Source organism: Gymnoscopelus braueri (assembly GCF_963280865.1).
Source record: "Gymnoscopelus braueri genome assembly, chromosome: 6".
Taxonomy (NCBI): domain Eukaryota; kingdom Metazoa; phylum Chordata; class Actinopteri; order Myctophiformes; family Myctophidae; genus Gymnoscopelus; species Gymnoscopelus braueri.
This window is the reverse complement of record NC_137607.1, coordinates 53,143,147-53,268,627: the sequence shown is the minus strand read 5'-3', so window position 1 is coordinate 53,268,627 and position 125,481 is coordinate 53,143,147. Positions and strand designations below refer to the sequence as shown.

The following is a 125,481-nucleotide window of genomic DNA, read 5'->3' as shown; positions in this document are numbered from 1 at the left end:
GAGCAAAATGCGACTAATATATTAGTATTGTTGCGTATCTAATACAATAGCATTAAGCATATTAATATACATTCACAGCGTAAAGTGCTCAAAATCCCTGTGAATGTCAGATAGTGTGTATTGTTGCGGCATCTAATATGTTTTCTACGCACCCCTCCTTCCTCCCACTTCATCTGGCTTCACACACAGCTTAAGACTCTGTGGTCAAGACATCAGCCATTTTCTCACAGTCACCCCATCTTATCTCCACCTTCGTTTGATCCATCTCCATTAGATTCTCCCTTATGGCCCACCATCACTCTCTCTCCCTCTCACTCCCTTTGTCTCTCTTCCCATCTCTCTCCCACCTCATCTCTCTCTTATCAGCACATTGGCATTTCTCTCTTTCCCACAAACATTGTTTTACTCATACAGCTCATATAATAACAGGCTAAAAATATGCCTTATTTTTTTCCTTTAGAGTATTGATTTTGCCCGTAGCATTGTCTATGGAGAGAGAGAGAGAGAGAGAGAGAGAGAGAGAGAGAGAGAGAGAGAGAGAGAGAGAGAGAGAGAGAGAGAGAGAGAGAGAGAGAGAGAGAGAGAGAGGGAGAGAAAGACAGTGGCAGGAGGAGAGATGAAGTAGAAGAGACTAGAAAAAGAATTATTTGGTGTCTGGTAATGCTCTCACCTTTCCTATTACTCAAACTAATTGCAGAGTACTATGCTGTACTTAACTATAGAACATTTTTCAATGTTTTTCCAATTTTAAAGCTAATTACTTTCAAGGAGATCTGTTTTGATCCATTCCACTTGTCACCAGTTCAGGGAAGCAAAACATTTTTACTTACATTATGCATTTCATAAAAACCCATAGAAATCAGACCAAACCGTACCATTGTACATATGTTCCAGATATGCTTTGCAGGGAGAATGGTCGGCTCTTTTGGCACTGGTGTATAATGGGAATGGAGAGAGTTGATCAATAGGCTATTGATCGCAGCTGGCCAGAGTCTGGGGAATTGAGAGTGAGAATAGAAGGGAGTCAGGGTGGGGGTTGGTTCCAGGTTGAATTTTTAAAATGCTCTATTTTAGAGATGACAAATAGTCTATTTGAAAAGAGAGAGCGAGCAAGAGAGAGACAAAGAAAACGAGAGAGAGAGAGACCCATCCACCAGCGAGCTGTAGTGTGCTCTGAACAGAGATCTGAGAAATGCTCAGATTCCCACAAGTTATGTTTTGTATGGAAGCTCTTGAACTACAAAGACAAAAGAGAGCAGCCGCTTCTTTTGGGCTACAGTACACAGTCAAATCCGGTGTTCATTCAACTCTTCAAAGAGTGTAAAAATACACCCAGGTCCAGGTTAAATTAACGCTCCAGATTTTGCTGTATAGATAGTGCAAGTTTTGGAGGTGGGTGAGATACAGAAAACAAACCTTCTGAACCAGAGGCGAATGTTTTAAATCCATTGTGAACAGTTCCCAGGACAGTGATTTATATGTCTTGCATACAGCATTATCATCAAACCCCAAGCTCGGATGACTGACCCTCTCACTACACAGTCATATTATCCACAGAGACTGGGGGGTATATAGGGGGCGGCTTGAAGAGTACAGTGCATTATTTACCTTGTCCTGGGAGTGATCATTCAAATCTTTAACTTGGAATGGGGGGGTGTCGAGAAGCTCCGTCTTGAATGACGTCAGGCTTTACATTCATTGTGCATTACACCTGCAGGCCTACAAACACAATAAACAGACCTCACTTGGCAGCATTAGTCCTTCTGGTAAGTCAGCTTTACTGCAGGCAAGCTGGGAAGCAGTTAGAGCCCCACAGTCTGTAAACACCCCAGAGAGAGGAACCCATACCTCAGTAAAAATTCAGCTGTAAATAATGTATTGAATGCAAACTTAAGGTCCACGGGGAGAAGTGGATGGGCTCATTATGCTTTAAGTTTGTTGCCCTTTCACGTGGTCTATGCAGTTTTCAGCCATCGACTTAAGCCGCCCTCTCTCTTTTGAAGTAAAGATGCTTTTACCTGCGGATATTGTTATGGATATAAATATTGTCTTATTCTCTGTACATCGCCTAGAGGTTTCACTGCTGTTAACCTGTGCTCCCCACCCACATGCTCTAGTCTACACCCTCTCAGGGTTGGCGTGTGTGTGAGTGCGTGTGGGTGTGCGTGTGTGTGTGCGTGTGCGTGTGTGTGTGTGTGTGTGTGTGTGTGTGTGTGTGTGTGTGTGTGTGTGTGTGTGTGTGTGTGTGTGTGTGTGTGTGTGTGTGTGTGTGTGTGTGTGTGTGTGTGTGTGTGTGTGTGTGTGTGTGTGTGTGTGTGTGTGTGCGTGTGTGTGTGTGTGTGTGTGTGTGTGTGTGTTATATGGGCATAGAGCCGAGGCGAGTGTGTGGCCTAGCTCTGTGTGCCCTGTTAATGTGGTGAGGCGGTATCCATTGATCTCCAAGCAGGATGTCAAACATTTTAGCGTTGATCACGTCCTTGTTATTGCCTTGCACAGCCAGGCTGTTAATGCATTAAAAATCATTTGTCCCTATCTTTCCAAACTTATCTCACCCTACTTCCCCGAGCAACACAAGAATACCCCTCCAGCATGTCGCACACACCACGCCTGCCCCCCTTCCTCCACCCTCTGTTTCTAACCATGTCCTTCCATCCCCTCCGTCTCAATCAATCTTTACGACACCCGGTTGCATCTCCCTAATGTTTCCGGACTTGACCGTATCCCTGCTCAAAAATTCTTAATTAAGCCCATTCTGTATGTTTACCGTTGGGTAAATTACAATCTGACAGGGCTAATAAAACAACATCGCCAACAGGGAGATGAAGACTATCATGTTCTATGACCCTAAAGCCTCTATCTACACCTCTCTGCCTTATCTCCCTCCATCCCTACATGTTCATATCTCCCCATTTTCTACCTCACAGGATAGGGGAAAGGGAAGGGGAGGGGATAAAGGAGTGAAATGGTGGCTGGGGCACCATTTGGCTGGGGTCTTCCATTAATTTACTCTATGTCACTTTTTTATGTCACAAGTGCCCGCGTGTCATTAGAGTGACATATCTTGATAATACCATACAGCCCAGTCGCTTCTCATCTCTGATTATTAAGATTCATGAGCCTCCCTGCCTGCGTGTCAACTCTTACAGACATGAGTCATATATCTATGTTCACATCAGCATCTTTCTTAATTTAGCTATTGACTTGTGCAGCGTCCACAGATTCTGGAATCCATAGCCACACAGTCTGCATTATATCTCTGTTTCTGTACAGTTTGGTCCAGTTCACTTCTGAGCTGCAGTGGATTGTGTTATGCTAAAAGCATGATGGAGAGGGAGAGCATGTCTTATGGATCTGTTCTACTGTTTGGATAGGCCCCGCAGAATGTGGAACATATAGTGGACGCTTCATGTCTATTGACTTTAACGGATTTAAAAGCATGGCGGTTTTTGGCAAGAATTGGTCGAGTACCGCAATTATACAGCCTGGTTCCTTGTAGTGTGTAGACAATATTCTGAACCATGGAACTAATGCAGAAACATAATGATTAACTTTTAGACACATACATTTATCATTTATACGAGAATTTACTAGCAAACTGCTACAGATTGAACAGCAACAAATGAATGAAAAGCAACAGATAGAGATGTTCAATCATCCCCAATAAAACCATAAATATTTAATAGGTGTTGCATTCAGACTCTTTACTACAGACTGCTATAGCATTCAAGTGTTATTATTTTAGGATATGAGATGTATGATGTTGTACTGTTTGTATGTATGTATGTATGTATGTATTGCATGAAAGCATAGACATCCAAACAACAATCACTGGCTGCTCAACAGAAAAACTGAAGAACAGGAGAGAAGTGAACTTCATTAACAGTGTTTGAATAGCTAAAATAGCTGATCTACAAACTCACTTTTTTAAAGAAGGTTGAATTGAATATTTCTGACTATTCCTGACAATATAATGACATGCCCAAGCACATACAAATGATCAATATTACCAACCAATATTTTTTGAGAATCAACTCTTCATCAGACAAAAACAATAATGGGAAAACAAGAAATGACTCATTGCGGTCAAAACGTTATACAGTATGTGGTGGTACTATAAAATATATATTTTTAAAGTTGTTTGAGAGAATTTTCTAGTTTGCAAGCTTTGATTCTCTCCTATCTGTGTATTGCAGTCACTTTTTTTTGCTGCAACAATTACCCTCTGGGAATGCAGTAAAAAAAAATACCTTGACACTAAACCAAACACAACCTATACACTTGCAGATACAGAACATTTTATTTTTATTTTTATTTGTCAAAAATTAAATAAATAAATAACCAAATAGGCCAATAAACCATATGTTTATGAACTTGTGTAATAATTGTGTACAATAATTTGATTATGTCATCGCTATATGTACTTTTGTATGTCTTTACTGGGAAATGATCGAAAACTAGAACACAGATTTTAGGGAATAAGGATGACACTCAAAGCCAATAAGTCCTGAACTCTTTGAGCCATTTCCAAAAAGCTGATAGCGCTATATAACAATCAAGTCCTGTCCTGTAACAGAAATTAAGTGCGAGTGTGTGTGTGTGTGTGTGTGTGTGTGTGTGTGTGTGTGTGTGTGTGTGTGTGTGTGTGTGTGTGTGTGTGTGTGCGTGTGCGTGTGCGTGCGCGTGTGTGAGAGCGTGTGTGTGTGTGTGTGTGTGTGTGTGCGTGCGTGCGCGTGTGTGAGAGCGTGCACGCTCACGGAGGTGAGAAAGAGAGCATGGGTGAAGAATTGTTGGTGTACACGTCTGTGCATGTGCACATGTGACAATGTATGTGTTGCAGGGTTTGTATGATGTGCCACGCTGTCTGACAGCAGCAACGCCCATTGGGAAGGCACTGTTGTATCTTCCACTTGGCTAAACATATACCTCACATCAGAGGTGTAACAAATCCATTCCTGTCTGCCAGAACCTTTAGAGGCTCCCTGCCTGTGAACAACACATCTTCAGTTTTTCCACACTTCAGACGTGATGTGTGTGTGTTCGCTCACACGTGCGTGTGTGTCTGTGCGTGTGAATGTACAGTATGTGTATCATACACAACACAGTATACTATACTGTGTGTGTGTGTGTGTGTGTGTGTGTGTGTGTGTGTGTGTGTGTGTGTGTGTGTGTGAGTGTGAGTGTGAGTGTGTGTGTGTGTGTGTGTGTGTGTGTGTGTGTGTGTGTGTGTGTGTTTATCTGTCACACTGGCTACAATCCACTCAGTTGTAATGCAGCTTCACACAAAGGTGTGTGGCGACTATGAGGTGAGAGAATGGGATTGATAGAGAATGTGTCATCGAATCTGTGTGTGTGTGTGTGTGTGTGTGTGTGTGTGTGTGTGTGTGTGTGTGTGTGTGTGTGTGTGTGTGTGTGTGTGTGTGTGTGTGTGTGTGTGTGTGTGTGTGTGTGTGTGTGTGTGTGTGGGTGTGTGGGGGTGTGTGTGTGTGTGTGTGTGTGTGCGTGTTCACATTCGTGAGTGTATGTTTGTATGTGAAGTGTGTGTATGTGTGTGTGTCTCAATGGCGTCTTTAGAGTGGTTAATCAGAGGAGAGGTTGTGGAGAGCGTCAAAGTGTCAGGGTGGCTCCGGTGAAGAGTCCTCGAGCCCTCTCGCTGTGTGTTGACACCTCTTAACCTTAGTCTATCATCTCTCACACTCGCCGGATCCCTTTCTATTGACACTCGCCACCCTGTAGCTCTCCAAAGACCCGAAGACAATCCACTACAGTCATTGTTAGCACGGGGACAGCATTGATGCCTATATTGAAGCCTAGAGAGGATGATGTAATATATGGAAATATAGATTATGGTGAGGGCAGGTGAGGTGTGTTTATATTTAGTGGCTCTTTGATATATTTTTTTATTCACTATTAGTACGGGTGGATGAATTGATCGAAGATAGAAATGCATTAAATACAAGGGGAAAATGGATGGATGTTACATGGAGGGAGGGGTGGGTTATTTGCCAAGGGTGGATGAAGTGGTTTGAAGAACAAAATGAATGGATAATAAACTATATTTGGGGGCTGGGACACACACAACACCACACATGTCGGGTAAAAGGCTCACTATATAGTATACTGGTTTCATCTCCTGAAGAAAGTATTCTGTCAGACTCTGCCATTGTACACAGAACCTCATGTACATAACTGTTTTTTTTAAAATGTGTATATACTTTACTTTACTTTATTTATTTGGTCGGGACAGTGCACATTGATGAACACAAGGTGTAACACACACACCTGAGCAAGTGTAAATATGCCGGATTTAGCAAAAGCTATACTTTCCATCCGTAGTCCCCAAAAAAAGAAGAAACAAAAAAAGAAATGTTGTTATTTTATCACGTTTCTTTTCTGTTTTATTTCCCCCCTCTCTCTGCCCCCCTCCATGCCCCTTTCCTTTCTGAATACTACAACATAATGGAGCTTGCACAAAAATGAATTTCACCCATTTCTTTACACCCGTAAACCTGTGATGTGAGAATATCCTGTAAGGCCGAAGCAGGGACGGATTAAGACTGGCCATACGGACGGCCATATAGGAGAGACCTTGTAGTGTATAGGTTGAGAGGACCACATTTGAGCGTTCACCTACAGTATGCACTGTACATCCTATTGTATGTAGAGAACCAAACGACCAACCGACTTCAAACTCGGCGTGCTAAGGACCCGGGGGAGTGCAGCGTCGGTTGGTCAGGCGAGTCGGTCGGACAGGCGGTTGTCCAGTGGATATCAGTCTCATGTCCCAGGGCCCAAACCAGGGACCCCCTGGCTACTGGTCCCATTGGCTCGGTCCAAAATTCAAATACTAGGGGACAGAAGTCCTGAGCTGAGCATGCTCTACTGTCAATAGTTTCAGAGAAGGATAGACGGGTGCAGACTCTCAGTGAACAGTCTATATAGAAACAGTCCGCACTCACGAGGTGATTTTTCTTTTAATTTTATTATTTACCGCAGCAGCAGTCTCTGACAAACGGACGCGTTTCCGCTACTCACGCCTTCATCAGCGTCCATAATCCATCCATGCTCCAAAGAGAGCACAAATGGATGGTTCCATTTGTACACTCTTAGTTAAACACTTGAACCCCAGCGTCCCTCTTCTGAGGTGAACATTCAGGTCGCAGCGTGGCACGTTGTGAGCATGCAGACTAAATTAACACTAAGGATTTTACTGTGTAAGAACAAAACAAAATTAAGAACAATAAAATAGTTTGATGGATGGCTGGATGGATGGATGGATATAGATCGAGTTGGGTGGGTGGGTTGATGGATGGATGAATGGAGTGATGTATGGAAGGAAGGACAGGTGAGTGAGTGGGTAGATGGATGATAAATGGATGGATGAATGTCAAATAGAACAATAGACAAGTCTGTAGAACAGCTAATTGATCAACAAACTTGCAAACGTGTAAATGAATCTCTCTCTTTCTTTCCTAAAACCAGGAAGTGTGGGATCACTGTCCACCACTGTCACTGGCTAGTGTAAGTGGGGTCAGGGGTTTGGGGTCAACTGAGAAGAGGTCAAAGGTCATAGAGCAGTGGGTCTTGTTAAAATACCTTTTAGCCTCCTTCAGGGATGTTATGTAATGGCTCTGGGAATAGGTTGGGCTGGAGGGTGAGGTTTTGTTGGTGGATGCTAAATGATATATGTTCTCTGCTTTATGCCAGATGTATATTTATTGCCCTTTTTAAAAAATCAGGATGTAAAGTAAGTGCTAGAAGGTCAAGAAGGGTCAGGCTTAACGTTTGTGTATCATCTTCATTGTCCCATGTTATTGTGTGTAAGAAAAGGCAGCATCATCAACAAATATAGCTCCAGCGTATCTTTATGAATATATTTTTAATTGAATGTTTTTCCAGGGTACTGTGGTTATGATACACGACCCAAATGTTTTCTTTTGTTACACAAAGAACCTTCAAAAGGTTTTATACAGTATGGAGGAAAAAAATGACTCTGAGAAGGGAGCAAAGGTTTACCCTCTTTAGGAACTGGGTTTGTCAATATATTGGGGACATTTGAATATCAATACGATCAGTGCCCTGTCTTCAATCTTAATCTTTAATATGGTGATAATAAGCATATTAATTTTCATAAGTTTCACTCAATAGCTTTGGAATATGAGCGATGGTGGCCCCTTTTTAAGCTGCAAATATCCATCTCTCTCCTCTTTGTCGTCATTGATCACTCCATAGCGCCATACAGTCTCCCTCTCCCTTGCCCTCCTCCAGTCTCTCCCTCTCTCTCGCCTGCCTTCTGTCTTTCTTTATTCTCACACTGTAAAATCCGTCCTTATTCCCCGCTCCAGCACACTAACCGTGTGCACTACCTTTTATCAGTCCAGAGCTGTTAAATTAATAAATTGATATTGACGAGCTATCAGCCGGGGGATAAATTATTTGGGAGCAGAAGGCTAGGGTCACGTGACTTTTAGTACCCACGATTCTGTAATTATTCCCCACGAGAAGCATGGTGGTGTGGTGGTGCATTGCCCATCCCCCCCTTGGAAATGAAGACACACACACACACACACACACACACACACACACACACACACACACACACACACACTCTCACTCTCACTCACACATATGACTATAAATAACCACACATACAGTGGATTATATGGTGGCCATGGGAATAGTGATGATCATTATTGCTATCATAACCGTCATGATACAGGGAGTTAGCTAGCTAGAGATTCAATTTTACCATCACAATTTACACAAACCCAAAGTGGATACCTATGAAATGTGTGCACCGGTGTGTGGCCGACACATGCAGTGCGTATGGAATGTATAGAGACGATGTAAGCGCTGAATGCAAATTACACAATATTGACCACTACGTTGCCTTGAGCGTAGGACAGGCTACCTGCAGAGGTGCAATGTAAAATGGTGGAAAGAATCTTATATTATGCAGCCGGTTTGGTGCACCTTCCGTAATAAATGCAAATGAGTGCTACAAACTGGGACAGGGAGGTAAAGGCTGCGGATGAAGGGACGTAAGCGTGTCAGAGTGCCAATCATGGAAGTGCTCTTGTTGCCCTGCGGCCATCGCTGACCTCTTGACCCTGGCCATGGCCTAAAGGTCAGAGGTCATGAATAAGGGGTCAGCAGAGATCACCGCAGGCACTGGCCAGAGAACATCACCATGGCAACACCTCCTCTCTCATTGGGAGGAGAGGAGGGGACCTGCCTGCTCTCCATAGTCCTGCTCTAATATTGCATACATACACACACACACAGCCCAGGCTGAGCATCACATCTGTGCCATTTGATGGGGAGTGAAGCTGCCCCTATTGGCTCAGAATATACTAGCACACAGCTGAATGAGTCAGTGGGCAGAAGAATGCATCCAAAGTCCTTTGCTTGAAGCCTAGTATGAGCACATGAACAGCAACAGCAAACCACATCTCTAGAATTAATAACATCCAATTAAGACCATGATCTATACCTGTAAAATCCTCAGTGTTAATTTAACTCACTGACAGCTGTACATTTGTTACATTTGTACCCTTACAAATTGATAAATTAACACTGAGGATTTAGCTTTTAAGATGGTAAAGTTGTCCATATGCCCTATAACCCTATTTCTTTTTCACTATTAGTTTGTCAAATTATTACTGTTAGGGTAGAGCAGAGGGTGACAAGCTTGTGTCATTCTGACAGAAACATATATTTCAACATTAAACACATAAACCTTAATTTAAAAGAAAATCTGTCTGCTCTATGCACAGCAGACATATTATAAAGAGATTGGGCTGCTTATTTACTTCCTTCACAGGTGTTACCAATGATACTAATGAAGGCTCTGTTCCATTCATGGTCAGACAGAGACAGGGTGCTGATATTGTGCATGTTGGCTCACTGGAAACACTCTGCTACACCAGTGGGTCTCAATGTGTGGTCCAGGGACCCTCGTTGTTCCTTGAGGGGTTCCAAATTTACCCTCAAGAGTTATGGGGGTTCTTGAAATTAAAAGGTTTGAGAACCACTGTGCTACACTAAATGGAACAGAGCCTTAATTAGTATCATTAGTAACACCTACCACAGGAAGGAAGAGGCCCAACTTCTTTACAATATGGCTGCTGTGCATAGAGCCTATTGCATATAGGCAGGCCTTGGTGCTCCTGAGTCCTGTCCCTAAAAGGAAAGGGGAAGGCGGAGGGGTTAACACAGCCACGCTGAGAATATTTATAGGCATCGTGCGACATCTAGTGGTTGGATTCGACCACTTCTAGCCAGCGCCGCTGTGTGGTTCAGGTCTCTTCTTTTGCAGAATGAGGGGGGGGGGGGCGTAAAAAATCGCTCGGTCTGCCTTTGTCTCCGGGGAGCTTCGGTCGATGCTTCGTCCTACCATATGTCTGAGCGCAGCTGCCAATCAACAGGTCAACGCGACCCCGGGGAGGTAGAGACTAGTGGGGAGAGATCAAACAGTGGACCTCGGGGATGACAGATGCAGATGAAAAGAAAAGGCAATAAAACATTGCTTCAAAGATGGCAACGGTGCACTGGGAGGCAAATTATTGTTAACAGTAATCTGCAGAATAGCTGCCTCGCATTCATGATGATCGATTGACTATTATGGAGCCTTTGAAGCTGAGGCAGCGACGGGCTATTGTTCATGATGGGACACAACTAGGAAAAGCAGCTGGTTTTGGTTCATATTCTGTGTGGTGTGCTACTTAAGGTTTAAAGACTACTTGCTTCTGTCTGTGCGACCAAAGGCTTTCTAATCGTCTTGTAATTTTCGACTCACCACAGCTTTAGTTCATACAAGCAGCTGCAGAATTTCAATAATCTACCAAAATAAAAGACACTAATGCATTTGTGTGTGTGTGTGTGTGTGTGTGTGTGTGTGTGTGTGTGTGTGTGTGTGTGTGTGTGTGTGTGTACATACATACATACATACATACATACATACATACATACATACATACATACATACATACATACATACATACATACATACAGTAGGCCTACACATATCTCTAGGTCTTCATATGATTTTCCCATGTGAGGTGGTCAGACAAAATCGAACTCAATCAGTTTCCTATCTGTTACCTACCCAACGTTTACTGACAGACAGTTATATGAACCTCAAAGCTGCATCAAGATTTTTTCCATTGCATGACTTTGTTTGTTGCAAGTTACACATTAAATTAACTGTAGATGCCAATAGCAAGCCTAATTAGGCATAATAATATTCAATTATAAATATCACTAAATCACAAAGCTTCTCAACAGCTAATATATGTGTGATCATATTCATTTCTAAATGAGTTGTTTGAGGTCCAGTTTGATAGTATGTTTGTTCATGTCTGTGTTTGCTTTGCCCATAGTCAAACCGAGGGATCCACATAAGCTAATAAATCAGCCATGGAATTCTGTTGCCAATGTATTGTCCTCTCTACTCTATCAGGGACACGTCTGGCCCCATACTCTACAACCCCTTGCATAGTTACACATACAGTACATACAGTACACATGTATTCCCCCGTCCCATCCACCCCCACACACACACACACACACACACACACACACACACACACACACACACACACACACACACACAAAATGTGTTTATTTTGTTGCTTGTGGAACATTTTTATAGTAGGCTGTGTTTCCCTCAAGTGTGTGTGTGTGTGTGTGTGTGTGTGTGTGTGTGTGTGTGTGTGTGTGTGTGTGTGTGTGTGTGTGTGTGTGTGTGTGTGTGGAGGCGCGCGCGTGTGTGTGTGTGTGTGTGTGTGTGTGCGCGTGCGCACCACATGGAGGCAGCAATGCAACCAAATTAAAGCCTTGAAGCTGGTGAATTGAAGAGGATTTGAAGCAGAGAGCAATTCATGGTTATTAAGCAAATTGAATCTCCAATTAGCTGTTGACATTGAAAAGGGAGAATTGTTTATCAGAAAATAATTACATGGATTTGTAATTGCCCTAATGAGCATATGAACAGTTTTGAATTAATCCTCCTTTTTGTTAAGCTTTGTCCCTCAGACTAAATAAACTTAGAAATTATTTTGATGTCAAATATTGCCCTACTCAAGTAGTCAATAATATGATAATAAGAAAGCCTTCATGAGCTCAGACAAAAACAAAAAAGTGTGTGAAAAAAATGTGTGACCCTGGCATTGAGGATGTAAAAGTCAACATTTGCCAGTCAGACATGAATTTCACCATTGATGAGAGAGCTGGACATTACATTCATATCTACTGCTAAATGTCATCTCTTACTTGCACAAGAGACTGCATGTGATATTATAAATCTTAAGCATGCACCTTATGTGTATTTGATATTGTTTGTACTATTATCAAACCTTTTCCCTTTGTGTATTTCTCTAACCAACTATATTTTGTAACTGCAAAACATGGGAGCTTGTTGTAACAGAAAATAATTTCACCCACTAATTTAAATTTACACCTGTAAGCTTGCAGTTTGAGGATAAACTTCAACTTGGACTTGGAGTTGAAGGACTGCTAAAACAGACTTACCGGTATATTTATGGACATGTTGTTGTCTTATGTCATCACCAAAGCTAATGTTTGTGTCTTTACTCATGCGGAAATATTAACATACTAGGAAAAAGAAAAAAAGAGCGCTTCAGCATGCAGACTGAAAAAAATAAGCTTAACCTTTTTAGCTCGTGGCCTTCTTCAAGGGCACATCATGTTTGAATGTCTTTCACTTCATTCATACACTACCGTTATCCAAAAGGACAACAAGTGTCTGTAAAGGGTTAGAAACCCATCAATCAATTAATCAATTACTGTTGCACAAATCCATCACAGTACACAAAGGGACATGCATAGGCAATTATACTATGAATACACAGGAATAAATAAATAAAATAGAAAATAATAATAATCTGACCGTACAAAAACACAAAACATGATCTTTTGAAATGATCACTTCCTTTTCTTCTCCAATGATTGTCTATTGTATTTGTTTATAGTTTGATTAATATAACTTTTTTTCTGAGTGTGACCCTATCATTATTGTATTAATTGCTGTGTATTCCTTTGTATATGTTCTGCTAATGTGTGTCCTTGAGTGTAGTGTGATACTCAGCAGTTCAGCAACAGTTATTACTCACTAGGTTGAGTGCTGCCTTTTTATATTTAATATCTTCATTAACTGTCATTGCACTGTCTTACTTTAACGCTTTTAAAATGTTGCTTGGACCCTAATGTTATTTCTGCCCTTTTTTTGTCACTTGGTCATTTGACTCAACATGCACCTTTGTTTTGTTTTAATCTTCATTACCCCATTCTAATCTCCCTCAGTCCCCTGATATTTTCAATATATACCTTGTTCATTCTTGTTCCCATTCTACTATATCCCCATGGGATTCCTTTCTATCTCCCTCCATACAAATCCACCTCCTCCACCTGCTAAATCCACCTTCTTCTTCCTCCCTCCCCCACTATCATATTTATCCATTCCTCCACCTTTTCCTCATACTGACTGTCCTTTCCTCTATATACTCCCTTCAGCCCTGCCTTGTTCCCGTGTTCCCTCTCTTGCCACTCTTTGTAGGAGTGGTTGCAGATTACATTATTTGGGATTTGTGGGATTATCAAGACTTTTATCATATGAGATAGTTTTGGAAAGTCCGATTTTCTTCTTTTAGGGTACAAGATTTTGCTTCCTACCAGCTTTGACTAATTAGCATATGAGGCTTGTCGGTACATGAGTGTGCACGCGCACGCGCGCACACACACACACACACACACACACACACACACACACACACACACACACACACACACACACACACACACACACACACACACACACACACACACACACACACACACAGATGCATCAGGACACATCTTTGGCCCCTAATCTACATCAACCCTCTGCCTCGTTCCATTTTATTAGATTAAGAAGATCACTCTCTGACCCACACATACAGTACAAGTGTGCCCATGTTTGTGTGTGTGTGTGTGTGTGTGTGTGTGTGTGTGTGTGTGTGTGTGTGTGTGTGTGTGTGTGTGGGTAGCTCTAAGCTCATAAGAAAGTGGCCATGTATTACAATAGAAGTTGGGCTCAGAGAGGTGAAGAGATACCCTTTTCCTCCACAGTACATACTGGACATATTAGGTCCTGGTCTTTTGATGAGTGAAAGGCTGTCTTGTGGCCTTTACCTGTCACTCCATTTAGGGGCAGGTTATGAACTTTTGACATATGCTGTTCTTCCAGTTTGTATCCTGTTCAACTTGCTATGGACCTGGTCTACAAGATTCTACACAACATTGGGATCCCCCTGTATTTTTCAAAATACTACCAAAACGGAAATGAAGTCCACGATCATAACACCTGAGGCAGCTCCACGGATCATGTTCAACCCAGATTTGGCTCAACAAAGGGAATGAACTCGTTCTCATGCTATTCAACAAAAATGTGGCCCTACCAAAAGGAGTAAAGGAGTGTAAAACCCTACTCACTTTCAAAACTGCCTAACCTATAGCCGAAACGTTTGTCCTATCACTTTGCACTACAGAGCACTTTTGGGTTGAGCATGTATATATATATATATATATATATATATATATATATATATATATATATATATATATATATATTTAAAAAAAATTCTATTAAAGTCTTTGTCTAACTCCTTTATCTCTTCAGTTCTCCTCTGATGACAAAATGGCCGTGGCGATGAGTGCAGTATAGGACTCCACCCAGACTTGTTCCCTGATCTCTGATGATGGTGTGGCAGTGGTCGCCGTGGTGACCTCCCCTCCCCCCTCCTATCCAATTTCATGCTCTTCTTTCACTTTCCTCTCTTCATTATCTTCAGCTGACCTTTTCTAGCCTCTTCCCCTGGTATCTTCGAGTCAATCCCCACCTCTTTGGGTTTAGGACTCTGGTGATCTGGCTAGTTGTTTACTGTCTGAACGGACTGCACCGCTGTTCGACTTTCCACCAGCCCCTCTTTGGAACTCTTGACTCCTTTATTGATAATAGTGAAGTCAATAGTGAAGCTCAGTCCCAGCCTTATACCCAGCCGCTATTGCTGCTGCTGCTGCTTCTGTCCACCATTGTGATCTCTCTGAGTTTAGAAGTCTGTCCTAAAATTATCTCCACAATTCTGTTTCTGAGTGTCACAGTATTGTCTTACAAAGTGTACTACTTTAGAAAAATAATGTGATTCAATACTCCTCTCTCCACCATAGACTGTAAAAATGAAGGCTCTCCACTCCTCTTTTGCAGAAGACCTACTGTGTGCGTGTGGACAGGATCAAGTTTACAGACAAAGATGAGTTTCTCAATGACTCTCTCACCAGAAATACAACCTCAACTTGTGGAAATGATGTCAAGTTACAAGGGAAAGTGACGTGTGACTATTTTATCTTGCAGAGAACCTTTGATTAAATGTTACTGTCTCCAATAAACTTTGGATCAAAACCTTCCTTTTTGTTTCTGTGATTTCTATGATAATATGAAGGACTTTTATTAGGGTTGTGAAGACTGTTTATATGACAGTGGATCCTTCCCTCACAGAAGAGAGGGGCAAAGGAACACAGCGGCATCCAAGGGTTTGGGGATCTTAATATAATTCCCCAGACCCCAAGGTACAGGGTATTTTTTTAACCTAAAGCAAATCTTTCCTAATACACGATATTAAACGCTCAATATTTAGGAAGTGTTCAAGGGATGGGTGCTATTGCACCAAAGGCCTTTAGGTGGCAGTATTATCCCGTTGAAGTGGTTTTGTCGAGAGCTGGTTTGTCCAAGTTCACACTGAGTCTCAACTTACACTAAACAGGCCTATATTTTACCCATGGGAGTGAAGGTATTGTGCAGAAATGAATAGTCATAAGGCAACCTGACCTCTTATGAGTGAGCCAAAGGATGGTGGTTTCATTCACTGTTGTTGCTTGCCTTTTGTTTGTTTCCTGATCCCTTTTCCCTTACTCCTACCATGTCTATTTCCATTTGTAACCTAATTATTAACACCATTTAAAGTTTTGAGCTTCTTATTTAAAGTGAAGCAAAAATATTCAATTTACACAGTTAGCTATTTTGATAAAATTGTGATCTCTCCATTCTATTCAGTTCAAAGGAACAAACATGGTCTTATAGCTTTGTCTGTTAGACCCACCTCTGAATTAAAATGTCTATGTCTCCTATATTTTACTGTATTTTTCACTTATTATGTTTGAGAACTTTACATATGATAACTTTTATTTCTATTACATTTATTTCAACGTTTTGAATTAGGTTAGACTCTTTTCTTTCCATCTCAGATCTTTGCCAATGTCCCATTTTAAGGTTTCACCACCACACATGAGGAGCAGCCATGTCTCAAAATGTTCACACTGTTAGTCTTGTCTGACTCTTCACCCTCGTTCTTGTATGAATATTAAGAATTATGATGAAGGAATGATCAAAAGTAACCTGCCTACCCAAACTTTAATTTTAATTCTAGATTGTATCTTCAATGAGATATCACTCACATGAATTTACAATTTATTTTTAGGCACAGACGCTCTTATTTGATTTACAAAGTGCTATGGTCAATCCCATGTGATCACATGTGATTCTGAACAAGACAAACTTATGCTATAACATCTATAGGCAAGATGCTTTTTTTTCTAAAGGATTACTTTGCAAAAGATGAATTGCAGCAATACATAGGCTATGTAGCCTACCTTATCACCTTTGATAAATGTGATGTGAGTAGACATGATTGCAATGCATTTATTCTGAAAAGGAATTAAATTGCCTTCAGTCCAACAAGCAGACCATATTGCCCCCTTGTGTTTAAATAATACAATTCGAAATATAAAGGCACAGTAGTCATGTGTGGACATTATTGTATTGGAGCTGTAACCATATTATTTTGTAGATATGTTATTATATAGGTATAGCCTACAGATAGACATAGTACAGAGATAGCCTACATTATAGTATAAATAATTTTGAATAAATGTACACCTTATAATGTGTAACGATGTAATTATGTGGTCTGGTTGTGAAAAATAATTGTATTAAAGCATAGCCTATATGTCTATTTAACCTTATATAACCTTGACATAGTCACTCATAACAGTTTGACAGTCCTTGTAAAGTAAACGATTCCTTGCAGACAGATGAAACTAAGAGGAAACTGATTTAAATTTGCCCTTCATCTCAACATAAAATTAAACCACCGTCGTATTATGGCATGATATGGCATTGTAATTTGTTCAATTGATTTTATGCATCAACGAGGCTGTGCTACTACACAAGAAGAACGTTTTGAAAAGCAGGACTGGATCAAGAGATGGAGTTTGTAGTTTTCCCTTTAATACACAATTGCCGGATAGGAGTTATAAAAGTGAAATATAGGCATGATGTTCAGGGGACCTGCGGAGGATTGTTGGAGATTTATAATATTGGATATTGCATTTAGTTCCCTGGTCTGCTTTAATTTCACTGGTAAAAGAGACAAAGCATGACACTTGCATCTTACGGTTGGAGGTATAACACGGAACAGATTATTTCGCTCGGACGGGAGTTTCAAGCACCATGCGAGCCCCTCCACTTGGCACGCCATGATTAAGTTTCACTGACATCTCCCGCCAGCTATCAAACACAAATGTTTAATAGCTCGATACCATTGAACCGAAACAGAGTGAGTATTCAAATACTTCAGCAGGTGTCACAAATTGGGGATACCGAGGCCTTATTTTGGAAAGAAGACCTGCCTCTTAGTGATTTTAAAAAGTTGCACTGTAACTTTAAAAGATGCCTCGGCACGCCTACTTTCCGTGCGCGTCTCTGCGATTGGCCGCTGTCAGCCGTCTAACACACGAACCGCTGCGTCTCATTGGTAAAGCACCGGCCACACTCTGCGACTCTCGCGGTACTAGCTGTACGAAGATGGCGGCCGAACTGGTGGAAGCGATGGCAAGTAGAGCTCTATCTGGCCCGGGTTGATGAGAGAGGGATGAAATGAGTCGGTTTTTGTCGTTGTGACGACAAACGTTTGTCCTTTGAATGTGGCCAACGGTTATAACTGTCGTAATTGTATGCTGTTTTGGTCTACGAAAAAATAAATGAGGTAGCCCCTGTCCTGCTAGCTTTGTGCTAACTAATGTTAGCTCGGGGTAGGCTAGCTTCACGCTGGCTAAAAGGAAGAGAGAGAGCGAGAGAGAGAGAGAGAGAGAGAGAGAGAGACAGGGGAAATGAATGATGGGCAGTTGAAAACACTCGGCTTGGCTTTGCTACTAAACATGCTGTCGGCTTTTTTGAACTGTCCAGCGTCCTTCCGGCTGGCTTCCTCAGCTAGAAAGCTTAATTCATGCACCTGGCTGTCAATTTAATGTTATGGATGGATTGACAGTTGAATCCATACAGTTATGGCAGTTAACCGTTGAGGCTGTCGTTGCAATGGTAAAGATGACCCAGAAGAAGAGAAGCCGCTGTCCCTTCTTGTGTGGAAGCGTTACTGTGCGTTTTGCTAACAACACGACCAGGAAAAGACCGAAATATAGTTGTTATTGGCAAAGTTTGACGCACGTATGGCTGTTTTTTATTTATGTATGTAGGCCTGTGTGTGTGTGTGTGTGTGTGTGTGTGTGTCGGACTAAAGCGGATGTTTTCCAGGAACAAAACATTCTAGGGTAGCCATGCTAGGTCGCCTACCGCGTCACTGCTGAGCATAAAGATGTAAACACACTGGTCTGCTGAGTTTTCTCTTGCGTGTCTTTCAGATCAACCTAGACATTTTGTGTTTTCAAACATTGTAACGAATGGATTATGGTTATGATGAGTATAATATGTTTTGACATTTAAAAAATCAAGTACTAAGCAGCAGGTATCTTTTATTTAAGCAGATACACCTGCATCTGGTCACTTAAGCAAATGAATAGGTCTGTCTATTGATTATCAATCTACATGTATTACTGATTTATCAAACTCATTTTAGCCCTCACAAGACTTTCCCAAATCCATCACCATCTAAATGCAATCCTATGTAACAAAAAAGTCAGCCAGGAACCTCCAATCTTGCATCCAAGTTGTACTCATCGGAATGTTATAGCTATTTTAGTATTTCTATTTAGATCTATTTACCACCCCCTTTTTTTGCTTTACTTTGCCTAAATGCCACCTCCATTCTGGGTTTATGTTCAGAGCTATGCCCAGCTGTTTTCTTTTGCATGATATAATGTAGCCTTGATGCAAGACTGTCATGACAGTCTTCTATCAAGGCAAGGTACAATGTAGAGAAGTGGTTCTCAACCTTTTCAGGCCGTGACCCCCAAAATAATCATATTTGATCTAGAGACCCACATTTTGTTTGACTCGGTCCACAGATAAATATTGTGAAAATAGCAGATCTACAAGCTTGCAACGCTTCGCAAGGTGTTGTGAGCTCAGTTGTGGTCCCAACCCACAGGTTGAGAACCACCGATGTAGAGGATGTGAACGTTGTCTAGGATGCTATAAAATCTTTCCTGTTTTGTACCTAAGTACTAGTCTAAATGTTATGCAGGCTAATGGCTGACATTGATTGTACAGTACGGAGAATCGGAGATAGACCTTTTTAGTTTGATATCATTTAATAAAAATGCTAGATTTAATTAAATGTGCTTCATAATGACAGATATAACATTTAGAGGTTACTTAGGCTTGTGGTTAACAACTGTATTATTAAGGTCACAATTGCAACATTAATCGTCTCGCTCTGCCTAATGATGAGTAATCGTGCATCCAACAGGTTTCAATAAATCTGACTGTACCATAAAAATGCGCAAATGCTTAATTTTGTCACTCTGTTTCTCCCTGATTATACATTTCCTGTTTTGTGTTGTCTTTGTTTTTAGAACATGGTGAAAAGTTTCCGGGTCTCAGACCTGCAAACGCTGCTGGCCTCCATGGGCCGCAGCAAAAGCGGGCTGAAGCAGGACCTGGTTGGTCGTGCCCTGAGGCTGGTGCAGACTGAATACAGTCCAGAGCTGCTTAAGAATGTCCGGCAGCTCTATGAGTCGCGCTTCCCCAAGACGTCCACCTGGTTGGCGGCTCGGCGTCCAGAGGGGGTCCCGGTAGCCTACTCATCCCTCAGTTCCTCCCCCTCTGCCACCTCTCAGGGCGCAGACTACCTCAATGGCATCTCCAAGCCTATCACTACTCCTGTGGCAGAAGTCAAGCTAGTGCCACTGCCCTTCTACCAAACCTTGGAGACGCTGTTGCAACCAACAGAGCTAAGTGAGTGATCCTTTTGGAGTCCACTGGCGTAGGGGACACAATGGTTCATGTACTTTCTCATTATAAACTTCTATTAACCATATTCAAGCAGCGTATTCGGTGGTGGGAAACACTGAAGGGCAGGGGTTTTCCACTCCGCGTAGAGCAAAATGTCCATCGTGTGAATATGGTCTATTTCGTTTCTTAACCTATTATCAAAAAATTACAGTATTTACATACACCAAAAGACGCCATGCTCTACCCAATGATATGGTATGAGATTGATGTTTTACTGATGGTTTTGTTGTCCAATGTTTACAGTTGCCCAGAACAACGAGAAACTGCAGGACAGTCAGTGCATATTTGAGTTAACACAGAGCCAAGCAGACCAGATCAGAAATGCAAGGTATGAAATGTACACCTTTACACCCATGTCAGGTGTGTTTACTTCTTATTAGCTTTAGTTACAAACTATTTAACTGCCATACACCAAAACACACTTTATTTACAAACAATGTAACTGTCACAAAGCATAACAAGCGTTATTTATGAACTATTTAACTGCCAACTACCAAAACACACTTTATTTACAAACTATGTGACTGTCTTACAGCATAACAAGCTTTATTTACAAACTATTTAATTGCAATACACCATAACATTGGAGGAAGAATTATACTATATTGTTATTTTGGTTGTTTATATCTAACCTTTTTATATTTTACCATCTCTTATAGTACTTATATAATACATTATGATATGACATGATATTTGGTAGCCTGTAGGAGCCAAGGTGTCTCCTCTAGGCCTGATAGCTTTTGTTTTTGTTACAGCCTGTCTGTTATGGTTCAGCTTTTCCTTGTAGCAGCTAGTATAACTATGGTCTGAGCCCTGTGCTCTGCTACCCTGCTGCTGCTGCTAGTCACTGAAATGGTTACTAAATGCTAAAATATGCACTTAAATAGACTGTTTGGTCCATGCACTTTACATATAATAAAGTTCACAGTTTGTCATTTATTGTCGATACATAGCACTTTATTTAAAATAGGTTAAAAGCATTGACTGCACATTAATAGGTTAAAAATAGGTTAAATGCATTGACTGCACCTTTCTTAGACTTTAGACTAGTTTTTAATGTATATCTGTCTGATGTATTGTTGTGTTTTTGTTTATGATGTTTAGTGTTTTCTTTTTTGTGATGAGGACCACAATTTAAATAAGCCCTCTGGCTTTATTGTGTTTTTATCCTTGGTGATGCTATGACTGTATGTCAGGAAAGTGCTATTATGCTCTTTTTATGTGATGTCACCAAATAAAATCAATTATATTTACAAACTATGTAATTGCCATATACTGTACCATAATACCTGTTTCTCTCTCTCCTCACTTAGTGAGCTTCGTCCAGGAATAAAATCAATCCAGGTGGTTCTTAGGTAAGTTCATACCAGTTCCCACTCCTACAACCCGGCCTATCAGTTCAAATCACAAAGAAACGGATATTTCATAATACTGTGGCCTGGAAGGTGCTGTGTGTGTGTGTGTGTGTAATGATTTACAGATATTTACACACTCTTTTTCTGTCTTATTGTTAACCATTGAAGCCCTATTTTATACTTCATCATATGGTGTCACATGGCGAAATAGCCGATACACAAGCGCTCAACGCGAAAAAGAAAGAATCCTTGTAATGTTAAGCGGTGAGGACAAACAATCAAAGACTAGCGAGGCACATTTTCAGTTGCATTTCTATCAGAAATCCCCATTAAAATTGAACATCTGAATTACTCAGCCAGCCATTCATTGACCAAGAGGATCAATGACTTGATTGGTTCAATGAGGTTGTATAATAATAATAAGCTTGTAGAGCAGACATTCTTATACAGCACTTAATTATGATTAATGTTAACCGCCCTCTCTCATGTCATGTTCCGTTTCCAGAATCTGCTACACAGACTCCATTGGTGTACAGGAGGACCAGTACCCTCCCAACGTTGCTGTCAAAGTCAACCAGTCGTACTGTCACGTACCCGTGAGTAGACTATCTTCAGTATGAGAAATATAAGAGCTGTAAAATGCAAAGTAAATGAATAAATGATATTTAAGCCCCTGGGAAGGAGCTCAGGGATGTTCATCATTTCCGTTTGAATTATTAATGACATGACAAGGCTGTTCCTTTTTCATTGTATTTAAATAAAATGTGCCTGGAACTTCACATGGAAACTGGGTGTTAATAATTTTTGTTCATATTTCGGTTTTGTGTGTATCTACAGGGCTATTATCCCTCCAACAAGCCTGGTGTTGAACCCCGTCGCCCATGTCGTCCTGTAAACATCACACCCTGGCTACATCTCTCCGCTATCACTAACAGAGTCACTATCACATGGGGCAACTTCGGCAAGGTCAGCCTCTTACCAGAATACTGGACGTTGTCTCATAGTTTGTGTATCTCAAAACCTTGTTTTACAAGGATGTTGGGGTCAATTTAATTTGCATATCAAGATCTTGAAATTGTCTTGGGTTTGCAAGAATTAAGACATTTTTGGAATTTTTCAGAGAGCTCTCACAACTAAACTCAATTATGAGGAATTTTAAAGAATTAAAATGTTCACTCAATGATCTGTTGGTTGGCACTTAAAATTGGTGCTTACAGCATCATAATCTCTGCATTTGATTCCAGCGATATTCAGTAGCAGTCTATTTGGTGAGGGTCTTCACTTCAGCTGACCTCTTCAGCCAACTTAAGCACCACTCTGTCGAGAGTGCAGATCGCTGCAGAGAAAGGAGTAAGTTTTGCTTTTGTATTTGTCACTTTTCTTCCAAACATGACTAATTTACGGCACATTGACACCTAGACTGTTTTCTCAGTTTTAATTGAACAATTTATTCAGTTTACTCCATTGCTCTGGTTCATTTGGAGAATGAAGCACGTGCATTCGAACTCTGGTGTGGATCAAACAACCGAACCATAGTCATCCTGAAAATGTCAGGACTCTGTTCGGTTGAAGGTGAACAATGGTCTGGTGCGTTACATGTGTGAACGTAATTGGACTTGCTATAGGAACTATTACAGGAAGCAAACCAAAATACAGTGCATCGTGTGGTGATTCAGGAACAATATCTAGACATAAGCAATGTTGTGACGGGTAATGAAAGTAAAACTAGCAGTGTTGCCATCGTTTACTTTCATTTTGCACCACAGCCATATCCGATGCAGTGGTTGCGGATTAGTAGGCTAGGTTGTGCGTGAACATTAATGTGAATATGTGCGCAGGCTGTTTCATTCAGGTGGGACTATTATTCATTCAGGGGGTGTGGGATCCAAAACACTTGTAGGGGAAACACTGGCTATTATATATTTTTGCAGTTTAATGCTGGTATATCGTCTTTGCAGTTTAATTCATGCAACATTAAATGCACCTCACTCATCTTCTGTGTAAAAACTACATGGAGAACATATCATAGGCATTCATCAGGGCTCGCCTTCCCCTTGTAGCTACGTCTCAATAAGTATACATCATTAACAGTGTTAATGATTGTCTCTCAGCCACAGTGTGGTGGTGGGATTGTGCACTTGACCAATAATTAGTTTGTGTTAGCCTTTTTTTTTTACAAATAAGTTTGTTAACATTGATTATAACTTTGTGTTTCATGGTGTATTTAGCTATGGTGTATAATATATAGCTATATAGCTAGCTATCGTTAGTTAAACCTTTGCTGTCCAATCCCTGTACTGTAAATATTGTGTGTGTGTCTGTCGCTGTTCATTCCCTGTGGTGCTGAAATACGTATGTGTGTTGGGCTACTTAAAAAAAAAAAAAGGCTGGTTATTGCAGGTTTATGGTGCAGGTGTGAAATTGAACTGTTTTAAGCCCCCCCCCCCCCCCCCCCCCCACCGGCAGAAACGCTGATTTAGCTTTTCCAACACCAAAATGTATTCCCCGTCTAAATGATGTATCTTCAATTTCTTATTTATCACTCTATCTTATGCTAAGAGCAGATTCTGTCCTAAATATAAGATTCTATATCTTAAATATCACTTGTTTGTCAAATACTGTACATTGATTTGATCTACAGAGACTCCTTGCAGCATCATAATGATCTGTCTGCCATTTCTCCCAATCCAGTACAAGACAAACTACGTTTTGACCCAGAGAGTGAAATTGCTACCACAGGTCTCCGGGTTTCTCTCATCTGTCCAGTGAGTATTTGATAGTTTGCACTCAGCTAATTTACGAATATGCCAGTGTGATTGCTGATGTTTCTGCATTTTCAAGGCATGTTGCCTTACTCAGTTTATGATATAAAGCCTGGTAAAAACTAACATGTCTTTCTGTCTTCCACAGCTGGTGAAGATGCGGATTGGTGTGCCATGTCGAGTTTTAACCTGCGCCCATCTTCAATGTTTTGACGCCGTCTTCTTCCTTCAGATGAATGAGAAGAAGCCCACATGGACTTGCCCCGTATGTGACAAGCCTGCTCCATTCGAACTGCTCATCATTGATGGGTAAGAAGACAGAGACACGCTCAGGCCTGTCACAAGCTTCCTCTTCACTTTTTGGAAAATGTTCATTAATGTGTCATTTTAAGGGAACTTCGCTGCATGTTGAAACCAAAGAGGGCAAAGAACGCTGAAAAGACGCAGGTCAAAACTTGTCTCCACCGAATGTGTATTCACTGTAAAGGCTTGAGATGGGTTTTGTGGCATTCAAAGGTTATCTGCCTTTTTTATTCTTTTTTGAATATTCAATATAGCTTCTATACCAACAGATTTAAGTCCATAAATTGGCTTGCTTGTTGGATAAAGTTGATAAACTTTAGGAAGATGCTAATCATTGATCATTAAGGGAGACTAACAAGACTACTGAAGCTGTCCTCTGGACTATGCAACCAAATTAAATCTGTGATGTGAAGCATGTGTTCTACTGATGTGTAATAACAAACTCAGACCACACTGACCTGTGCTATTTATCACTTTCATAGCAGTTATATTTTTGTTGTACTTGCATGTGTCTTAACCACATATAAGCCCTACAATATATGTACTCTACATCGTCATAATGACGAATAATGAAAGTAGCTGATCTACCAGCTCACAACACAGCATATGTTTCCTCTTTTTTGAGGGGGCATTTTTAATGCCCAAATTAGGGATGTCAGCTTGAAAGTGGTTAATTGTCATCTTTCAGGCAGCTGTCTGAAATCCTGAAGGAGACGAATGAGGACATTGAGGAGATCGAATACTTAACTGACGGCTCCTGGCGACCCATCAGTATTGAAAAGGAGAGGGAGAGGGAGAGAGAACGCAGCAACACACCTGAATACCCTGTTGTTGATATATGTGAGTGTTCTGCTAAGTTCAAAGCCAAGCCATAATCACCTCTAATATTAGTGTTTTATTTTTTATATATCAAACACCGTTTTGCACTATATACTGACCCGTTTTTATTGAAGAGGAAAAGAAAGTGTGTATATATGTGGCTTGATACATTGGCCCTCAATTAGATTAACTTTAGGCAACGACGAATTCTGGGCGATGATTTATTTATCACTAAACTGAACTTCATTGTTGAGATTTACAGGTGTTAAAAAAGGTGACATTCAGTACAAGCTCCATCATTGCACTTTCAAGAAAGGTGGAATTAAATGTAGAAGGAAAGAAAAAACAGAAAAACTCGTCAGATATCAATTATAAGCAGAGTAGAGATGTATACGTAAAATGCAATGTGCAGTTAAATTGCAGATACTTACATAAGGTGAATGGTTTAAAAATCAATAAAATTAGGCAGTTAAAATGACAGCTTATATAATAACAGCCGACATCCGTAGTGGGGTACATTGTTCTGCAGACATACATTTACAGACGTGTATATATACTGTATATTTACACAGGGAAAAAAATCTCAGCCATTCACAAAGGCAATGAGAAAATGGCATTTGGTCAATGCTGTACTATAAGTAGATTAACATTGCTGTCAATAAGGAACTGCCCCTGTGAATTAAATGGTAGTCCCACTGGGGTTTCCCGACAGTTGGTGGAGGGAGTTGGCTGGGAAACGCACAGCCATTCTGTAAACCGTCAAACATTGTTTTCTTCGTGCCCAGATAAACTCCTTCAATTGCAAAGTGGATAAACATTAAAATGGACACTATCACCATTTTTCATGGTTAATGTTATATGTTATATTCACAGGCAGTAAAACTGAGAAGTTTTCTGTGTGACTCTGAAACTCTGCCGAACGTAGTGCGGAAAGGTTTACCCAATCATGGCTGAAAACTACAACCCTTGCTTCGTGTTTTTTTTGTTGTCACAAAACTTTAAAGCAGGTTAATGTAATGACAGCCAGCCATAGACCATATGGGTTTGCCAGGCTGATGCTTTTCCCAGAAATACAACATGGGAATGGTAGGAACACAGTCTGGATTGTATGAATTGTATTGTAAATATTGTTTCTCTAGATTATGATAACCATCGGAATGGCCGGAGTGACTTATTGTTGGTATCGGTCAAGAATGAGGGTGTCTATCCACTTCTCAATGGATTGCTGAGGTTGGAGATAAACATCTACCATCAGCTCCCAGCACATCATCATCAACAATTAACTGCAATACACATCAAAAGCACACTAAACTTTGAAAACATTATAGTGTCCCTTTAACGATTACCACCTTCAAACTAGAGGCCAGTATATGTAATATGGAGACATATGAAACCTTTTTACACCTACGACATTTGCTGAAGAATGCCATGTCTGCCAGTTATGAGCCCAAGCGCACGTACAACTGGCAGCACCTGAATGGACTTTTTGTTCATTGGTATGTGTGTTTTACCGTAGTACTTTATTGTCTGAACAAAACAGGTATATTGTGTCCCTCTGAAACGCTGCCGAAGTCGTGCTGAAAAGGTCACTGACTGGAGTAAAGTCTGTGAATCTAAAAAACTTGTGAATGTGATATTTGTGGTGTTATTCACAATTTTATTATAATGTTTACATTTACAGGCAGCCCTGAGGTGAATGGCCATTCACCGGCCCACAGCAGCACCAGTCTGACGGGGAAGTCGGGGAGCGGCTCCTTGGGTTTGGCAGGAGGAGCTGCTCTTGCACCAGGAGGAGGCACAGTTGTAGATCTGACTCTTGACTCCTCCTCTGAGGAGGAAGGGGGAGGGGCTGGCGGAGACAGCGAGGACACTGAGGACAGCGCAGAGAGCCCTGCCCCTAAGAGGGGTCGATACAACTACGACAAAGACCTGGTCACTGCCTACTGACTGGCCGGACACCCCACCCCTTCACCTCCACAGACAGACTGAGAGAGAGGTGGGGGGGAGAGAGGCAGAGAGAGAGAGAGGCAGGGGGGCCCAGCTGATCCTGGGGAGAGGAGAACATTAGTGTAGTGAACACCAATGGAAATAACAGCTTTCTAACTCTTCAGCCTACCACCTCGCTGCACCGCCACCCCTCTCTCTCTCTCAGGAGATCTGACTGAATAGAATAACTACCATCACACCTCTTCCCCCTCTAAACTCTTCATTCCCCTCTCTCCCCCGCCTCCCTGTACTTTATATGACTTGGACTTACTGGCTCTTTTAGCCGTGGGCGTTCCGATGTATGCGTCTCAGATTTTTGTCACTTTTAGGATGAACGGGTAAGTGGGGAAAAATGGAGGCGCCTTTAGTAGTTTGTTAGTCAGAGGTCAAAACACGAACGACTAATAAGGGGACTTGGCATACATATTTTGGGGGAGGGCAAGCTGAAGATGTCTGAAATGTGATGAAAGTTATATCTCCCTCTCCTATTAAAATTAATATTATTTTTGGGTTTTATTTGTTCAGAGAAATCATGGCTTGAAAATGTTTTTTCAGGAATTTGTCCTTTTTATTAATGGATGGGCAGAAAAAAAACTCCTGCTGCCCTCTGTTTGATGCTCAACTCTTTTTATTTTATTTTTGGTCCTTTATAGATAAAGAGAACCTACCTCAGTCATATAAACTTAGCAGACATGACCAGAGAGTAGCTTAGAAGCGGGGACAGAAGCATTGATGAGAGATGTTCTGAAGCCAATTTTACACTGGAGATTTTGTTTCCCTAGTTTTCTCCCCCAGGTGTTCCATACAGTTCCTAGTCCTCCCAGCGCCATGAAATGCAAGGTAATCGGTCAATGACAAGCACTTAAGCCCTAGTTTATATGTTGTCGTACGACTGTGTCGCACAAAGAAATTGTGAATATAGCAGATCTACAACCTTGCATTGCGCCTCCTCAGAGCTTGTGAGATCTGCTATTCTTGCTATTTTTTAAAATGTTTGATAATAATGACATGCCCAACTAGAGGCGTTTTGATGGTTGAAAAGGTTGGCAGCTGGGACTGTACTGCAACGTGCAGATATCTTGCTTGAACAACAGGAACTTTGAGGGTTGATTTATTAACATTACATTCTGGACAAAACTCACTCATCACAATTATGTTGTGGCAGTTGTGCCAAAGTAGGTTTGTTTATTTTAAATATTCGTTGATGTGAATTGGTCAGGAGATTTGGGTGCCTTTTTTAGTTTAGTGTTTTTGAATGATGAAGGCTGGAGCCTTTCAGTGGAGAGGCTAGTAGAGCTGGCCAGCAAATGATACCTCCCACCCCACCCCCACCCACTCTGACAGATGTTCTTCTTTTCATTGTGGTTTGTCATTTGCCTAGGCTTTTCCAAGAGGAAAAATAGACATAGGGAGTTGAAGAATTGGATGATAACCATATCTCTAATTCTGGAGTACCGTAACCTTCATAAGTGCTCGCATCCTTTTGACACATTTTGAATTTCTTAAAATCATAGTATTTATTGATAATTGCTTCACAACTTTTATTTTAATAGTGGTTTGCTGTATTTGTACATACATTTTTGCCATGTAAGAGTGCTGTACAGATGAGATCCTGAGGAAAACGATACACTTAAAGGCCTGTGTGCTCTATTGTAAATGAGTCTGGCCCATGACATTGCTGTTGATGAACTGGTTCCTTTTGCTTGTTAAAGCTACCATTCAAACTTATTTTCCTTCTGTTGGGTTCATGTCTGAAACAACCAAACTGATTTTGAATCATTGCCAAGTACAAACCCCATCAACATTTAAATTAATTTCACTAACTGTCTCTCCCTTTTGGAACAAAAGTAAGCCGATTCAACCAACAACTTCCTTTGGCCCCATCCCCATAGGAATATCTGTCATATATTCTTTGCTGGAATAAAAACTGTACTTAATAATGGCTGTAGTGTACCATGTAGGCCTGATGGTTATTTCTCACTCTGCCCCTACTCTAGCATTATCAGTAAGTAATGGTTATTTCTGAGCAGCGGATAGGATACTCAGGCTGGATGTGCAGGCTTCAGTTTTACATACTGTACATTAGCACTGCGGGGGGAAAAGGACACTGGGTTTGAAGTGAATTGCCTTACACCCAGTGATGATTGTATTTTGACTCTTGACCCATCGTCCCAGATGAGCAGTGTTTATCTCCTGTCTCTGACGGCTGTGACCAGGTCACCTCAGCCATCCCGTGGCTCTGAAGATCCAAATCTATCCCACTCCAGTTTGTGGCACTTGAGAAATCGGGGATCAGACCTGCATTATATGACCTCTTTGTATGCTTGTCCCTGTTGTGTAGTTTGATGGGTTCAGAAGCTGCTTCTGATCCATAACTCCGCAAATGCACAAGGGGAATTGCATCTACACATTGATCCAGAGCTGTCGCAAGTGCATGTTCTGAGTTTGAGGCCTGAAGAAGTAGATGTAGTCAAAATCTGGTCTTCCATTTTCTTGCTCTTTTGACACTGACTTGGCTTACAGATCGATATACTGTTATACTGAAACCATTTTGTTAATTCGCACATACCTTTATTGATGGCACTTTGCCTGAAATAATCTTTCCCTTGACCTGAACAGGTTTTTTCCTACGTAAGCTGCATTCAAGCAACATAACGTGAAGAACTCAGATACCCATTTTTAAATAGGCAGTTGGTTGATAAGAATCTACTATATACATTTAAATTGACATTATTTGTTCATAGGTATTTAAATTGGTGTGAAGTTCTCCCTAAACCTTTCCCCCCTATTTGATTACAAATAAGAAGAGGTGCCGGTTGCTTCTGTTGAACTGAGCCAGGTAAAGTTTGTGGTTATGTCGGGATGAAGAGAGTGGAGAGGGTCCGGTCTTTCATAGTGGCTTCCCTTCTTATTAAAATAATGTGTAAGGTAGCATGGGCAGAGGCTTACAATCCACAATTGTCCACAAGTTTGTTGTGTCTTTTTTATATGTTCATGTTAAAAGACAATAAAATTTAAATAATATTTTATTAAGCTTTGAATCGCCTCCAGTTGTTCCATACAGACATTGAGACAATGTAATGGGTACCGGTGTTGAAGCCGATGCCATTAAGGACTGAGGGAGAGAGCAGTTGTAGATTGTAATGTCCTGTACCAAATGTTGGATCTTGGGGACAAATTTGTCACCTGTTGGAAAAACTGTAAATTCAGAATTATCGTATTCTAACACCTGTTATTGACGTGTGGAATTAATTAAAATCCGTTTTTAAAAACTCGTCTGCCATCATGTCATTTTGAACTTAAAAAATGTTGAATATGTTAGGAATAGTGAAATCTCTATTCAACTCATAAGAGTCAAGTCACTTTTGGAGGTACAGATTTGGCAGAGGGGAGGGGGATATACAATCGGGTTCCTCTTTTTGACTCTGTGTTTGACGTTGTAAGATTGTTGGCTGTGGTTGAATAGTAATTTATATGTACCACGTGAGGTCGTATTGTAATTTACTTAGTTGGAATACTGTGATAGTAAAAAAACTCCAGAGGGCCACATTGCATATACTGTCGGATAGACACCTTATCTCCGTATTTTAACATTTTTTGTAAATGAATGCCGTACTTCGCCATTCTATGTCACACAAAAGTAGCAAAAATAGCCGATCTACAAGCCCAAAACGCGTCGCACTGTGACGCGTTTTGGGCTTGTAGATCTGCTATTTTTTTCTATTTTTTAATTGGAATCCTGAATTTGTTTCTGCTATTTTTGAATTGGAATCCTGAAAAGTAACATTTTTATTTAATTTCAAATGCATTTAGTTATAACTAACTAGCTATAACTTTTACTAGTCATTTAAACTAATATAGACTGAAGTAATTAAAGCGGGTCATGTTTGCGGGCCGCATTAAGTGAAGGTGAGGGCCGCATGTGGCCCCCGTGCCGCCAGCTGCCCAAGTATGGCCTGTACTGTACCACCAGCTCACTGACACATGGCTCTGAAATTGACATCAAAACTGAAGTGCCATCTGATCACTTTGTCGTTTGTCAGGACTGTTCCAAGTAGTTGGCATTTGTGAAGTAATTGAACCAAAACACTATGGTAACGTCTAGGGATGGGACGATATGAAAATGTCATGTCACCAAAAATAATTGCGATTAATGATATTATCGTGATAATCAAAATATGCAACCAAAATATGCTTAAAACTCTTAAAATGCCATATTCGCCAAAAATGGCAGCATCCAGCATGTTGTGAGCTTGTAGATCTGCTATTTTTGTCAAAGAGATTTGGTGTAGGCGGGGAAAAAAGCATACAGAGCCACCTCAGGTCCAGTGTATGACGGACAATTTCACAATAAATTAAAACTTCTGCGATATGATTATTGTGTGCATTTTTTTGTTTTGCAATAAACAATAACGATTATCGTCCCATCCCTGTTAACGTCATGCCTAGAGACCAGTTTATAGTTTGTCACTTATAACTGAACATCTACCCCTCTTCCAGACACATCCAACAGGTCAGGTGGCCCAGCTCTCTTGTGTCAAAAGAAAAGGCAGTGACAAGGCAATATCCTTATGTTTACAAAATATATTCAAAACACGGAAATCTCACAAAAACGTGCCATATCCTAATGACACATTCACTGCCAGGGGTTTTCTAAAACAGGCTGTAGTTTCTGCCAACATTTTTAAGCAGTCTGACTAATCTTTCAAGAACCACAGAATATTTATCTCCAGTATGATTGGGCCTCTGATGGTTGCTAATCACAGTGGGTTTCACTGTACTTCTGTGAAGAAGAAAAAAATGTCATTGCGACCTCCCGTTCGCTTGTTATACGCCGTTGAAAATGGCATGTTTCGCCAAAAATACATAGTAAAACACAGGAGCCGAGATACAGAATATTTCCCAAATACTTTAACCAGGAAGTGAACGGAGCAGTAAATCTTTGGATCACGTTATCTCCTGGTTCTGTGTGAAAAACAGAAGATTTGTTTTTATTTTATTTTTTAAATCTCTCTAATATATATCTCTAGGTTGTGAATGAATTGGGCAAAATGGACCACAATTTGATAATATATTACATAGGCTACCATTTAGTTCTTGCATTGCTCAAAAATATTTGAGCTATTTTATTGATCGTGCCATGTGTTTAATACGTGTGATAATGTGTCGAAGGCCTTTAACATCTTGAAATGTGTATGGCCTGCATGAGAGCAAAGGTTCCTCTGGATGAAAATTTTAAATTATTTGCTCAATCATTAAAATTAATCGGGTGGACCTGGAGTATTCGTCTTAAAGGGCAAGACCACTTCAGTAGAGGTTTGGGTTGTCATGATGTAACCCCAAAGGTGGACAAGAAATCTAATATAATTGCTCCATTGATTATAAATTGACAGAAACAAACAGTACTGGGTTTGGTAATGTTCTATATTGTCTGAATCAACTTTGTTTGAGTTTGTTTATGGGCTAAAAGAGTGAGCTGTTTCACTGTACAATGTAAGTTAATGAGTAGTATATTTAGAATTATCAATTTCTAATCAATGGAGCAATTATATTTTATTTCTTGTCCACCTATGGAGTTACATCATGGCAAGGTAACACCCAAACCTCTTCTAAAGTGGTCTTGCCCTTTAAACACCAGAGGGAATTAGGACTGGGTGATATATTGACTAGCGTATATTAGGATATCTGCTCAAATGTGAAATTACATGTTAAATACTCAACTTCAACTTTATTGTCATATCTCAGGGTTACAGGTGTACAAGCTCCCGTCATGTGTAGTTTTCAGGAAAGGGAAGAAGACTAGAGATAGCAAAAAGAACAAAGAAAAAACGGTTAGATTACATGAGACCAATTTAAGAATTATATAGAAAGGTCGACCTTCTGAAAAGTATGTTTATTTATGCACTCAATACTTGCTCTTTTCCACAATATTATTTTTTGGAATGCACCTGTATACAAAATAGGTAAGATATTCCAAATATTCCTGTTATGAGTAGAGTTTGATGTACATACATGCATGGTTATAAAGAAATGATGATGGAATGATGCAGTTAAAATAGCAGCAGATATTGTGACAGAATATACATGAGGTATAGAATAGAATAGCAACAGATTTAGAACATAGACCTTTCAATGGTCACCTTTGTGCATATAGTCTCACGTGCAGGTGAGACATCATTTAGCAGCATACTGTATATCAGGCATGTGAATGTAGACATACAGTAGGTGGCAGTTTACAGTAAGTACAGGAGCAGCAGAGCACCTCTACAGTCTTATTCATACAGAAAAGTAATCCTGTGTGGTGGCCTGTGTTGTCAGGACGGCGTGGTAACACCGTCTTCTCAATGATGATTGATCATCATGCTGGACAGAAATTGTGGTAATGGAAACTATTTTTCAACTTGCAATTGTTTCAGAGATAATGTTTTGTGGTGGGGAAAGGACAGTTTGCAAAAGTCTATGGCAGAAGCTAAACTATCTATAGTGACTTGCTATGACACTGCTATGACACCTGAATTCCCCCCTGGGAATCAATAAAGGTTGATTTATCTTAATATCAAGGGAACAGATCAAATCAAGAAGAAGAAGAAACTAATAATACAAAAAACATTATTGCCATTTGCTTCATAATATGCTGGTTACTGTAGCGCCACCATCAGGAGTATTAGCCCACAATGCCAGTTGAGAAGCTTGGCATATGATATGTGCAAAGTTTTGTTTATTTTCATGCATGGGAAGGCAGACTTCCCCAGAGGAAGAAGAGGCTAATGATACAAAAGTTTTCTTTATACATTATTATAGAGTGAAAGAAACAAAGGATTTTCTATCATTTTGGACGAATCTGGTTGGTAAGAGCATGTGCATGTGGTTCGAGTTTAGAGCCAATTCTGTCTTACATGATGATAACAATCACATTCTCAGTTCACTCTCTAGCTCAGTGGATGGAGCTGTAGCCAGAATGCACTTCAGATGACAAGGGGGCAGTGGTGGAAAAAGTCCAGAATTCAAAATTTACTTGAGTAAAAGTAAGTAAAAAAAATATTGGTATCAAAATGTTCTTAGAGTACAAAAAGTAAAAAGTACTCATTCTCAAAATGTATAAAAAATCTTTTGAAAATAGCAGATCTACAAGCTCACAATGTGTCGCATGGCGATGCATTGTGAGCTTGTAGATTGGCTATTTTCAAATGGCCAAAATGTGGCTGAAGTGGATACTGTATGTTTTGTAATATTAATCAAAATCTACAAAGTAACTAGTAGTGACTAAAGTTTTCAAATAATTATAGAGGAGTAAAAGTACAATATTTGCCTCTGAGATGTGGTGGAGTACAAGTGAAAGTACCAAAAATTGGAAATACTCCAGTCCAGTAAAGTAAAAATACCCCAAAATTGTACAGTACAATACTAGAGTAAATGTACTTAATTACTTTACACCCACTGGATAGAATGCACTTCAGTTCAGATAACAAAGGGGTAAATCTGAAGAACACGAACCGGAAGTGTTAACACTTAAATAGGAACCAACACGATTTCTTCTGCATCAATCAACCTGTCAGTCAGACAGTCCAGAGTCTCGCGCTATTTCTAAAGGCTTGTCTCCTTGTGCCTGCAGTAAAGTTGTATCCATAGATATATAGATGGTTGTATCTGATGCTGCTGCTGCTTCCTGGATTCAAGCAGGGTTGCCATGTCCGTTTATTATAAGCGATTTATGGCTTATTTTTCTGTAACGTTGCTTGTAAGAATTGGTGGTTGCGTATTATTTGGGCTGGTTTCTGAAGTGTAGTTGCTTATTTGGACTCGTTTCATTCATCATTTTTATTATGGTTGAAACCAGTGGTTCTCAAACATTTTCATGTCAAGGACCTCCAAATTAACATGTATTATTTTGTCCTGGAGGACCCCCCCCCATATGAAAATGTTTTGTTCCAGGGACCCTTATACAAGATTTGTGTTGTTAAAATTCTTTAATTCCTTTCCTTTAACAGGTCCGTTCATGAAAGTCCTTGCGGTCTTGTTTCCAATGAGGGCCTGTGAGCAATTAGGGGTTAAGAGTCTTGCTCAGGGACAAATTTCATTTCATCGACACATTTGCTGGCCTGGCCTGGAATCTTACCTGGGCCAACCAGGGCCTCTGGCTCCCTAGGCAGATTCACTAACCACTCAGCTATGGCCGCCCCAATCAGGCCAGGAATTTGAGGGAGGCCATGAAGCTTAACTCTATGCCATGAAGGCCGCATGGTCGTTGTAGTCCAATTTGAAATAATCTTTAACCCTTAAATTCAATTAACTATTTCAATGGACTATAATCTTTTTCTATTTGATGGCCTTCCTTGCCCTGGCATTTGGCCTTTGTGCCCTAAAAAAAATGGACAACACCAGGCCAAGTGGCCTTGCCCCTAAAATGACGAAATTCCAGGCCTGGTTAGAATCATGTTTAAAAAATAATACATTTTCCACATTTTTTATTTATTTTTTATAGCAGATCTACAAGCTCACAACGCGTCGCATGGCGATTGATTGGCGACGCGTTGTGAGCTTGTAGCTCTGCCATTTTCGATTAGCTGCGATCCAGTCGCTTCTTTTTGGGCTTGTTTTCATAGACCTGGTTGCTTGTTTTTCATAATCTGGCAACACTGGATTTCAAGCTTCGAAGGGAAAGGAAGCCCCACCACAGCCCTGCCTCAAGAACCTCCTGATAGCGGAGGGACTTCTACTACCAGCCAAGGGAGGAGACCACCCAACCCAAGCTGCTTCTCCTCTCCGGTGTGGTGGGCGATCATCACCGTGTGGTGAAAGCTGATAAGCAATAAAAAGGACCGAACAGGGATCACCGACCGCAGGGCAGTGGGGCAGGCACGACATTCCAAGATCTGGTGCTAGCTTGTTAGCAGCAGCTAGGTGGCTAATGTGGATAGGATACACAGGTATCTAACGTTAGCAGCCAAGAATTTTTAAAAAAAAAGAAGGGGGAAAACCAGCAATGCGTTGACTGCAGAATGCCACAGTAGCTGAAGAAGACGTGCCGAGACCACGATTATGATCGATCCAAATAGCTGACTGACATTGCTCTCAAAAGTAAACTAAGTTAGCTAACGTTGGCTAAAGTTGCTAGCAGCCTAAAAGCTATACTCCTGTTGCTCTTTTTTTGTCTGAGTTTTGAACAAGGTTTAGATCTGCTGCTGTTGTTGTTCAGTACCTCGCAGGTTGTTGTTCTTGTTGTTGTTGTTGCTGCTGCACTACCACTTGGTTTAGGGTTAGGTGTTATTGTTTGAGATGGCTCCCAAAAGAAGACCCGTTCCCCTCAACATAACGCCCATTGGGGAGGGACAGGCCATCTCCACGTCCATCGATGCTGCATCTGAGTAAGTTTAGCGTACTTGTTGTGATACAGCTGTTTTAAATGTCATTTATATTTGAAAGATCATGTTTTATCAAATCACATTGTGGTTCTTCGAAAGTGCTACAGTCTGACTTCATCATGATGTGTGTGCATGGGGATCTCATCTTAAACAAGCTCAGTGCTTAAGGAGTCTTCCAGTTTAGTAGACCTTGTATTGTGAATTTGTACTTCTATGTACTGTTGCTCTCATGTCTTACTAAATAAAGTACATCAATCAATCAATAACTGGCAGGGGTCATTGCCATGCTGGCTTGTGGTGGACATTTTTGTCTAAATTGTATTTTTGCCATGGACATGCAAATGAGTGGACAATTATATTACCAGAAACGCATAAAGAGCTGTAGCATTAAATGACCTTTGCAGGTATGTAACTCTGAGAGTGCACAAATGCGGGTCCATTTGGTTCCATTTCTACACTCAGAGTTATGGGGGTCCTTGAAAAATAAAAAGTTAGAGAACCACTGTCCTAGTGGACTCCCAATGTGTCATAGTAAATCATTGTCATACGTATTCTGAGGAAAACCTGGAGACTGACATTCAGCAATTGGGTCTTGTGATCAAAATAAGAACATTATAATATTATGTATGTAAAAAAAAATACAATACTAAAAATCTAAAATTTGCCACAGACGTGGCAAATTACGGACGGATTGTCTTGTTAAATGCTAGTGCTCGGCTACACTTCAACCTGTCCCTCCTCTGTGTGTCACAGAGCCAACCTTGAAGCCTTGCAGAAGAAGTTGGGTGAAATGGACCTGGATGAACAGCAAAGGAAGCGCCTGGAGGCTTTCCTCACCCAGAAGGCTCAGGTTGGGGAGCTAAAGGATGATGATTTTCACCCCATTTGTGAGCTTGGCGCTGGAAATGGAGGGGTGGTCAACAAGGTCCGCCACAAGCCCTCGAGTCTGGTCATGGCCCGAAAGGTGAAACCCCACTAGGTTTAATATATTGTTGAGACTTTGTACTGAATCAATACATATTCCAGCAAGTAAAGATTTGATTGTGCCATAGACCAGGGGTCTTCAACAGGGGATCCGGGACCCCTAGGGGGTCCTCAGAGATACTGCAGGGGGGCTGCCAAATCTTTGTGTGATAGGGACTTTATCTTTATTTATTTTTTACATTAACCTCTTGAACCCTTGCATCCCTATTCACGGGGGGAAATAGCAGATCTACAAGCTTACAACTCGTCGTGAGTTTGTAGATCGGCTATTTTCGGTGGTTAAATGTCTGAAAACACACATTTGACATGAATCCAATATGTATTCATCTCTCTCTCAGCTAACTTGAAGACCCCTGCCATAGACAGTTATGTTTGTGTTGGCACAAATGGACTGTGTCATGCAATCTTAAACAAGAGTCCCTGCTCTCGATATGATGTTACACCTTTTTTTTTGTACCACTCTAATGGGAATTGGAACACATTTCCTGTGTGTAATTTCCAAATGACGTTTTTCCAAATATCTGGACATATTAGTGCATTCTCTGGTTCACATTTCAGTCATGAAATTAAGATTCTTGTGGTATTTTCTCATACATATTCATCTGTTGATATAGTCACAGATAATGGATGTCATCTTTCTAGCAATGGTAAAGTTGTTTATTTATCTTTTACAAATATAGATGGAGCCTCCAAGGCATGGTCGTAGCTGTACCCTTTCCTTGAACTGAATTAACCTAAATTCCACATTGACTCAACATTAGGAGAAGGTTGTGAACTCGGATCCTAGAGTGGGCACAGAAAACCATGAGTTTTTAGGGATTTCCATGACCAGCCAAAATCATTTGAACATTATTTAAAAAGAAGAAAGAAATTAACTTATACTTCTCATTGAAATCAAAGGGTTTTGCGCTATAAATAAAAATGACAACATTCGCCATCCTAACCAATAATGACAGCATTAAGTAAGTAGCCTTGGGATCTCCTGTTTCTGTTGTGTGAGGCAGCTTGATGTACAAGTCCACGCCCCTGGACATGACACTAGTATGTCGCAGGGACGTATGACAGCATTGCATTGTCCCATCAACCGATTTTCGGAAACAGAAAAACGATAGCATGTGCATCTTTTAAGGTCGTTTTAGGGCGGGGGGGGGGGTGCGTTCGATATCTATGGGAGGGGCTCATTAGAGCAAAAGAAGGGAGGGTCAAGCCTTTGAAATTTTAATCTGAGGGAGGGTCAACTATTTTTAGTTTGACTCCAGGGGAGGGTCATACAAATTTGAATCAATTAAAACCGTTTAAAAAAAACTACTTTTTACTACAGCCTTCTGGAATTCAGCAGAACTATATTCAGTTGGTCAGCGACTACCTTCCATTGTTATATCTCTTGGTCCTTCCCAACAGCTGTTTTGTATGTATTGTGTTGGTGCATTGTTTCTTTTTGGCTGCCTTATCAGTCAATGTTCAGTGGCTGTGTGCGCTTTGGTATCTGGTGAATCAGAGGCGCTCTGCTGGTGATGACCCGGTAGACAGCAGCCTGATGTCACACAACGTAGAGAGGACAAATGTCCGTGAAGTTCAGACTAAAGACCATGTTGCAACTTGCAACCACTACTTGCAACAGAATCCTCAAAACTTGGGTTTGCAAAATTATAAAACTGGACAGTCCACAGCCAGGCGCCGAGCTGTGACCTATTGCCGTTTCCATGGCAATGGTATTGTCACAGTCCCTCTGGGGTATGGGATGACATCAAGGCGATGAGCTGAGATTGTTTACTGTCTTCATAGCGTCTGTATATATATATATATATATATATATATATATATATATATATATATATATATATATATATATATATATATATATACACACATTTGATATATATATATATATATATACATATACACACAGACATTTGCTATGAATGTGTGTGTATATATATATATATATATATATATATATATATATATATATATATATATATATATATATATATATATATTTATTTATTTATTTATTACAATTTTCTTTGGGTATGTGTAAATATGTATACATCTTTGACACTGGCACTACTATTCAAATATTTGAAAATTCTGATGAATCCCTAGAATAAATACAGAGGACTTAATGTATTCTTTTCCTCTTCCCAAAATGGGACCAGTGTTCCCTGGAGATGGAGGGAAGACAGAGAAAGATGTTGGTACATTTGTTTCATCAGTCTTAGTCAGAACAGCACCTTCTCTCTTTCCTGTTTTTCTTCCATAGTTGATCCACCTGGAAATCAAGCCCGCCATCAGAAACCAGATCATCAGAGAGCTGCAGGTGCTGCATGAGTGCAATTCCCCCTACATAGTGGGCTTCTATGGAGCCTTCTATAGTGATGGGGAGATCAGTATCTGTATGGAGCACATGGTGAGAGACAAGCAGACAGATGGGCAAAGAATGCACAGAGAGAAAAGGAACATGTGTTTGCATGCTCAGATTTAAGATTAGACTCCATATTACTTTTACTAAAAAGATCAAATAAAAATGTATACAATGTCCTTGTTTGCAAAGACATACCTGGATAGAGATGTGCATAGAAATACCTGGATAGAGCGATGTGCATAGAAATACCTGGATAGAGCGATGTGCATATTTTTTTTAAATTGTGTGTCTATGCTCCTTACAGGATGGCGGATCGTTGGACCAAGTCCTAAAGGAAGCCAGGAGAATCCCAGAGGAAATTTTGGGCAAAGTCAGCATAGCTGTAAGTAGTTCACTTCCTTGTTTATAAATATTAAGATTTGTCTTTCAAGTGTACTTTGAGCTTTGGGCCTCAAATTGGACAAATAAATACAAAATAACATGACTGAATTCACTGTGTCCTAGCTGTGCGTCCTTAACCCATTAAGACCGGGAGAAGCATCTGTGTCATTTTTAGATTTGAGCTAAAAAGCATTATTTTACACTTTGGCTATTAAAAAATAGCAGATATACAAGCTCATAGCGCGGCACCGAGTGCCGCACTATGAGCTTGTAGATCTGCTATTTTTGAGAAATCGTAAAAATTGCTTCTGGGGGTCCCTGGAACAACATATTTTGAGATGGGGTTCCATGGCCAAATACATTTTGGGGTCCTTGACATGAAAAAGTTTGAGAACCACTGACATAGTAACATAAGTTTTTTTTTGAAAAACTGTTTTTAGAAGACATTCTAAAAACAGACATTTTATAGAATCGGCCTCAGGTCTCAATGGGTTAAACTCTGGCACGCACAAGCGTGTGTGAGCGTAAGACGAGCACAAACAAACTGTTGTCTGTGTCTCCGTACCTGCCTCTCGTTGAACATTACTTACTAGTTGATCACTCGCCGTCTGAAAAGATCTTTACACGGCAGTACTAAGGTTAGTTTGATAAGGACAATCAGACAATCAGTGACTTCCAGGTGGATAACATGTAAATGACTTGTAAGAATTGGATTGTGTCATTATGCTATGTAAATGACATCACTTGGCCTAATACGTGTTTTGATTAACCCTTAACACATTAACTGCCAGAATTATTTTCATATTTTTTTAGCCAGTGCCAGAGTTTTTCATTGGAAAAAAAAAGTACTCAGGAGCCGAAATACAGCATTTTTAAGTTTTAAGTTAACAAGGAAGTGGATAGGAGTCTAGATCTTCAACTAATCATATCTCCTTGGCCTTTGGGTGAAATTGGAAAAAAAAAAGTAAAAAGTTTTTTCACTTCACGTAGATCTACGCGATTGGCACGTGGCGGCTTTACGGAGGTTCGCGTAGATCTACGTGATTGGCAGTCAATGTGTTAAGACCAGGAACGCATTGGTGTCATTTTAAGATTTATTTGGCTATTCAAAAATAGCAGATATACAAGCTCATAGCGCGGCCGCGCTATGAGCTTGTAGATCTGCTATTTTTGAAAAATCGTGAACATATAGCAAATCTTTGATTGCATATATTGTTTAAAGCAAACATTTTTAACTCAAATCTTTGCTTCCGGGGGTCCTTGGAACAACATATTTTGAGATGGGGGTCCTTGGCCAAAAACATATAATTTCATACATATCACATGAAAAAAGTTTGAGAACCACTGATATTATAGCAATATAAGTTAAAAAAAGAAGAAAGAAAAGTAGAATCCCCCAGAAGCAAAGATTCGAGTTACAAATGTTCGCTTAAAAAAATATATATATATTCAAAGATTTTCAAAAAAATGCACGATTTTCAAAAAATTGCAGATCTACAAGCTCATAGCGCGGCACCCGCGCTATGAGCTTGTAGATCTGCTATTTTTGAATAGCCAAAGAAATCTAAAAATGACATGGATGCATGCGTTCCCGGTCTTAATGGGTTAATAACAAATATAGCAAAGCATATCAGGAATATGTTTTAAACAATTCCATGATTTCTTTAGAAACCAATTTTGTTGTTATAGGCATTTATGTTTATCAAATGGTCAGAAATAACAGAACAGAAAAAATGCATAGATGTATGTCAAATAAGGTAATCGCTGCATTTACTGTTGCACGTAGGCTAGTTAAGACATGGACCAATCATGTGTAGTCACTCACTCTCAAAGGCCCATTCTGAGTACTTTATTTATTTTTTCAGAATGTTATAGACTACTAGTAAATCATGAAGATGTGACATTTGTATAATGTTTTCTTTTGATTTTTTTTTTTATATACAGATTATATGACATTTTCAGATACATTTATAAATATAACCATGTATATTTTTGTTATAACCACGTAATATCGAATACGAGTTAAACACACAATTTGTCCAAAAATGGGGAACCCATTCAGATGACCACCCGTCGGTCCCAGGGCCAACTACATTGAAATTCGACGTTTGCATAACTTGACAGTTGTGATCAAGCATTGATAATCACGTTCAAGAGAATAGTTTATTATTATTATTTTTTTAAGGTAAATTGTGATTTGAATGATCATGACAAATAGTTGTCATGTTGAGTTTCACATACCTGGATCACTGCACAGTGCAGCTGGTATTTATAGTCTTACCGAGAGTCCGAGACAAATCTGACAAATCTTATAAAGCATTTAAAGCATGTGCTTTCAATTCAGTAACATTGACTCTGGTTTATTCAGCAGAAGCATGCTGTAATGCGTTATCCGTCCTCTTACAAAACATCAGGTACATGCAGTAAATTACAGTCATCTTGATGATGACAGCTAGGAATATGGGGCACAGGTTGACAAATAAATATTGACTTATTCTTATGGAGATCATTGGCCATAGATACGTGGAGATCGATATCCGGAAATATATGTCCAGTGTAATGGTGCGTTCACACGGGCAGATTAAAAGATACATGCTACCATTCATTTTCAATGGAAACCAGCGACCAGCGAAGATACAAAGATACATCTGATGTTTGTAGCTGTAGCTATAGCGACAAAGATGCAAAGCTACAAATTCAAGTTGGGTTCAACTTCCAGATACAAAGATACAAAGCTACAACTGTAGCTCTGATGTCCGCACGTTTGATGACGTCAGCGACCGCGTTGAGCAACACAGATACAAAGCGAAACAGCGAAAAGGATGCAGTGTATCTTTTAATCTGCCCGTGGGAACGCACCATAAGACTACATTTAGTTTAGTGTATGTGTGGGAAGACAACTATTCCGGATTTTATGTGTAACATATATTACTATCTTTTAGGTACTGAGGGGACTAGCCTACCTACGGGAGAAACATCAGATCATGCACAGAGGTAATTATATTTTTGTGTCTGTTCACAGAATTGTGGATGATAATAATCATAAATGGTATGACAGAGGATGTGACAATTACTTTGAAATGTAAACTATACACACATCCAAGTTGGTACTGTGCCAAGAAAAATCCCCCAGCAAAAGGAAACCATAACCTCATGAACCAGCACAGGATCTTGGTCAGTTCATACAAACAGTAGTGTTGCAGGTGTTTTAAAATGGAGACGATGTTCTTTCCCTGTACTTTGTGCACACAATCGGTTCCATAAGCATTTTCAATATTCACATACATCAAATCGCATAAAAAACCCAAATCAGAGAGCACAGTAGTGCTCCCTTTAACATGTTACTTATTATTGTCTTTATTTAAAACGGCTGAAACGCACTTATTGTCTGTGTACCTGCTGTTTATGACTAAGTTCCCTTACAGGATTGAAATATTTTTTCCCCATACAGTAAATAACAAATTGAGTTTATAGAGTCAAAATGTGTTATCCTAAAACTAAAATTGCCCAAATATACACTTCAAAAACTTTCTTCACTTGTGTTTTTGCACAAATATATATTTGAAAATATGTTTTGAATCATGAAAATATTTAGCTATATATTCAAGCCACTATTTATTTTAGATATATTTTTGTACAAGCATAAGAGGTAGAATACATGGAACATACAATCAGGTCTTTGGGCTGCAGAAGGTGCAGTATATATACAGAATAATGATAGACTAGTACATTATATGTTGTGCTCATTTCTAGCCCACTTCAATGCCATTTGTTCATATGATGCAGAAGCATCTTTCTGATCTGTCTTGCGAGACAGATCAGCAGGTTTCATACTTGACGCCTCTTTCTTATTCTGAGCACAAATCTTATTCCAATAAAAAGCGCCGGCTGAAAAATCAACTCAACATGCTGACAACTCAACTGTCAGCATGATAGGTTCGGCAGAAGCCATTTACATAACTAGTACAATTGCATGATTTCCAAGAACATTCCTGTTAAGGGAGGTTCACGGAGTTGTGATCACTTCTCTTCAGAAGACTGACTCACTGTCAGTTATGAGTTAGTAATAATGACAGTGTTTTACATCTGATTTTGATCATTTGATTCCTGAAATAATGCTTTTACAGGGAAATTGTATCGGCCCCTTCCCTCGCCCACTAACTCACTGCACCAGTGAACTAGTATTACAGGGTGTGTGTGTGACTATAGCATACAGGCATGCTATTTAAGGCTAATTCCTATTTTTTTCTTGTGATATACAGATGGTTCTCTGGCTAGAAAGCAGTTTAAGAACCTGTTTAAATCTGTAATATATGTTTTGGTTGTCGTCTGGCAACAGCCCTGCATAGAGCACTATTTAGAAACTGCTATAGGGGCAATCACGACATGTTGGTTGTCCTCATTTAGCATTCTTTGTTGGCTGTTCATTCAGGAATCCCATTCATTCAGCACATAATACATTACATTATATTTGTACTAATATTTGTACTAACCTAAATACTACTGTATTTTGTAAATGTTTGCATTCTTTAAACTTGATGCTCACTCACTGAATACATTTGTTGACATATTGTATTTACCAAATACCTATGATAATTTTTGCCTGGTGGACCTCATAAAAATTTTAGCGATTTGATAAGACGATTTGATCGGGCGTTAACCTGGCCTACTTTAGCCCTCTGTTTACTTTGCATTGAAGCTTGTAACCGACTGTGTTCCATGTTCTTTCCTATGCAATGTTGCCAGTGCACTGTTGTGTGAAATACACTACTTGTCAAAAGTTTTAGAACACCCCCATTTCTCCAGTTAAATTGAAGCTGTTCAAGTCCAGTGAATAACCTGAAATGGTACAAAGGTAGTGGTGAACTGCCAGCATAAGGTACATAGCAGAGTTATTATTAAGGGAATGATTACTGGGTTAACATACAACTTAAAGCTGTTTTGCAACAATGGAATGAAAGGTAGCTGTAAATACTGTAGCTCTATATTCTGATAGTAATCATTGCTAATGAGTGTTTGCTCAGTAACAGGGGTCTCCCTGTCTCTCCAGCTCTTTAGTAAACAGACATTTGATTTTCAAGTCGGGTTACCAATTCTATCCAATCAGAAGAGAGAACTCGACTCGTACAGCATGAACAGGAGTCGTGATGACGCAAAGAAATGAGCAGACACAATTATAACTAGAACACTAATTGAAGCTGATAAATGGGTACTCTCTCCTGATTAGATGAAATAGGCAACCCACCTGAAAATATATTTTCTGTTTATTCAGTAACCGGGGTCTCCCTGTCTCTCCAGTTGTAGTAATCTATAGCAGGGTTTACTTGGCAGTACTGCAGGGGGTTTGAAAATAGGTTTTAATAGTTTTAAAATATATTCTGTCCAAATTCTGCAAAAATGTGGTTCTAATGAATTATCATTGTGATAAAGTGAGAGACAGAGTTGTAAATTGTTCACTAAATGTGTAACCTGCCTTTGTAAACTGCAATTAAAACATGTATTCCTATTGAGCAAAGATGTTAATCATAGGGTTCTTCAGTTGAACCTTTTGAGACTGAAGGGGTTCAGTGCTCAGAAAGGTCTGAGAACTCCTGATCTATAGCAATGATTGATGACTAGTAACAGAATATAGAGCAATGATTACTATCATAATATAGAGCTTTTACCTTTTCACCAGAAAATATCACTTGCACTACCTTTCTAAATTAAGCCTTGAAAGTTGATGCAAACAATTCCTCCAGGTGTCCCAACCTTTGTTGATTACTTACCAAACACTCTGTTTTTATAAAAGCATGTTATTACACCCTCTGAAACATTATTGGGACAATGCTGTACTGCAGGAAAAAGTAGTATATTGCTATCATAATGGCAAGGGAAAATGCAATAAGGAAGATAGACCATTATAACCGTCAAAAGTATAGGTCTTTCCTTTAAGAGAAATTGCGAAATAAAAAGGCCAAGGTGTCAGAGAGTACAGTTCCCTACACTAGTGTATCTCAAATCAAGAATGCATGATGGATACGCAGAGATGTTGCGTATTTATAGTTAGGAAAAGCCTCCGTCCCTCGTCTTTTACAGGAGTTATGTCACAGCATGGAAATCTGTGAAATGCCGTTCTAAGCGGCACTTTCAGCGACAATTCCATTTAGTTTTAGTCATATTTTAGTCATCTGAAATGTTTTACTGTTAGTCTAGTTTTAGTTGACTAAATATCATAAGATTATAGCCGACTAAATCTACAGTTGATCTAGTCGACTAAAATGTATTTTGGCGGTGCCTTGATGGCGTCGTAATGGCTGATTTTACATTTGGTTGCATGCTGAAAATTGCCTATCTACAAGCTCACAACGCGTCGCGCTGCGTCGCGTTGTGAGCTTGTAGATCTGCTATTTTCAGAGTGCAACACCCGAGCGCAACCAAACATAAAATGAACATTTTAGTTCTACTGGATCTCTTCTCCACTCGTCCCTCACTAACATTTTAGTCTAGTTTTTATTTGTTGACAAAATTGTCAATATATTTAGTCTAGTTTTAGTTATCATAGCTTAGTTTTTGTTTAGTATTTATTTAGTTTTCGTCAGTGAAAAAAGGTAGTTGACGAACATTTTTCGTCATAGTTTTAGTCGACGAAATCAACACTGCTAGATAAATTATATGGAATCTGATCGTTGCATAGTCTCGCCAATGCTGATACCAGCAGTTTTGGCGTATCGGAGGCATTTCTGATACTGGTATCGGAACAACTCTGCTTAGAAACTGGAGGAAACCCTTGACGGGAAGAGGTCTTCCAGAACCAAAGGCAAAAGAATAGTTCCTCAGTGCGTGATACCAACTGTAACATGGAGGAGGAAGCATGATGGTCTGGGGCTCTCTAGCTGGGTTGAGAGTCTGGAACTTGGAACAGTGTGACTGGCACCCTGAACAAAAAGGGCTACCATAGCATTTTGCAGCACCATGAAATACCCTCTGGTCTATGCCTACTTGGTCAGGGGTTCACCCTACAGCAAGATGATAATATACCTCCAGGCTATGTAAGAACTACCTTGGAATGAAACTCATGATGTTTTATTACATTTTAAATGAAATTATTCCATGTTTCTTTGTTCTATGCTATACATTGAGAGCTGCATACATTTCTGGAAACATTGAGGTGCTCTAAAAGCACTATAAAGTAGGACTTGTGGTGCTGTGGTGTCATGATAGGACCCAGTGAGGAATACGTTATTTATTGCTCATTAACATGAACATTATCAGGGCTGCTGGTGCAAAACAGAATGATTTGACCTCCATATTGTAGCTCAGGGTGGTGCGAGCGTATAGCTTTCCCGCAGCATAGGGTCGGTGGTACTGTAGTGAGTAGTGGCAGCCAGGTCTCAGTAAGGACAGAGTTGTCTCTGAGCCCAGGCGGTAATTACAGCCTCTCGGATGTGATTATACAGCAGCCGCGCCCTGTCGACCCCTCCCTCTGTCTCCCTCTCCCTCTCTGTCGCTCTCCCGCTCTTTCATGCCACCTCTTTTTCTCAGAGTCGCTCCTTGTTTGTCCTTGGGTGGTGGTGGTGCGGGGGGGCGGGTCACACACCACAGAGGATGGATTGCAGGGCTCAGTCCAACCCCGTTATTTTTATTTTTTTCGCAGGATGTTTTTCCACAGCACTGAGGGCCAGTAGTGAGTGAGGAGGACTGGGTTTGTTTGTGACGGGGGCTCGGTACTAGTTATTTTCTTACTGCCTTGCTTAAGCGAGCCCCGCGGACAAAACGGCTTGGCCTGAGCTTGCCATCACCCGCGGTGGCCTTTTCGTTCACAGGCAGACATCGGAGTCCTGGTCTAAATATTTGTCTCTGAAGTGGTTCTCCATGGTGAGAAAGATTTGGTCATATACAGGACTTATTCTCCATCCTTCAGAGTACCAGGGTCTTTACACTAACAAACCAGGCAGTTATCTTATTTATGATGTGGTCAGTCTCTGTAATTTATTGTACAGAATCCCATTAGCAGTGACATATTTTCTTGCTAGTGTCCACAGCTTTTGCTATAGGCCTATTCATCAGTGGTTGGTTGTTTTGGTGTGTGGAGACAGAAATGGGGTAGAGAGGAAGTGCAGTATGAAGATGGGGCACGTGCTGCTTCTGGGTGCTGAGCAAGGAGTTCACCTTTGTGCACCTGTCTCCCCCTCCTGTGTGTGTGTGTGTGTGTGTGTGTGTCCGCCCACCCTCTCCTCACCACTCAGACGTCAAGCCCTCCAACATCCTGGTCAACTCTCGTGGGGAAATCAAGCTGTGCGACTTTGGCGTGAGCGGCCAGCTCATCGATTCCATGGCCAACTCCTTCGTTGGAACGCGCTCCTACATGTCGGTGAGTCAGCTTTGCGCCCCCTCCACACCTCTACTCCCTTTTTTTTTCTCTGGCCCTATCCCCACTTTTTCCCTCCTCCTCTTCTCTCCCATCTCCCTATTTCACTGACCCCTCCCTCTCTCTCTCTCTCTCTCTCTCTCTCTCTCTCTCTCTCTCTCTCTCTCTCTCTCTCTCTCTCTCTCTCTGCTCCCTTCCTCTGGCCCTCCCTCATGTCCCTGCCAAGAGCATAGGGCCGTGCCCAGGAAAGGGCTGTTTGGCACTGAGGCAGGCACTGCCAACTGTGCTCTGTCCTCTCCCTCGTCTCTCCCCCCTTTCTCCCTCTCTCCCTCTTTCTCCCACCTCGTCTCCTTTTAATATACCTGGAGGCTGCAGTACCCAGAGCTTTGCTGCTTGTTCATTCTCACTGAATGCTAGATGGCCCTTTGCCTTTGCCTGTCATAAGCCCTAACACCTACAACCATCCTTATACTCCTTCATAGTCTGAACAGAACAAAGGCTTCCTTCATTTCCTGCCAAGCCCTACTATCCTCTGTCCTTTTGCCCCCTTCCACACCTTGTCCTTGCTGTACCCACTCCACACACCCCCACCTTCCCCCCCGTACTAGCCATCTCTGCCCATTCCTCTCTCTATCCTGCCTGTCGACTTGGCACACAGAGGCTCTCCGTGCTCTCTCTGACGTAGTTGTGTGTTCCTCAACAGCCGGAGAGACTGCAGGGCACTCACTATTCGGTGCAGTCGGACGTGTGGAGCATGGGTCTGTCTCTGGTGGAGCTGGCTATCGGCCGCTTCCCCATCCCCCCGCCCGATGCCAAGGAGCTGGAAGCCATCTTCGGACGGCCCATCATAGACGGTGGGGCGGAGGGAGAACCTCACACCAACATGCAGAGGCCCAGACCCCCAGGCACTAGGCCCGCAAGCGGTAGGGATGAAGAAATGCACGTGTGTGTGTGTGCACCACACACACACACAAAGTATAAACAGATAATGCGATTTATATGGAACATTTCTAAAGCGTAATGGTACTCGTACACATGCAGACACTGCTTGAACAACCGTAACCCATTAAGACCTGGAACGCATCTGTGTCATTTTTTTATTTGAGCTAAAAAGCATTATTTTACACTTTGGCTATTCAAAAATAGCAGATATACAAGCTCATAGCGCGGCACCGAGTGCCGCGCTATGAGCTTGTAGATCTGCTATTTTAGGAAAATCATGAAAATGTGCAAATCTTTGAATATATATATTCTTTTAAAGTGAACATTTTTAACTCAAATCTTTGCTTCTGGGGGTCCCTGGAACAAAATATTTTGAGATGGGTGTCGGCGGCCAAATACATATAATTTTGGGGGTCCTTGACATGAAAAAGTTTGAGCACCACTGATATAGAAACGAAAGTTTTTCAGAAAACTGTTGGGATTTAGAAGACATTTGTAGAATCGGCTTCAGGTCTTAACGGGTTAACACTGATGGTATAGATAGTTTTCGTTTTGCATTTCATATCTCAGTTTGTATATTGATTAGTTTGCTATTGTACTTTTATGAACTGAAGAAAAGAATTATGAAATAAAATGTCAAGGTTATAACACTGCCATTGCATGGATGACGATGTCTGACTTTGCTAATGATATGCGACTCCTCTGCAGGACATGGGATGGACAGCCGACCTGCCATGGCTATATTCGAGCTTCTGGACTACATTGTGAATGAGGTCAGAGGAACTGCTGACTACACAGCTTATTCTCTTACACTCTTTCTTTCCTCATACAGACTCATAGCTCACCCCACCCCGACTCTTTCTCCCTCTTTTCTCTCTCGCTCCTCTTGAAATGCACACACACACACACACACACACACACACACACACACACACACACACACGCACGTTTGTTCTCTCTCTGTTCTGGTTTCTGTTGGTGATGTTATTTGATTCCTGCTTCCTCCTCAGCCTCCTCCTAAGCTGCCACATGGTGTCTTCACCTCCGACTTCCAGGAATTTGTTACAAAATGGTGAGCATCAACATGGCCTTGTCAAACTAAAGCCTAATTTATACTTAGTTGCATGATGGTGTCGCTGGCCTAAAATAGCTGATTTTAAGTTCATACTTGATGTTGGCTTGAAAATCAATCTAGTGTAAATTAGACTTTAGCTACCAACTCCAACTTCCCTTGTATGAACTCCCATCAACACAACTATAAAGTATTATAGTAGTACTATAAAGTTGCAATAGCTACATAAAAGTAATACTTAGTGTTGACCGAAAAACATCTAGGAACGAAACAATTGGTTTTGTTTAAGAAGGGGGTGGTCGAAGCAGTCAGTTTAGTGAGATCATGGCAGGGAGATTAACCGATGAAAGGTTTTTATTTATTTTTTTAGATATTTTTTAGGGGCTTTTTCTGCCTTTATTGATAGGATAGTTGGCTGACAGGAAATGGGGAGAGAGATGGGGGGATGACATACAGCAAAGGTCGCCGGGATCGGGAGTCGAAACCCGCGACACACTGTCAAGCTGTATTACTAGCATATATGGTATATGGTCCGCTAGGCCAGCGGACGCCCCCCGATGAAAGGTTTTCTTGCAGTGAAATGGTTGGTCTGACTTCTTTGTTGTTGTTGTCTTGTTTGTGTTTGTAGTCTGATTAAGAACCCAGCAGAGAGGGCAGATCTCAAGATGCTGACGGTGGGTCCACACCTTCACTGGATGCACATAGATACATAGATTTCTGACATTCCAATTCTTTTACATTTGTCTGATGTTTTGGTTTAGTAGCTTAGAACTAAAAATCTGTCATCTTTTTTTTTCCCCAGAGTCACACGTTTATCAAGCGATCCGAGGTGGAAGGAGTGGACTTTGCCGGCTGGCTGTGTAGAACCATGAACCTCAACCAGCCCAGTACTCCCACTCGTGGCACTGACTGAACAAACCTGGATCAAGCCCCACTGCCCTCACTCAGACCTCTAGGTCTTAAAATACAGTACATGCTTACAAACACGCGCATACATACACACACACATGTTGTCATCACACACGTTGGCACCCTGTTTGTCTTATTCTTTGGTTGAAAAACAAAGAAACCAAAAAACCTGTTTTGGTCTCCTCCTCATGTTTTTGTTCACCAGCAGCAGCAGGGCCCATTGAGTCACTGTACTGTAAGACCACAGATTCACCACCATCACCACCACCACCAGTGTCAGAGTAACTATGGCTCACTTTGCCACACATTTCTTTAAGGGGAGACATAAGGCACCGAAGGGCTGCCAGTTGATGAATTTGCATTGATCGCACAGCACCACTTTTGTATTGTTGAATATTCTGTATTAATCTTTTCTATGGCAACGGCTGATGGCTGGCGGGGTTGTACTTTAATAGTTTGCTGCGGTAGAGAGTTGTCGGGGTGAAACGGAGACGAGGAGTCTAAAAATATTCTCTCTCTCTCTGCTGACAAATTTAAAATTTGGTTTTTAATGATGATTATGTTAATTTATTGATTATGCAATGTTTCGAACAGAATCCTTTTGTTTATTTTTTTGTTATTGATATTATCAACTGAGGTTTTTGCGATTACCTGCCGTTGAATATTTGATTAGGAGTACAGGGCAAATGGATCGAACAGCAGTCTATTTTTTTCCTTCTTGGTAAATGAGAGAGATCGTGCTAAAAATCACTTACTGTACTTTGTTATCGGTGAGAGACAAACCAAAGAGGGTACTCATGACTACTAAGGTTTTGGATGTAATGCCTGATCATTTTTATTTTATTTTGTATGCACATTCATGAACAGTATATCTGTGTACTTTGAATGTTGGCATTTCATTTGCTTTTTTCCAGGTAATTACTCAGATTGTATAGACATTGCTTCCTCAAAATAACTTTAAATTAACCGTCAATGTTTGTGTGACATGTTTCATGTGGGGGAAGTCATATTACACTTTCGGGGGCCCTGAAATATGTCTATGTCTTCTGATGACCATGAGGAAGCAATGATCAAAATGTACTAATTTGACAATATAGCATGGTTTATTATCTTTCTAATGTATGGGTATTTTGTTTCCCAAGATCATGATGGGGATGATGGTTAGCTGGTGTTCTTATCAAATGCCTGAATCTCTGTTACATCAATATGTAATTTCAATCATGTTGACTACTAAGATTTCTCTGCTTTGTTGTTGGTCTGTACTTGAATAATTGCCCCAAAGTGTATGTGGTCATGTTTCCACTGTACTGCTATGTTTTGAGTATGTGACATGCGCTCCAAGCTCGCTCGCTCTCTCTCTCTCTCTCTTGGTAAACTACACAGTCCAGAGCCTGGTTTTCCTGGTGGGGAATGCCATTGGAAGCCTTTTTTCAGTTACTTTATTCCCTGTGATTTAACCAACTCTGTTGTGATAAAAGTGCAAGCCAACCTCAAGTACCACTCCAGACAGGCAAAAGCAAATGCTTCAAGCAGTTAAAAAGGATTTTAATGACCATTTTGACTCAAGTCTGGTTTTGGGGTATGGTGGTGGTGATGTTAACTTGCTAGCCTGCAGTCTGCTCCTGTATCCTCTCTGCTTCTGGCTGACTTTCCTTATTATATCCCCAATAGACTTTGCATTCATCTTCAACAAAGTGAATGCACTGCCACCTCAATGTACAAAGCTATTTAAAAAAGGTACAGGAGCACTTTGCAGTCTTAATATACACATTTTGATTTATGTAAATTACATGGGAGAAGAGTTCTTTTATTATAATATAAAAATGTGTCTGATATGGTTATAATGTATAAAAATGATCAAAATAAAAACTTGTGAATGTAACTAACAGTTTTTCATTTGAGACGGCAACTCCCATAAGCACCTATGGTAGAAATGTGACATGCGGTTTCTTGTTGTGGCAAAGGTTTATTATATATCTTATACCCGTTTCAACTCATCTGTGTGGATGTACAGTAGGCCTACTAGGGTCAATTCAGTCGAGTTGTGATATTATTAACTATGTAATGAAATCTATGGATAAAATCACAAACAAAGCACTGTACTATCTGCGTGCATTCAGTGCGATTTTGCTATAACGCGATATTACCATGCATTTATTTTTTTTCATGGATAGGCACCGTGGCAATAATTCGTATCGTGTGGAATGACCGTGGGGATACAAATGTAAATGAGTAAATTTAGGTCTGGAATCTAGGCGTTTTCAAATTAAATCATTTTTCCAAATACTTATTTTTTACATTCAAATAATAACATTGAGGTGCCCACAATGTTTAGGTGCCCACCCAGGCCAGTGCCCACTCATCCGGCGGTTACCCGTGGCCTTTGCTACACAGGTGAGCCAGAGTATGATCTACCGGCCCCGGAACCGTTTGGAAGGAACCAACTTCTGTCTAGTCTACGTTGATTCTGACACCACGACCACTTTAGTTTCTCTGTGAGTAATCTATCTATTCTTCTAAACCCAGACTGAACTTCTGAGTCGTGTGGTTCGGCCTCAAATGACCAGAATGACCGGGTATTTATTTGGGCCACTTTTCTAAAGGATTGTATGCGAAACATGTCACTTGGTGAGGGGGCTTGAGACATCGAGTTACACCACAGGGCTGTCACGATTATGAAGTTGTACTTCTTGACGATTAATTGTCACTCAAATAATTGCGATTAACGATTTAAATTGTGTTTCTGTCGTTGAACATTATTGGAACATTATGAATAAAAATGACTGTTTCTGTTTGGCTTTAGGCTTTGTAAACAAGTTGCACACGGTAAATATGACAACACATATTTAATTACTTTATACTTAAAAAATAAACAGTAATAGTGGAATTAGCCGATCTACAAGCTCAAAATGCGTTTTGAGCTTGTAGATTTGCTATTTTCACTATTTTTTGTTGAAAATATATGAACATCTTTAACATGGAAATGATTGGTGATTATGACGATTATGCAAAAAATTATCACGAATCACGATTATCTCTAATAATTGCGATTTAGGCGATTATGTAATACTTGTGACAGGCCTATTTACAATTTTATTTTGTTGCATGTATGTAAGTCTACCTGGAAAAATACAATGTTTTAAAGTGTTATAATGAGTAATGACATTTTACCATAGGCCTAATACTTACTGGGTTTCAAATAGATTTCTCCACGTCTCTCTCCTTTTTTTTGTCTAGGTTTTAATTGAAACCATCAGGCAGACACAAATGACAAACACAGAGCTCATGTGGGGCTGTCTGTCTGTCTGGGTGGGTGAGGATTGCTTTATATTGGACGACGACGTTGTCGTAAAAATGTCTGACATCATCCACCCCGGGGCTGAAAATAAGCTATTTTAGTTATTGCAAACTTAAACGAAAGATAATTGTTTTATTATGCATTTATCAAAAATGTATATGGTATTTTAATGTCAACTTTTAATTATGCAGTACATTCCCTACTCAGTGTTTGAAATATAATACTAGAAAGTACTGTTCCTGAAGAAACAGTGTGGGATCGCTAAGAATGTTGATGGTATTGGGTATTGATATTGTTAGTAGTGTTAAAGGTTTGAAAGGTTTAAAGTTCTAAAAGTTTGAAAGGTTTGAAAGGTTCTAAAGGTTCTAAAGGTTCTAAAGGTTTGAAAGGTTTGAAAGGTTCTAAAGGTTCTAAAGGTTCTAAAGGTTTGAAAGGTTTGAAAGGTTTGAAAGGTTTGAAAGGTTTAAGAGGTTCCAAAGGTTTGAAAGGTTTGAAAGGTTCGAAAGGTTTGAAAGGTTCGAAAGGTTTGAAAGGTCTGAAAGGTTTGAAAGGTCTGAAAGGTTTGAAAGGTTCTAAATGTTTGAAAGGTTTGAAAGGTTCGAAAGGTTTGAAAGGTTCTAAAGGTTTTAAAGGTCTACGGTTCTAAAGGTTTGTCGGTGTTGAATAGTGTAAAATGTAGTTTTCTAGGGTAAAACTGTGGTTGCTAGGGTCTGATAGCCGGTTGCTAGGTTCTAATAGGTGGTTGCTAGGGTCTAATTGGTGGTTGCTAGGGTCTGATAGCCGGTTGCTAGGTTCTAATAGGTGGTTGCTAGGGTCTAATTGGTGGTTGCTAGGGTAAAACAGGTGGTTGCTATGGTCTAATATGGTGTTGCTAGGGTCTAATAAGCAGTTGCTAGGCTCCACTGTAGCTAAATAGGATTGCCCCATTGAAATGAATGGGATTTTTTTTTAGCAGTAAAAAGTGAAATATCTCTAAAAGTACAAATTATTTCAAAAATTCAAATGGTAGCCAATATGTCCTAAGTAGGCTGAACGTTATAGAGTTGGAACGGAGTTTCTAGCTAAAAGTATGAATTTCCCCATTGAAATGAATGGGATTTTTTTAGCAGTAAAAAGTGAAATATCTCTAAAAGTACAAATTATTTCAAAAATTCAAATGGTAGCCGACATGTCCTGAGTAGGCCGAACGTTGAAGAGTTGGAACGGAGTTTGTAGCTAAAAGTATGAAGGACTAGTTAGGGGCCAAAAAACTGTCCCAAAAACGGTGAAGATAACAGTAGTGTGATCGCTTTAGCGATCCCACAATTATGACATGATCATATATATATATATATATATATATATATATATATATATATATATATATATATGTACGATTTTGGGGTCTTTTTTTACTTACTGGAGTATTTCCAATTTTCAGTACTTTTACCTCTACTCCACTACATCTCAGAGGCAAATATTATACTTTTACTCCACTACAATTGGAGTTGCATCGTGAGCTTGTAGATCTGCTATTTTCAAAAGATTTTAATACATTTTTATACATCTGAAAACTTTCATAATGAGTAATTTTACTTTTGTACTTTAAATATATTTTGATACCAATACTTTTGTACTTTTACTCAAGTAAATTTTGATTACCGGACTTTTACTTGTAACAGGGTATTTCTACATTGCAGTATTGATACTTTTACTTAAGTATAACATGTGAGTACTTTTTTCCACCACTGTATATATTGTATTTAGTTTTTGTTTGTATTGAGGATTTTGGTCACCTGTTGTGGTGTTTGACAGTGCCCTCTAGGCAGGGTGTGTGAAACTGCCTCTCCCAGCCTAATCAGCCACTAGAGTCCCTCGCATAGTGATCTCCGCAGTGCCACCGTCAAGCTAGAATGCCATGCTGTCATGTGGGACTCTGTAACTTCCTGTGAGACTGGAGGCAAACCGGCAACCCCTCCAACCGGCAGGTTTACGACCTTGCATAAGGTATGTCATTCATGCCATTCATTCATCCATGCGGGGCATATGATATTCCAAGTTCATTGTCAGGTGTGTGTGCTGCACCAGCTCTCTGCCTGTGAGGTATGTATGCACAGTAAATTGTTGCTACATCCTCCACCACCCCTCAACACAGCACAAACACTGGCAACGACTGAGTCAGGGGTTGTGCAGGCGGGTGGTTGGCAATTGCACAACATCCGAGACCGAGACATCAAGCACTTGAAGCTGTAAGAAAGAAGTGAAGCTGTCATCCCTTATGGTGGATCGCAAAGGCCTGCTTTCGTACCTGGTAATGCATTTCCTGATGTCTCACCTGTAGCAGCTTGGCAGGTATTATGTTGAGATGAGGCTGAGCCAGTGTGTTGAGGGGGTTGTTGGCAGCCCCTACTGTATGTGCTGGAATGTGCCAAGGCTTGTTTTTTGGGGTGGGACATCATGACCTCAGGCAGTAGGATGGGTGGGTGCGACTCTACTCACAGAAAGAAAATAGCAGTGATAGATGAGGAAGGAGAGGAAGAGAGTGCTAACTTTTATTTCACCCCGCGTGCCATTCATTGGAGTGCAGAGAAGAGGGAAGACTCGCCAACGTTTATTCTAAAAACCTAAGAGCGGATAGCCATGGTTTAATGATGATGCTGTCCTCTTAATTTTTTTCAACAAATTTTTTTTAATGTTGTGCTTTTACAACTGTCCCGCTTCAACAACTGCGAAGAAACACTTTACTTCTCGCTCCTCTGAGAGAAGAGGAATAGGAAACAGAGGGGCGAATGCTGTTTCTTTAAGAGAGAGGGGGAGAGAGTGAGAGAGAGAGAGAGAGAGAGAAAGGGAGGGACCTCTTTGCCCTCCAGAAACCAGGAAGGGAATTGAGTTGATCTGCTGCTGCTTGGTTTAGCGCATACGGGGCTTTGAGCTGCACGACAGTTAAGAGGGAGAGAGAGAGCTCCGGAGAGGAGGAGAGGAGAGGGCTGAGCTAACCACAACAAGCACCACCACGGCCATCGCAGGTGAGCTAAAGACACCCCCCTGCTACCCCCCTGCTGTCTGCCCTGGGCCTGTCGACCAGAGAGAAACAGGCTAAAGGAGGAGAGGAGAGAAAGGAATGAGGGAGGGGGACAGAAAGGAGAGAGCAGGGGGGGGCTGGCATGGGAGGAGAGGTGGGTCGCAGCAGTATTCACTAGTCAAGGTTCCCTTTTTTCCCTCTTATCCTCCTAAAGTACTTCCTCCGGACTGCTTTTTCACCTCTGGGAATTCCTGCGATAAAGTTTATTGGATGTATTCAAGGCATTAACTTTTCAGGCAGGTGGAAGCACTTAGAGGAGGAGGGGGATGGGGGCTCTCTGGAGAGAGGGTGGTGATGGTGGTGGTGGTGGTGGTGGTAGGGGGGGGCACTGGACAAGAGGAAGGAGGAACCAAAAATAATTCTATCGGACAAGGGACAGGCGACAACAACTTTTCAGGACAGTGTCATTCCCGTTCCCCAATTGGAGGGGGGTGCAAATTGTGTGCTATGTGCGCTGGATTTGTTTTAGTCTGTTACTGTTGTTTGACATTTCAACAGAATGAGAATAAGTGTTAATTTAGGTCAGGAGTCTTGGAAGAGTCTCTGAGATGTGTCTAGAGGTGTTACTGTGTGACAGTATCATAGCTGATGTTTGTTTGTTGTTTTCCAACAGTGCTGAACGAAAGCTTTTTCTGATACGAAGCACGGCCCTGTTTGATGGCTGGTCTGTACTTTTAATACCTGGCAGCCTGCTAGCAACATACTGTAGTGTATAATTCAGCCCGGAGTGCTTACGTTAGAACAAGCTTGGAGATAGTGGGGGTGGTGAGGGCAGAGAAAGCTGGGACACGTAGTTCACAGTAGGGACTGCATAGCGGGTCACATAGGATTTAAGGACTCGACATCCCAGAGTGCCTTGCCCTTGGCCATACAGGAAAGGGAACAGCCGCCAGCCTATCCCAGCAAGGAGGTGTGGTGAGTGAGCAGCTGTCAAGCCAATAGGAGGAAGGCAAGCAGAGCCTGAGTTGTGGGCTGAAAATAGAGGGGGGGAGCTGGTAGGTGTCTGCTTGTGTGGGATCAGGCAAGGGCTTGCCTGTACGACCAGGGCCACTAGCAAGTTTCCTGTCTGGTAAAGCTCCAGCCCTGCCCAGAGACGGAGGCAGGACAGCAGGCCGGCAGGCAGGCAGGAGAGGCAGACAGGGCCCGGGAAATATTTCTGCCTAGCTGGTAAGCACTCCAAATATATATATATATATATACAGACAATCCGTTTTATTTTACTGTGAAAGAGAAAATAACAGATGAGAAGGGAGATAGAGAAGGGAGAGAAATAGAATGCCGTAGTGTGTGTGTGCATGTTTGTGAAACAGAGGGAGATGGAGGTTGATAGAGTTCAGAGTTCTTGACCCACTTGCAGATAAAGGAGGTCAGTGCTGAGAGTAAGGTACTGCACAGAACACGGCTCAAGAGGACGCGCATTGTGTCAAAGTTTGTATTCCCACAGGCAGGCTTTTTAGACATTTCCTTGCCGGGCTGGTTTCTTATGTGTTTTTATTATTTGTATGGGCATGTCGTGATGATGTTTTGTTTTTTTCTAAACGGATGGAAAAAGATGCACATCATTTACTGTTTCCTCCTCAGGGGCCCTGGGTAATTCTTCTAAGGCCACTTGTATGTGAGATCGATATATGAACGGACATCTATTTGACAGACGGGAGCAGAGTGGGCCATGTTGAGAGCTGGCGTAGTAGAGGCGCGTTATGTCACATTAGTTTACATGGAAAAGGTGTGCAAGTTAAAAACTGCCGCTCTCACGGGAGGGGAGGAAATGTGGAAGCTCTCGTGGAAAATGTACCTTGTTAGTTGTGTAAGCTGCCATAAGTTAAAACCTTAAGGTCTGGAAACTTAGGTCAATATCCTTTGGCACTTCAGTATTTATTTATGGATTTCAAGTTTCTCTCCTCAGCTCACACACCATACTTAGCCCCGCACATGTACATACACATACATACAGTACATATACATACACATACACACAGCGTTTCTTAAAGCAGATTCTAATCTTGACTGTACAGCACTACCACGCTTGTGGTTTGTTTGAAGACTTTACAGGAACCCTGCCTGCATTGCCTGATACACAGATGCATATTTTTTGGCATCCCATACTTGCTGAACCCGTTTTTTAAGTGTGCGGGCACAAAGAGGGTACAAGCGGCAGGGAGTACTTGAGAGTAAATGAAGAGGAAGACGCCCAGAGACGCTGGGAAAGTGTTTGGAATCCTTGTCAGGAGGCACAGCGCATAGCGGGAGTGAATGACATTTTTCATTCTGTCCAATGTCACCGAAAATGTTTATGTCAATGCTGCCCTCGATGCCGCTTCCTGAATGCCACTGCAGAACACAAGTAACTCTATACTTTTAGTTCAAGTAAATTCCAGCAAGAGGTTAAACTAGGACGTGTGTGTGTGTGTGTGTGTGTGTGTGTGTGTGTGTGTGTGTGTGTGTGTGTGTGTGTGTGTGTGTGTGTGTGTGTGTGTGTGTGTGTGTGTGTGTGTGTGTGTGTGTGTGTGTGTGTGTGTGTGTGTGTGTGTGTGTGTGTGTGTGTGTGTGTGTGTGTGTGTGTGTGTGTGTGTGTGTGTGTGTGTGTGTGTGTGGCGCCAACAATAGACTCCAGGGGAATTGCAGGGAACTTCAGTGGCTGTGGGCAGGTCCAAGACACCACCCATCAATTTGGCGGTGAGGCTGAATACAGTTTGATATTCCTGTATGTTTGTGCCTGCGCCACTATAGCCTGAAACTAGCAGGTTCAGACTGACTGTGAAGACAGGTTGCGTGAGGTTTGCTGTGGCAGCTCAAGGCTTCATTTTAGGGTGAAATGGCCGGTATTATAAAGATACTTTGTTTTTTTAACATACGCTATATTTGTCCAAAGTTTTGTGTATGTGGTCCAAAATGGTGTGTTATGATCTATATACACTGGAAGCAATCCTGCGAAACCTTGCTATTTCAAGCCAATTCTACATTGTTTTGTGTAGTTTGCCCTTAAACCAGTGTGCTTACTGGAGTGTTAAACTGTATGAGTTAAAACATTCATGTATAGCCTATAGCATACCTGTTAATCGGCCTCATACGCGAGAGAATGTAGCTTCACTTCCCACTTTAGTTTGGCTCCCCTGGTCAGCTGCTCTGTATACCACAGCTCTCAGCCTGGTTAGACGGACAGACAGACCCCTCTGTTGTTTTCATGTTGTTTAGCTGGAGTTTGGGGGGAGTGAAGGGGCTTGTTCTGTTCTGGGACGTTTATTATGGAGAGGCCAACACAACCTGATCAAATTAGAGAGAGAGAGAGTGGGAGAGAGAGAGGCTGGGATACACAGTCAGAGCACAGGGATGTTTGTCTGGGTGGAGGTTAAGTTAAACTTGACTTTTTTACACTTCCACATTTGTATAGTAGGCTGTGTGAGAGTTGATGCTGTATTTTAGTGCTACTGTATGTTGGCACACTACAATTTTTTGTACTGCCCGACCACTGCCCCACCCCCTGGAGACATTTCAAAGACAAGCTCAATCTGCAGCCTGTTGTCAGCCTTAAGCAATAACACTTTGACCTTCAATAGAATTTGTGCCTTGAGAGACCAGGCTGTCCTTTTTGGTTATGTGAAAAATATCAATATACGAGTAAAGATGCAAATGACCCCCTCCCTTTTTTTTCTCCTTTTCTTTTCTTTCTTTTTTTTTGTTGGTCTGTTGATTTAGTGGTCGTAATGGCGAGGAGGAAGGAGTGAAGATGGTTAGGTTGCAGTCTTGCAGAAAAGGAAGGAGAATTAGCAGAGGGTGGGTTGGTGGGTGGGTCTGAGTTTTGCTTTCTCAGCAGGGGAAAGGGGAAGTGGGTGATGTAGTGGGCACTGTGCAGTGTCTGAGACAGAAAGATGGAGCATGATGAGATGGACAGAGAGAGGGAGAGAGGGGGGTCAGATGTGGGGACAGAGGGAGAGATAGGGAGAGGGGGTAGAGGAGGAGGAGAGAGAAAGAGAGAGCTGGTCATCTGATAACAGAGCGGGTTCTGTTACACGCCTGCCACAGACACACAGGAAGTGCTCTCTCTCTCCATTGAGCTGTGCATGCACAGAATGGCGCAGCCCGGGCACATTGGACCTGCCATGGACTGACCAACTGACCGGTCCTGCAGGCTCTTCCACTTGGCAACTCTGTGATGTGTTGAGTGCCGTCTTTGAAGCCACGTGTTAGATTTAGCTACACTTCCTGGTTGACAGCACAACAGTGTTAGAGCATGTTACTCTAGCTGTAACGAATGTCAGAATGTGGTTGTGGTTGTACTGCTCTGGTGACTTGAGGAGGCTGCTGCTATGTCAAAACATGTTCCAATGTGGCTCCTCCTCCTAGAAGTGGAGTGAAGTCAAATACTCTTAATTCCAAAATGAGAAATCCACAATTTGTGCAAATGTGAGTGACACATACTCTGGTGAAATGATTGCTAGCATGCCAGTGAAATGGAGTGGTCTTGAAGTTGTGATTGGAAAAACTTGTCTTACAAAACAGAAGCACGGCAGATGTAATCATCTGCTCTCGAAGGTATTCATGTCATGAGCAACCAAAATGTATTAATAGATAGTATATTTAAGATTGAAGAAAAGTTTGGTGTTAAATGCAATACAGTAGACTACTGGTAATATCAGTAGACAGCATATTGCAATAATAATAACTTAACTTGACTGAAAGGATCTCAGCCCTTAATGACTTCATAAAAAAGAAAAACTCATACTTAGTTCCTCATACTCAAATTTTATTGACCACCTGGTGGTTAAGTTTTCCCTTGTTGATGAGGGTCACATTGGGTGAGTGAGGGAGAGGTTAAATGAGTTTATCATTGACATCAGACCTAGATTACCAGGCTGTCAGTGTCATACACTCAGGGGGTTATGCATGAGCCTATGGGTGAGTTTGTTTTACATTCCACCTCAACCTCCACCTTTCTCGCTGGCATTGTCTCCAGCTTGGCAGAGTTTCCTGGTTTAGTTTCTAGTGAAACGGCCCAGCCTAATAGACCAGCCCTCTCTCAACTTTAGCTTTATCAGACTCTCGCCCTTTTCCTGCCATACTCCCAATACAACCAGTCGTGCTTCCTTCCAACGCTGGTAACAGTGAGTCACTTGGCCCAGACCCTTGCTTTTAAAATCCCCCTTTCCTTGAAACTGTCCCGATACTGATTCTGATTAAATCCTCTTGCCTCGACCTTGAACCCTCTTCACCCTTCCCCATCTCTGCTAATCACCAGTCCAGTAGAATTACCGGTAGTGGGCTGTCGAGAAAAGAGGAGAGGGTTGAAAAACTGAAATGACAGGCATAACCGGAGTATTATAGAGGAGAGGAAAGACCATTTTCTGAATCCTGACTTTGATGTTATTTTACTGTTGTTCTGTAATCTTGATTCAAACACCCTTGCTGTTCAAAAACCAGTTCTGATTATGAAGATGTTACTTAGGCTATACAAATACTTGTATTAAGTAAAAGTATAGGTATTCTGAAAGAAGGGTCCTTGTAAAAGATGTTGTCCTACATTTAAAATTATTGTGTGGAAGAGTTTTTTTTATCCAATATAGACAAATTGTTCAATATTGTGTCCTTGTACAGAGTGTGTCACTGCTGGGCAATGTCCTATATTGCTCTCAGCCTGCATGCAAATAGTTATTATCCATAAGAAATTACTTCTATGAATAGATCACATGCTTTGCATGACAGACATTTTCTACAAAGTAAGTACAGTAATAACTGTAGTAACCCTATATAAAAGCAGTACAGTAAAAGTAAAAGAACAAAAAACACTAGCTTACAGAAGGTTGTTTATCTTTCAGAAACACCATCAGAAAAAGAGGCACAGCTATGCTACCAGTCCCTCTTGTATTTCCGATTCTTCTTTCTTCATCATCTTCTTCAAATCAGGAAATCTGCCTTCCCATGCATGAAAATTAACACAACTTGGCACACGGGGCCAGCCCTATGCCAAAGTTCCTCAACTGCCATTGTGGGCCAATAGTCTTAATGGTGGCTCTACAGCTACCGTCTGGAGTTTAAAACATTGAAAATCCATGACAAATCAGTCGTGCGTGCTGTGACTTTGGAACTTTCACCAACATGTTGTCCCAATTGAGCAGAAATCTTCATAAGCTTGTAGGAATTATTTCATCACTCTTTTTTCTCATAAACTTGAAGAAGAAATGGGTCCAATTTTCATTACTTATTTATTCATTCCATATTATGCCACTGCCATAACATTTTCATATTATGGCAGTGTGAATTGCATTTTTTTTGCCAATTTCATGCTTTATTGAGACAGATACAGTGAAGAGAGAGAGAGAGAGACAGGAAATGCAGATAGAGAGCAAGGGAGTGACATACGGAAAATGGTACGGCCAGCTGGGAATTGAACCGGGGGCTCGCTGTCAGGCTTTAGAGCCCTTGCGGTATGCATCCTAACCACTTGGCTATCGGATAGCCCTGTGCCCAGTTGTTTCCAATATTCATTTGTTAATTACAGGGGCTTCTTTCACTAACATTCACCTTGGCGATGCAGTAACTCAGGACTTAGTGTCTGAGAATCAGAAGGACCGCGGTTTGAACCATGGCTCTTTCAGGCTTGTTTTATCTTGATTTGTCCCATGACCCTAAATTAATGGCAGTGCAACTTTTGCAAACAAACAAAAAAAACATGGATTCAATTGAAATCTTGCTCTGGTAATTTTCCTATAGCACCTAAACCGTTACTCCATGGTGATAAAAGCCAAGTAGCCTAATTAGAACTATAAAGTCTAAGCTTTAATTCACATACTTTGAAGCCATATTATGTGGTTTGTCACTTGGTGAGTAGCTCATCAAGTTCATGACTTTCCCTTGGTTTTTAACGCAATGAAACCCCAAAAAGCATCCGCACATACGCTGCATTTCTGTCCACGCACAGAGCGGCCAGCGAGAACGGCTGCATTCATTAACATGGAGCGGAAGAAAAGCACCGTCCATGCGCTTATGCTTGTGTGTCTGGTGGGTTTCGTTCCTGGTATGGTTGTTCAAGTTCGAGCCCTGGGTGATGCAGAATTGTGTTTTGTGGATTAGAGGCATGTGATATAAAGAATACATTTTCTTCTGTTCTTTTCTCTCTATGGTGACATCACCCCTTGTTGATGATCACAAAGAAGAGCAACATTTATAAATTGGTCAAATGTCAACTTTGTGTTTTATACTGTGGTAATATAACAGTAATGCAAGAGATGTGTGAAAGTTAAAGAACAACTCCGCAAATGGTTCCCTTAAACAATACACTTTTGCTGGGTTATATTTCTTCTCACTAGATCCATGTAGGCTACTGAACAGTAACTAACATGGTGTATGCATGGGTGCTCCTCTTTGAGTCAAAAAGGTTCTGGGTTCGATACCGGGCTCTGCCAACTCTGTGTATGAGTAGCATCAACAAAACTCTGCACATAGGACCAGACCAGTCCTCAGATCGCTCGGCCCCAACCATAGCTGCGCAGCATCTCTAATTCCTCTGCTTGCATTCTTCCCTATCTACTGTATCTACAGACACACCTGAAGTTATTGAGGGTTAAACTCTGTTTCTGTTCTGTTGTAGTCTAGGAATGACTGGTATGTGTCAGACACACGCAAAGATACTGCGAACTATTCAGTCCTACTACTAGATGTAGAACTCGGTGCACGGCCACATTATCTAAAACAACCATTCCCCTCCTGTGGGCTGGTGGGCCGTGATGATATTGCTAGTGGGCCCCCAAATAATTGGCAAAACGCAAACATTTAATTGATAATATAACATGAATATAAAAACATGAATGTAATAAAAGAAATCCCGAAACACAATCGATTGATCGATCATTAAAATAAACTCTGAAAATGCACCAACCATCTGACCATTGACCACACGGCTGCCTTGTTAACACATTAAGACCGGGAACGCATCTGTGTCATTTTAAGATTTCTTTGGCTATTCAGAAATAGCAGATCTACAAGCTCGTAGATCTGCTATTTTTGAAAAATCGTGAAAATAGTTTTTTTGTATTTCTTTCAAAAAACTGTTAGGATTTAGAAAACATTTTAAGAATCGGACTCGGGCCTTAATGGGTTAAGTGATCAGATGGGTGGGCCGCGAATGCTTTCGAGATTTTCCAGAGGGCCTCGATCCAGAGACGGTTTGGGAACCACTGGTCTAAAAGCAACGGCAGCGTGTGTGTGTATGTGTCAGTGAATGATGAACTGCGAGACAAGCCTTGGAACAGAACTGAAACAAAGTTGACGCTCGGCTCTGGCCAGTATGCCATGCGTTCAAATCATCCCTGAAATCTAATCTACATAGCTTCCCCTGCTGTGTGGTTAGTACGTGTGTGTGTGTGTTTGTTTGTGTGTGTGTGAGAGTGTGTGTGTGTACTTGTATTACTATACTTGTGAGGTCCAAATGTCCCCTCAAGTATAGTCGAATTTGAGAAATAGACATTGTGAGGACCACTTTCCTGGTCCTCACAAGATAAATGGTTGTTCTATCTATGGTAAAAAAGCTATCTTTTTAGAGATACGTTTACAATTAGACAAAGATTCAGGTTAGGATTATTAAGCATTTAGACGTTGGGTTTAGGGGTTGGTGGTTAGAGGTATGCCTGATGTATACTTTGCGGGCCGGTGTTGCGCACCGGGGAAAATAGCTAAGCTCACAACGCGTCGGGCTGCGGCGCGTTGTGAGCTTGTACATCTGCAATTTTTAGGCAGTTTTTCTGCTATTTTCAACGGCATCCTAAAATGCTGACGTCCTCATAAGTATAGTCATACAAACGTGTGTGTGTGTGTGTGTGTGTGTGTGTGTGTGTGTGTGTGTGTGTGTGTGTGTGTGTGTGTGTGTGTGTGTGTGTGTGTGTGTGTGTGTGTGTGTGTGTGTGTGTGTGTGTGTGTGTGTGTGTGTGTGTGTGTGTGTGTGTGCGCGAGGCGGAGTCGGAGTCGGAGGGGTTAGTATAGGTAAGGTTAAGAGGAGATGAGGATATGGGTGGGGCCGGTGGGTTCTGCAGTAAGTGGCGGTTTGACTTGCAAAGCAGGCCAGTGTGTGCATGCAGCCCAGCCTTTAAGAGAGAAGGGCCGTCCCCTGGAACTGAGAGGGACACAGCCCGCCGGGCGCTGCTGCTCTGCTGTACACCAGACTGCGGGCCTTGTCACCCACAGACATGAATTAGTGATAAGGAATGTTTCAAGCCATGAGGAGGTGTCAGGATCAGGTTTGTTTGCACTGTGTTTCCTCTTTCTACCTGCTCTTTTGCAGGTCATTCGGGGACGGATGGCCCCTCCATGCGGGACACTAGCCTCCATGCTCCATTGACGCTGTATTGAGTTGGTGTGTGTGTATCTGTGTGTGTGTGTGTGTGTGTGTGTGTTATCTCCTCTCAGCTCAGCTTCTTTACCCCACAAAGCCGTGACCCAGGGTCAGCTGTGTGTGTCCTGGGGATAACGTGTAAGCGATGTTGCAAGCAAAGCCTCCTCTGCAGGTGCTACAGTACGTGCAGCAGCGAGCGGCAGAGAGAGACCGAGGAGAGCAGAATGGTCTCTTCCTCTCTGCTAGGGCTCACTGAGATCTATTTCCACCTGTGAAGGACACGACCGTTCGCCATGTGGTCGCCCTCTCCCTAGATCCTTCATCCGTCTCATCTCATTCTCTCCTCTCTATACCCTACTCTCCTCTTTCCCTCTCACTCCCCCCCTCTTGTTTTCTCTCTCTCTCTTTCGCTCTCCCCCTTCCTCCATCGAGCATGCTCTCCCTCGCTTGCCCTCCTCACTCTGACTTTAGCCTCTCTCCCCTCCCTCAGCGTATTCAAATACGAACTGAGTGGCGGATAATAGAATTTGCTTCAATGTCGGATGGGCCGTTTTTATCAGAGTTCTTGGGTTTGAGTTTGTAGAGGCTAAGCTGTCGGCTAGCTATCAAAAATAAAATAAGGTTAAGGGACACATAGATAGGAGAGGAACAAAATTAGTGGGTCTAAGATCAAGTGGGTAGACACTGTACCATAAGTCGAGCACAAGGGGTGCTATGAAATATGGCACGTCCTATTTGAATGTGTAAACAGTTTTATCAATTGCTCTCTCAATGTCTCCATTATATCATTGTTGTGCTCTCATGTAAACTGTTATTGACCAATTTCAAAAGATAACCATGTGTTGAAAATAATTCAGCGTTGGCTACAGATTCATTCTACTTGTCAGTGACATTGAAATGGTAAATATAAAAAGGGGAGATAAGAGAGAAGTGACGAGGAGATAACAACAGTGCACTCATCCCAACTTTCTGCCTCTCCGGAGAGAGGTCTGTTTTAGAGAGAGCCTTGCCTAATTCTGACCTATGGGTACAGCTGACACGGTGCCAGAACTCAAGGTGTGGACAGGGAGAGGCATGGCTTTTGAGAAGGGAGTGGATGTGGCTGAACAGAGCAGGGGAGAGGTGAACGTCACCTGTGTTGCCATGTCTGCTTATTATAAGCGACTTTGTTTGTTTAGTTTTTCTGTAAAGTCGCTTGTAAATATCGGTTGTTGCGTTTTTTGGGGGCTTGTTTGTAAACTGTAGTTGCTTATTTGGCCTGGTTTCCTAATGTTGTTTAAACCAGTGGTTCACATTTTCATGTCAAGTACCCCCCAAATATGTAAGTATGTGTCCACAACCCCCCCACACACACACATTAAAATATATTTTGTGCCAGGGACCCCCGTACCAGATTTGTGTTGTTATAAGTGTTTTTTCCTCCAATATTTGTTTGAAAATAGCAGATCTACAAGCTTACAATGCCACAAATAGCCGAGCTTGTAGATCGTCTATTTTCGAATATCCGATGCATAAAGGTTAAAAGTGCTCATGATGTGGCCAATAGTCGCTTCTTTTGGGCTTGTTTTCATACACCTGGTTGCTTATTTCTCTTGCAAAATCTGGCAACACTGAACGTCACCAACAGGTAGGAAAGCGAGAGAGACTAGAGGTATGGGCAGGTACGCCTGGCACGGTGGTGGTGTACATGCACTGTAGCAGAAAGGCTAATCTGAGGAATGTCAACTGAAAGAAGTGCTCTTATAGAGAGTGCCCCGCGCCCCCTCCCTGCTTACCCCCGGCCTTACCCCCTGCTGGGACTCTGTGCCAGATGGAGGTGGGTGGGTGCAGGGAGACTATCTGTCTGCCTGCGTGTGAGCGTGTCATACAAGCCTGCCGTGTTTGTGGTTTTTTGTGTGTTTTGAGTTATAGTGTGTGTGTGTGTGTGTGTGTGTGTATACAATATATGTATATAGATATATATATACTTAACACACACACATATATATTTGTGTGTGTGTTTGTAAACTGACAAATGGAGGATGGCTTGTTCCACCGAAACCCCCCTCCCCCTGCGCAGGCTTCAGTCGATCATTTTAATCTCCCCCCACACGTGAGCGAGGGGACAGCCTTTGCTGGAACTTGGCACACAGTACAGGGTGGGGTAACCAGCTCAGACCGGATTGACAACCTCCCTTTTTAATACCGTTCCCTTGCAGCTTGTTGCGTGTCCTCTTCCTCCTCCTGTGGGGTTTTTCCACAGGGTCTGCTGTATCTGGCAGCCCCCCCCCCCACCCCCCCTCTCTCCTCCTCCTCCTCCCTCTGTCCCCACTCTGGCACTCCGACTGACACAGAGTGCGCAAGCTGCACAGCCCGACTCCCAGCATGCACTCTGATCCCCACTGCCCTCTCTCTCTCTTCTCTGTCCCCCGCAAACTCTTACTTTTGCATGAGTGTGCATGCACACAGGTACACAGCCATGCGCACATGTATGTGTATATATACACACACACACACACACACACACACACACACACACACACACACACACACACACACACACACACACACACACACACACACACACACACACACACACACACACACACACACACACACACACACACACACACACACACACACACACACACACACACACACACACACACACACACACACACACACACACAGCCTGCATACATGCACAGCACACAGCCATGTCAGCCATAGATACCAATCTATGCATGTTACACAGATATCTTCAGTCCTGTGTTCAGCCTCTCACTTATGTTAACTCTGGCCAAAAAAAAGCATTTATTCAAAATGATTGTGAGAGTTACAAGCCATTCCACACCACTACACATTGTAATCTCTTAGCCAATATTCATATTTTCTGTTTTATACTCAAGTTTTACACTTGTTGTGCCAATAGTTTTGCTGTAAAATCAATGGGCAGAAAAAGAGGTGTGCAGGACTTATGGTGTTACAATATGGCTCCCCTCCAGATACTTGAGGTACTTGACTGGGCACTTGGGCCTGTTGATGAAGAGTCACGTACTGTAGGTGTTGGAAATATTGGGAGTAATACTGATCTATATTGTCGCTTACTCAGTGGACTGGTTATATAACAACGTGAGAAGAATAACTTCAGTTTTGGTTATTAAAGAATGCACAATGTCCCCACCAATAGCACCTTCCCCTGGCTTCCCATCCCTTGTAATTAAAAACTACCTCATGACTACAGCAGTCAAAACAAAAGAAACTTGGCTACTCCTGACAGGTTGTTTCACTTTTGTTTCCATGTCAGGTTAAGCCAAAGGTGGTTTAAATGTATCTTGCTAATTAATTTGTTATGACTAGGGGTGTGCATCTCACCCACTGGGACTGATTTGATTCGCGATCAGTGATTGGATGCAGATACATTTTAAGCACCCAATAGATCGATACGATTCAATTCAGCCCTCAGGGCCCTGTCTCAATGTAATATGATGCTGTGCGATATGATGCGTGCACAGTATTTGCTCCCCGACGGTTGACATCCTTGTCAAAACAATGGGGAGAGGAACCCAGACAGGAGAGGGAGGAAAGTTTATTTTTTTTTAGCGAGGGGCGGGGGCACATGTGAGGTAAGCCTCTCTTGCAGGAGGATTGACAGGCAGAGAGACACAAGCATAAAAAAAACTTGTCATATCGGGCACCGAAGCCCTCGTGGATTTTTTCCACCATTCCCTCACAGCGTTTCTGATCAATGTGCGTTAGCGATATCTTAAATGTCCGTTCGATTCCGAGGCACCCCTTATTACTTTTTGTCTGGATACAGATGGTTTTAATGGCCATTCAGCCGAAGTGCGTTTAGAAGTCATCTTTCAGGTGCCAAGGTGTTTCAACAAACCTGTCAGGCAAGGGAAGTGAGACCAAAGTCTTAGGAAGAGCTTTTAGAGTTGGGCCTGATTTTGTTGACATGCTTTAGAAAGGAGTGGGAAATAACATAATGGACAGATGGAACATGCATATGTAACATTATGAAACCTTCACACACAGCACATTATTGTCAGACCTTGTGGCCAAACATATCGTACAATTCAGGTTTAATTTGAGAAGACTGACCTGGTGTCTTGCTATTCAATAGATGGCATGGAATTTAAACACAACTGCTTGTAAATTGTAAAAATAAAGAAATAAATACAACGGTTGCCCAGAATAAACGTTTGAGTTGCCAATAAGTATATGGATAAAGACTGGTCTTCAATTAATCCTCTTTGAATGGATGGGGCTAGGGAGAAGGGACATGCAGTTGAGTTGGAATTAGGTCATGAACCGTGGACTGAACTCTTGCACTTGGGGGGGTTTGCAGCATGTTTTTGGCCTTCGTGCAATTTAGCTCTTGTGTGTTATAGTGTGTTGGATTCTCTGCAGCCTTGTGTAGACATCTGTGGTGAAACAATGAATTCCTCTAACTCCCCATCGTTCATCCACATACTGTATAAACTATGGCATGAACTGTGAACTGATCTCCACTTCTCTACTTTTCCCTTTCCCTCTGTGCTTCATCCTCCTCTTCCTCTCCTGCTCCGTGCTCCCTCAGACAGGCAGACGGACAGACGACAGGACGGACACGCGGGCGGCGGCTGTGCTAGGCGGCTCGGCGGCAGGCTGGTGGAAGATGTCGTCAGGGGCCGGCGGGCGAGGGGGAAGGCGGCTCAGGGGGACGGCGGCGAGCGGGGGCGGAGGAGGCCGAGGAGGGGCCGGGGAGGCGGAGGAGGGCCCCGTGGGGATCCCTTTCCCCGAGCACAGCGCCGACATCCTCGGGAGCCTGAACAAGCAGCGGATGAGCGGCCTGCTCTGCGACGTGCTGCTGGTCACCCAGGATCGCGAGTTCCCGGCTCACCGGTCCGTCCTGGCCTCCTGCAGCACCTACTTCCACAAGCTCTTCACGTCGGGGGCCGCCGCTGACCAACAGAGCGTCTACACCATCGACTTTGTGGCAGCGGAGGCTCTGGGAGCGCTGCTGGACTTTGCCTACACGGCCACTCTGATGGTCAGCCACAGCAGCGTAGCCGACATCCTGGCCGCCGCCCGTCTGCTGGAGATCCCACCCGTCCAGGACGTCTGTACGCACCTACTGGACACCAAAGTGCTTTCCCCGCAGGTAACATGTCATTCATATTGAGCACTGGTCAGCTCTGCTGTTCTAGGTAAGTCGTCTTGTTGAACGGTGGCTTGTGATACACAGTACAGTGCTGTTTCGGGACTTTGAAGGGTATGTGTTGTTGAAGAACTTGAATATGCAAGAAATGAGAGAGCTATCCCTCATAGTGATTCCAGTCCCCCTGGTTCTGCCACTTGAAAGGGGAATGGGGCCCCTGGCCGTCATACCATACCAATGCCCCTTCCATCCGTTATCAAATAGTCAGCTTACATCATGGCCCTTATTAGTTTCTCAATCTGTCCCGTACGCAGTGCCACACATACGCCCACAGCTCCAGGGTTACTCTAACACTTACTCATGCTCAGCCGATGGTGTGTGTGTGTGTGTGTTGGGTAGAGGATGGGGCGGGTAGCTCGTTCACTAGCAACATTCTACAGACCCAGCATATCACAGCTAGGCTTCAACATTCACATGATGTAAAGCATGTCGGATAGATTGGTTATGTGTGTGTGTGTGTGTGTGTGTGTGTGTGCAGTACCCTAGTGCATTGAAGTGTCCCTCCTCGCTCTGTGTGTGATGTACTGTATGTTCACATCGAATGTGATTTAGATGGGCCAAGCAATGGTGTGGTGGACAGAGGTAACTGTGCACTTTTGTGCCTCTCTGCGTAACTCCCTCCATCTCCCTCTGTCAGTCTCCTATTTCTTCCACTGACACACTTTCTCTGTCCTTCCCACTCCCTCCGCCCCCCCCCCCCCTCCCAGGCGGGCAGTGAGCAAAGAGATGAAGACGAGGATGAGGAGGAAGGGAAGGGCAGAGGAGGCAAGGAGCAGGGGAATCGTCTGCGGGCCCGGGAATACCTGGAGTACTTCCAGAGGGGGGCGCACTGGAGCAGCAGCTGCAGCACGCCGGAGCTCAGGGACCTGCCCACACACCTGCACTTTAACCACGGCAACGGAGGGCCCCACAGCAATGGGGCCCCCGGAGGCCCCAGCGAGTACTACTCCCCTCTGGCCCTCGCCTTGGCCCAGGCCCCGACGCAGGAGCCGGACGACGAGGACGAGGACGAGGACGAGGAGGAGGAGGAGGAAGGCGAGGCGGTGCAGGGGGAGCCTAGAGACTGGCCACGGGGCAACGGAGGAGGGCCAGGCTCGTCTTATTACCCTCCGTCCCAGAACGGCCACTTCTACCTCTCCACCGAGTCCAGGCTGGGGCAGGAGGCGGACGTGGGGGAGGGGGGGAGGGAGGCGGTAGACCGGGAGAGGGGCTCGGCCAGCGCCCTCCTGCAGCAGATGATGGAGCGCGCGGCCGCCGGGGAGGAGCCGGGGGACGGGGACGATCCCGACATGGAGTTTTACTTGAATTATTTTAACAGCGCACAGCACGAGGACACAGCCTCTGCCGCTGTGACACAGGGACTGCTGCCCGTGTGGTCGTCACGGGGCGGCGCGGGCCAAGAGAGGGGAGGGTCGGCGGGGGGAGGCGCGGGAGAGCGGGGCAGTGGCGGAGAGAGGGGGGGTGGGGGAGGAGGAGGAGGAGGGGCCGGAGGAGAGAGGAAGATGCGCTCTAAGGCCTTCCAGAAGTGCCCCATATGCTCCAAGGTCATTCAGGGAGCAGGCAAGCTGCCCCGCCACATCCGAACACACACGGGAGAGAAGCCCTATGAATGCGCCATCTGCAAAGTGCGCTTTACCAGGTAAGCCCAATTAATGAGCTGACCACCCCATGTGAGATCTACTAATAGTCTTGGACTCAGCTCTGTCGACAACCAATGGCAGTCAATACAAAACCAAGGGCAGGGGTATTAGTACCAACCAACTCAGCTTAGTGTTAAGTTAGCTACTCCATTTTGATGATTTGACTATTTTAATTCCTTTAATTTGCGTAATAATTCCTAGCTCTGTTTTTAATCACCCTATGCTGTAGCCTGAATATATATTTTTTCCAATGTGTACCAAAATGCTAATCCCATTTTCTGTTCCTTTATGACAACCTGTGTGTCCAGGTTGTCATAAAGGCCTGTTTTATTGTGACAGGCTCCATAGCAAAGTCCTGGAATGTTAACATAGGGGTCCTATAAAAGAGGGTTGTGCCAGGGAAGCGTTATCTTCCAAAGGGCTGCTATAAAGTGCTGTGTTCTTCTGATATTGAGGGGGATTACAGGACCAGAGTTGTGCCCTATCTGTGCCAATGCAGTAATTTGAACTTGTGATCTCTGGTAATGTTGATTATTGCCCACAGCAGAATGGCTCCCCTGCCCCCCCCCCCCCACCCCCTCTCTCTTAACCTCCCTAATGCAATTTGCCATGTGCTGCTCATCTCATTGTGGCACGTCCAGGGCGAGGGGCTTGGAGTGTACATAGGTTCCCAATTGTTTAAGCCTGCTACGGCCTCTTCCTTGAAGCCATTTGCTTAATGAATTAATCAGTGGACATGCAAAGGAAATAGATGCAACAGGGTCGAAATACCAGGACCCTTTGCATTAGCCAGCAGATAGGCGGAGAATCCAATCTAGACTTTCCAGCTCAATGTGTCCACTTCCAGCTCAATGTGTCCGGCAGTGGGAAGGGGTATTGTAATCGTAATCCTGTTTGATCAGGGTTAAGAGTGTGCCTCACGCTGTAATAAATCACTCCTGTCCTTTAAATAATTCACCTCTGTCAGTGTGCCACTTTGTTCCAAGGCCCTGGCCTGTGTGTGTGTGTGTGTGTGTGGGGGGGGGGTATACCTACTTACCTGCATGTCTCTCAGTGTCTTGCTAATTTGAGTAGTTTTGTCACAGATAATGCAAATCTACAGTATAGACTGTTGATGGACGTTGTTGTATGATTATGTGTTAGTTCATATGGAAGCTAACACACTCAGGTGCTGTGTGTGTATGTTTGTTTAGTTGTCTTAACTATACTGGTCTGTTTAGGTGTCCTCAGTGAAGGGCTAGAAGTCTTGAGTGCTAGAAGAGTGAGGTAGGAAGGATTAGGGGAGAGGACTAAGTCCTATTAGACAGAGACTAGGGGCAGAATGGTGGGTGTAACATTTAGAAGCAGAATACCAATACGCAATGAGCCAGAGCTGGATGTATTGATTGTGTCATCAAGTGGTATTTGTGATCTTTGTACACGGATTAGAGCATAGTAACTCTGGACTGAACCCAACAGTTATGGCAGAACAATGATGATGTGTGTAAATGGGAAGCTTTGGTCAAACATTAGAAAAATATCTTCAAGTGTTTACCAAAAATATCAATTTCAGAATGCATAAAGCTTACATAAACTGTAATATTTTACAGCTCTGACTAGACAGACAAGTTGATTGTTACCTTAGTTTTGTTTGAACTGTTCCTAGCCACACATTGAACATTGCACTTTCTTGTCAGTCTTCAGCAGTGAGAAATTGCATAGATAACAATGTAAAGTTTATGGCTTGTCCTCAGTTGACCTTGCTACCATCATGGAATTAGTCTATTGGAAGGGCTCCAAAAGATGGCAGGGGGAGCATAATTGGACATGTAAACAACTAAAGCCTATATTGTATGTTGACCCATATGCATTGAATAATTAATGTATTATTATTATTATTATCATTATTACAACATGTAGTGACTATGTTTACATGACTCACCCTGAGTAATATCTATGACAGAGCAGTAATATAAAGTATGTGTTTGGAGAGGTGTGAGCAAGTCCTCCAGTGTACTTGACATGCTTTTCAAATGAATCTTGTTTACTTTTTGCCCTCTCAGGCAGGACAAGCTCAAGGTTCACATGCGTAAGCATACGGGAGAGAAGCCTTACCTGTGTACGCAGTGTGGGGCTGCCTTCGCCCACAACTACGACCTGAAGAACCACATGCGAGTCCACACCGGCCTGCGTCCCTACCAGTGCTCCAGCTGCTTTAAGACTTTCGTCCGCTCGGATCACCTGCACCGCCACCTCAAGAAGGACGGATGCAACGGCATCCCGTCCCGCCGTGGCCGCAAGCCTCGGGTGCGAGAGCCCGGGCACCCGGAGGTCCCTCTCGGTCTGCTGGGCCCCGGCGCCGTCCCGGGGCCTCGCGGCATCAAGGCCCGGCGGCGCTCGGAGGCGACCTCGGCTCCAGAGGTGGAGGAGGGGGCCGACATGGCCCATGCACACAGTCCTGAGCTGGAGGAGAGGGTGGGGGAGCCGGGGGGGCCCTGAGACTCCAGGGGTAAGGAGGACACTGCTGGACGCCATAGTCACTCTGCACCGACCTGTGAGATGGGCCACAGAACAGAGAGGAGAAGAAAAAAACAAAAACACGCTAAGGCAAACTTTAAAAGAAAAAAACACAACTAACTATTCCTCTATAAACCAAATCAGGGTGTCACAAAAATCTAATCTTTATGTTTCTTTCTCCATTTGCTTTAGGAAACAGAGTAGACACAAACACTCAAGTCAGTTTGTCTGTTTAAAAGAGCAAAGAACGCTTCAAATCACACGCCCATGACGTCCACTTTCTGGGTCATTTTCTTTCCTTTGTAATCTTAGGGAGTTTTTTGTACATTGGCATATGTGCTTGGGCAAAATGTGTACAGTAGATACAGAGCAACTCTGAGAAACTATGCAGTTTAATTTAGATTTATATTGGTCTTGTCCTCACAGCCTTCAAGCTCTAAGCAAGGTGTCTGTCAAGCGCCTTCTGGCTGCTGTACGGGTGAAACGAGGACAAATCCGCTGAGTGAAAACAACCCTTTTTCTATTCTTTTGCAGGTTCTGAAATGTACAGTTACCATAGAAACAACATTGCCACACTATGGCATATGCAAGTCTTAACTCACCACCACACAATTTTGATGCAACATTTCTTTCTCTAAATGCTCCAGAAAGAATCTGACAAGGGTTTGATTGAAGTGTTACTTACTCTATAAAAAAAATAATTATTTTAAGAATTTATGGTTCAACTTTTTAAGAAAAAACAATGTTTCGCGTTGAGCCGTATCCATGTTTCTGGGGGCTCTTCTGTTTGCAGGGCTAGGGAAGATGAGGAGAGGAGGGTCTGTGTTTATAAAGCACTACCATCGTCGATGTATCTGTAGGCTTGACTACGTTGCCTCTTATCCCTCACAAACCCTGCGATTTCAGCATTTCTATTTCCCTTTTTGATTTGTCTTAATTTTTTGTTGTTGTTAATGTCGTTTGTTCCTTTTTTGAGTTGACTGCTTCGGGTACTTGACACTTTACAATTGTATACATTGTATATACAGCGGATGGTGGATATGACGTTAGTCCCTTCTTAATGCTGAGGTATACTTACCAATTGGGTTTTTCCTCTTAGGCTTGATGTCATATTTCTCACAGAGTGAAGCTTTTGGGGTGAACGAGACAAACTGTATGAATGTTAGATAAGAAAACAAGAAAAAAAATACTGAATTGAGAAACCCAATCGGTCCTAAACTTAAACACTTGACATGTATAGTTCCTGCCCAAAGGATGCGGATATTGGATGAATGAATGTGCTTAACTTCGTGCAGTTTTTCGGAATCTGTCCTTGTGTGACAAGACGCGGGTAGCATTTAACCAACAACAGGTTAAACGAATGGCAGGGAGCCTTGGATGGGAGAATGATAAGAGTGGGAAGGAGAGATGAGCACCTTTTCTATGTTTGCACAGCTTTACTAAAGAAATCCAACAGAGTGAGGGGAAGGGGGTATATTTAAAGGAGGGTGTCTGGCGGCGGGAGAGAATGCGCAAAAGGTTTATGTATTGCGCTTATTCCAATCGTTTTTGCCCTAGGGACCATGAAACCATGAGGCAACCTGTGATGAAGAGAGCAATAAATACCTGTCCAAGTTGGGAGGCCAAATAAGAGCACAGCTGCAGCTGGTCGGTGGGGGAGGGGAATCCATGGAAGGGGAGGGGGATCTCACAATGTCTGTTGCATTCCAAAAAATAATCTCCCCCAGCACAGCCACGTTTCCAGGCAGGAGGGGATCAAATCAGGCCTTGTTTCCCTTCGCTCTCTCTCCCTCTGTAGTCCTCTAATGCCCCCAAACCAGCCTGGAGGGGATATTATTGTATTAGAACTGGGTGTTGCTGTGGGGAGGATGCCTGGTGCTGGCAGTTTTTTGTGTTATGTGTCTTTGTGCACATGCATGCATACACGCGCACGTGCACACACACACACACACACATGGGTGAGTATGTGTGCGTGGCAGCCAGGGTCCCTCTGGCCACATCATCATGATGTGAGTCAGCCACAGCTTGTTCAAACATGCACCCTGAACTGCCAGCCCAATGCTGTTTCTACACACACACACACACACACACACACACACACACACACACACACACACACACACACACACAGAGAGAGAGGCAGGGTCCAGGCATCCACTCGAGAAAGACAAAACACCAGAGCCAGCAAACTATGTGTGGACACTGGACATTGTCAGCGACTCCATACATCTGGATTTGCTAGTTTCTGTGTTGTTGTAGTCCAAATCCACAGTTTTTCCAAACTAGAAAATGGAGCTTGTAGGTGAAGGAGAGAACTAAAAATGGAGTCCCCCCCCCCACACCCCACCAACGCTGCTGCAGTGCTGTAGTTCTGAGTATCAGTCCTTTGCACCTTAATTTGGAAAGAAGCAGGTTCTGAATGCACTTTGTTACTGAGAAGGGCACTTTTGTCAACGAAACGGGTACTCTGAAACATGCCAGTGGAGGAAGACATCAAACCCATCCTCTCTCCTTGGAGGTGACATTGATCACCTTCACTGGTTTTGTTCAGGTTTTGATGACAAGCTGCCAAAAAAAGAAAAGAAAAAAATAGTACAGATCTCTAAAAGAGAAGTCGGGTGGGTTCAGAAACGAACGTGTTGGGCTTTGTGACCTTAAAAAATGCTTAAAAAGACAAAAATTAACCCATGTAACTGATTGCACTTGAAGTTAGTTGGTAACAAAAAATATAGAGTTCTCTATATGTCTTAATGCAGAGCAATGCGATGGAGGAAGGTTAGGGGCAAAGGAAGGAAGGCACTTGTGTGCCTGTACATTGGTGGGTGGATGCATGCATGTATGTCTGAGTGCATGCATGCATGCATGTGTTGCTGGCTGGCAGGCCGGAGGGTCTCAGGACAAGCCTGGATAAACAAACTTTGTATGTACCCCATCTGGTCACCAGCTCTTCTCATGACTGCACATATTTTCAGAGGATCCAGACCTCAGTGGCAATATTTACACAGGACAACAAATATACTGTATTTTAGAACAACAGACTTGGATCTCGTCGGCTTCGGTTGTGACAGCCTTAAGCCTAATTTATACTCCACAGTATGACAGTGTTATTGCCGATCAGTTATTTTCTACAAGCGACACTGTGGTGTGATAAATCAAGGTTTTTGGAGATATTTGCATAACTCTTGATGCTATATCTTTATCAGTTTCTGGTTGGACATCATGAACTTTAATTCTTCATTTCGGCTACTCCATTATGCTAAACAGCTGATTGATTATTGTACTGTTTGACTCATAACAGTAGTAAGCTGATAGTATACCTTGTCCTGTACAGTATATGGACAAACACAAAAGCAAAGTTTTATGCTTGGGCAACAAAATGTCCTGCGACGTGTCACGTAACGAAAAATAACATATTTTCAACTGAAACAAATTGTCGACAAAGCATAAATCATGCTTAAAGATGAGAGGAGCTTTTGGCAGTGTGGTCTTGTGCATAGTGGTACATTGTATTGACTACTGAAACGAATTTTGTGTTAATGGATCAGGTTTTTAACTGGCAACGCTGAGACCTAGAAGCCATCCAGAACTGCTAAGCCTCCTGGACCTTACTGTTATTTCTACAAAGTCTTTGTCTCACTTATTTGTTCACCAGCCAAAGCTTCCAAAGTTTAAGTAGAGGAAAAGCCCTCTAGGATTGTCCTGCATCTTAATGTCCTGTAGACTAGACATACAGTATATTGAAGGTATGACTGGGACTCTCCGACCACGCCACACACCAATGTCCTCCTGAAAACATTATGCAGAAAAGTGTGTGGAATCATACAGACATTTACTTGAGTTCACGTTTTCTATTGCTGTTTGTTTTTTTCCTTATGGACTTTAGACTCAGAGGTTAATAGATGTAATAGCTTATACTTTATGTCCATCTTTGTTCTTTTTTTTTTCCTCTTTAAAAGGTGTCGTGCTACGGCTAAATTTTTCTAACTAATTTACATGGCTGCGAGCATGTGTGCGTGCGTGCGTGCGTGCGTGTGTGTGTGTGTGTGTGTGCGTGCGCGCAGGTTGGGGTTATAGTTTTGGGTTGTGGTGCCAGGAGGGTGGGGTAACTAAGAGGTAGGGTAAGGGGTGTTATGGGTGGGGTTATGGATATAAAGCCTGATAGCACTGGAAGGAGTGCTTTAGCTGAGACAGCAAGAGTTTGCACTAAAGTTAAATGTCCTTGTCCTGCTTGTGGGAGAAGGGCAGGAGACCTCAGAAAGGCCTGCGAGTTTCCATGAGCACAGAGCAGTGCGTAATATACTCAATGGTCCCATACAGAGTCCATCCAACCCCTCAACAGAAATAATCATCTAGTCTAAGTAATTTACAAACGTCCAACAACCACAGATACCAAAGGAGAGAGTGAGAGAGAAAAAGCTTGACTTATATTAAAGTCATTGCACATTTTAAGCTACCAGTCTTTTGTTGGATTCATGGAATTTATATATGTTCAAATCTGAAGGCTCTTAGAAAGAGGTTTTGGATGTACTGTAGGTTTTTGTGGTTACTAGAAGCAGTATGACAACAGCAAATTTGACATTTGCTCTTCCCATTAAGAAATGTTCCAAAAGTCTAGGCCATAGTTGAAATACAGATGCCTTTGGGAGGTAAGGCCTTCCCAAAAAACATTCTGAACATTATGTTTGTCCTGGTCCGATGGCTCAAATGTATTCAGGGTGGCTATCAAGCATGAATTCCAATTTAAATTCTTTCAAAAAGAATTCCCGTCTCCATTGAACATAGATCTTTAAAGAATTGTTTAATTAGACTTTGTACAATTGGGGAAAAAACAAAACGTGTTTTTGTCTTTTGATTTAATTGAATCAAAATGTACCTTCACCCAAGTGGACATTGTACAGTAATAAGAATGTTCTCTGGGACTTTGTGGCCTTGTCTGAGGACTTAAGCCTAATTTATACTTTGTATAATTTTATACTTCGTATAAATTAAACAAATTATACATCTTGTAAATTGGACTTTATGCTTATTTTTATGGGTCCAGACAGTTCGTTGCAGTCTGGGGCTGGGGCTCATTCCCACCAAGTGGATACTAGCATGATAGGGTCACAATGTGCCTTAATTGGACACAGGTGAACAACGCTCTCAGTCTCCTGTATTTTCCTGCATGGAACAAACAACATTGTAAATTCACCACTATGTCCATAATTTGAGGTCATATTCTAAAAGTCGACAGTGACTTAATGCTGAACTCTGTCCGGTTGTCCTAATGTTTTAAATACACCTGAAATTGATCATCAGTCTTACCAGTTCAGAACTGTGTCTCTATATGGCTCCACGAGTGGTATCTCTCTTAGCCTCAGCCCCAGACCAAGGTTACACTGAGATGGTCTTAAAGCCATATGGCTACTGCTTTTTTTTTTTTTTTTTCCAAATTGTCCATGTCTTAATCTGTATCAAGAAATTGGAAGTGAAACTTCGAAGACCATAAAACAAAGATGACCAACAACAACAATAACCGTGTGAATGATTAAAAGAATCTGGACTTTGTAACGGCGGTTATGATGATGCTGGTGGTGGTGGTGGTGGTGGTGGCAGAGAAGGGAGAGACTTGTTTGCTTTGCCTTGGCATTCTGATGCACACCTGAAATCTTTGTATTTTCCATCAGGCGCTCAATGCACAGCAGGCTGAGCGTGGCATATGCGATACGGCACCATGCACAGCATGGCTCTGGCACTCGGCAGACCCTGGGTCCTTCACAAAGGCAGGTTGCAGTCTGTTAGCCGCTCTCAGCCCAATGGGAACAGTTTGCACTTGGAGTCTTTCTCGGTCTCTTGGGGTATAATGGTTTGCACAAAGATGGGGGGGGGGGGGGGAGCTGGGGTGGGAGGGTTAGGGTGGAGGTACTGCACGGTACCGAAGAAGAGCTTTTCATGGGTGATCTGAGAGAGCCAGGTTTCATAGGACTGATAGTGTGAAAAATTACAAATCTTGACGTACAATGGAGCTCCTCACAGATCTCACAATGAGGGAATTGCAACATGGGTTTATGTTGTTGAACTGTTTTCTGTCCATGCAAGTACTTCTCAGGTGGAAAATGTACCCTTCCCCCCCAAAGTTGCTTCCCTGTCTTTACCTGTCTGGTTCACACCAATATTTAACACAAGGGTCCCGGGAAGTTAAAAGTAGGAACAATTCCCTCATTGTAAAGTGACTGTGACCAGCCCATTACTCCATCTAATATTGATCCAGTGAACCGTTTGGTGGAGGTGGAGGGAGTGCTGGGGAATTGGTCCTAATAGTCAAGATTGTAACATTTCCAAAAGTAGAAAGGATGGAAAAGCACAGAGAGGGGTGGAAGTTTATGTTGCCTTTTCCTACTTCCTCCCTCATTCTTACCCTCTCTGCTGCTGACTGGCCTTTGATCAAAGATCATACACTCAGCAGGGGGATTTTAGAAGAGAGGGGGTAGGTGTGGTTGGGCAGGGTATGGGATTCTGTTTCTTTGCTTTTTTTGCAGCCACCCCAAAACAATTTAGAATACATTCCATAAGTTCATACAGTGATTCCCAATTTGCAAACTTGGCAGATTCAAAGCTGTTTTGGAGACACCAGGAGGAGAACAATCACCATTTTGCAGTTGGTTTATTTAAGTCTTTCTATCTTCCAAATGCCCCTGCAGTGTGTGAGAGGGACAAAGAGAGACATGTAGACAGCGCACAGTAAAATCCTCAGTGTTAATATTATGTGTACAAATGTTGGTTTGCTTACATTTGTACACTGTTAGTTATAAATGATAAATTTAGCACTGATGATGATTTTATGTGTAAGCATTTGGCTACCCAACTGCACCTTTCAGCTTCTGTGATTGTAAACAAAGCACTTTGCGAAAAGGCCATCCCAAATTTTGTGTGCTGTCCTTAATGGTTGTCACAATTGTTATTTTGTTGTTCTTGTCAATGTTTTGGGATTTTTTCTTTTTCATTACAGATGATTATTTAAATGCAAAAAAGAAAATACAATGAAAATGGAAAAAAGGAAAAACTTGAATATTTGACATTCGGATTGAAGTTGGTCAATGCTGCCGCCCCATCAGGACACGAGACAAACAAAAGTCTCCAGTTTACCACCACCTTTATTTCTGTTCTATCCAGCTGGTTGCATACTTACACTATGGAGTTTTTTAGGACCAGGGACTTCGCCTTATCCTCTCTCCATTTACAATCTCAGATCTCATTGGGAGAAAGGTCTTTATGGATCTAATTTTGGGAGAATTTCTTTCTTGTACAGAAACCTATGTAACAGTCGCAAAGCTTTCAGAGAAGGCTAGCTGTGCTGAATGTTAAACTTGCAGTGTTGTATCCACTGCAGAATCTGTCGTTGTCTGCTATAATACCCTGTCTATTGTAAAAGTAAATGACTGGATCTGGTATCCACACAGTACAGAAATACATTTGAAAGAGAGCTGAAATGACCAAATGACCATCATGCAGTTTTGCGAAACTGCACAGTTTGTCCCGGGCCTGTGACATCTAATGTCAAATCAAGATATTTGCAGTAGAATTAACAGAGAGAATTTTAAGTGTTGATCAAAAAAATATACCTACAGTAAATCTATAGTTCAGTAAATGGTTTAAACTCGGGACAGAAAGAGATATAGGCTATTATTTATAATAGATTGATTTGTTACTGTGATTATTGAGATAATCCTTTACAGCAGTTTGAAGCGTTCCTGGGGGTAGATTATGGGGACAAATGTCCTGACACTCAGGCCTGGATGTTAATTAACCCCTTTCTCTTCACAAAAGGTTGTTTTCACTTGCATAGCAGTATGTGTTGGAAGCCGCAGGGGGTATATAGGTGATTTTTGGAGAATTTGCACTTTTTGGCGATAAGAAAAATTGTATTGTATATGAGACCACTAAATCCACAGTCTAAAAAAAACATATAATTCCATTTTGTTTCTTTTTTTTTTTTCTTTTTTTTTTTTTTAATATATCCAAAAATGTCTGGCGTCTGGTTTAAAGAATACAAGATCTTTCTATTAAAAAAAAAACTATGGTTTCAATGTTTTGTGTGTATGATCCTTATCTTTCATTCCACTGTCTCACACACAATGCATCATACGCTTAATGTCACTATAGTGCAGGGGTCTTCAACAGGAGGTCCGGGACCCCTAGGGGGTCCTCAGAGCTACTATAGGGGGTCCGCCAAATCTTTGTGTGAGAGGATGTTTTTTTTGTTTTTACATTAACCACTTGAGCCCTAGCATCCCTATTCTGAGGGGAACATTAGCCGAAAATAGCAGATCTACAGGCTCACGCCTCCCGCTGCGAGGCGTTGTGAGCTTGTAGATCTGCTATTTTTGGCAAAGCGGTATAGGTGTAGAGGGGAAAAAAAGGAAAACAAAGTTTAATCTGAAACACAATTTTATACAATATAGAAGGGGTCCCTGCTTCATTTCTCTTGCAGTTAGGGGATCCTTGGGCTGAAAACGTTGAAGACCCCTGCACTAGTGTGAGTCGTTAAGTGATACTTAGTTTCATTATTGCCATTGTTGTCAAAAGTCACAATTTTGTAAGAATGTATAGGATGTACACACTATGTTGACCTTGTCCGAGAAGATCATTAAGATTTAACCTCCTTACACCCCATATGGTTGAGTGGAGTCCCTCAGGGCTGTAAGCTAAGCTTGTGAGCTTGTCGATCTGCTATTTTCAGCAAAAGCTTTCTCCAAAATACTGATGCTGGGGTTTTAAGTGGTTAAATCACACCTCTTTTCCTTCCTCAATGACACCTTTGCAAACTTGGCATATGTTTGCAGACACGTTAAACCATTGGTTCTCAAAGTGGGGTCTGGGGACCCCCAGGGGTCCTTGAGGGAGTTCCAGGGGGTCCCCAGCTAAATGATGGATAGTTAGGAAACCAAATGGACCCTTATGGATCTGTAACTCAGAATGTACAAATGGAACCAAATGGACCCTAACGGGTCCATTTGGTTCCATTTGTACACTCTCGGAGTTAAATTAACATTGATTTTACAATATAAATTGGGGTCCCAGAGATAGAAATGCCATTAAATGGGGGTCCGTAGCCTAATGCATGTCAAACTGGGGGTCCTTGAAATTAAAATGGTTGAGAATCACTGCTAGAGCCGTAAAAATCGTCTCTTATCGGGGTCCCTCCCTCGCATATCTTTTCAAATGGGGGTCCGCGGGTTAATAAGTGTCAATTTGGGGGTCCTTGACATGAAAAAGTTTGAGAATCACTGCATTAAACCAGTGCTTCTCAATCATTTTTGTATCAAGGATCCCCAAATTGCAAGGTTGTTTCGAATGTTTTTCTACAAGCTCACAGCATGCTGCATCCCCAATTTGTATTTGTATGAAATAGGGTGTTAAAGTGTTTAAACTAAATTAACACATTTCGCTGGGGACACTCTGAAACCCCCTCAAGGACCCCTGGGGTCCGCGGGCCCCACTTTGAGAACCACTGCATTAGAGCACTTCTAACCTAACCTGTTTTTTCCTTTGTTAAGGTTTTGTGAATTTATAAATTGGTTCTTCAAATCTCCCAGAAGGTGGCAGTATTATCCCTGCTTTGAACTATTCCAGCATGAAATAATCCCTGTGGTGCTGCTACACATCACTGCTCTCTCTCTCTCTCTCTCTCTCTCTCTCTCTCTCTCTCTCTCTCTCTCTCTCTCTCTCTCTCTCTCTCCCCCCCCTCCCCCGCCCCCCTCTCTTGCACACACATGCTCCCTCCCTCTCTCTTTCACACACGCACCACAGCACAGACTAACTTGCTGTTTTACATCTTGTCAGATACATAAAAATGGACACAAATGCAGTCATGCTTAAAATTCAACTCATATCTCCCACATAGATAAACCAGCGTCACATCCAGCACATTTTGTTCGCAAATACAATGTGCTTTGAGCTGGAAGTACTTCAGTAGCCTAGTAGCTACTGTGCTCCTGTCAATAATGTTGCTCTTTTTATGTGAAAGAGTGTTAAACAAATTGAGCGTCATCTTTGTTGTATTTTGTGCATAATGCCCTTGATAGAAGGAAATATATGTCTGTTGGTGTCAGACCCATGTATCCCTTTTCCCTAGATTCCTCCCAGAAGTCTTGACTGCAACCACAGGCCTGTTGTCACCCTGTCTTCCTGTTTGTCTCAGAAAGTCTGTCTCCCTCAGGCCGTCCTGCAGGGTGACAGAGGTCATGGAACAGCTCATTAACCTCACCCCAACAGCCCACATATTGCTCCAGTCCCCAGGCCCTGCCTACACACACACACACACACACACACACACACACACACACACACACACACACACACACACACACACACACACACACACACACACATTTTATAATGCTCCAGTAATAGCAGTTAAGCTCATTGCATGAGCAGCGTGTTTTAGTATTTTGTAGATGCACACCATAAGATGAGGTGGAGAAGTGTATGAGTGCATGCATGGGTGTGTGGCGCATGCTGTGTGTGCATATTCACTACTATCATGACATTTAATAATATGTTTGTATGCCCTTTCAAGCATCTTAACTATAGGACATTCTGACATTTCCATAGTTTGTGTTGGGAAGTGAATCAGCATTTTGCCATTCTTGGAAAAACAATTCCACTCCGTATATTAGGGCACGGTGCATTTATTCAAATCCATTCATGTCGAACCTGTTGGCCAGATGTCTTGAGGCTCCAAGTCATTAATTCCTATGTTTGTAAGGTACCTAAAACACAGTGGGATATGATGTTATTTTCCATGTACATGCCCCATTGTTGCAGTCAAAACATATTGGATAAGAGGAACGGCGGCACTTCAGGGGCAGGGAGATGCCTGGGAGCTGTTGTCTGATGTCTCTGGTGGCATTATTCCCTGTGTGTGTGTGTGTGTGTGTGTGTGTGTGTGTGTGTGTGTGTGTGTGTGTGTGTGTGTGTGTGTGTGTGTGTGTGTGTGTGTGTGTGTGTGTGTGTGTGTGTGTGTGTGTGTGTGTGTGTGTGTGTGTGTGTGTGTGTGTGTGTGTGTGTGTGCGCGTGCGCGTGTCTGTGGTTGTGCACCTGTTTACTCGTGTTTGACAATGCTATGCGGCTTACATGTGAAAGCATGGGGTTTATATTGTATGTAAATGCACATGCATATCATAGTCGTTAGGGGCCATTTTAAACAAGCTACGAACGCTTGGAGATGGGTTATAATGTAAGGCAAAAGGGGGAGACACACAAACACACACACACATACACACTAGCCTCATTTTCCCCGGTACACACCTTTCTCTGGGGATATAAAAATGCCCCTGCCTCCACAAGCTGCGAGACATGAGTTTCATCCAAACTAGCTACCGTCCTCAATAAACACACGTGAGCAACTCTCTGCGGCATACATTTCCAGCTCTCTCTTGGGGTGTATTTCGTTCAGATCAGGTGTCTAAACTACTCAATATGACAATAATTAAGCAGTGTTGAAGACATGTGTTCTTTCTTATGGTGATAAGGGACATTGACCTCTAACCCATGCACCCCTGTAGCCCCACCCCACCCCCCCACCCCAATCCCTCCCTGTATGTTTCCCACCCAACACTGCCTCTCCCTGTCCCCTGTCCAACTCCCACCAGGAAGGAGAGAGAGGGGACGGGAGAGGCTTGGAGCCTAGCCTCTGGCCATCCCTCAGCCTCCCTGGAGAACAGAGGACTGAGGTACCTTTAAACCACTGCGGCAAAAACACTACCAAAACCCTGCAGTCATTAATATGCAAAAATGCAAATGAGTAGGTAATTAAGAGCTGGAGCTCTCTGGAGGCTCTTTGATTGCTAATGAATTCTAATCTGCAAAGAAAGGGGGGAGGGGAGGAGAAAAAAAGAGATGAAAGAAATAAGGGAAAACAACGAAAAAAGAGAACCTCACCCTAAATTTTTGTCATAGCCATAAGTTTGCGTGCCAGAGATGTGGGTTTGATGTAGATTATTAGCCGTCTCATTTTTAAACAATACGCAGTGACACAACGGTGTGCAATCTTCAAAATTACAATGACAAAAATGAGGATAGGTTTGTTGCATTTCCATTCACTATAAGCTTCTTAAGAAATGGCTCAAGATCTAAAAAATGTGTTTTATCAATTGGCAGAGATTACTTTATAATCAGTGAATTGCACACACAGCTAATTAGATGACAGACTCTTCTAACCTGTGCCTGCCAAAGTAAAAAGGAGATATAACATCAGATATTATAACAGTCCTTGCTTTGCTGCAGTAGCAGCTGTACTGTGGAGTAAAAGGAGATGTCATTTCATCACTTCTGCTAGCAATAACACATCCCCACTTCCACTCACACAACACAACTCATTCACTCACTCTCTCTCTCTCTCTCTCACACACACACACACACACACACACACACACACACACACACACACACACACACACACACACACACACACACACACACACACACACACACACACACACACACACACACACACACTGCTGTTATTGTTGTTCCAGTGCTCCCACGACACCAACAATCTCTGTCTCCCTCCCCCACACACGCTCACATCTATCTCCCTTTCACTCTCCAAACCCCCCCCCCCACCCCCCCTGTCCTGGGCAGCCCTGACATGCCTACTTCAATTGATTTAGAGTCAATTCAGTTCCTGATCTGATTGTTATCATATGACTTTCTGCACACCTCCCACTCGATATGAGACAACTGTATTATTTTCACACTGAATGTCAAGAGATAGACGTCTAAAATAGGAACGATTTTTCGACTTTGCCAGGAATAGCCCTTCCCTCTCCACCACCCGCTTCCTCTGTTGTTTTACTTCATCTCTCAACAAGAAATTCTGCCTCCTAAGTCATGTTTCCATACCCCCCACCCCCACCCTCTTTTTTTCCCCAGCTACCTTCATAGACCTATTTCTCCTGTCTTCTTTTCCCGGTATTTGCTCTCTTCCTCGGGCATGCGGTCTGGTGGTGTATGGTCGGTTCTGAGGTGGCTGGTTTTGTAAACAGGAAGCTGATGTCCTGTTCAGAGTACCTGAAGCATGGGTGGCAGAACAGGGGCAACCCATGGAACTGCAGTGCACAATAATGGGATTCCAAGATGGCAGGGAGGGGCCCCATAAAACCACAAGAGAGAACAGGGCCAGGCAGTGTCCAGGAAAACCGGTGTGAAATGAGTCTACAGGGAGGGCTAAAGGATTCTTGATGCAGTTTTCTTTCCCTTCATAAATAGATTGGTGATCATGGTGTTTGTGTGTGGTATACAGTGTTCAGTCTAGCCCTGAAATGTTTTGGTTGGATTCATCTCATGGTCAAGTCCGCAAACTCATTATTTCTTCTGGGATAAGAAATAATGAGTTTATAAAAAGGTTATTGTTTAGTTTAGATTGTGTTTAGTTTTGTTGCTGAAGATGTTGCATTTGTGTGTATGTGAATGCTGGGATCTCATCTCTGTGTCCCTGAAGATATCAACTGTTTTCCAGACATGTGCGAGTTCAAGAAGGTGTGTTGTCTTTGAGCCATCCCAAAACAATTGCACTCTGCGGTGCATGTTTTCTAAGCCCATGTTTTTGTTACAAATAGGTTAGCCTAACCTTGTGGATTACAGCCGTGTTTAGATCACTCACTCCACTCTCCACCACATTTTGCTGTTGTCTAATAAGTTGGAGACAGTCCGAGTTTGGGTGTTTTCTGCCAGGCGAGCTGTAATAGGGGGAAGAAGCTTGACGGGAGTCAGTTTATCATGAGCACGAAGAGCACAACAGATAGATCCCCCCTGTCTCCTCCCCTTCAGCACAGAGCGACTCAGAGCATGGGCGCTCAGCCAACACTATCAATCTATCCGCCACTACCCCCAGCCTCTAACTCTCGGCTTCCAAACGGGCATGGAATGAATCATACCACAACTACGTGAAGCTTTTACGCTTTTAAACGTACATTCGATGTGAGTGAAAGTCAGTTTGTTGTTTTCTCCATTAATGACATTCTTGCAAGTGGCTGTCATAATAACCCAGTAACAAGTTGCAGTGTTTGGGAGGGGCTGGGGGTTTGAGAGGGGGGATTGTCGGTCTTCTTGGCCTAGTTTTCTTCTCTGATCAGAAACCTATGTACCTCTGCCCTTCCCCCACCAAACCCAAACCTAAGCTTTTACCATTACTGGCAATTGGCTGAGAGAGCAGGCTCAATATGGAAAGAGGTGAGAACCTTGCCTTGCCACAGAGCTGTGTGTAGGGGGTGGGGGGCGTGTTGGGGGTGGGGGGGTATATAGGCCTCTGTGTGTGTGTGTGTGTGTGTGTGTGTGTGTGTGTGTGCGTGTGCGTGTAGGAGGCAGGTGGTTGTCGGGGTACATAGGCCTGTGTGTGTGTGTGTGCATGCATGTGCGTGCCGTGCGTGTGTATGTGTGTGCGCGTGATTTAACCTGGGGATGTGATGTGGTTTGGCTTGCATGACTGGCTTCCTATACACTGAGCAGGATGGAATAGACAGCTCAGTGTTTAGTACAAAGAGGCGTAGGTAGGAGTCAGGTAGACAGATAGGATAGCTAACCCATCACACTTTGTTAAGTGGTAGGACTGTAAGTTCAATATCTACAATGTTAACACTTACATTGTTAGTGGTGCAGAATTCAGGGAAACACACATTATATGACATATGTTTTACATCAGCATTGTCCCCCTACAACAAAGCATTCCTCTTCTTTCTTCTCATTTAGGCCAGCAGTACTGATTGAAAAAGATTAACGCTGGATTAAATAATTAGCACACATTAGTACATGCTGTTATTATGTGACTGTATGTGATTCTAAAGATCTCCACCGATAAATATTTCATTAATATGCACAAATATATGACCGATTAGCACCAATGTGCCAAACATATGCTAATTTTCCATGTGCATCTGTCGTTAATTACAGATTTGAAGCGGGAATGGCTTGAAGGAAGCTACGAGGGCATATGCAGAATCCAACCCATTGCACACATACTGTCCATTGTACTGTGGATGAATTTTGAGATTAAAGCCTAATTTATATTTTGAGGTTAAGTTTTTTTTTGTTGTGGTCATGATGTGGCCTCATGATGTATCATGTATCATGATGTGGGAGACACATGGCAATTTACCCATCGTCCAGTGCATATGACATATTAATTTCACACATTAATTTGAGGTTTCCCTAAATGCTCACTCCTGTCTGTCTTATTTTTTTTTAAATTATTTTTTAAAACAGCAAAATGCTTTATTTGCAATGTTAATAGCCAACTTTTATTTTAAATCCACCATGTTATGGGCACATGCCTATTAAGCCAAGATGCGTCCAGAGACAATTGATTGCAACTGGCAAATCCATTTTGACGCCAAACTCGCTGCCATTTAACCTCGCCTCATTCATTGCATTCTGTGTTCCTTTAATTGGAGATTCTCTGTTATTTCTTTTTCTTCTCATTCTTCTGCTACCCCCTCCCTCTCTTCAGCCTCACTGCCCTTGTACATGCTCTCCATGTCAGACCCAGCTGTTACTACAAACTACTTGGAGGGCTTACAAGCCTCATTGCTAATACTGACAACAGCAGTATTCTTACTCAGGGCCCCGACGTCTACTGGAAAAAGTAGGAGCGATTTTTCTGTCTCTCCTAGAAATTCATTTCCCAAACAGATGTTTCCATCTGTTCAAATATAATCTCTTGATTAATACATTTCCCAAATGAAAGGATTCGAAATCAGTGAATAACTCAAGATGCCCTTTCTCTCATAGCTCACATTATTATGTGATTCTGCTGCTATCTTTTTTTTTTTTTTTTTTCAGTATAGGCTGTAGGCCTGTGTGTTTTGTGCGCATGTGTGTGTGTGTGTGTGTGTGTGTGTGTGTGTGTGTGTGTGTGTGTGTGTGTGTGTGTGTGTGTGTGTGTGTGTGTGTGTGTGTGTGTGTGTGTGCGTGTGCGTGCATGCATGCATGCATATATACTGTGTGGTGTGTTTGTAAAGGTATTTATGGTCCATATGTGCGCTTGTTCCAAGCAGTAACCCCATTACATTCCAAAGATGGTCCACGAGACTAATTAATTTTCAGTGTTCAGGCTTTTTCCTCACCCAGGGGACCCTCATTGGATTATTTACCTATATGTCCTATTGACAGCCCTAGTAACTTCTGCAAACAGACAGATTGAGGCATTAGACCAGGAATTATAATACTGTTAGCATACATTTGCATTTTCAGTGGCTCAGTTTTACGTAAGCCATAGGCACTTATTATCCATGCAGCTACAGTGATTCAAACATTTTCTGATGATATCCACCGGTTGATGCTACAACGTAGGCCTGTTTCAGATGATGTTCGACCAGATATCAGCAAATGATGTTTTTCCTAAACAAAATACGTTTTAAATGCTCTTATCATATTGTAAACAGAAAATGGTAATTCATTCAACTAAGTTTGCCCTCAGCTTCACAACAGCAGCTGTCTCTAACACCCACATACAATTTTCAGGTATTGTGTCATTTATATGTGAACCATTTCACATGTTTAAGGTTGAATACTTGAAAGTACTTTTCACTGGAAATGTTTTGCTGATTTAAAAGTATACTATTGCAGAGTGGATCATATAATGGTCATAATCTAGGTTTATCAATGTTTTTTGGTCCCTGTATAAGCCAGTGGTTCTCAAAGTGGAATCCAGGGACTCTCAGGGTTACTTTTAGGGGGTTCTAAATTACAAGTTTGTTAACTCTGACAGTATACAAATGAACCCATTTGGTTCCATTTGTATACCTACTGTATACTGAGTTAAGGGGTCCTTGAAATCTTAAAGTTTGAGAACCACTGGTATAAGCTCATGGGAACAGCCTAATACTATTGCCAAGTTCCTGATGACCATCAACTATGACCCCCCCACCCCCTTCCCCCGCAATTTTAACTGTTCTTTCTTTCACTATATTTCTCTCTCCCTTCACTCTGTGTCACCTCCTCCTCTCTCCCCTCCCCCTACATTCATGCTCTCTGTTATGATCCCCTACTCTGTGATCCTATACTCCTTCCATTCCCTCCTATCCACTCACTCTGCACTGGAGCAGGAACAGTTACTGGGGATACCTTGGTTTTATGTTTCTGGGCAAACAAGACGAAAAAAGGTAATGTAAGCGGAAATGTTCCATCCTTTTTAGCATCAGGAGTGGTTAACATGAAATTGTACTCCTAGATTTAGTTTTTCTTTTATAAATGTCATATTCTTGGGTTTGAAACTTTATCTTGACAAAAGAGGGAAGCAAAATGTGTTTACTCTAGACTGGGTTGGCATTTGGTAAATTACAATGGATTATACAGTAGCATGTTCCGTTTTTGCCATTTGATTTTCTTGTAGGCTATATAACACAAATACAATACTGGACTTTGAATGAAGTCAATCTATTCCACTAGTTAACTAGTGTAACAGGGGCCCTTTTGTCACATGCAGCAAGCTCATGTCTTTTTATGATCTATTCTAACCCCCAACGTAAGGACTTATAACAGCACTGTTATGCCATTGTAATAGTTTCGAGACAAATTTTAATGTAGTAGTTGCAAATGACAAAACAATCCGGTGTAGCGTTGTGTTGTTGGCCACGTTCATAATAACAGCAAAAGCGGTCACACCAACCAAAGCAATAAAATGATGTCAGCGCATAGCCCCCCTCAGCCAGCCTCCCTGAGCACACAGGGAAAGTGAGCGTCAAGAAGAGGGAGGGTCAATGTTGCCATGTCCGCTTATTACAAGCGACTTTGGGCTAGTTTTTCTGTAAAGTTGCTTGTAAATATTGGTTAGTTGCGGGGTGCGTTTTCTTAGGGTTGTTTCTAAAGTATAGTTGCTTATTTTGGCTTGTTTCCTATTGTTGTTTAAACCAGTGGTTCTCGAACATTTTCATGTCAATGACCCCCAAATTTATATATATTTAATTGTAGTAGACCCAATCTTCTGAAAATATTTTGTGCCAGGGACCCCCATACAAGATTTTGTGGTTTTGAAAATATTCCTAAATTTTCACCTTTTCTCAAGATTTTTTCTTTAAAAATACCAGATCTATAAGCTCAGTTGTGAGCTTATATTGTAGCCAATGTATATAGGGCTAGAGTGCTCATGTGGCCTACAGTCGCTTCTTTTGGCCTTGTTTTCACAGACCTCGTTGCTTGTTTGTTTCGCGCGATCTGGCAACATTAGGGAGGGTCCATTCACGGACGCCCATTGGTCCGCACGTCTGCCAGTCAACTATATCTCCCTTCTCATTGGCCAGACTCCCTCGGATTTATCGTTCCATCTCAGCCAAGCTGCTGTGTGTAATCGCAGCTAACTTTCTTACGGTAACTCTCCGCCGGACAACATAGTGCTATACTAGTGCCCCGTATTTTTGAAGCGAGGCGTTTCGCAGCGGAGAAAGACAAGAGCTTTTAACGTTGGAACGTTACACAAGATTTCGGATTCCGGTTTTATCTGGGGTACATTTTCTGTACCTTTTTCCGAAAACAGCCCTCAAAGGCGTTTGAAATCGGACACCAGCCTGGCTTTGAGGCCCTCACTTTTTTTTGTGGCGGAGGGATACGTTGTGTTGCGTCTGACAATGTGGACGGAGGTGGTGAAGATGTCTACCAGAAGAATGAAATCATCTCAATTGTAACAACAAAAAAGACGCGAGATCAGTAACTATAATAGATTTGTTTGCACGTTCGACTTCGCTACATTGTGTCGAACACGTGGGTTAACTGTGCGAAAATACAGCTTTTAGTAAGGAAAAGGAAGACATCCACGGCGATCCGATGCGTTTCATACACTGAGGGTCGAAATTCTCCCCGAAGTTTTATGTTTTTTCCCTCTTGCCGAGTCGAAGCCTTTCTTTTTTTTTAACTGTTGGATACCAGACGTTTGAAGAGGAAAAGGTAATAATTACTCGCTTATTATTTTCGGTACATTTGCATGAGTGTGAAATGTTTACATGTAGGTGTATATATTGTGAGTGCCTTCCAATTTTTTAGAAAAGTTTTCGGGAATGTGTGGTTAAAGCGGGGGATGCAAGTTTTTGTCTGGTTTGAGGTGGTCGAGCCCAGTGTGTGATGATGGTCTCCTTCACCGAGACCACGAAGAAGAGGAAATTACTCCTTTGTTCTACACAAAAACACCCCGCTAAACGTTACTTCTCTACAACAAGCCGCACTTTGATTTTTTTGTTACTCCTCCTTTGTGTCCTTTTTCCACTCGCCCAACGACCAGAACAATAGGAATATGGAATCATTAGTAGCCTAATGTTGACCATTTTCCAACTTTCAGTTGTGCATTAATTTTTTCGCTACACCTCAACCAAACTTTATTCTCTATATTAAAACCCCCCAATTGGCTAATCTTTAAAAGAATTCCTTTATGGGACTTGCCTGCTCACAGGCGAGACTTTAATTTTATTGCACATTTGGCAGGAAATTCCTTATTCCCCCCCCACCACCCCCAACCCCCACCGTCTGAACTCCCTCATAATGCACAACTTGAACCCTTAAAAAAATCATTTGTTGGTCGCTGAAGTTGGAAACATAGTTCCTTTTTTATATACACTTGGATCTCAGGGAACAGCACGTGTATTTTACAAGCACAATTGTCTGATTTGTCCATGTTATTTAGCAGATAGACGACATTGTTGGTCCTCTTTTTTGATAACACGAGGACAATTTTTAGGGACTAGTTCAAAACACAATAGTGACTGGGGTTAGTTGTCAGTAGGCTAATGCTCATGGTCCTGGATGTGGCCTAGTCCAGAGTTGACCATGTAGTCATGTTTACACCGTGTATCAGCATTATGTTTACGTCCATTGTTTAATTCCGTATGAAGGGAAGTCGTAGAGGCCCATTTGCTTATGTTTTAGACGCAAATACGTTACATTTGTGTCTTTTAGTAGTATAATTTGTAGCAACTGTTGACTGTCTTTCCCATTGAGCACAAATACTCCTAGTCGCTAATATGGTGATAACAATGTGGTAATCACACATTTACAGTCAACATATTTATCATGTTTTACCGTTTCTCTTAACTAAAATGTACCCATGCCTTCTGTGCACATTGGTATTTTTTTCAATTAAAAAAAAAAAGAATATTACAATGTTAACACATTATTACACTAATAATTTCAGGTTTATTAAGGGCATATAAAGGGGGGCTTGGATAGTCTACATTTGGAGAGCATCGTCACACGCTCACTTACGTAGGCCTACACATCATTCGGATGTGTTTGCTCTCATGACCAGTGGTTAAATGTAGTAAAGTTCTTGTTCCAAATTAAGCATCCGTTTCAACACGCGAACCAATGGTTTGTTTCACCCTAGGAAATACAGCCTCCTTTGTGAAAGAGCCCTCTCTGGTTTGTGTGGGTTGACAAAGACCCCTAATCTTTTTCCTCCTTCAAATATTGATCCAACAGTTGCAGAAGATGCCATTTTGTCACCACAAGTCATACTCTTTTTGCTTTGCCCCTTTTTAACTGTCAGATGTCTCCAAATATTTGGAAATAATAGCTTGGCTATTAGCATGGCTAAAAACATTTTTAGCCATGTTTGACCAATTGTATTTGCCCTTTTATTGGTCACCTTATCCAAAAGTTAAGAAAAGACAATCAAAGACCATGCCTATCATATTTACACTTAGGCATGTGTGTTGTGTTTGCCCACTTCCTTTCCCCGTCTCAAGGTTAGATTACTTATGCTAGTCTGCATTCACAAAACCTAGTCTGTCCTGGATGGCATATGCTGAAGCATTGCTTCTTAATTTTCCTGCATTTGGGAAAAGGGATTTTACGCTTAGACCTGAGACTTTTGTCTCGTCTATGTATACACAGAAGTGTGTGTCCCCCCCCCCCCCCCCCCCCCCGTAGTGATATCAAGTCCTTGTTTGCGTTTTTGTTAATTATATTAGCTTGAAGCCCTTAATTTTATTAATTTTTTTCCATTGCGACAACAAATTATGCTAGTGCTGGATTACCAAAGAGGCTGTAAAAGCACACCACCTGTTGGTGTCCCAGTGCCTCTATTCCTCCACTCGCTCTCCACCAGTTCCTCTGTGAGGCATGCAGAGCCACTGCTCAGCATCAGAGAGCTGCCTCAGGCTTCCGTTGGAATGCAAAACAGGGTAAATCCAGTATTCATGCTCACTGTGTCATTTGACAAGGTTCCTTCTGAGTTGACATATGGTAATTTGGTAATGACGTGCTTGCATACAGTCATTAACTCTGCCTTTCACCCCTATTTCCTTGGGCTAACAATAGTCCCAATTATGTCTGTAATTGTAAATGTATTACATTATCTTTTATGTTGCAATGAGTGATCGACGTATGCGTGCATGATTTGCAAGGGTTGCGTGAAGAAAGACAAATTTTAAGTGATTACTTGGTAGTTATTTGACTAAAGGCAGCATATTCATCATTACGTGTCATTGTATTTTTCTCTGCCTGAATGGAAAGGCAGCATCTGAGGGAAATTCTCCTCACTCAGGGAATGTTATCAAAATGATAATAATTTGGGCACAGTGTTATTTATGTTGAGAATTTATAAATTGCCATGTTCTAAGTTCTGAAAGACAGATATTTGTGGTGGACCTGAGCGGCTATGGATGTTGTCGCTTTAGGGAAAGTTCATTAAATTCACCTGCTCCTATGAATAGTGTTGACATATTCCCAGTATTTTTAGGACATGAAGGAGCAGCCTACATGGCTGCCCTGTTTATGGTTTTTAAGTGATCTAACCAGACAGTGGTAGTTTGAATCAGACAGATTGTTGTTGTCCCCCCCTTTTTTTATAACCACATTTAATGTGTGTACTCACTGTGGTCTGGTGCCATTAAACATTGGTATCTGCAAATCTCTCTCGTAGGGTTTATTAGAGACTGAAGGGCATGAACGAGCAGCAGCAGCAACGAATGACTGCGGGAACAGTGGGAACAGACAAGGAACTCAACGACCTCTTGGATTTCAGTGCGGTAAGGCAGTGGGATAGGGGTCTTGGGGTGCGGGGGGCAGTGGGATGGGTGGTCGGGGTGGCAGTGGTGGGATAGGGGCCTGGGTAGCAATGGGATAGGGGTCTGGGTGGCAGTGGGTTAAGGGTCTCGTTGGGAGAGGTAAGGATGGGGAGGCAGATGGACTTGAGACGTGGGTAGTGGGAGGGAGAGAACATGATAGAGGTCTGAGTCAGAGAGGTGGGTACAGGAATGAGTGGAAGGTAGGGTAGAAGTTGGACTGGAAGAGAGGGAGAGAGAGACGGCAGTCGGGTGGGATGGGTACTGTAGTGGGGTCATGGGGGAGTTTGCATGAGTACGTTCTTCTGCCTTTGGTCAGTTCTGATTTTAAAAATAGGAATGGCAATGATTTTGACATCTGTCATATCTAGCATGGCAGGATGCGGCACACTTTTGTTTCCATCCCATTTAAAAGACCATACAGGCGGTATTGTATGTTTAGCCTGTTGACTACGACTCATGGTGTAATTTACATTACCCGACCATTTTCCATATTACAGTTTGTTATATTTTGGAATAATTGCCAGGTTACCAGATTTTTGCAACTTTCAAGTGGTAAATCTACCATAAAATGATCAGCTTCTCCGAATGATATTTCTTTGCTGTTAACTGTTTCAGTCGTAAATCAATCTTTTCTCTAAAGTATTTTCCGTTAGATTTTACAAATCAAACTACACTTTAAACCGCGTTAATATGAAATCATAACATAACATTGACAAATAACCACATAATATTTACATACTAGTGTGTTGGATTACCTATCTCAAACAAATTTCAGATTGCTGCATGTGGATTTTCATACCGTAATGAAATGAGTGGAAACCAATGGCATTCCTTGAGAATGAAGGAAAAAATAACTACCGTATGCTTTGGAAAATGGTCGGCAGTAGAGCATACCATGAGTCATAGTCAATGAGATAAAATGCAATACCAATCGTATGGTCCTTTTTAATAGATGGATGAATATTTAGCTAATTGTAGGTATATTTCAGAGGTTTTTTTTTTTTTAGAAGAGAGGGTTCCTGCATTTATAGATAGATAAGTTACTCAGTTGTGTATACCGACTCCACTCATTCACCAGTGGGTAATGGGAACTCTGTGCTACTGGGAAATCACACCTGCTATTCGGATAATGCAAGAGCAATATGTTACGATACATAATATCTAAGTATCTTTAAAAAGAAAACAGCACAGATACTTGAAGTAACGTTAGAACTGAACGGTAAAATCTATAATTCAATTTCTAAACTTTCGGAGTTGAATAACAGTACAGATGTTACTATGTGTAGGACCGTGAGAAAACCTGAGTCACCAGGACCAAATTCACACCAACTCTTCACTGCTACAAGCAATTCAAGAGACTCATTTATGATATAGGATCTGGGCCTGAGAATGAGGGAGATGAATTTCTTTTAGTGTTATTTTATTTTCAGTACTGAGGAAGAGTTCCCCCCCCCCCCCTTGTTTTTTGTTTTGTTCAAAGCACACACAATTTGATAGCTGATTATTATCACGGCAATGCTTTTAGAAGTATTCTCCAGACATCCGTTCGGCAGCATTTATAGTTGTTTTTTATTCACCTGTGTTTTTGTTTGTTTTGATGCCTTTGTTAAGCTGTGTGTTGACATCCGTTCTCATAGGACCAATGAAGCAGCAATGGCAGGTTTCTCCCCTTCTCTCTCTCTCTCGCTCTCTCTCTGTGTCTCCTCTCTCTATAAATTGAATAGCTGGGCAAAACTAAATTGTGTGTTATAGATAATTATTATGTATGGAGGGACAAAAGGTTATTTTAAACCATGAATCATAATGAAGTAAATGTTTGTCAGCCGACCTAATATCGCTTGAGGTTTATTTTGACTAACTTCAGTTAAAAGTACTGAACGTGGCGGCTGGGTCATTGAAAACCCTATGATGTGTTTAAGATTGAGAAACTCCAGTTGTAGCTTTTTATTTAGGAAAGTCAATTAAAATGGATGGTTAGGATGTGGCTGTTGCATTGCAGCTCTTTTATGGTGCTCATGACATGCTAGGCGTGTCAACAGCCCTACTAAAGTAGTTGTTTTCATTGCCTTTACAACAAAATCAACAAGAGGAGTGGTCATGGGGGGGAAAAGTCCCTTTTATGCTGAGGGTTATGTTTGACGCTTCCTTGTTGGTTGGTTCTAGATGCTCAGCATATACAGTGTATATATGTGTGTGTGTGTGTGTGTGTGTATATATATATAGATATAGATATAGATGTATATAGATATAGATGTCATATTTACCAAATGCAATATTTATTTATGAAGGTTTTCCTTAACTGATACACCTTCTGCTATATATGAAAACAAAGCTGGTAAAGCAAACTTGTCATCAGATACAGTGGTTTATTTTATGTTCAAGGGTTGGCATATTGCAATGGCCTAGATACCAGAAAGTTACCACAGTGTGGTTTCAGGTGTTACATGCCACCGGAAACATTGGTGAACTAACATTTTGAGTCAAATGATCTATCTGTTCACCAATGTTTCTACTAGTCAAATATTTTGACCACAGAATTACATTTCTAAGAGTGTTTGAGAGGGTCTTAACACCTGTCATTTTTGTAAGAGAAAGGAGTGTAACATTTCTCAAATGGTAAAGCTCCTAGTATGAAAGGAAGTGTGATATTTATAGGCTCTTCTTTCACTGGGGGGGAGGGGGGGTTGATCAATGAAGTCATACATAAAGTGACAAAGTATTTCATTTGGCTGGGTGAAATTAGAATGTGTGAAGTGCATCAACTGGTGTTTTGTTACTTAGCATTTCCTCTCTCCATCTTGTAGATGTTTGCACCTCCTGTAGCCAATGGAAAGCCAAGACCGACGACGCTCGCTAGCAGTCAGTTCAGCGGATCAGGTAAGATTCCCTCCACAGTGCAGAACACCTATAGAATCCTCCGAGACCACATTATTTTTGCTGCATTCTTTATTGGGCATCAAACATGAACTAATTAGTCATGAAGAAGGATTAAACATCTCCTTTTCTAAATACGATCATTTCAGTTTTATCAACCATTTAGCTGTTCACCTGTCTTTGTACTTAATGTTTATTGACATGGCTATATCCTGCATGGAATATACATTTGCATTTGCTTGCTCGCCAAAAGTGCTAACTGCAGCATGTGCCATGAAAACGGTGCTTATTTATTTAACACATCAAATGGAAAGAAATTGCTTGCATTCGGCATTTTCACATTTTGAACCTAGCCGGAATCCGGAAAAGAAATATGCATGTATTTAACCTAGGCAGGATGAGGAAAGCATGTGTATATTTTACTGCTGGGTAGTAAGCTGTCTAGAGCCTCACTTTGATGGGAGTTCTTGTTAGGGGACATGCAACAGCTTGCTCCATGCCTGTATGTGTGGTGGTCTCTCCTGTTAAATCCTCTTTCTTTATCTATCCAATGTGAGTCATACAGCCCGAGGGATTTGGCCATCTTAAGTGTTTTTAACACAGTGTAGCTGGAAGACAATTCTTTTGCATAGCTTAAAAATAAAACCTTGACATGGCATTTGCCACACTAGAAATCTTCACATTTATCGATAACGAGCTGGATCATTTTAGTATAAACATTCTCTTATAAATTATAAGTGTGTTTTCATTGTTTTGGCCTCAGTTGCTTTCCTTTCACTATTTCAAAGCCCAAAATGGCTGTCAGTTTCCCACCCCAGAACACCTGAAGCCTTATGAGCGAGCTTTTGCTCTCTTCCTGAATGTTATTAGTAAGTCATGTTGCTCCACTCTTCTGTCACCCTGCCAACCTGCCGTGTGAAATCGAGTCACACTCCCCAGCCTTCCCCAGAGTGAGAACTCAGCCACAGAGGAACAAAGGCAAAAAAAGGGGCTTATGGACTTGAAACGACTCCCCCACCCTGAAGTGTAAAACACTCCTCCCCCAACACAGCACAGGGCTCTTCCCCCCACTGATCTGCAGGAAATGGCTTGAGCCTGAGACAATGCCCCTCACCCCCAGCTTGCAGCCTCTTAAACTGGCCCAGCATGCAGCGAGTGGCCGGAGTGGGAGAGAGCTCGCTGAATAGAGGGGATCAGCCAGTGGAAGGCAGGAATCTGTTTGTTTCTATTAGAGCAGGCAATTACTTAGCAGTGAGGAGTTAATTCCTGCCTACCCCCCCTCCACCACCACCCCAAAACACTCCCCCCCCCCCACCCCCAAGTCCTAAAGTGTGCCCCTTTTGTCATTGACACATTTGAATGTGATACTCATAGCTGTCACATTTAACTTCCAGCAAGCTCCAGGTAGGTTCTAATGGCAAACCGAGAGTCAAAGTGCAAACATCTGCAAATTCCGTGCCAGGAGTTTCGTGTAGATGTGTATCACATTTATAACACAGATGTAGTACACTGAATGGAACACAGAATAGTACACTGTTTGTGTATAGGTGAAATGGAGAATGTGGCTGTTCAGGTGCCCTTAAACCTCCATGGCTGTTCCCTGTCACCTGGACTTGTCATCGATAGTAGCGAGTTGAGCTCTATCCTGTAGCTTTGTTGTACGGCATTGTGTTTACAGGATCTTGCGGTTATGCTGTAGTGATGGGCCTATAATATGTGATTACTGCGGTTACCCTGGCTGGTTGATAAAGATGATGCACAACTGAAATTGAAGGAAAACAAGGTCCGTCTGTGACGTCAGCCTTTGGCGGCTTGTGTAGTCAGGGAGCCGGCAGCGCGGGAACGGCAGAGTGGTCTGGTGGCCCACCAGACCACCTCTATTCATCAACACAAAAGTGCTCAGAGGGGTGCTAATTGCATTAGGCGTCCCTCTACCCTCCTCAGTGGTCAGAGCGTGTATGTGTGTGGAGAGGAGAGGGGTGTGTCGGGTAGGAGAGGAGGAGGAGGAAAGGGGAGAGGATTGGAGTGAAGGGGATATTGGGGAGGTGGAGTGTGAGGATCTGGCCAAGCCTACGAGCCTTCAGGCAGGCGTCCCCTCTGTCACCTCTGCAGCTGCTGGCAACGTCCCCCCCCAACACACACACACGCACACAAAACTTCAAGGGATACAACAGGCCTGTTCCCCCTTCTCCCTATCACAACAAACGGCACAGCAAGTAGCAAGTTACACATATCTCGTGCTGAGACACACACACACACACACACACACACACACACACACACAGTATTGCAGCTAAAGTGTAGTAGTTGTAAGTAGTTACTTACTTAGTACTAGTAGTTAAAACAGAATATGACACAAGAAGATAGACTTCTGTGTTTTGGATGAAGGGGTTCGGCATTCTTTCGACACCTCCCCAATACTTTTGTAGAATACATGGGCCATGTATTTAATAGTGAGAATGCATAGTAATTCCAGTACTCGTTGGCGATGGTACAGTTTTTTCCCCAGGGGCAACTATTGTTACTTAAAGTTACTGATTCTTAATATTTTGCAGTGGCATCAGTGGGAGAGGTAACATGGCAACCATCACAACAGACCTTTCTCTCCTCTCGAGAGCACAATGTTTGGCTCTCATTGGCTGGCTGAGTGTCAGTGTCACCTCAGCAGCTCTCCACCTTGTTTTAATTGCCTCCGAGTTAATTACTCCACTAAGTGTGAAACAATGTTGTCAGACTTCTCCTGCATGGCCATGCTCTCTCTCTCTCTATCCCCTGCTCCCCCGCTGGTCAAATGGAGTCTTTTGTAGGAAGGTGTGCAGGGTATTAGAAAAAGGTATGGAGGGTTTCTGAGTTGCCTTCTAGCCTATTCAAAGCAAATTACTTGACTGTGATTATGCATGATCTGTGTGTTTCCCGAAGGGTGAGGAGGTGTGGAAGTATGTGTTTGGTTAAAGTAACATTTCCTGGCTGTCGTTTTTTTGACGTTTCTTTGATTTTAGATCTATTCATTCTTTGCTAGTCTAGCTGTCCTATAAGATCTGATCGTTAATGGTTTCACGGTGGTTTGGTGCACGTCACCTTTCTGAATTAGGTCAGACTCTCACCGGACAAAACAAGCTATGAATCGAGGCTGCCTCGATGAAAAGTCTGTCCTGCCAGCTTTATTTATCAGTTTGTCCGTCAGCAGCTTCTCCTGTGTTTTGCCAGCGACACGGTGCTTTTATTAGTCCTATGGCCTTTCAGCAGGGCCAGGCTGACAGTGAGCAAGCGAGGCTGATCTTCTGACGTCCCCTCTCTTCCCCACTCCCCTGATTCTCCATGCTACTGGCATCAGCTCCATAGATCACGGCTGTCGCAGCGTGTGTAGGTGCTTGCTCCGCTCTGTTAGTCTCATCACTCATTCTCACTCGTCAGCCAGGCTGCTGATCTCGCCCAGACCCCTCTCGCTCTCCCCTCCCTCTTTTCCATCTCCCACTCTCTCTCTCCCTCCCTCCCTCCCCTCACACTCGTTCCCTCGCTCTCTTCCTCCATCCCTCCACTTGCTCGTTCATTCTCTTTCGCTCCCTCACACACATTTTTTTAATTAGGCAAAAATCAAAGGCGAAATATGAATATTCATAAGGAAACCGCATTAATATGCACAATTATGCAAATCAGTATGCAATTAAGCCTTGTGTCTCCAGAGAGGCTGGATAGCATTAGCGCATAAGACAGGGAGAAGGGGATGATGGGGGTATTTTGGAGTTTTCTGCTCCAGCGATCTTTTGGACGTGTTTCCCCTCTGTCACTTATACTGGCCCTTTGTGTACCTAAAACATTTCGCATCTGATTTTTGTTTTTTAAACGCATTTGTTTCATGGTTTATATACTGTGTGTGTGTGTATATGTGTGTGTGTGTGTATATATATATATATATATATATATATATATATGGTGTGTGTGTGTATAGTGTATATATGTGCTGTCTAATGATTACAATTGTAAATCACAATTAATCACTTGATTTTCTGTAGTTAAATCGCGACAAATTTCAATGATTAATTGAAAAGCAGTGTATTGTGTTGTAGCCATATTACTGAAAAATATTAGCAGCATCCAAATGTTTATAATATATTACTTTACAGATACTTTCAGGTATAAAACTTAACCAAAGATATTTATTTCATTCGCTTATACTATTCTCTGTGTATACACAGAGACACACCCTCTATTTCTCTCTCTCTCTCTCTCAATCTCCTGTTCTTAAGCCCATGTACACAGCCCATCTCCACTCGATGGCTTAAATGCACAAATGACAAACACCAGGCGCGCGCGCGCACGCACACACACACACACACACACATTAAACCTCAACCATCCCTGGAGCTCAGGACTCGGTCATGTAACATTACCATCCAACGTCGTATCGCAAATGTAAAGGTATTCACATGGTCCTACAGATGTCTAGTAACACCGGGGTGGTAGCATGGTATTCCGCGTTGAAACCACTGTTTTAAATCTGGTATTTTGACATGCCTGTGCTGGCGAGTTTCACAGAAGCACACTACCGCGTTTTTATATTGAAAACTCACTCCTAATCGCTGTGAATGTAACCAGTTGTCCTCATCCCTCTCCCAAATTGCTGTGATTGGTTTAGCTGCACAGAGGATTGCACTTTGAGTTACAGATGCTTCTAAAGGTCAAAATTATTATTTTGCAATTCACAAATGTAGTGCCGTTAATTAGGTATGTGTGTGTGCACAGTATATAACCTAGATTAATCAAGGGGATGTGAATGTGGTTTAGATTAGGACCTATTTAATCCTGTTGGATTGTTTTTGTTGCAAATTATGAAGCAATAATTTTCCAATAGTCAGTCACTGTTACTAAACCCCTATTCATTAGATAGGTAATGGGTATACTGAGCAGCATCTTTATTTTTTAAAATCTTTGTATTATGTTCATTGATTTTCAATTGTGAAAATGTGGAAAATGCAGTAGAAAATGCAGTGCAACACATCCAAATCATACACTCGATCATCTCAACCCAACACTTTCCACCCTCTCAACACCCCTTACCCACCCTATCAATTCCCATACATACATGATACATGGGAAGAACATGTGTGAAAAGGGGAAGCATCTCACATATTTTTCTTTAAAAAAAGAAAAATGGGTCTCGGTTCATGTACAAATCCTTTTATAATATAACAGGGTTATGTACAATGAATGTTACCATGTCATTTTTGCCTTGCCTGTCCAGGTCCACTGGGATCTGTCAATAAAACAGGATACTAAGTATACGACTTGTCGACAGGTGCCACTGACTGATGTGACTTTAGGATAAGGACATTGCTACATACCTGTGGCGAAACATAGGATAGTAATGATATAGTCTCATTTAGGGAATGCTAATGAGCCTTTGACGGCAGTAGCCAAGTCACGTTCCTGGTGGTGTCTTTCAGCTCTGCTTTGTGTTTATGCTATGTTACTGGTCTTCTTACTAATCAATGTAACATGTCTTTCTCAGGTCTAGATGAGCGCAGTGGTTCTGGGTCCTGGGGCTCAGCAGAACAGAACAGCCCCTCTTTTAACCAGGGACGGGTAAGAATGGACACACGCATTTTGGTTGCAAATGTTTTTTTTTTGTTTTCTTATTTATGAGCATTTTACTCTTTCTTTGTGTCTCTGTACATATCTGTCTTGGTCTAACTCCCTCTTTGTCCCTTTCTCACGTGCACATGAATGTCTGCACACAATAAACCAGCCATACATGTACACAGCAAAATAACACCCTCTCCTGCAAACCCCACATCAGCTTAGTATTTTGGCATGCTCGGTGCCATTTCCCCCCCCCCCCCCCCCCCCCCCTTTTTTCGGAGCAGTAGTTTTCCTCTCTATCTAATAGCCTTGGCTCAGAATCATGCATTGGCAAGCTCTCTGCCAGTCCTGAACCTCTGTGGAAGCCCACCGGTAATTGCGGCTTCACATCCTCCGTAACTGTCTTGGCACAACTCTTTGTAAATACAAGGAACAGGGGGTGAAATAAATGCAGCAGACTTTGATTACCACAAGTTGATAATTAAGAAAGTCGGTGTTTGAATCCTCCGAGCCGATGCAGATCTCCTTGGCATGGATGCTTTTGGTTAGATATGAGGCAAAAGGGAGGGTAACCACTAAGCTGCACATGGGGGGGAGATGGCCTCGAATCACTGGCTATTTTTCATTTATGTGTGTTTTAGCATGCGTCTGCCTTATGCCTTATGCACATCCCACTTTAAAGGCCAGTGGTCTGGCATGTTTAGCCCATTGACTACAACGCACAGTATATTTTTGAATTATTGCCATTTTACAAAGCATACTGTAGTTTGTTTTTATTTTTGAGGAAGACATTGTATTCCATTGTTTTCAGCACAATATGAACCGACTTGCAGAGACTTGAAACTCATTTGAGATAGATAATCCACACTAAATATTATTGTGTGGTTATTTCTGTCAAAGTTATATTATCATTGTGTTTTGTCAATTTTAAAGAGCGGGTTGATCTGAAAAGTGTAGCCGAAAATTGTCCCTGGACGGAAGATTGATTTATGAGTGAAACTTGACTTTTTAACGGCAACAGAAATATATTACATGAAATTCAAACGTGCATGATTTTTAAGCTCAAGCTGATGTTTAGCCAACATTGACTAGTCAATCCTATTGATGAAGAAAACGTAAACATACACGAAAATGCGAAAGTAAAGTTATTTCATGTATGGCTGAAGCTGTGAATCATGATAATGGCATGCATTTGCTGTGGTATGGTCCTTTAAGTCTCATTACAGTGTGTATGTTTGTGCCAATATTCTTCCAGGGCTATGGAGAGGGATCCCATTACAGCGAGCATGAAGGCCTGTCCTCCCCATTCCTCAACTCAGGGATTGCAGGTATGATATATCTTATGGCGTCTCACATCACCCCGACCCTCCCCGACCCCGTGTGTGATGAAAGAGCCAACATGGCCGCCGTGTTAATGTGGTCAATTCGACAAAGCAGGAATGTCACAGCTGTGTGAAATGTTGTTGCACTTGTTTTGTGGAGTATTATAATGTTACATCATATTGTCACTGCCAGGTGGAAACCTCATATGTCCGTAATTGTTCCTTTTTTTATTATGATTTAAAAAAAGATTAAAATAGCTTGCCTATAAGCTCACAACGCTGTGATGTTGTGAGCTTGTACTGCAGATCTGCTATTTTCACTACTTTTGTGCGACACTCTTGTATGATAAAGTAGGGCATTCATTTATAAATTGAAAAGGTTTCTTCCTGACAGCGACGATTTAAAACTTTTACATTTTAAACATGAATTATTATAAATCCGCCCCGTTGTTCAGTGCTAAAATAGTAAATAGCAATGGGTTTTAATTCAGTGGCTGATGTAGCCGTTTTCGCATATTTTGTTTTGACCGCAAAACATCGTTATCTGGGCGGCAAAATGTGTGCGCGGATGCGTGTGTGTATGCATGTGAATGTTATGTGTGCATGCATGTGTGTGCGTTTTGTTCATTGGTTGAGTGTTGGATGTTAGGGCAGCAGAGCAGAAACCCTCCCTAGGGTTTTATCTGGCAGGCAGCTTTATGCAGCTGAGCGTACTGAAAAAAAAAAAAAAGGGAGGGCATCTCTGGACTTTTTGTACTTTCACAAACCTACTTTTCATTTGTATTACTCACACACAAGCATATATACAGTGCACTGTTTGATTTACGTAATCTCTCAATGACCATTCTCATCCTACAGGTAAAAACGAGAGGCCACCATATTCTTCCTTTGGAGGCCAGGTAAGCAACCATTAAGCCTAATCCTTACATGTCCATATGGGGCTCTAATTTGTGTTGGGGGGGGGGGGGGGGCGCGTGTAAAGTCATTTTAAGAGACTAATTTAAAGGCCGCCCCCCTTGTCTTACTTAAATTTCTCTGTGAAACACTTTGAATTAGCGGCCTCCGTTTCCTAGAAGAGAAGGAGTGCGGCGATCGTACACCTTGAGTGTATTGTTTAAAAACAAAATCCATGTCTCCTTCTAGCCTGGCTTCCTACCCAGCGACATCTCATTGCCCAGCCCTGATGCCATGTCTCCCTCTGGCCTGAAGTCTGCCTCCCAGTACTACCCGTCATACCCCAACAACCCCAGGAGGAGACCTCCTGATGGAAGCATAGGTAGGACAATGGAGTAGACGGTTTTCATAGATGGCTTTATTAGGTCAGCCTACGAATCCAGGACATACAGTTCCCATTTATGTGCAATAGGTTTTTTTAATATGTCTTTTATATTGTGTTGATGATCTCTGCTTAGGTGATCTCCACTAACACTTTGCCTTTGATCTATGCAAGGATAAGGGCATAGAATTGATGGGGACTTTTTCCCCCCCTTTCCTTTGGATACTTAAAGGGATACTTCACTTTAGGGCCGGGGACACATTTAAAAGAAATATTAAAAATAAATGAAAAGTTATGGAAAATTCATGGCCCCCTCACACATTAGTAGGACACTGCGTGTCGTGAGGGGGCCATGAATTTTCTATAACTTTTTTCATTTATTTTTAATATTTTTTTTAAATGTGTCCCCGGCCCGAAAGTGAAGTATCCCTTTAAGTGCAGATCCAAACAAAAAATTCAGTTACACAGAGACACGCAAACAAAACGCAACACACACAGATGTATGCCATGTTTTTGTTCCACATTTTCATATTATTAGATCGTGGTTGGACCACACTGCACCTGCACTGACAGAGCACTGACACAAACAGTCAATAATTACTACATCCTCATTTGTGTTCACCTACCCCCTCTGTCTGTCTTTCTCTATGTGTAGATACCCAGCCGAAGAAGATCCGAAAACCCCATGGCCTGCCGTCCTCGGTAAGAGCTCATTTCTGCTCCCCTTCACAGCCCACAGCCAGTCTGCTCTACTTCTCTCTTCTCTCTCTCTCTCTCTCTCTCTCTCTCTCTCTCTCTCTCTCTCTCTCTCTCTCTGTTCTCACTACTTTGCTTGAGCAGTCCTGTGACAGACACAGGTTAAGGTCCTCTGCTCAGTCCCTCTTTCGCTGTGAGTTGACAGCTAGGTGACTCCGAATGCCTCCGATAAACATCGTTTTGCTTGTCACTGCAGTGTCCACGCTCGCTTCCTTGTAGTCCTCAGGGTCTGCTTCTCATGTGTACAAAGGAGAAAAATACCTGGATTCGGTGCTGTCTAGTCGTGGGTGGCTTTCAATCACGCCCCACTCTGGATTGCTCTACAGTTGCAGTTTTATGGTGATATGACCAGTGGTAATGAACCCAGTTTCGGTTTCTCCGGTTACTCTCATAGCTAAATTTACCGGAAAACCAAACCACAAAAGTTTCACTTTGTTCTTAATCGACTATTGGGGGGCCTAATGAAACATGAAATGGGAAGTGATACGGCCAATGTGATATTTCAAGTTTTTTAAGGATCCATTTGAGCAGAATGTTTTCTGCCTTATTTGTTTTTAGTGGAAGCCCCCCCTGTCAGAGCTGCTGTCTGGTCATCAATAAAAAAAAATACTGCTGTTACACAAACATTTCCTGAAACACAAATCTTGTGTCACAGCCGTTCTCAAATGACGGGAATAATGGGGGTCACTGTCAGCGGGAGCCCAATTGTGTGAACAGCACAGTGTGAATGATGCGTTATGGAATCTTATTTTTATTATTACCTGGAAAGCTGTAGTGTATGCTGTGGTACAGCAGTAGAGGCAGTAGTACATTGTTGGGTATAGACTGGATTGTTCCTGTCATCTATTGGTGTGTGTGTGTGTGTTGTTGAAGTGCAGTTTGTGTTTGAACAGACCTAGCTTTTCTATTTGACTACAACAGAGTGTAAACTCTTCACAGCAGGGTACAAAATGTAATCAATGGGACCCTTTGGTTACATTTGTACACTCTGAGTTCAATGAACACACAATTTTACTGTGTGGTCTGATGGAGGTCCTGTCGCCTTTCTCGGTCTGACCCGCAATCATTCCCCGCGGTGTGAACGATGGCCATGTGGTTTTCAGCCCAAATTATTTTGTGTGTGTGTGTGTGTGTGTGTGAATTGCTCACCCCTCCCTCCTCCCCCGGCCGTCCGCCTACGCCTCGCCACATGATGGTCTGGGTGGGCCTCCCCCTGTGAGTGACCCAGTTGTGAGGAGCGGTGCATTGCGAGGCCTCTTAGCCCCGTGTCTGAGCCCAGATTAATGACTGATGATGATGATCCTGTGGTCCCTCCCCTCCCTTCAACACCCCTCCCATCTCATCTCTCTCTCTCTCTCTGTCTCTCTCTCACTCTTTTCTGTCTCGCTCCTTAACATCTAGTGTTTAATTAATCCAGTCCAATCAAGCAACCATAAGAACTGAGGTGATTATAGCATCACTATTTTACTAGTTTCTAGTAAGTAAGTAAATTTCCTCCTTATACTCGCATACACACAGTCACACACATACACGCTGTTGTCATTACTGTTGGTAAATCTACACTAGCCTTACTAGTGAAGCTCCTTCCCCCCTCCCTCTCTTCAAACTGCCCAACCTCTGTAATCCACTAATACCTGTACACTAGATCCTGATCCCTGATCACTGTCCTCACAAACCATCAAACAGCACAGAGGAGCTGGTCTCTTCTTGCCCACAGGTTGTCCACCAGCCTCATAACCCTGCTTGTTCAATTATCATTTTTGTATATAGTTTTGATATTAATCACCCTCCGGTCCTTTACTCCTCCCCCAGCAACATGTCACAACCCTGGTTTTGCCAGTGTGGGGACCTTTACACGGTCACAACCTGAATTACATTAAACCCCTATTAGCGGAGGATTTTACCCTAGAAATCCCCTTTCTTCCTGTGAATACAATTATCCAGCAGTGCCAGTCTTTGTGTGGTTCTGCGCTCCCATCCAGAGCAGCAGGAATCGTGCGACATTGTTCCCCGTGAAAGAGCAACCTAAAGCCCATTGTTAAATGAAGCCATCTCCGTCATGTTTTCCCCTGAATTAGCCGTGATCATTTTTAAATCCCCTGTTCCCTTCACACTCCCCTGGCCATATCAAGCTTTGTTTAAGTCATTTAGATTACCTTCTTCTGTCTCCCCCCCACCCCTTATCTCACTAAGCATTTCATAAATCATCAGGGCCTTCATTTTTTTCCCTCCACCCCCCCCCCCCCACCACCACCACCCCCTACTCGCTGCAATCTCTTTCTCTCTTGCTTGCTCTCACTCTCTTCTCTCTGGCCCCCCTCCCTCCCTCTCTCTCTCCCGCCCTCCCTCTCTCTCTTGCTGACTGAATCCCAGCCCCCTTCTCTCTCTCTCTCGCTCTCACTCTCGCTCTGTCTCTCTCCCTCCTCTCCCTCTCCTCAGCCCAGCTGCCTGTGGAGTTGGACGTGGTCCAGGAACAGGCAGATGGCTCTGTAATTAGAAGTGCATCTCTCCGTTCCCTTTCCACTTCTCCCTGTTAAATCAAATTACAGGAAAAAAAAGTCCCTTTTCTGGATTAGCATTCTTCGCAGCATAGCCTCCATTCTCTGTCTCTTCCTCTCTCTCGGTCTTCCTTTCTCCGTTTTTCTGTCTCTCCACCCCTCCAGTACACGTGAGGAAGAGTAAATGATGGTTGATGGTGTCAGGAAGTGGAGGGCTCCTCATGTCTGTCTTCATTCTATGGCTGTGGAACACATGGGAGTGGAATGTCACCACAGGCACAGCATCCATTTTTGTTAGCACTAAGTAGAAAGGATTATTGAACACCTTGAGGGACTAATATAAAATGTCCAATGTCATTATAGGAGTCTTTAGAAGCTTTGTCTTGTGTGTGCATGGTAAAAATGAACCTCCAATCGACGCCATTGAAAGTGGATTAAATATCGTTGAGTTTAGTTTGATGTTATCCGCAGAGACGTGTTGTTGTGAGTGTGTTGGCTCTCGCAGAATGTGTTTTATGTACTTGTGTGTGTGAGCTGAGACAGTGTCTCTATAGGGAGGGGCTGTAGGCCAGGCAGTGACAGTGCGATGTCACTGGACCCCTGGGAACGAGAGGAAGCACTCACTGTGCACTGGGATTCGAGCCGTTGCTGTGCCCAGCGTGCCATGGCCGCTGTGCTGTCCTCCATAGGCGACGGAGGGATGGCCTGCCTGCCTGGTAGCCTGGCAGACTCCCTCGCGCCATCTTGTGGCGTGTCAGAGTATCGTAATTAAACAGCATTTGACAAGGATAGGGTGGGCCAAAAAATGCCATTACGGACTTGTTTCCCTCGGTTGTTGTTCAGAGCTATGCGTGAAGGGAAAATATTAGTACTGTAATTCAGATGAATAAAATATCCAGGTCTTGTGTGTATGGCGATTGTTGAAATTGTGTGCCAACTCTGCGCATTCTTTTCCTGTCTGTTGTTTAGGTGTACGCTTCCACATCTGGTGATGAATATGCTAGGGAGAATGGAGGATATCCTGGTGCCAAGCCTGGAGCTGTTTACCCTGGCTCCTTCTACATGCAAGGTAACCTCGCGCTGATTATTTTACACTTATTTTATAGTACCATTTTGACCATGCGTTGTTTATGCGTGCATCATTTTTTTATATTTTACTTACATAATATTTCTCCATCTCCAGAGGACCCATGGTCTTCATCCGGCTACTCTGCCATGCTGGGCAACTCCCCTCACATTGGACAGCCAGGCTCCTTCTCTGCTATCAACCCACAAGACAGGATGGTGAGCGAGATTAATTGTCTCTTTCTGTCTGGTCTTTGTTTATTTTTCGCTCACGTTCTCTGACATTGATTTTATCCATTTCTGATTGTGCGCTTGTTTTTTTCCATTTATGTCAGTTCTAGTTATCTAATGATAGCATTTAGCGACGGTTAAGGTGAACCTAGTAAGTGATAACCGTGGTCCAGTCAGTTGGCATAATACGCAGTCGCTTCTGCCTTCATGATGTTAGTTTTGTTTAATAAAATCCACATAGATCTTCATACCATATATCTAAATGAAATGGACGGTAGTAGTGGTTATGGTGGACGTGAAGTCACTTGTTTCCCCTCAAAGGACTGAAAGTCTTCGTCACTGTATCTTTTCTTTGAGGGGGGTGTGTGCGTTTCTAATCTAGATACCTGTGTTCTCTCTCTAGAAGCGTCAACCCCTGCCTCTGTCCCCACAGAACTATCCTTTACATGGCAGTGAGGTCAACGGCTTCCACTCGGCTCCGTCCAGCTACAACCACACATCCCTCAATGGAGATGGCATTATGGGTAAGCCTTTTTTTTTGTGGCTTTTAACCACTTTAATCCTGGCGTCCCTACTTTGGGCATGCTATTATAGGCTAAATTATCTCTAAAACAGCAGATCTACAAGCTCACTAGCGATGTGCTGTGAGCTTGTCATTTTTGAATAGGGCCTTAGTGGTTAATTGAGTTTATCACACAATGAGACTATCTCTGTAACTTGAGGTCATTCCATGGATCTTTGTACCTAAGAAACAAATGAATGAGTTGTCCGACCAACATCATTTCCCTTGTCTTCGTACAGCGAACCGAGGTACCACGGCTGGCAGTTCAGGAGATGAGATCGGCAAGGCTCTGGCCTCGGTGAGTTTGTCCCCTTTTCCAGATTGAATCCCAACAGCTTCGTGGTATCTCATTGAAATTCATAGTTTTACTTCCCCAGTGTATTTTGTTGTTCATTATGTAGAGGCTTAGTGCTCATTTCATGTATTTTGTTTTTCAGATCTACCCCTCGGACCATAACAGTAACAACTTTTCTTCGGCTCCTTCCACCCCTGGTTCTCCTCAGGGAATTGCAGGTACAATAAGGCCATCCAGAATGCTTGTACATGGATCACGTGTAGACTCAGGATGTCTTTAAATTGTGTCTTACATCAGAAAACATAGGCTTCCATTTGGAAGATCTTGGATTTGGTTGTTTTAAATTGTGTAGTCAGGGCATAATATATAACATCAAATGATGCAATGTCGTCAAGTTTTGAAAACCCTTACATTGTATATCAATATACAAAATGTAGATAGAATATATGCCTGTTGTAAATCCATTTTAAGATTTGTCATTGTTGATGCTTGTGCGGTTTATACTTGTTTTGTAAGGAGTGACCTGTGAAAAGATGCACACACTTGACAGAAATGGAACCGTAGCTCCACCTGCTGTTAGAGTTTAGAATTGTCCCTTGTGAACATGATCTGAACTCGCATTAACTGGCTGCTCTTCATCCATTATCTCTGCAGGGGCTCAGTCTCAGTGGCAAAGACCACCCACACCCAACTACGAAGGGCAAACTCATGCACTGGTACAGTCAGACATCTGTCTCAAAATAAATTACTGTTTTTTGTTATTTTAATGAGGAGAATGATATTTGAAATAACCATCTCTCTGTATATGATCAATAACTACTCTATGTTGCTAGTTCTACAAGGGTAGAAAAATACCCTAGTTTTCATCCTTCCAAAAACCTCCCGTTTATAATTATTATCTAATCTGTTACTATTTAGGTATCGACCCAAAAATTGGCAAATATTGATAACCTACATATTTTGTGCCATCTAGCAGAATAAAATGGAGGATCGTTTGGAGGAGGCCATCCATGTATTGCGTAGCCATGCCGTGGGCCAGGGCCCAGGCTTGGGGGGCCCTCACTCTGACATGCACAGCCTGCTAAGTGCTGTGTCCTCGGTACATAACGGCCTCGGAGGCCTGTCTCCTGCCTTCTCCAACGCTGGACTGGCCCTCAGCAACAGACACCCGGCAATGGTAAGAGTGTGTGCTTTTACGGTTATGGGTCTCCGTCAGAATACTGCAGTCTTGTGTGATGTCCCTGGTTCATTTTCTCTGTCTGCCTTCCTCTGCAGGGAGGGAGCCATCATGAGGAGCCCACAGGCCTTCCACCTAGCAGCACCCTGCTGCACGGTCACCATGCCTCTGGACCACCACAGACTGCTGGTCAACCTGAGGGATTTACCAGTGAGTCATAGCACACAGTCTCTCACCACTGCCATCTTATTCCCCCGTAGTAGCCTCAGAATTTGCTTCACTTTGCTATTTCCTCTAATCGTGGGACATTGTCATCTGACTCTTTATCTCAGCCCTCAGAGAGAGAAACACTTTTTTTATTTTTTATTGTGATTATGTGGATTAAGTTGCAACCCCTAGGTGCATGCACACCAAATTATCGCAGGAGTCCTCCACTGACATTTTCTGAATTTTGCTGCGGCAGCATCGGGAGATGTATGTCACCAATGTTGTTTTATCATGCTATCATCAAACAGTTTGATGATAGCATGATAAAACAACCGAGCACATTGTGTGCTTAATGGGGAAAGATAATCCTCTCTCAGTTGTCCATTCACAAGTGTTGTATCGCATAACTCAGAAAATCCACACTCAGCCACAACAAACTACTTATCCAATTGGTCCTGCAGTGGATTTCGCTCTGTTCACTTAAGCAAAAATGGTTTCAATTGCATTTTTTTTCATGTTGCACAATTCGTGTTTGGGTGAGCTTTTCAAAACATAAAAAAATGTACGGTTAGGATTAAAAGAAAATACATATATATTTTTTTACCGTACACCCTCGCTGATAAATACAGGGGAAAGAGACACTTACGTTAGCTGAAATCAAGTTTGCTGCGTCTTGGAAATGGGAGCCACCTGATGACCGTCTGTGTGTCTTGTTGCTAGATCTCCCCGGTGGTGTAGCCCGTTCCACACACTCCTCCAGCAATTCAGACATCAAGAGAGAGGACAAGGAGGACGACGAAAATTCATCTGTTGGAGACAAGTCTGAGGAGGAAAAGAAGGAGGTCAAGCTGGCACGCACTCGAGCAAGGTATAGCTCCTCTCTCCAATCATTTGCTTTTAGCTTGTGTCATTACATAGGTTCAATCTGTTTTTAAAACTTACAGTTAAGAGTTAGCAGTTTTATCCCACATAGGTGGAAATGTTGCTACCCTTACGTTGCGAAAAAAGAACATCATAGAACCTGCTTGGTTTGATGAGATTTGTATAACATGTGCTTAATGAATATAACTAAGTTTTTCCCAAGCCATGCTAGCCTGAGTTAGGCTTGGTGTTTAACTTTGTTGACATACCCTCTCCCCTTATTCCACGTTGTTTACAGAAAGGAGGCGTTGGCCCTCCAGATCCTCTCTAGCCTTTCAGACCAGAAAGATGATGAGTAAGTCTCTCCAATAGGGTTTCATGTTGTTGCTGTCTAGCGACGATGTGCTTTTGGGCTCTTTTCAAATATCTCTAAAGGCACATTTTGTTGGTGTAGCTGCTATAGAAGCATTTTGTTGTACACTTTTGTAAAACATGACATTTTGAACTAGAATAATACATTTTCAACATTGTCTGCGCTCTTAATTCTTTTCTGCCAGACAATATACACAACTTATGGTCGCATTGAGCATTACAAGCACATTGTTGAGATACAAACGTATGTTAACATTTCCAGCTTATGTGGGATACAGGTCTTAACATGATCAGGACAAAACTTACTTAAGAGCAGGATGCTGCGGCCCTTCTTATAAACATCTCAAGTGTAGCGCCTTACCTAATGTCTTATTGTCCTCCATTCACATCATACAAGTACAATTTATTTATATAGCACATTTCTCTCACATTTAAAGAAACAGACTACACTAAAGCAACCATGCAGGATGCAACCCTTTTTCCCCTCTGTTCTAGATCCTACATCGAATTTTGATAGTAGATCGTATCGGTAGACGGAGATCTCAGATCACCTGGCTATGGGAGTTCAGAGTCTTGTAAACAATAAATAGTGCTTTTTAAATTGATTCTGTATTGTACATGTACTCTGCTCCAGTGTGCTAGTACAGCTGTATCCAGTGTCTATCTATTAGGGGTGGGACGATATATCTATATCGCGATACTTTCTCCCGCGATAAATAATCGATATACTGCCGGAAAAAAACAATATTATTATTTATTTATTTTTGTTTGTGATACGTTGTTTTTCCTACTCTGTATTTGTGTAATGATGATTTTGAACTGTTTGGTGCTATTTTATGTGTTTATGAATTGAATACAAGGACTATCGTGATATATCGTTGGTGAACTTTCATGCAATATATCATGATATCGCAATATATCGATATTCTCAGATATCGTGATATATCGTTGGTGAAATTTCTTGCAATATATATTGCAAGAATATCGTCGAATATCGTGATATATATTGTTATCGTGGGCCTAATATCGTGATATATATCGTATCGTGAGGTACCCATATCGTCCCACCCCTACTATCTATACTGCTGACCTCTCCAATGCCTGACATGGTTGGTGCAACAAACAAGAAAAAGAGCTGTTGGCTAATAAGGGCAGATTTTTAATCCATTTGTCCTGTTTGCTTCATCCTTTTTTTGACCTTTTTTGTTATTCCCAGTATTGAAGACGAAGACGACGAGGACCTTCCCCCTGAGTTGAAGTTGGAGCGCGAGAAGGAGCGCCGGGTGGCCAACAACGCCCGCGAGCGCCTGCGAGTGCGGGACATCAACGAGGCTTTCAAGGAGCTCGGACGGATGTGCCAGCTCCACCTGAGCAATGACAAACCTCAGACCAAGCTGCTTATCCTGCATCAAGCCGTCAACGTTATTCTGAACTTGGAACAACAAGTGAGAGGTCAGTCACCACCAAGCCTGAAGACATATGCTATTATGTGTTCTTCTTAGTGCACTGTAAAATCCTGAGTTATAACCTGACTCTGAGATTTTCCAATTGTAGCAAATGGCTATACTGGTGACTGACCCCTCAGTTGTTGTTCCAAGTTGAGGATGACGTTGATGGCTCTGTGCAGCACAAGCTGATAGCTTAGCTTTTGGATTGGTTCCTGCTTCTTTCTACCTCTTCTTCTACATAAGGTAAATTTCAAATATTAATCAAAAGCGATAATTTCTCTTCTATTTCAAGAACGTAACCTGAACCCCAAGGCAGCATGTCTGAAGCGTCGCGAGGAAGAGAAGGTGTCTGGAGTCGTGGGAGACGCACCAATGCTCTCAGGAGGCCATCCTAGTCTGGGTGGAGATGGCCACAATCCAGTCAGCCACATGTAACACCAGGTAGGCATAGTAGTTTTGCTACTTTACTGATGGTACAAGGAGATACAAATTGAATATTCTGTTTAAAGGGGTAGTTCACCCAAGAAATGACTTTTTCTATCGTTTACTTACCTGGTGATGTCTTTCAATTACGGATATTTTTCGAGTGTAAAATATTCCGTAGCGGTAAATCCCGAATCCAAAAATGAAGAAAAAAACGTATGAATGGAATTAATCAGACTTATTTTAACAGCAAAACAATATGAAAAATCCATAAACTCCAAAACTTCTTCGCTCGTGCATGAGCCGGTTTAGCTTCCGGGTGCTTTAAAAGTTTATTTTCTTCTTTGGTGATATCTGTGGACAGTTCCTCAGCGGACTTCGATAGAACAGAATCTAAATGATAATATGAGTGGTGTTTTGGAGTTCATGGATGGATTTTTCATATAGTTTTGCTGTTAAAATAAGTCTCTGATTAATTCCATTCATCAAGTTTTTTCTTCATTTTTGGATTCGGGATTTACGGATCTACGGATTTATGGATTTTTAAGCATTAAACGACTCTTTTGTTTTATTGTGTCCTAAAATGTCATTTTATAATGTCTTTTCTTTGCTTGATGTTTTGTGTAAAGCACATTGAATTGCCTTGTTGAAATGTACTATGCAAATAAAATTGCCTCGCTTTACCGGCGGGGTGGGGGGTATGTTTGGCCCTGTGACTACTCAAAATGTTATGCTTCTCCATCTGATATTTCTGTTGCTGTTAAGTCATGTTTCATTAGTAAATCATTCTTTTCTCCAGGAACTATTTTTGGAATTATTTTCTCCAGAAACTATTTTTGGCTGGATTTGTTAACTCAATCCTTTGAAAATTGTAATAACCCAACAATAATGCAATGCAATTTAGCATGTTGAATTAAGCAAGCTTCAAGTAAGTCTGCAATTTAGTTTTTATTTGCTGTATTGAAATGACTGGAATCCATTGAATGGCTTCCTTGAAATTCAAACAAACCTTATTAAACTTGCAGAGACTTGAAGCTTGCTTAATACAACGCACTAAGTATCATTGCACAGTTTTTGGTCATGCAATACAGACTGAATTAAAAAGTCCAGCTAACAATAAAGTCCAGCTAACAATCTGGAAAAAAGATAGTTAAACATCATTGTGCAGTTAATAAATCATGGACATTTTAATTTAATTCATTAACTAACACCCACTCAGTTATTCAAGTAAGTTCAGTAATGTAATGACTTTAATGACAGGAGAAAAAGTAAACAAATATAAAATCTTCAGGAAAATGGTCGAATCTGTTAATAGACGATGACATTTCTTGACGGCGGTATGGTCCTGTAAAGCTATTGGCATCATATTCACATTATTTTGCTTGAGTTTTCTATTTTGTATGGATATTATGTGATGTGTACTCTTTATTTTCTTTTACAGATCTGGTGGGATTTCCTTGGCTCTGAGGATGTGGCCTTAACAGATTCTTCCACCCATTATTCTCAGTGTGTGTGTGTGTGTGTGTGTGTGTGCGTGTGTGTGTATAGATATGGACGTGTCTGTGTATTATCCCTTTCAGTTTTGAGATGCACATTCACACAACCTTGTACACACATGCATACTGCCAAAACTGACACAGCCTATTTGCCGCACTCCTGACCATGACTACCAGCTCAAATGTGAAGAACTTTTAGTTGTCTTTTCTTTTTTATATACATGTAAGAATCTTTTTTTTTTTTGGCTTCCATACCATGATGGCACACCAGAGTACGTTTTGTCCTGCCACAAATTTGGGACTTCACACACTGCCGCGATATGCTCTGGTGAAAGACAAGAATATGACAAAAAAACAAACAAATTTAATCAAGGATTTGTGCCTAATTGTTACATGTTTTCTATGAGACATTTAAGCGAATTGCTTTACAAGTGAGGAACATTTATTGTAAGGGATTGCTTATGTGTATGAGCAATTATTTTTTAATGTAGTATGTCATTCCCAGCGTGATGGTACAGTCTTACATATGTTATGTAACCAAGCTCCTGGCTGTGAGGTCGAATTGTCTCTAGCCCACTTTTCCTCCAGGAAAAGGTAAAATGTTGATAATTCGAGCGCAGGCTACATGAATGACAGGACCTCTGACATCCAGATAGGGTCTGACAGAGTCTCTGTTTCATCCTACAGGGCATCTGGAGAGTTAGAAGGGGAGGATTTTCTTTGTAAATTAGAGTTGATCCAGTGGTAGAATCAGTCAACTTCAAGCTGTTCTTCCTGTTTATTGACCACACACTCTAGTGTTACTCCAGTTCTCCCTTGTCCTGGCTTCAGTTAGTGATAATGCTTTATTTACTAAAGTGTAGGTAGACCAGACAAAGCACAGTTGTATATAATAAACTGAAAAATATGGGTGTCAACCGTCAGTGCATTTCAGTTTCTACAAGGCCAACTTATAAACAATTTGAGAAATACTGATCAGCGGTACTGTCGTTGCTTTGACATAGAAAGTGTCCACAGTGACAACAGACTTGAATCCCATGTTTTTGCCCCTTAATCGATATTATAAACTTAAAACGATCTTGACTCCATTGATATACGGAATCATATCGGCCCACTGTTGTAGAAACAGACAAGCCTTTGCCAAGTAGAGGCTTTGTATTCTTAAAAAGATCATTCCCATTAAGTTACTCAGCCACTCAACTTCCACCTGAGTAAGTGTAAGTGTTCCTTGTATCTTCTTACTGAGACAAGTCTGATATGTAAATTCACTTCATCCATACATTACTCCGATATGTTTCATGTTGAGCAAAATGAAATATATATATATAAGAATATATATTTTTTGTTAGTCTATACATTGTAGATTTCTAAATAACAAAGGCAATATTAGTTTGAAGTTTAGAGTGTATTGTAGATTATCTGAATGAGGGATATTTGACACTTAAATGAATTTGTTCAAAAATGGAGCTCAACATTCAACTGTGCTTTGCTCAGGCAGGATGACGAATGAAAAGGATCAACTTAAAGATAATTGTAAAAATGTGGTTATCCTTCCACCCCCCAATAAGTTAAAGTCACCATAAAAGGTGATATGATGGCCTAAATACAGTTTTAGTTTGTGGAATTGGAATGGAAGTGTATTGTCCCTTAACCAGAGGAATTCTTTATTTCCATATGGGGACATGTGGATGGAGTGTGTGTCACCGTCCTTTTGAAGTGTTCTTACTCTAGTGGTAAGGCACCATAAGGCAAAATTGTAGGGAGGGATTTTTTTAATCTCTTCTAACAGTAATTATGCAACTGGTTTTTGAATGTAGCTACCATTCAAATGTGTATCGCCTTCATGTTCTGATTTCATATTCCTGGGTTTTGTCAGTACAGTATCATTGTCATTTCATTTCAGTTTTTTTATTTTAATTTTTTACCGTCTGCATTCTTTCAGTGTGCAGCTAAACTACAGTATACTGCACATTTGTTTTGGAGGCAGACATTGGTATTTGAGTGTAAGATACAAGAGAATATGGAGATCAAAACAGTGTTATTGATTGTGATATTGTTCCCATGTCGTCTCCCGTGGTGAAGGATCTTTATCAACTTGTAATCACAGATTCTGGGCGGGTGGGGGTGGGGGTCGAAGAGCCTTTTGTGTGTCCTGTGATCATAGTATTGTTGAAAAGATCTAACTTTAATTTGTAGAAAAAGATGGGGAAAAGAAAAAAACTTAAAATCAATAGTGTGGCCTTTTCATTCTCAAGACTGAAGATGTCATGGCGGGAGAGTGATACCTTATCAGTGCCTGAACTTGTATTTTCATTATAAGACAGTTTTATTTTGTAAACCATATCATTTCATTTATCACAGAGATTGGAGAGGTACCTGTTCATTTCCTTCACCCTCCCCTCTCCTATGCTTTTTTCAATTTTCAGGAAGAAGTTTAAAGTGGTATAAAGAGATTTTTTTCCCCCCAATGTATCTAGTAAAATAAATAAATGATATGTAGATCTTGTTTAGTTTTTATTCCTTTCTTCTAATTATTCAACTGGATTATGACCATATTGTCCAAACTACTGTTTTTATTTAGGGTCGTGGGTTCAGGTCATGCATTTCTTTTCTATGCCCCCTATTGCTAAACCACTCTACACTACTGGGTTCAAAAGAGATGCTGATTTTGGCCCTCTGTCTGCTTTTTTGATGCACATTGACGTGTATGTGTATGTATCGCTTCGGCTTTGAAGTAGGAGGCTGTTTTTATTTTTGAGCTGTAGTAACTGGAGCTTCTTGTCATTACTAGCAGCATTTTCAGTTCCCGTGTAACAGAGTGTGAGTCCTTTGCTGCAATGAATTTCAGCACATTACGACTTCAATGACAATTTCCTTTTTAGATTTTGAGATCTCTGCATTTGACTTTTCTGAATGCCAGCTCTGGCTTTGACAGTGACTTTTTGTGAGAGGTTTTGAATACTTCTTTCAAAGAGTTGTTTTGAAGTTGTTTTTTTTCTATTACAAGATGAATATGTGTACTAAATACTGCAGATTTGTTTGGGGAAGAATGAACATTGAGTATTCTGTAAAACAACCCACAATGACAACCTGTAGCCTACAACCTGTATTATGAGTTATGTGATGGGGGAAATTTTTTAGAGTCTGCATTGTTTCTTGACCTGACTCTTGGCATACATTCTTTTTGAAACCTGAAGAAAATAATTGTCCTCTTATTTAATGACCGAGAGAGGATACTTTAGTAACAAAAGACTAATATTAATATGACACAGTGTTCAGTTGATGGGATTCAGCTTTTGTTTTGGAAAAAGAAAGTAATAAAACGACAAAAAAAATCATTTCACCCATCACAATTTTGTTTGAGCTAGAAAATAGGGGGAGATTAATATTTGAGTGTTGAAACAAGTACATTCACAGCTACAGACCCTGACATCTTTACACTTGGGGTGAGGACATGAACATGACTACTGTAGTGTCCTCAGAGTGCCTCCAATCCCAGTATCCTTTGTTACTTTGTTTTTATATATAAATATATATATAAAGTAGTTGAGAACTGTCCTGTATATAACAGTAATGTAGCAATAAATGTGCCATTTTTAATAACAGAATTATACATTTTTCAATGTCTGGCTTTTGAATCTTGTATACATAAAAATGAAAATAAAGGAAAACATTGTAATAAAGGGTTTATTATAGTTTGGAAAGTGAATTTGTCCATATTTTCCCCGATGATAAATGATCAAACCTTAACTTATAGCCTTGAATCAGTGCACTATTTATAAGTTTATCTTTTCAAAACTGTAGTTGATGAAGGCTACTACGAATGACTGAGACGAGCACACAGTGCTCTCATACATACCGGTTAGTATTTCTCACAAGCATTCAAGATGTACCATAGAATATCAGGGGTCTTCAACGGGATAAAAATAGCAGATCTACAACTTACAAGCTCACTATGCCTTGCGCTGCATGGCGTTGTGAGCTTGCAGATCGGCTATTTTCGGCAAAGAAGTTTGTTGAAGGGGGAAAAAAGAGCAGCCTAAGCACAGAGTGGAAAGGTAAAGTTGATTGAATATTGACGGTTCAAGTGGTTAAATATCTGAAAATACACATTAA

The 125,481-nt window shown here is 42.0% G+C and overlaps 4 protein-coding genes across 10 annotated transcripts; all 4 read left to right on the top strand.

Annotated features, from left to right (window-relative positions):
* Positions 1–17,887: 17,887 nt before the first annotated feature.
* pias4a (protein inhibitor of activated STAT, 4a) lies at positions 17,888–30,553 on the top strand. The gene is made up of 11 exons (XM_080430800.1): positions 17,888–17,941; positions 19,861–20,242; positions 20,543–20,627; positions 21,613–21,654; positions 22,160–22,250; positions 22,492–22,620; positions 22,899–23,004; positions 24,346–24,419; positions 24,565–24,725; positions 25,408–25,559; positions 27,220–30,553. The coding sequence occupies exons 1-11, from the start codon at positions 17,915–17,917 to the stop codon at positions 27,483–27,485; spliced, it is 1,515 nt and encodes a 504-aa protein (XP_080286926.1). The 5' UTR covers positions 17,888–17,914; the 3' UTR covers positions 27,486–30,553.
* Positions 30,554–36,178: 5,625 nt separating this feature from the next.
* Positions 36,179–53,771, top strand: map2k2a (mitogen-activated protein kinase kinase 2a). The gene is made up of 11 exons (XM_080431740.1): positions 36,179–36,889; positions 37,640–37,850; positions 40,134–40,280; positions 40,540–40,617; positions 43,559–43,610; positions 48,845–48,969; positions 49,670–49,889; positions 50,617–50,681; positions 50,919–50,980; positions 51,609–51,654; positions 51,783–53,771. Exons 1-11 carry the CDS (start codon positions 36,801–36,803, stop codon positions 51,891–51,893), a joined length of 1,206 nt encoding a protein of 401 aa, XP_080287866.1. The 5' UTR covers positions 36,179–36,800; the 3' UTR covers positions 51,894–53,771.
* A 3,930-nt stretch (positions 53,772–57,701) lies between these two features.
* Positions 57,702–84,957, top strand: zbtb7a (zinc finger and BTB domain containing 7a). Of its 2 annotated transcripts, none has more exons than XM_080431496.1 (4): positions 57,702–58,192; positions 72,135–72,698; positions 73,463–74,394; positions 76,438–84,957. In XM_080431496.1, exons 2-4 carry the CDS (start codon positions 72,213–72,215, stop codon positions 76,871–76,873), a joined length of 1,854 nt encoding a protein of 617 aa, XP_080287622.1. In that variant the 5' UTR covers positions 57,702–58,192; positions 72,135–72,212; the 3' UTR covers positions 76,874–84,957. The 2 variants fall into 2 exon arrangements, with proteins under 2 accessions (XP_080287622.1, XP_080287623.1); XM_080431497.1 differs by lacking the exon at positions 57,702–58,192 and adding an exon at positions 59,264–59,415.
* Positions 84,958–95,255: 10,298 nt separating this feature from the next.
* Positions 95,256–125,060, top strand: tcf3b (transcription factor 3b). 6 transcript variants are annotated; one of them, XM_080430139.1, is made up of 21 exons: positions 95,256–95,807; positions 98,777–98,883; positions 101,727–101,799; positions 107,306–107,379; positions 108,632–108,704; positions 109,557–109,597; positions 109,842–109,974; positions 110,630–110,676; positions 114,198–114,297; positions 114,412–114,512; positions 114,928–115,048; positions 115,326–115,384; positions 115,524–115,599; positions 116,036–116,097; positions 116,355–116,558; positions 116,657–116,768; positions 117,486–117,633; positions 117,925–117,981; positions 119,215–119,450; positions 119,739–119,887; positions 121,311–125,060. In XM_080430139.1, exons 2-20 carry the CDS (start codon positions 98,800–98,802, stop codon positions 119,879–119,881), a joined length of 1,944 nt encoding a protein of 647 aa, XP_080286265.1. In that variant the 5' UTR covers positions 95,256–95,807; positions 98,777–98,799; the 3' UTR covers positions 119,882–119,887; positions 121,311–125,060. The 6 variants fall into 6 exon arrangements, with proteins under 6 accessions (XP_080286265.1, XP_080286269.1, XP_080286268.1 ...); XM_080430143.1 differs by having other exon boundaries at positions 95,256–95,809; positions 98,778–98,883; positions 114,958–115,048; positions 116,358–116,558; XM_080430142.1 differs by having other exon boundaries at positions 95,256–95,809; positions 98,778–98,883; positions 114,958–115,048.
* The last annotated feature ends 421 nt before the right edge of the window (positions 125,061–125,481 follow it).

Excerpts from the sequence above, each read along its gene's own strand:
- tcf3b (XM_080430139.1), top strand. The coding sequence starts at position 98,800 with ATGAACGAGCAGCAGCAGCAACGAATGACTGCGGGAACAGTGGGAACA. Across the intron at positions 114,298-114,411 it reads TGGCTCCTTCTACATGCAAG|AGGACCCATGGTCTTCATCC; the intron begins GTAACCTCGCGC and ends CTCCATCTCCAG. Across the intron at positions 119,451-119,738 it reads CTTGGAACAACAAGTGAGAG|AACGTAACCTGAACCCCAAG; the intron begins GTCAGTCACCAC and ends TTCTATTTCAAG.
- zbtb7a (XM_080431496.1), top strand. The coding sequence starts at position 72,213 with ATGTCGTCAGGGGCCGGCGGGCGAGGGGGAAGGCGGCTCAGGGGGACG. Across the intron at positions 72,699-73,462 it reads CCAAAGTGCTTTCCCCGCAG|GCGGGCAGTGAGCAAAGAGA; the intron begins GTAACATGTCAT and ends CCCCCCTCCCAG. Across the intron at positions 74,395-76,437 it reads TGCAAAGTGCGCTTTACCAG|GCAGGACAAGCTCAAGGTTC; the intron begins GTAAGCCCAATT and ends TTGCCCTCTCAG.
- map2k2a (XM_080431740.1), top strand. The coding sequence starts at position 36,801 with ATGGCTCCCAAAAGAAGACCCGTTCCCCTCAACATAACGCCCATTGGG. Across the intron at positions 49,890-50,616 it reads AGGCACTAGGCCCGCAAGCG|GACATGGGATGGACAGCCGA; the intron begins GTAGGGATGAAG and ends ACTCCTCTGCAG. Across the intron at positions 50,981-51,608 it reads CAGGAATTTGTTACAAAATG|TCTGATTAAGAACCCAGCAG; the intron begins GTGAGCATCAAC and ends TTGTGTTTGTAG.
- pias4a (XM_080430800.1), top strand. The coding sequence starts at position 17,915 with ATGGCGGCCGAACTGGTGGAAGCGATG. Across the intron at positions 20,628-21,612 it reads GACCAGATCAGAAATGCAAG|TGAGCTTCGTCCAGGAATAA; the intron begins GTATGAAATGTA and ends CTCCTCACTTAG. Across the intron at positions 23,005-24,345 it reads AGATCGCTGCAGAGAAAGGA|TACAAGACAAACTACGTTTT; the intron begins GTAAGTTTTGCT and ends CTCCCAATCCAG.